The sequence below is a fragment of the Callospermophilus lateralis genome, chromosome 7, assembly GCF_048772815.1.
Source record: "Callospermophilus lateralis isolate mCalLat2 chromosome 7, mCalLat2.hap1, whole genome shotgun sequence".
Classification (NCBI taxonomy): domain Eukaryota; kingdom Metazoa; phylum Chordata; class Mammalia; order Rodentia; family Sciuridae; genus Callospermophilus; species Callospermophilus lateralis.
Genome location: NC_135311.1, coordinates 2,167,679 through 2,306,276, shown reverse-complemented (window position 1 = coordinate 2,306,276; position 138,598 = coordinate 2,167,679). Strand labels below are relative to the sequence as shown.

Genomic DNA, 138,598 nt, shown 5'->3' with positions numbered 1-138,598 from the left:
GACTTTTTCTTTTACTTATATGTGGTTCTGAGAATCAAACCCAGTGCCTCACATATCCTAGGCAAGTAGTCTACTACTAAGCTACAAACCCAGTCTTCCAGCCCTTTTTGGTATTTTATTTAGGGATGGAGTCTTGCTGAGTTGCTTAGGGCCTCTCTAAATTGCTGAGGCTGGCTTTAAATTTGTGATCCTCCTGCCTCAGCCTTCCAGGCCACTGGAATTGCAGGCATGCACCACTGCACCTGGCCAAAACCCATATTTTTAGATTCTCAACTGCAGAAGCCACATATATAAGATGTACTCAAGGTGGTAGACTCACCAGATAATGAAATTATTCTCTAGGAAGTTTATTATCAAAATTTCCCAGGTAGCATGAGATTTTTGTATTTAAAGCTTGATCTAAAAAGCATTTTTTAAAAAGAGGATCTTACCACATGCCTAGGCTGGCCTTGACTCCTGGACTTAAGTGATCCTCCAGCCTTACTTAACCTTCTGAACATCTAGGACTACAGGTGTAATACTGGCTAAAGACTAGTTTTAAAAGTTTTTTTTTTTTTTTTTAATAGAGCAGCATGACATAAAATAAAGCCTGCTTTCAGTAACAAGTTGGGACAGCTTGAGTTTGTTGATCAGCTCATTCATACCTCAGTTTCCACACATAAGGCACTTAGACGTGGATATCTCACAAAATATTCACTTAAAAAAAGTCTGAATAGGTTATTTTTTTTTCTTTTCCACACTTTTTTTCTTTTTTCTTTTGGTACTTGAGATTGAACTCAGGGGCACTCAACCATTAAGCCACATCTTCAGTCCTGTTTTATATTTTATTTAGAGACAGGGTCTCACTGAGCTGTTAGTGCCTTGCTTTTTGCTGAGGCTGGCTTTGAACTTGCGATCCTCCTGTTTCAACCTCCCAAACCACTGGGATTACAGGCCTGTGCCACCACATCTGGCTTTTCCACACTTTTTTTTTTTAATATTTATTTTTTTAGTTATCGGCAGACACAACATCTTTGTTGGTATGTGGTGCTGAGGATCGAACCCGAGCCACACGCATGCCAGACAAGCGCGCTACCGTTTGAGCCACATCCCCAGCCCTTTTCCACACTCTTGATTGGTGCATTATAGTTATATGTAATGATGGGACTTGTTACATATTCATACATGAACACAATATAACAATTTGGCCAATGTCACTCCCCAGAATTTATCCCCTTCCTCTCCAAAACCCACCCCCTGTTCCCTTTCTTCTGAAGATCTCCTTTTGATTTTCATGAGATCCCTACCCACCACCTTTCTTTTCCTTTCTAGTTTCCATGTATGAGACAAAATATATGATCCTGACCTTCTGAGTCTGACTTATTTCACTTAACATGATGGTCTCTAGTTCAATCCATTTTCTTGCAAATGCTATAATTTCATTCTTCATGGCTGAATAAAACTCCATTTCATACTGAGCACAGTGGTGCATGCCTGTAATTCCAGTGGCTTGGGAGGCTGAGGCCGGAGAATTACAAATTTAAAGCCAACCTAAGTAATTTAGTGAGGCCCTACACAACTTGGAGAGTCATAGTCTCAAAACAAAATATAATGGGCTGAGGATGTGGTTCAATGGTGAGTGTCTCTGGGTTCAATCCTTGGTACAAAAAAAAAAAAAAAAAGGAACTCTATGTGTATATACATATATCACATTTTCTTTATCCATTCATCCATTGATGGATACCTAGGCTGCTGGTTCCATAGTTTAGCTATAGTGAAACGGTACTGCCACAAACATGGGTATGCATGTATCACTGTAGAAAGATGACTTTAATTCTTCAGAATAAATACGAAGGAGTGGTAATAGCTAGGTCATGTGGTGGTTCCATGCCCAGTCTTTTTTTTTGTTGTTGTTGTTGATTGACCTTTATTTATTTACTTATATGTGGTGCTGAGGATCGAACCCAGGGCCTCGAACATGCTAGGCGAGCGCTCTACAGCTGAGCCACAACCCCAGCCCATGCCCAATCTTTTGAGAACCCTTTGTATTGATTTCCATAGCAGTTATACTAATTTACGGTCCTACCAAGAGTGTAAAAGTGTTCCTTTTTCTCTACATCCTCTCCAGCATTTATTATTATTTGTATTCTAGATGACTGCCCTTCTGACTGGTGTGAGATGAAGTCTTAGTGTATTTTAAAATTTTTTTTTGTTGTTGATGGACCTTCATTTTTTAATTTATTTATATGCAGTGCTGAGGATCAAACCCAGTGCTTCACACATGCTAGGCAAGTGCCCTACCACTGAGCTACAACCACAGCCCCAAAATTTTGGTGTAGTTTTGATTTGCATTTTCCTAATTTCCTAATGATGTTGAATATTTTTTCATATATATCTTTCTTAAAAGATATTTTAGTTGTAGATGGACACAGCACCTTTATTTACTTATTTTTATATGGTGCTGAGGATGGAGCCCAGGGCCTCACACATGCCAGGCAAGCATTCTACCATTGAGCCACAACCCAAGACCCTGGCCATTTCTATTTATTCTTTTGAGAAGTGTCTGTTTAGTTCATTTGCCCATTTACTAATACAGTTATTTGGTTTTTTGGGGGGTATTAACTTTTTGTGTTCTTCATATATTCTAGATATTAATCCTTGTCAGAAGAGTAACTAACAAAAATTGTATCCCATTCTATAGGTTCTCTTTTTTTTGGGGGGAGGGATACCAGGGATTGAACCCAGGAGTGCTTAACTACTGAGCCATTCCCCAGGCCATTTTTATATTTTACTTAGAGACAGGGTCTTGATGAGTTGCTTAGGGCCTTACTAAGTTGCTGAGGCTGGCTTTGAACTCGCAATTCTCCTGCCTCAGCCTCCCAAGCTGCTGGGTTTACAGGCATGAGTCACAAAGCCTGGCTATGTGTTCTCTTTTCACATTCCTAATTGTTTCCTTTGTTTTGTGTAAGCTTTTTAATTTGATGCTATTCCATTTATTGACTCTTAGCCTTCTTTCCTGAGCTTTAGGGGTCCTACTGAGAAAGTCGTTGCCTGTAACTATTTGCTGAAGTGTTGACCCTATGTTTTCTTCTAGGAGTTTCATAGTTTATGATCTAATGTTGAGTAGGTGATTGAGTTCTATGATGAGTTGTTGTGAATTTCTTTTGTTTCAGTGGTTTTAAAAGTCAATTTTTTTGAGAGATTGGGAGAGTTTATTAAAGCAAAGGTTCCTATTTTCAAAAGGCTTTGGGGAAACCCCATATCCTTTGAATTCTTATCAGTTGGAAGTTAATTTTTTTTATTTATTAGCTACACATGACATTACAATGATCTTGGCAGTTCATGCATTTGAATCATTGGGGTATAATTTCTCATTTTTCTGATTGTTCAGATTGCAGAATCACACCGGTCATAGAGTCACTTATATACATACAGCAATCATAATGTCTATTCTATTCTGCTGCCCTTCCTATCCCCCCTACTCCTCCCCTCCCCTCCCATCCTCTTTCTATCCAATCTAATGTAACACACTTTTTTTTCTTTTTCTCATCACAACATCATACATGTATTCTGTATAACAATGAGGGTCTCCTTCCATCTTCTGTGCAACTCCCCTTCTCCCTCTTTTTCCCTCCCACTTCTCTTCCCTATTTAGTGGTAGTCTTTTTCTCTTGCTCTTCCTCCCTATGCCATTTTGAGTCACCCCTCTTATATCAGAGAAGACATTTGTTTTTGGGGGATTGGCTAACTTCACTTAGCATAATCTGCTCTAATGCCATCCATTTCCCTGCAAATGCCATGATCTTGTTATTTTTTAGTGCTGAGTTATATTCCATTGTGTATAAATGCCACATTTTTAAAATCCATTCATCTATTGAAGGGCATCTAGGTTGGTTCCATATTCTAGATATTTTGAATTGTGCTGCTATAAACATTGATGTGGCTGTGTCCCTGTAGTATGCTCTTTTAGGTCTTTTGGGTATAGTCCGAGAAGTGGGTCAAATGGTGGTTCCATTCCCAGCTTTCCAAGAAATCTCCATACTGCTTTCCAAATTGGCTGCACCAATTTGCAGTCCCACCAGCTAAAAGTCAATTTTCTATAAGGAAATAATTTTCTAGGAAATGACTTTATTTCCAATATTTGGAATCTGATGGGTTTAAATGCTTAGTGTCCTAGTAGCTCTGATCTCTTCAGATAATTGTTTCTGAAATTTTTCCTCAATTATAAAATGAGAATAAGGAGCCATGAATGTGCCTATAATCCCAGCTACTTGGGAGAATAAAGTAGAAGGGTCACTTGAGCCCTGGAACTGAAGACCAGCCTGGGTAACAAAGAGAGATCCTGGAGAGGAGAGGAGAGGAGGGGAGGGGTGGGGAGATTATGAAATTATGAAATCAGTTTAGGTGTGGAGGGGAGGGGAGGGGAGAGAGATTATGAAATTATGGAATCAGTTTAGGTGTCCATCAACAAATGAATGGATAAAGAAAATGTGATATATATATATATATATATATATATATATATATACACACACACACACACACACACACACACGCACATATATATACACAATGGGCTTTACTCAGTCATAAAGAAGAAATTATGTAATTTGCAGGAAAAAATGGATGAAAATTGAAACCATTAAATTGAGCAAAAATAAGCCAAACTCAGAAAGTCAAAGGTTGTATGTTTTCTCTCAAGTGTGGAAGCTAGAGATAAAAAAAGGGAAAAAAGGTGATGGTGAAATCTCAAGAAAATAGAAAGAAGACCAATAGAATAGAGGAAGGGAACCAAAGAGAAGGAGGAGGGAAGGGAAAGGGGAACTGGGGAATGAAACTGACCAAATTATATTATTGTCTTGTGTTATAGTGTGTGCATGTACCCATTTGTAACAATGAATCCCACCATTATGTGTAGTTATAATGCATCAATATAAGAGACTTTAAAAATAGAGGAAGGATTAAATGTAATATACCAATGTAAGGACATTCAGACCAATAAAATAGAATAAACCCTCACATACATAGTCAGCCGATTTATTTATTTAGTTAGTTAATTTTTAAAATTATTATTATTTTTTGTGCTGGGAATTGAACCCTGGGCTTCACATCTGCCAGGTAAGTGTTCTACCACCAGGGTACACCCCCTGCTGTGGTCAGCTAATTTAAAAAATATTTTCTTTGGTTGTAGATGGACACAATACCTTTATTTTTTGTGTGGTGCTGAGGATCAAACCCAGTGCCTCATGCATAATAGGCAAGAGCTCTATGACTGAGCTTCAACCCCTGCTTTGGTCAGATAATTTTTAACAAGGATGCCAAGACTATTCAATGAGAAAAGGACAACTGTTCACCCAAGTTTAAGAACTGCACTAAAACTGAAGAGCAAACTTATAAAGTTTTAGAAGAAACTATAGGGGAAAATCTTTGTGGTATTAGATTTGGCAATAATTTCTTGGATGTAATATCAAAAACAAAGAAAAATACTGGCTTCATCAAAATTTAAAATGTGGGGTGGATGAGGGTATAGCTCAGTGGTAAAAGTACTTGCTTAGTACTTGCCACATAAAGATAAGTGTATTCATCTACAACTAAATAAATATTAAAAAAAAAAAGAGGGCTGTGGTTGTGGCTCAGCAGTAGAGCATGTGCCTAGCATGTGCAAGGCCCTGGGTTCGATCCTCAGCACCACATAAAAATAAATAAAATAAAGGCATCATATTCATGTACAATTAAGGGGAAAAAAAGGGAGGGGGGATCAGGGAAGGCATAACAGAAAACATCCAACAAAGGGTTGATATATGGGCAGGAGAGGAGAAAAGAGCACACGCTGTGATCCAAAGTGATCCAAAGTGTATTTGAGGGGACCAATGGAAGCAGGTCAGTCATAAAGAGCGTTTTCAATTTTGTCATGAAGCTAATGGAAACCAGTTACCAGTTTGAAAAGGAAAGTTAAGACAAGGTTGCATTTTAGAAAATAATGGATTGGAGCCAGGACACACATCAAATAGCTATTGTAGCAATTATGATGGTAGCTGGGACTAGGATTTTGGCATTTAGTCACAGACATAGCCAAAAAGGATTAAATTGGTTCCTGGTCATAGTTGAGTGAAGAGTAATCAAGGATCAGGTTTCTGGCTGAGACATGAGTTCCATGTGTCAGATACTGTGCTAAATACTTGACACACATTATCTCCTTTAATCTGTACCACAAACCTGTGGATAACATTACCCTTACTTTACAGGAGAAAACAAGGAAAGGTTAAGTCATTCATCAAAAGTATGACTAAATCCAATTTTTTTTTGTATTTTATTTAGAGATAGGGTCTCACTGAGTTGCTTAGCCCCTCACTTTTTGCTGAGGCTGGCTTTGAACTCGAGATCCTCCTGCCTCAGCCTCCTGAGCCACTGGGATTACACGTGTGCTAAATCCAAATTTTTAATCTAGTAAAAAATTATTTACATAAGGGCTGGGATTGTGGCTCAGCAGTAGAGCGCTCACCTAGTGCGGGCGCGACCCAGGTTCAATTCTCAGCACCACATAAAAAAAATAAAGGCATTGTGTTGTGTCCATCTACAAAAATGATTCTGTTTTTTTTAAAGAATTATATACATAAACTTGTATGGAAAAGAAGCTAAAACATTTGTTTTCCTTTCAATTGCCTATATTAACACATCACTCTTATTCCTTTACCTTGTTAATATAGTGTTATTCCTTAGAATAACGCATGTGACGGCACAGGCCTTTAATCCCAACTCAGGAGGCTGAGACAGGAGGATTGCAAATTCAAGCTAGCTTCAGCAATTTAGCAATGCTCTAAGCAACTCAATGAGACCCTGTCTCAATATTAAAAATAAAAAGGGCTGGGTATGTGGCTCAGTGGTAGAGTACCCCTGGGTTCAATCCCCAGTACCCCCTCCCCCAAAAAAAGGGGGGGCGGTGGTAAACACTGGTCACTGCCTAGGAAGTCCTGTCCTGATGATAAGGACTCTCAAGAATGGGAATGTGGGTAAGGAAAAGGGAAACTGACCACACTTCCCTTCTCTCCCAATCTTTTAAGTGGGGGTCAAAGCAGAGCAACCTTGGTTGTAAAGGAATGTATTCATAAAATATCTGAAGAAATTCACTTGTGCAGTAAGCACACAACATATTCTGTATTTTCCCCTCTACTTATAGGGTTAGTGCAGCCCACCATGTTGTCCTGGCCTGGTCAAAATTTTCTCTGTTGGTCCTCCAAGTTGTTGTTATAAATATTTTTAGTTGTAGATAGACACAATAACTTTTTTTTTTTTTACTTTTATTTAACTTTTAGTTGTCAATGGACCATTATTATTTATTTATATGTTGTGCTGAGATTCGAACCCAGTGCCTCACACATTCTAGGCAAGTATTCCACCACTGAGCCACAACCCCAGCCCCGCCATCCAAGTTCTTTAAGATCAATAAACAGTATGCTGGGGATTTTGCAGCCCTGGGGTTAAACACAATATTTTCAGTGAACATATAGCAAATTCTTATTTCAAACTTTGTTTTTTTGGCACTGGGGGTTGAACCCAAGGCCACTTAACCACTAAAAAACATTCTCAGCCCTTATTTGTATTTTATTTAGAGACAGGACTTCATTAAGTAGCCAAGGATGGCTTTGAACTCATGATCTTCCTGACTTAGCCTCCAGAGCCACTGGGATTACTGGCATGTGCCACTGCACCCAGTCTTATTTCATACTTCTGAAAACTTGAAACTACCAAGTTATTCAGGAATCTAGATTTTAAAGGGATATGTGCTTCCAGAGCAGTACACTGTAAGATCATTAAGTTAAAATAGGAGGGGCTGGGGATGTGGCTCAAGCGGTATCGCGCTCGCGTGGCATGCGTGCGGCCCGGGTTTGATCCTCAGCACCACATACAAACAAAGATGTTGTATCTGCTGATAACTAAAAAATAAATATTATAAATTCTCTCTCTCTCTCTCTCTCCTCTCTCACTCTCTCTTTAAAAAAAAAAAAAAAAGTTAAAATAGGAGCCTGGCGTGGTGGAGCATGCCTGTAATCTCGAGGGCTCAGGAGGCTGAGGCAGGAGGATCTCAAGTTCAAAGCCAGCCTCAGCAAAAAGTAAGGGGCTAAGCAACTCAGTGAGACCCTGTCTCTAAATAAAATACAAAATAGGGCTGGAGATATGTGGCTCAGTGGTCAAGTGCATGAGTTCAATCCCTGGTATCAAAATATAAATAAATAATAGGAGACCTGTCAGAGGCATTTCAGTGACCTGCTGGATTTCACAGATGCCCAGGATAAGGGCAAGCAGTATTTATCTACCATCCTGTAACTGAATAAGAACCAAAGCACCCCTCCTCTAAACCCAGTACAGGGATAAAAGGATTAAAACAACCCCTACTCATTAAACCACCATGTAGTCACCTGCTAGCTTCTCAGGGCAGGAAATGGACAGTTTTTCTCCAGGATATTACAGCACAAGTAGACTGAAACTTTTGTCAGTCCCACCCAATACCCATTTATGAAGCACCCTAACTATCTGCTAAGACCCACCACTGTTCACCAGTCTGGAGAGCAAGGACAATTGTCAAGATTAAAGATTAGGACAAGCAGGAGACAGTTTCTAGGGGCTAAGTCAATTTCAGTTCTCAGTTATCCCTTTAACATTTTTGAAGGAGCTCAGAAACAACCTTAACCGGAGGGAACACTGCCATGTAATAGGTCTGGTTCTGATAATGCAAACATGCTACTATGGCAAGAGGTCATTGCTTCAAATTAACTGAAAAGGGATTTGAGACCAAATTCACAGACTGAAAGATGATTTGAAGTATCTATGTCTAATTCGCTAACTTGTTAGTTTGTATAAATATAACAAATTTGAGGACCATATGTCTAGATTCTTCTCCAAACATAATATTTCCCAAGTGCTGGGAGCCATCAGCCAAGTAGGTATGACAAATTCCTTGCCAGCTTACTCCCATGCTGTCTAGTGGAAGGACTTCTGAAAGGTGACCTTGCTCAAGGACCAGGGCAGGATCCGTGTTTAGGGTGTTCCCCCTTTAGAATAGGGCAGTTTAGCATAATAGGAGAGTAGGGTGTTTCCCCTTTAGAATAGGGCAGTTTAGTATAATAGGAGATTAGGGTGTTCCTCTTTTGGAATAGGGCGTATCCTGCTGCTGAGTTCCTCTTGAGTGCTTAGGGTCAAACAGTATTTTTTGAGAGACAGAAGCCCATGCGGAGTGGATTTGGGAGAGAGTGGATTAGGGCAGAGTGGAGATTTGGGAAGAGACCGTGGATTCCCCCAGAGCGTGTTTGTAGACGGCCGGTGTGAGTTCGGGAATAAAGAATTGCTGTTTGAATCTACAAGCTGTGTGGAGACTCGTGATTTGTGCCCAGCCAGAGACTGCGGCATCTGGTGGCCCGTACGGGGAACGTCTGAAACTTGGAGGTAAGTGAAATTGCTCGCCCCTGAGGGAAGGCGACAGAATGGGTGACCATTTCAGAAAACAATGTGTTCTTCTTTTGATTTATTTTGTTTTTCTTTCAAGCTGCCTATCCCTAGAAATTTCTCAGGCAAACTGGAAAAAATGGTTGACTAAAGGTTTGAAGTTTGTCGGCCCTGAGGAAGAGAAAATTGATACAACGATTTTTTATTCTGTTTTTGCTTCATTCAGTTTCGGTTTTGTTTTGTGTTATCTTATTGGGTTGCGTTATCTTTATAGTAGATTAAAACAAACTGAAAAGATGTTAAGTAAATTGTTAGAGGTTCAGAACATGGTGAAAGACGTTTTAGATCAAGCAAAAGAGAAGGTCTCTCCAGCTAGTCAGACAGAGGAAGAAAATTTAAAGGAAAAGGGGTTGTTAGGAAAAAGGCCACAACAGGAGGCTGTTACTAACTCCGTTTTATCACAAGAGGGTTTAATTCAACCAACAGCCCCACCGATAGAGACAGCTGAGTGGCCCTCAAACCCCGTAGTTGATAAATGGGATCCTGAGACAGGACCTCAAAGATTAGCATGTCCTGTACTTGAACAGGCAGGAGGGCAGCGAATTCACCGTGCTTTAGATTTTAAAACAGTGAAGCAGTTAAAAGAGGCTGTAACAACCTATGGTCCCCAAGCTCCCTTCACGGTGAGCATGGTCGAGTCCATTACTAACTTGGACATGACACCAGCAGATTGGGCTAGCATGTGTAAATCTGTGCTAAATGGAGGACAATATTTGTTATGGAAGGTTGCCAATGAGGAATTTTGTGCAGAGACAGCTAGGAGAAATGCAGCAGCCGGTTACCCTCAAAGAAATTTAGAAATGTTGCTAGGAAAAGGACCTTATGAGGGTCAGCGGCAACAAATTGAATATGATCCTGCTATATATGCACAAATTGCTGCAGACGCAGTTAGGGCATGGAAGACTTTACAAGGACACGGAGATTTACAAGGTCAGCTATCTAAGGTAATACAGAGAGCTAATGAACCTTACGCTGACTTTGTAGATAGGCTAATTCAAACGGCTGCCAAAATTTTTGGGGATACGGAACAAGCAATGCCATTAATAAAACAACTAGCTTATGACCAAGCAAATCGTTGCTGCAGAGAGGTTATTAGACCATGGAGACATGAAGATTTAAACACATATATTAAATTATGTAGAGATATTAATGAACAAGGGCAAGTCTTGGCAGCTGCAGTACAACAGGCTTTAGATACCAGGCCAAAAACATGCTATGATTGTGAACAAACAGGACATTTTAAAAGGAGTTGCCCCATAGGAGGAGGATTTAACAAAACTAGGTATCAAAGAAATAGAATACCGGGTATTTGCCCACGATGCCGTAGAGGGAGACATTGGGCTAATGAATGCCGTTCTCAAACTACCATAGAGGGTACTCCCTTACCAAAAAACGGAAAAGGACCAGGTATTTACCCACGATACCGTGGAGAAAGGCATCAGGCTCCGTTGCCAAAAAACGGACAGCCGGGCCCAATGCTCCGGGGCCCACAACCACAAATATACGGGGCAGTGGAGGAACCCAGCAACACCATCAGAGTAGTGCCCAGGACACATTGTCCATTAAATCCCTCATCAGACAAACCCGAGGGAGCGCAGGGTTGGACATCTGCGCCTCTGCCAGAGCAGTACTAACTCCAGAGATGGGAATTCAAATCATTCCCACAGGAATAAAAGGACCTCTTCCCCAAGGGACAGTAGGCTTATTATTGGGACGTAGTTCATCTACATTAAAAGGACTTATGATAAGTCCCGGGGTAATTGATCCCGATTATGTAGGTGAAATAAAAATTATAGCTAGTTCTCCAAGAGGTATATCAGTAATTTCACCTGGAGACAGAATAGCACAGTTGTTAATAATACCCAGCCTACATAATAAATTTCCTAGTCATAGTGTAGAAAGAGGTTCCAGGGGATTAGGCTCCACAGGTGTAGATTGGGCTATGTTGTCTTTAAATTTAGATTCTCGCCCAATGTTAAAACTAAATATTCAAGGACACGACTTTAATGGGCTACTGGACACAGGTGCAGACCTTAGCATCATATCTAGTAAGGAATGGCCAAAACATTGGCCATTACAACAAGCCACTCAAACGCTTCGAGGCCTAGGAGTGGCTACTAATCCCCATAGAAGTGCAATGATATTAGATTGGAAGGATCCTGAAGGTTGTGAGGGAACTATACAGCCCTATGTATTGGATCATCTTCCTATAAATTTATGGGGACGAGATGTCCTAGATCAATTAGGTTTGACGTTAACAAATAACATCAATCCTAATGCGCCCACTACTAGGGCTAGACAAGGTTTTAGGAAAGAAAAAAGATTAGGAAAACAAGGACAAGGTATAGCAGCACCAATTCAAATAGATCAAGGAACAGACAGACATGGGTTGGATTTTCAGAAAGGGCCACTGAGACAATCAAAATTACTTGGAAATCAGAAAGACCAGTGTGGGTTCCTCAGTGGCCCCTGACTAAAGAAAAGATACAAGTAGCCCATGATCTGGTCAAACAACAATTAGCGGAAGGACATATACAACCTTCCATATCTCCCCATAATACTCCCATTTTTGTTATTAAAAAGAAATCTGGTAAATGGAGATTATTGCAAGATTTAAGAGCCATTAATAATGAAATGGTTATTATGGGACCTGCTCAATCAGGGATTCCTCAATTGTCTGCTTTGCCAAAAACCTGGCATGTTTTAGCCATAGATATTAAAGATTGTTTTTTTTCAATTCCAATTCATCCCGAGGATAGTCCACGTTTTGCATTTACTATCCCTGCATTAAATCATGAAGGTCCTGATCAGAGATATGAATGGAAAGTACTCCCTCAAGGGATGGCTAACAGTCCAACTATGTGTCAAATATATGTTAATAAAGCAATCCAGCCACTTAGAAATCAAAATCCTGAACTACAAATATTTCACTATATGGATGATGTATTATTGGCACATAAAGATAAAAACATATTGCTGGAATGTTATGCCACACTTACAAACTTATTAAAAAATTATAATCTAGAGATAGCAATAGATAAAGTACAATTAAATTTTCCAATTAATTATTTAGGAGTTCTATTATCCTCAACCATGGTCCGTCCACCAAAAATTCAAATACGAGTAGATCAACTCAAGTCACTTAACGACTTTCAAAAGTTATTGGGAGACATAAATTGGATAAGGCCTTATCTAGGCATACCAACAGGAGAGTTGGGACCTTTATTTGATATTCTAAAAGGTCCATCAGATCCAAACTCACCTCGCATGTTAACTCCTGAAGCAAGAAAGGCATTGAAAATTATTGAAACATATATGGAAAATATACATTTGGATAGAATTGATATAAGTTTGCCTTTATTATTTATTGTACTAAAAACAAAAAATATTCCTACAGGAGTATTTTGGCAAGAAGGTCCATTATTGTGGATACATTTATCTTATTCTCCTAACACTATTCTTACTAGGTATCCTGAGGCTGTAGGACAATTAATACTCAAAGGAATAAAAGCAGCGAAGGGAGTGTTTGGAATTTCTCCCAATAAAATTATTACTCCATATACTATGGATCAAATTGATGAGTTAGCTAATGAGTTAAATACTTGGGCAATAATCATGTGTAAATCTAATGTTTCATTTGATAATCACTTACCATCTAATCCTTTGTTGTCTTTTTGGTCTAAGCATCCTGTAGTTTTTCCAAAAATGACAAGAAAAACCCCTATCATGAATGCTCCAAATATATTCACTGATGGGTCAAATAATGGTACAGCAGCAGTAGTTACCCCTGATCAAACTTTTACATTTTTAGTACCCAAACAATCAGCTCAAAAGGTAGAGCTTAATGCAGTATTACAAGCTTTTTTAATGTTTAAAGATTCTGTATTTAATTTATTTTCTGATAGTCAGTATGTAGTTAATGCTATAGTATCTCTTGAAGATGCTGGTAGGATTTCCCCTTCTTCTACTGTTTTCTCTTTGTTTTCCACTATACAAAGTCTAATCTGGGACAGAAAAGATCCATTCTTTATAGGACATATTAGAGCACATACAGGATTGCCTGGAGCCCTTAGTTTGGGCAATGATTTAGCAGATAAAACTACACATGACATACATATTTTCTCTACACTAGAAGAAGCTACGAATTTTCATAAAAAATTCCATGTTAATGCTAATACTTTACAAAAGCGTTTTAAAATAACTAAGGAACAAGCCAGACATATAATAAAACAATGTCAAAATTGTGTGACCCTTTTACCACAAGTTAATCTTGGAGTCAATCCTAGAGGACTGATACCTAACCATATTTGGCAGATGGACGTCACACACTTGCCAGAATTTGGAAAATTAAAATATTTACATGTTACAATTGATACTTCTTCCGGATTTTTGATGGGCTCCCTTCATGCCGGAGAAAAAACTAAAGATGTTATAGCTCATTGCTTACAAAATTTTGCCACTGTGGGCGTTCCTAAACAGTTAAAAACTGATAACGGTCCTGGCTATACCTCTACCTCTTTTAAACAATTTTGCTCATCATTTGGTATTACTCATATAACAGGAATTCCATACAATCCACAGGGACAAGGCATAGTTGAAAGAGCTCATCAAACTATTAAAACGTACTTACTAAAACAAAAAGAGGGAATTGGAAAGGGGTATATATCCCCCAAAGATAAACTTAAAATAACACTTTTTACTCTAAACTTTTTAAATTTGGATTCATCAGGACTTAGTGCTGCGGAAAGGCATATGTATCCAAAAAATGTGCATAAGCCTAAAGTTCTTTGGAAAGATATTCTAACAGGACAATGGAAAGGTCCAGACCCAGTGATCGTCTGGAGTCGGGGCTCTGTTTGTGTGTTTCCACAGGGAGAACAGCAGCCGATTTGGATTCCAGAAAGACTAACCAAAACGATTTCTACAGATCAAAAAGAAGATAATTTGACTCAAATCCATAACAGCTGATATCCAGAACTCCAGCTTGGCCATTCTTACATCTGCAACAGTGATTAACAAGGATGCTTTTTTCAATATCTATTTTATTATTGCATTTTTCCCACATCATAAGGTTCTATTTTTATTTTTTGAGCTCATACAAACCTAGGTTAATGTTTTTCTGATCAGTTTTATTTTTTGACTGTGGAGTTTTTAAACATTGCAATGGAGATTTCACCTAGGTAAAGCTACAAGGCCTTTATTATTATCTTATGTGTTGTACGTTTGTTTGCACATTTGTGTTTTGTGTTGTATGTCTGTGTGTGCGTATTTCATATATGAGGAGCGCTCATGAGAAAATGGATCCAAATTATTATTATTATTTTTTTTTATTCACGTGATTTAAATGGCTTAATTTAAATTAGGTAAACAGCTGTTAAGGATTCTTTTTAAGGTGGTTAACAGATCTGCTTGTTTACTAATTTAAATCAGGTAAACAGCTGTTAAGGATTGTTTTTTAAGTAGGTTAACAGATCTGTTTGTTTACTTTCACCTTTCCTTTTCATTATATTTAATAATTCTTTTCAGGATAATGTCTTTTTAGCATCATTGCCAGAATTCCTATCTTCATCCCAATGAATATAACTCAACAAGTATGCTCAATCAAGGAGTCAACTTACTTTGGGAGGAAACGGACTTTGAGAGGAGACGGACAGATTGATAGATTCCTCCCCTTTGAACTGCTTACAGAACTTGCCTGGACTATGTAACTACGTTTAGTGCAGCAAATTGTGGTAATGCTGGCATATCTTTGCTGATGGTGTCACCAGTGATCTTTGCTGATGGTGTCACCAATGATGCAATTTTTCCAAAGGAACTGTCAATTGGCTTGGTGTCGTGGCATTTCTGTATCCTCCTCCCTTCTGCTAGTGATGGTCTAAATTTGGGGGCCAATGGCTATATGCTGGACCGGCAGTCAGTGACGGGTATGATCCAATTGCAATGGTATCAACCTAAGACAGGAGGCTGACGCCTAAAGGTCAGTTGCCTAAAGGTCAGTTTTCCCATGACGGGTAAGAACCATATGTTGAATTGGACAACCTACCAGGCGCGGTCCTTAAGCCACATTAACCTCACTCCCCCACTGGCACCAAGGCCAAATTTGGGGGCCAACAGAGGTGAGGCAAAGAACCTCACCCCCCCACTGGTGCATAGACCTATCCACAAGTATGGCTGTATGCTGGACCGGTAGTCAGTGACGGGTATGATCCAGTTGCATTGGTATCAACCTAAGACAGGAGGCTGACGCCTAAAGGTCAGTTTTCCAATGACGGGTAAGAGCCATATGTTGAACTGGACAACCTACCAGGCACGGTCCTTAAGCCACATTACTTGTTGTTTAATTAATCAGAAGGGGGGAGATGCTGGGAGCCATCAGCCAAGTAGGTATGACAAATTCCTTGCCAGCTTACTCCCATGCTGTCTAGTGGAAGGACTTCTGAAAGGTGACCTTGCTCAAGGACCAGGGCAGGATCCGTGTTTAGGGTGTTCCCCCTTTAGAATAGGGCAGTTTAGCATAATAGGAGAGTAGGGTGTTTCCCCTTTAGAATAGGGCAGTTTAGTATAATAGGAGATTAGGGTGTTCCTCTTTTGGAATAGGGCGTATCCTGCTGCTGAGTTCCTCTTGAGTGCTTAGGGTCAAACAGTATTTTTTGAGAGACAGAAGCCCATGCGGAGTGGATTTGGGAGAGAGTGGATTAGGGCAGAGTGGAGATTTGGGAAGAGACCGTGGATTCCCCCAGAGCGTGTTTGTAGACGGCCGGTGTGAGTTCGGGAATAAAGAATTGCTGTTTGAATCTACAAGCTGTGTGGAGACTCGTGATTTGTGCCCAGCCAGAGACTGCGGCACCCAAGGTCAAGGAGATCTTGTTTCTAAGCAATTTCTAAGGAGGTTTTACTGGGCCTGACTACTGACGAATGGAATTAAGATGATGAAGTCCTGAGAAGCAAGGACCACTGTGATTCCAGGATATCTTCTTGCAATCCCTGCTTAATTAATCAAGTATGCTAAATGTGAAAAGAAACATTTAAAAGAATTCAGGCCAAAATCTGAAGTCACTGTATCATACCACAAGGGGGCAATGTTTGAACACTAGCAACATGAAGTATTTGGCAGATGCTTTGTTTATTTCCCTTTTTAACACCAGGCTGAGATGACTGCAGCCCCTGAAAGGTGGGCTGGCCTCTGCCTTCTCTCTAGGGAGTTGGCACTAACTCTTAATACTGGCAACACAGCTTTCAAGGGACCAAGAAGAGAGGAAGCTGACAGCAGGAGGAAAAGTGGAGCAGCTGATCTTCTCATCCAGGTCTGATAAACATACCCAGTAGAGGTGGTGGTAGTGGTAACAGTGGTTCTCAAACTATAGCAGGTATCAGAATCACCTGCAGCCCTGTTAAAATAGGTTGCAGGACTTCAACCCCAATTTCCAATTCCAAAGACCTAAGACCTAAAGTAGGGTCCCATAATTTGCACTGCAAACAAGTTCTCCCAGGTGATGCTGATGATGCTAAGGACACATTGAGAATCACTGCTATAGAGTATTTCTGGCTCTGCACCCTTCCTTCAATAGTCCCCTATTCTGTCTTTTGTATCATCTACTACTTTCTTTTCTACCATCCCTCTTTAGCCTCCTTTAGGAAAACTAAAGGACAGACAGAAAAAAGGAATGAACATTGGTGTTAAACTTGTCTTTTATTGCTCTGGGCAAGGATTCCACCACTCCAGCCTACTGTTAGGTATTTTGGAAGCAGATTTATTCCAAATACATAAATAATTCCTCTCCTCTTTCTTCAATGGTTGCATAGGGATGCGGGGAGTAGCTCAGTAAAAAGTAACTGATGCTTTTCCAATAAGATTTTGCTTTAGGGTTCATAAAAGTGGGTAGAATATGGTAGGTATATGTCCCACCAGAGTTTGTAAATTTTCCTTACATACCCTAGAATTAAACATACTTATTGAAAATACTTTTACAAAAATTACCATTTTAAAACTATTAAAGTGTGTAATTCAGTGGCATTAAGTACATTCACTCCTTTTTTTTGGCAATCATCACCATCTATCTTCTGAATGTTTTCAGATTTGCAAACTGACAATCTACACCCATTAAAAAATTGCTGATAGCCCCCTTCCCATCCTTTAACCACCACCATTCTACTCCTAGACTACTTTTGGACTGTTTCTCTTTCACTTAATAAGAAAGACAGTCTACTGCTGACCAGTGGGGTTGCTTCTCTACATGCAAGTTTTCTTGCATATAGTTGATTTGAGTTTATTACAGAGAAAGAGGTGGACAAAAACTGGATGTGGGCCTCCTATCCGCGTCTCAGCAGCCTTGCCATGGATCTGCCCGATTCTTTCGCATCAAAAAGTTGATCTTTCGAGCCATTTCCATGTTGTAGATCCGCCTGCAGGTTTCATAGCTTTCCCGCTGTCGCTTGCGGCAAGGTTTCTCATAGTATCTTCGTCGTTTAATGTCCTCAATGAGCCCATCCATGCTGAGGATTCTGTATGAAGGCAGGTAATCAGATTAGAAGCTTGGGCTCATTGCTGCTTACAAACTCCAAATGGGAGGAGTCATTTGTAATTTAAAGATATATAAATTTTTTTTCTTTTTTTAGTTGTAGATGGACACAATGTCTTTATTTTTATTTATTTTTATGTGGTACTGAGGATCGAACCCAGGGCCTCACACGTGTGAGGCAAGCACTCTACCACTGAGCCACACCCCCAGCCCAGAAATATAAATCTTTAGGGGGTGATTCCTACTTGGTCCTTAGTGGAGAATACGGTTCCATTCTCTTTTTTTTTTTGGGGGGGGGTGTGCTGGGGATTGCACTCAGGGGCACTCGACCACTGAGCCATATCCCCAGCCCTATTTTGTATTTTATTTAGAGACAGGGTCTCACTGAGTTATTTAGCTCCTCACTTTTGCTGATGCTGGCCTGGAACTTGGGATTGTCTTGCCTCAGCCTCCCAAACCACTGAGATTACAGGTGTGTGCCACAGAGCCTGGCTTGGTTGCATTCTTATTAAGAATTGATGGTTAGGGCTGGGTTGTAGCTCATTGGTACAGCACTTGCCTAACATGCATGAGGCAATGGGTTTGATCCTAAGCACCACATAAAAATAAACAAATAAAATAAGGGCATCTGTCCATCTACAAGGACAAAAAAAAAAAAAAAAGAAAGAATTGATGGTTAGCCCATCTGTAATTCCAGCTACTCCAGAGATTGAGGCAAGAGGATTGAAAAAAGTTCACTGCACAACTTAGTGAGGCCTTAAGAAACTTAGCAGGACCCAGTCTCAAAAAAGTTAAAAAAAAAAAGGAGCTGGGAATATAATTCAGTGGTAGAGTGCTTGCCTAGCATGTGAAAGGCCCTGGGTTCAATCCCTAGTACTGGGGATGGGGGAGGGCGAATTGATATAGCTGAAGTCTGAGAAATATTGGGGCCTACATAAATGCAGGAAATAGGCAGCCCATACCACACCAGTGAAACTTCAATCCCACTCCCTTATTTTCTTAAAGAAAATAATTTTATTGTACATCAGTTTAGTGATTATTTCATTCTGCCATTTCTTTATTTATACAAAAGTCTCCCTCATTAAATTGAAAATCCCTGAAGGCAGAAACCATGTTTTATTAATATTAATCTCATATAAATGTCAGTTAAATTGATACTTTATTTCTTGGTCACCTGCCCAATTCCTTACAATGCAATTTTTTCCCACTGGACTAATAACTCCCTGAACAAATTCACCTCTTTGTTCCAAGCCAAGAAGACACTGGGGCCTAATCCTTAGGCTCCTAATGTATAATTTGTCTTTCCCTTTCAACTCCTTATTGATTGGTCATGGAGAAGTCAGTGGCACCTTCCTACTGCTGCCCTCCATTCCTGCTTACCTTGTCCTTTCATTATATGTAAAAAGTCACAAACAACTGAAAATTAGAGGTTGACACATGGCTATTATAATTTGAAGAAGAGACAAAGAAAATAAAAACAAGAAAACTACTAGCTAGTTTTCTGCCCAGTGGAAAGCTCCATTTATTGTTGCTATATTGGACTACAAAGTCTGAGATAACGATAGATTAAACTTGAAAATAGCTTTAGGTAAATTACAAATGTGAATAGAGGTGGGAACCACTGTCCTATAGGCTCTTTTCCCAGGATCCTGCTGTTTAACATAAAAAATGAGGGGCTGGGGTGCAGTACAGTGGTAGAGAACTTACCAAGCATGTATGAGGTCCTGTGTTCAGTATGGTGGGGGTCCCCTTCCCTGCTGGCTCTTGGGTCCCTCATACAAAGGTTCCTGACAGGCCTCTCCACTGACCCTCTACAGTAAAGACCATATATTCTAATCCCCAGGTACAGAATAATTTGTAGGCTACTAGAGTGTCTTATCTGTATGGAACAGCTGGTTCAGATTTTAGTGGCCAGGAGATGGGAACCAAGAGAATAGCTGCACACTCCCAAAAAGAGATGATCTATGCAGGTTCTGTAGGAAACAGTCATGCTTGGAAGTCATGCAGATATAACATTAAAGTCCTACAACAGAGAAATGAGGCCCTAGAGATCAAAAGGCTCAAAAAGGATAGGCTTTTTTTCTCAATTTACCCATAAATGTTATCCCTTCAAATTCTGACTATAAACCTCCTTGATTCTGATTATATACGATTCTCCTAACCTTTGCCAGAGGGCCTCAACCCTGATACACTCTTCATTTCCTGAAGACTTTTTTTTAGGAGGTACTGATGCCTAGCCCTCACTCTTCCAAGACTGACTTAACTGGTTTAGAGTAAGGCCATGCACTGGGAATCTTTTTAAATTTCCCAGGTGACTCTAATGTCATATTATGATTGAGAAAAAAAATGACCCAGACACTGTTGACTCCTAAATTTTTATCTCTAGGACAAGTCTTATGTTAGAGGTAGACGAATATTTCCAACTGCCTCAAACCTTACACAAAACTGTATTGTCTCCTTCCTAAATTTATTCCACAAGAATTACATTAGAGCCAGGCAAGGTGGCATATACCTGTAATCTCAGTGACCTAGGAGGCTGGAACAGGAGGATTTAGAGTTCAACACCAGCCTCAGCAATTTAGCAAGGCCCTAACTAACTCAAGTGAACCCCTGTCTCAACACATAAATCAGATCATCTAGTACAATGAGTCCCAGACTTACAGACTTAGTCCCAGCCACATCCCCAGCCCTATTTTGTATTTTATTTGGAGACAGGGTCTCAATGAGTTGTTTAGTGCCTTGCCATTGCTGAAGCTGGCTTTGAACTCAAAATTCTCCTGTCTCAGGCTCCCAGGCTGCTGGGATTAAAAGCAGATGCCACCATACCCAACTTCATTCTTTTCTTTTTCTACCTAATAAAATCCTATTTGTTACCGTGGTGTGTGTGTGTGTGTGTGTGTGTGTGTATATATACACACACACACACATACATACATACATACAAACAATGGAATATTACTCAGCAATAAAAGAGAATAAAATTATGGCATTTGCAGGTAAATAGATGGAGTGGAATATATCATGCTAAGCAAAGTAAGACAATCCCCAAAAACCAAAGGCCCAATGTTTTCTCTGATAAATGGATGCTAATCTAAAATGGGAGCGGAGGCATGAGGATAGGAAAGACGATGGAATGAGATGGACATCATTACCCTAGGTACATGTAGACTGCATGAATGGTGTGTGCTTACTTTGTGTACAATGAATCGAAGAGCATTCTGCTGAAGTATATAACTGATTAGAATAAATAAATTAAAAAAAATATTCTATTTGTTCCTCAAAGGCCCAAATCAATTGTTATATCTGGATGCTGAAGTAGGAGGATCTCAAGTTCAAGGCCAGCCTCATCTGAGAGATAAGTAGGTTGCCCTATTTCCATTCTCTTTTTGAGACCCCCATCAAAAAAAAAAAAAAAAGGGGGGGGGGTTAGGAATATAGCTCAGTGGTAAAATGCCCCAACCCATCCAGGTGAAACCAATTATTCCCACCCTCCCTTCCTAAAGCACTATTCTCAAACTTTAGCATGCGGTAGTCAACTAAGAAACCTGTTAAAACATGCCTATTGTGCCACCTCCAGTCTCTTCTTCTGTAGGAAGTCTAGAATGAAACTCAAGAATTGACATTTTTTTCTTTCTTTCTTTTTAATATTTTTTAGTTGTCAATGGATATGTGGTGCTGGGAATTGAACCCAGGACCTCACACTTGTTAAGCAAGCACTCTACCACTGAGCCACAACCCCAGCCCAAGAATTTACATTTCTTTTCACAGTGCTGGGGATTGAACCCGAGGTATCAAATATGCTACTACCCAACCACACCCTACCCCCAGATGCATTTCTAACAAGTTCCTAAGCTATGTTGCTGCTCATGGTCCAGGAAGAACTCCAAGGCACACTGTCAATGCCTCTTTCAGCACAGATCAGGTAGTATTATATTTAACTACATTGAAAAAAAAAATTCCCTTATTGATTGTGTTCTTTCTAAGATTAAAGACCAATTCTTCTTTTTTTTTTTTTTTAATATTTCATTAGTTGTTGATGGACCTTTATTTATTTACAAGTGGTGCTGAGAATTGAACCCAGTGCCTCCCACATGCTAGGCAAGCACTTTACCACTGAGCCACAACCCCAGCCCCAAAGACCAATTCTTTATTCATTTTTGCATATGCCATAATGCTTGGCAATGAGAAAATTACCAGCAAATGGTTTATATATGAGATGCCCCTCAAAAGCTCATGTGTGAGACAATGCAAGAATTTTCAGAGGTCGAATGGCTAACTATGAGGTGTAACCTAATCAGTGGATTGATCCATTGATAAGAATTAGCAGAGCAGTAACAATAGGCAGGCCAGGTGTGGATGGAGAAGTAGGCCACTCAGGGTGTGATTCTGGAGTTTATATTTTGCCTTGGTAAGCAGAACTCTCTCTACTTCCTGGTTGTCATATCTTGTGCTTCCTGATGCCACACCCTTCCACTGCAATGTTCTGCCTCACCTTAGGCCCAGAGCTATGGAGTTGGCCTACCCTGGACTAAAGCTCTTAAGCTCTTGAAACCGTGAGCCCAAAAAATAAAAATTTTCCTCCTCTAACTTATTCTTATCAAGTATTTTAGCCACAGCAATGAAAAGCTGACTAAAACATGTATGGTAAAAGTGAACCTTCTCAATGATGGAGAAACGTCTACTGCACTAGAATTAAGTACAGTTAATCCTTGTGCAGTGGACATTTTTTTGCAGTATAGTACAGTTTTGGCAATTATTAGCTCAGAAACCCTCTATATTACCTTTACTAAAATAAAACATTAGCATTTAAATAGTATTTTTAAAACCATGATCCTAATTACAATCCTATGAAACTGATTAGGAAGATAATGTCAAATTTTTACAAATTAAGAAACTAAAATTCAGAGGCTGACTTGCCAAAGATCACAAAATGGAGCTACAGGAATCCAGGTTTGTAGTGCAGTGCTCTGCAATAATATCGTTTCTCAAATGGAAATCACTTCAAGTACAGAAGACAAATTATTATGAAGCCTACAGGCAAAGAAGACAATGAGAGAGAGGAAGAACTGGGCGAAAGAGGAAGCACTAGAGCAAAGAGGAAAATGGGAGCCAAGATATGGCAACACTGAAGAAAAGAAATGATCTAAACACCTAAGTATTGATTTCTGTCCAGACCTGTGTTTACTACTGTTTAGTCAAGGTCTCTTTTTGAACTAGAGACTAGTATATTGGGGCAAATACACAAAAAGCTTCTGAAAGGAAGATTGGATATTTAATGTAAAAAGGAAAAAGTCTGGATTTGAAGGACTATAAAAAGGACAGAGAATCTGAACATAGCATCACCTAGGAAGAGGAGTCTATTGGAATAACAAAGAGTTTAAAAGTAGGATGAAAGGAACTGCAAGAAGAGAGAATTCAAACACATTCTGGGGTACTCTTGGTATTTCAAAAGAATTTCGAAACAGAGATGATCATCTTACTAAGTAAATGCCTGAAACAAAAAGATGAAACAAGGAAAAAAAAAAAAAAAGCATAGGGTAGAGGTGGGGAAAGGATAGAAAGAACATATGGTTGAGAAATGGTGTTCCCTGGGCAGTTCTAATTAACTTCCAAAACACTAAGCAAATAAAAATTATGAGATGCCAGGTGAGGATTCCCTCTTACCCGGTACCTTCTAGTCATCCTGAAAAAGCAGATTAACTTCAAATGCTCCAGTCCCTACAGCAGAGGCATCTATTTAACTATCTCTAATAGATAAAGAGGGAGGAAGAGCTTTGAACTAAATAGGAAGGGTGTTACTAATAATGCTTCTGCTTCCAAAGGTAGTTCAAGGACTAGCAGACCAAGAGCTTTAGTGTAAACATATCAGCCTGCAGTTTGGGTGCCTGGCAACCTAATATGAAGGAGAAACCAGCTGCCAGTTTTAGTGAAATTCAACTGATTATGTAAAAGGAGCCGAGCTGCCTAGAGGGAGGAGCTGGGGGTGACAAACTCACATGTCAGTGTAGCTAGCTTACGTCAAGACCAACGTGTAGGCAGTAGGACTCAATGGATCCAGAAGCTGGCCCACCAGGAGTAAAAGGGGTCAACTGGGCATGCTTCCAGTATGTTTCCCTCTCCTTGTCTGGGGGCCAGCCAATCACACAGAGCTTCCTAGCAACCCCCACTCTCCATCTCCTCATCCTAGGATGAGGGCCTCTGCTTATGTAACAGGCATTTTGTGGCGGTCTCACTGGGCAGACACATAGGTTGTTTCCTTTGCAAGACTTCCTCTGTACTCCAAACATGGTAAGTTTTTACCACCTCCTCTCCTCTCATTTGCTCTCCTATCTATAGTAATTAGAGAACAGAACAAGCAATCTTTTTTTTTTTTTTTTGCAGGAGGTGAGGGGGGGTGGAGAAGGATGAACCCAAGAGCACTTTATCACTGGAACTTGTGATCCTCTTTCCTCTGCCTCCTGTGTTGCTGGGATTACAGGTATGCACCACCATCCCTGACAGCCAACTTATTTTTAAACTATCAGAAAGCTGAAAGAGGTTAATGAGAAACCTGGGATAAGAAACATGTACAGAAAAGGTGGTCATAGGGGACATTAGAGAAAAGCAGAGAAAAGGAAGTAAAATGCAATAGTCAGAAAATACTTATTTAATAAGCAGGAAGACCGAAGACTAGGCCACTCCAGAATTGACCCAGTTAACATTTGCAAGCTTAAAAGAGTCCTTGCCTAGAAAATTATTCTAAAAGCAAAATATTTGTTCACTTTTTCCCCTGAAACTGAAGTAATAATTTATGGAACACATATTTAATAACCCAAGATAAAAAAGAAACAGAAATACACCTTTCTAAAGAGAGAAAATAAAATGACAAGTATCCTTCCTAAGGATTATAAAAATCATAGCTGGGCACTGTGGTACACACCTGTAATCCCAGTGACTCGGGAAGCAAGATGATCAAAAGTTCAAGGTCAGTCTCAGCAACTTAGTAAGGCCCTCAGCAGCTTAAAATCCCTGTCTCAAACTAAAAAATAAAAAGGGCTGTGGATATAACTTAAGTAAAGCACCCCGGGGTCAATCCCCTATAGCAGAAAAAAAATTATATATCTGTATATCTATACCTATATGTCATTTCCATAATACTTTTCCAAACTATTTCTCTGCAACCAATGCCCCCCAACCCTCGGATTGAACCCAGGAGTGCTTAACCACTGGGCCACATCCCCAGACAGGGCCTCATTAAGTTGTTGAGGCTGGCTTTCAACTTGCAATCCTCCAAACTAATGGGATTACAGGTGTGAGCCACCTTGCTTGGTGCCAATGCACTTCTTGTACTGGCTTTCCAGACAATCCTAGCCACAATGTTTTAATTTTCCAAACTCATAAAGAAGCCTAATTATTAAACTTTAGATTCTGAGTCTTTGGGGCCCAAATTTCTTTTCTTTTTTCCTCCTGTGGCAATGGGGATTACACCCATGGCATCATGTATACTGTACATGGACCTACTGCCCTCAAACCTTTTTTTTTTTTTCGTGCCAGGGATTAAAACCCAGAGTGCTTAACCACTGAAGCACCTCCCCACCCCTTTTTATTTTTATTTATTTATTTAATATTTATTTTTTAGTTTTCAGCGAACACAACATCTTTGTTTGTATGTGGTGCTGAGGATCGAACCTGGGCAGCATGCATGCCAGGCGAGCTTGAGCCACATCCCCAGCGCACCCCTTTTTATTTTTTAGACAGGATCTTGTTAAATTGCTTAGGGCCTTGCTAAGTTAGTTGCTGAGGCTGGCTTTGAACTTGCAATCCTCCTGTCTCAGCCTCCCAAGCCCCTGGGATTATAGACATGCTCCACCATGCCCAGCTCCCAGAGCATTTTTTAAATTTTGAGATGCCTCAGCCTCCTGAATTGCTGGTATTTCAGGCATGCTCCCCCTAGACCTGGCTAAATACTGTTTTTCAATTAAGGTACTTAACAGGGGATTTTGAATAAATTTGATACATCTCACTTGAGTACCTACTTTCTCTCCCTTTTGATTTTTTTAAATATCATCTTATTTATTTATTTTTATGTGGAGCTAAGGTACGAACCCAAGGCCTCACACATGCTAGGTGAGCGCTCTACCGCTGAGCCATAACCCCAGCCCTTGGATTTTTTTAATAAATATTTTTTTAGTTATCAATGGACCTTTATTTTATTTATTCATACACAGTACTGAGAATCAAACCCAGGGCCTCAACATGCTGGGGAAGGAATGCAGGACCTTGTACATGCTAGGCAAACACTCTACCACTGAGCTATATCCCCATTTCTGGAACACCAATTTTAACTGTAGTGAGCTGGGGATGTGGCTCAGTAGCAAAGCTTTTGCTTGGCATGTGTGAGGTTCTGAGATCAATCCCTAACACTGTAAAAAGAAAAATTAAGTGAAGTGAGGGCAAGTAAGGGCAGGAGTGCTGACCCTAAAACAGATAAAATGGCAATGAATACAAAGTTTAGCTAAAATTTTAATTAAAAACAAAAGAGAAATTTCAAAAAAATTCTCCGATTGCTTATAATGACAGAACCTCTGTAGTTCCTTCGCTTTTCACTGCTGTTAAGGATACTTCAGTGGAAAAGTTTGACAAACACTTAAAGGGATTGACAAAAGACAAAGAACATTTATGTTCATTAGACATTTAACAAGCACTTCCTATGTGCAAGACTCTTCAGAAAATGTGAGGCATATACAAATAAAAATGTACACATAGGTCTCTACCTTAAGGAGTCTAAAGTCTATTAAAATGATTTTCAATTCTTATGAAATATTAAAATCTCATGGGGCATTTTGAAAATGCTGCTGGTCAGGCATCATGCCACAGATATTCTCATTTAGCCTCAGGTTGGGCCCTGGCACTAAGAGGTTTTTTGTTTAGTTTTTTCAGTGCTGGGGATCAAACCCAGGGCCTCACACATTAGGTAGGCAATCCACCAGAGCTATACTTCTGGCCCCAAATGATTGTTTAAGCTGGATGTGGTAGCACCTTCAGGACGCTGAGATGGGAGGATTGCTTGAACCCAGCAGTTAAGAGGTGAGCCTGGGCTCCCCAGGTAGTTCTAAAAAAGTGGCCAGGATTGAAAACTATAGGATGTCACACTGATTGCTTCTGATTAAAATTAACACTTCCAGTCAGGAAAAATGTATGTGTAAACTGCCAATCACTAATAAAAAGGGAATCTTAACAGAGTTATGAGACTGCTATTTCTAAAAAAGATAGAAATTTAGAGAGTTGAAAACCAATTCCCTAGAATATGTGAAACAGTACCAGGCCAGAGGGGAAGAAGATATCCACACATACATCTATTTTCTAGCATTCATTTATTTTCCCCTTACCTACCACCAGCTTACACCTAGGAGAATGAAGGGGTTTAGGTCAAAATGAAAAACAGTAAAGAAAAAATAGGAAAAGCAAAAACAGTAGTGATTAAATAAAAAAGATCCTGGCTGAATAAGGATTTTGGAGAAGGACACAAAGAAGTATGATTGTACGTTGTTCATTAGAACAAAAGGCTCCTCTCAGAAAAGAGAGCTAACTTTGTGCTTTCTGCTAGACCTGGCTTCAATGAAGAGATGATCAACCCAATCACAGATATATATATATAATTTTTTTTTTTTGGTACTGGGGATTGAATTTAGGGGCACTTTACCACTGAACCCCAACCCTTTTAATTAATTTATTTTTTTCGTTTTAGAGATTTAACCCAGAGGCGCTTTACTACTGAGCTATATCCCTAGCCCTTTGTTTTTTATTTTGAGATTAAGATCTCACTTAGTTGCTTAGGACCTTGCTAAATTGCTGAGGCTGGCTTTTTTTTTTTTTTTTTAAATCTTATTTATTTATTTATTTTGTCTTTATTGGAATTGAGGGTCCAACCCAGGGCTTTGCCTATGCAAGGCAGACACTTTGACACTGAGCTACATCCCAGCCCTGAGGCTGGCTTTTAATGTTTGTTTGTTGTTGTTGTTTTTTTTTTTTTTCCTGGCACTGGGGATTGATCCCAGGAGTGCTTAACCACTGAGCCACATTCCCAACCCTTTTTATATTTTATTTAGAAACAGGTCTTGCTAAATTGCTTAGGGCCTTGCCAACTTGCTAAGGCTGGCTTTCAACTTGTGATCCTCCTGCCTTAACCTCCCAAGCCACTGAGATTACAGGCATGCACCACCATGCCTGGCATAAAGATATTTTTATTTCTCAGATTTTTTGTTTAAAATTTTTGAAAGTGGAAATGCAGGATACATTCTATATATACAAGAATGAATACAAACAGAATAAATACTGTTATTTAAATAGAGACTAGCAATAGGCTAAACAGAAGAGGACTTGGTGGAAAAGCATTACAGTCTTTAAAAAAATTCATTTACTACTGATAAACTAATCCTCATGTCAAAATAAAGTTAAATAATTATTTTCACTTTTTTCTCATCTCTGGGCCACCTTAAGCATAACCTTATTCAAGGAAGAAAACTAAAAGTAAATTCTCAGTCTCTCAAGAAAAAAAAAATCACCCACAGAGCAAAGCCAACTCACAATGAGTTCCACTGTAGAAGCAAGGTTTCATTAAGGAAGCAAAACTTCCTTACAATGAGTTCCAAATTGGGATAATACCTAACACATAATGCCTACTATTATAGTTTGGATCTGGAATGTTCCCCAAAGGCTCATGTGTTGGAGGCTTAGTGCCCAGTGTAGCTATGTTCAGAGGTGGGGCTTTCAGGAAATGACTGCATCTTGAGGGATCTAACCTCATTAGTGGGTTAATCCATTGATGCGACTCTGGGAGGTGGTGGAAATATAAGAGGTGGGACGCAGTTGAAGAGAGTAGGGAAGGGAAGGGGGATTATATCCCTGGCTCCCTGTACCATGCCCTCTCCACCATGATATTCTGCCTCACCACAGTCTAGTCACAATGAAACAAGTTGACCACAGATTAAAACCTCTGAAATTGTGAACCAAAATAAACCTTTCCTCCTTTAGGATGATTTTCTCAAGTATTGTGCCACAGCAAAGGAAAGCTGACTAACACTCTTCTAAGCACTTTACAGGTATCAACTAACAAGCCTCAGGTCAACGCTGAGACGGATATCATTAATAAGCTCCACTTGACATATAAGGAAACTAAGTCAGAGACATTAAGTAACTTATCAGACATCATGAAGTTATTAAGTGGCAGAGCTTGGATCTGAACCAGGTAGTTTGCACTCTGTGTGTGTGGTATGTGTGTGACACTCAACCACTGAGCCATAACCCCAGCCCTATTTTTTATTTTATTCAGAGACAGGGTCTCACTGAGTTGCTTAGTGCCTTGCTCTTGAGGCTGACTTTGAACTCGAGATCCTCCTGCCCCAGCCTTCTGACTCGCTAGGATTATAGGCATGCCACCATGCCCAGCATTCGGCACCTTGAATCACTGAGTTATAGTGCCTTATTAACATGAACAGACTATTTTCAAGCTGTAGCTTGGTCAAAAGCATTAAAATGGTAGTAAGGCACAGTGGTACACACCTGTAACCATAGCAACCTGGGAGGCTGAGGCAAGAGGATAGCAAATTTGAGATCAGTCTGGGAAACTTATTAGATTCTGTCTCAAAATAATTAAAAATTTCAAAAAAGGCTGGGGAGATAGCTCAGTGGTAGACTGTTCCCCTAGCAAGTGCCAGGCTCTGGGATTAATCCCTAGTACTACACACTCACACAAAAATACCCTGCCATGTTTTTGGTTCTTTGTTAAAGTAGCTAATTGTCTAAATACAAAATCCTTCCTTTTGTGCTACCTGTGCTTTAGAAACAGGGGTTAAGTTAAGGGGACCAAAAACTGAGCCTTTTGGAATTTGTTTTATCATCAAGTAATAGCTACTCTTCAATATCCCTCAATAATATGAACATCTCAAGGTGGAGATATAACTAGTGATACAGTGTTTGCCTAGAATGTAAAAACAAAACAAAAACATCTCTCAACCACTCTGACCCATTTAAATTCACTAAAATAAATCATAAATAAAATAAAACACACAGAAAAAGATTTATAGGGAAAGGTCAGGAGAAGAAAAGAGTAGTTATATGTGAGATATTCCTTTGCCCAAATTCAGTATTTCACTTCACTAGTTAATTCACTATTGAGTCTATATGTCACCTGTAAAAACATTTTGTGCTTCCAACATAAGGACAGAGAAAGGTCATCAGACACTTCATCCCTCTCAGACATGACACCAGATGGTCTGAAATGACAGAGAGAGAGAGAGAGAGAGAGAGAGAGAGAGAGAGAGAGAGAGAGAGAGAGAGAGAGACTCGGAGAGGGAGAGAGGGAGGGAGGGGAAAGGAGGGGGGAGGGGGAGGAAGGAAGGGAGGAAAGAGAAGGACTGAGTAGCAGGCAACAGAGAAAACAAGAAAGAAATAGGGTATGCTAATGGATTACTCTTCTTAATGACAATGCACAGGGAATACCTTCTGCCTGAGGTCTGCATAAACACAGAATGAGGTGATGGAGCTGACCCAAGACCAAATCTTGAGTTTATTTATTTATTTGCAGGTGCTGGGGATTAAACCCAGGGCCCCACACGTGCTAGGCAACCACTGGGCTACATTGCCAGCCTCCAAAACCAGATGCTTTTAAAAGAATAAAAAACATCCTGATTCTGAAACTGCTCATTTAGTTTCTGACAGCATCCCACTTATTGCATTCTTCTGCCATGTGGCCCTGCTCACCCAGAACTTGGCTTTCCTGAAAATTAAGATTCTCTTTTACTTGCACTCTCAGTCCCCCAAATCCAACCAATATTTAAACCTAATCAAATAAGGTTTCTTAACTGGAAAATGACTACCACAAGTCCCCTCCATTTCCAGAAAAGCCAGTAACCTTTTAATATAGAGCAAAGAACACTAAAAAAGTGTGCTTTATGCTTCTCTACACCATTCAATAATTGCATGACCCAAGAAATATAATCTTTACGGGCTTCCCTTACTTGTGAAAAGAAACCATATCAAAGGACTTAAGACAGAGGGAGAGTTTGTGTAATCTCTTAAGATCTCCTTCCTGCCAGGTATGGTGGTGCCTATAATCCCAGCTACTCAGGGGGTTGAGGCAGGAGAATTACAAGTTCAAGTGCAGCCTGGGAAACTTTAGTGAGACATAGTCTCAAAATAAAAAAATAAAAAAGGGCTGTAGGTGTAGCTTAGTCGTAGAACATCCCCGTATTCAATCTCCAGTATCGTGCAAAAAAAAACCAACCCCAAAACAAAAATACTCCTCCAATTCCTTGGTAATTCAACTCAACACATATTTGTTTCTCCAAACCATGGTTCTCACTGAAGAGAGAAAATAATGAATTAGGAATTCCAGAAAGTCAAAAATCTTACAAGTGGTGACAAGAGAACTTTCTGACTGAGAAATTTGAGTGGTAAGGCATTATTAGGGTTATCCTTTATCTCACAGCCTAGCATTCAAAAACCTTTCAGTACAGCTCCTCCACTACTAATTTACTCACATCTATGTATTTTTGTTTATCTGTAACCCTCTTGTAAACCTTTAATGACATCCCATCTCTTGCTTGTTTCTCCAAGATCCCAATCTAAATTAATCTCTTCCATTGGCCTTGTCCTACACCAATCCCTCCCTTAGCTATTTACCAATGTTACTGCTTCCTAGCAACTTCACAACTCAATCTTCCCTTTGGTTTCTTTTGTAAGTCATGGATAAAACTCAGGTTCATTATCAAAGGGATGAGTATTGCTTCATGAATAAGCTTCACAGTTAGGTTTTAGGAAGAATTTCATTTTTAAGAAAATAAACTGTGGGGCTGAGAAGTTTCAAAAGACTAGACCCCCACCTGGGTTGGCACTGGTTTGAGAACAATCCGTGATGGGTGTGTATGGGTGGGTAACGACCTCACTTCCCAGAGGGTCCATCTAGTCCTGTTTCTGATCCCTTTACGTAGTTACCTGTTCAGGGTTCTGTATGCACCTTCCACGTTCCCTTCGTGTACCATCACAGTCCTGGCAATGAACTTCAGGTGCTTTGCCATGACCTTGGATTTAGGTCTTCACTCTTCAGGACCTACGGGAGGGCGGAGAAAAGGCAAGGAAAGTACAGAGACCTAGTAAGAGAAAGAACCACAAAATGCACGTCACCGCGCGCTTTATTCAATGTCTGAAAAGGAAACGTGCTCAGGGTCACGCGGAGGGTATCTGTCTCGTAGAACAGGAGAATCGGTAGAAGACTCCCTGGTTTTCTTTGCTAGTACAAACCCAACAAAACGGGGAAAACCAAGGGTAGCCAGGCTTCGCCACCGAGGCCGCGTCGCCGGGCGCGGGGGGACGGCCGGGGCAGGGGCGCGCCGCAGGTCCAGCGACCGCTCACTGGACAAGGGGTCTGCCGGGCGTGGGGGACGGGGCCGCCGTGCAGACCCGGCCCTCCCCAGTACCTCCGAGGCTTCCCGACCGCGGAGGGAGTCCCTCACCCGGCACGCTCAGAACGCGCCCGACCCCCGGCGCTCGCGACCGGAAGCGGAAACTACGGAATCCCCTGCGCCGCGCGCTAAGCCGGGGGCGTAGGGAGGAATCGGGCACCGGAAACCATGGCAACGCGCTTTCAGGTTCGGGTGGACGTCCTCTCCTTGCCCCGGGCCTGGACTCCACACCTGACCGAGCGAAAGGCTGGACTCAGATTTCGCCGGAACACGTTCCCAGCCTCTCACGGAGTCCAAGTCCTTCGGCCTCGGAGACGATCGGCCCGAGTCCGTACGCCTTGATCCTACTGAACCGTTAATATTCAAGCCATTTACATTCCTGGATGGAGAATGAGAAATAGGCAACGCTTCCTGAGCATGCTTCCCGGTTGTTGTTGTGGTTTTTTGTTTTGTTTTGTTTTTGTTTTTGTTTGGGGGGGGGGCAAGAACATAGATCTGCCCTCCGTCCCCGAAGAAAAACAGCCTCATACCCTTCGTCTGCCTCGAAACTAAGGGAAAGTGGGCGAGAAAAAGTGAACATGCTGTGAATCTACTATAACATCATCTTTCTAACCATTTCACTAAATTAAGAGAAATCACTAAATAAAGACATAGGAAATGCCTGCAGGATTTAGAATAAAAAAATGTTGTATGTCGGTTTTGCCATTTGACTCCTAGTAAGACCTGCTAGAAATATTTCTTTTTTATTTCTTCCACATTGTGGAATTATTTATTTGTATATTATTTCTACATATCTGTTTATGGTTATTCAGATCTACAGATTACAGGGAAAACATAACTCATCTAGAATACTTACAGAGAGACATCTTCTCCTCAACTATACTAACAGGAACTCATACAAAAACATAAGCCTATTCAGGTGTGGGGAAACACACCTGAATTCCAGTGGGTCCCAAGACTGAGGCAAGAGAATGGCAAGTTCAAGGCCTCAGCAACTTGTGAAACTGTGTCAAAATAAAGGGCTGAGAATGTAGCTCAGTGGTGGAGGACCTCTGGACTCAGTCTCCAGTACTACCAAAATAAATAAATAAATAAATAAAAATCCCGTAAGCCTACTTCAAAGTAATCCAGGTCCAAAGTACCAAAATATAGCTAGACTGGGTTATCATTATGATTATCACAAACTTTTATTGAATGCTTACTCTGTGCCCAGTACTGTTGGTATCATTCCAGTGCCTCTTGCATCACTAAAAGACAGTATGTGGACATAAAAGATAAACAGTGAAACAAGGTAACATATAACATATGCAAAATAAATTACATAGACAACAGCATAATATGATGGAGAGATACTGGATTAGAAGTCAGATGGTCTGTATTGTATCCCAATTCTGATACTCATCATACATTAGGCTTTGAACACATCACTTAAATCAGGGGTTTGGCTGAGTATGGTAGCACACTTCTGTAATTCCAGCAATTTAGAACGCATGTGCAGGAGGGTCGAAAGTTTGAGACCAATCTGGGTAAGTTAGCAAGAGCTTAGCAACTTAGTCTCAAAAATAAAAATGGTCTGGGTTGAAGCTCAGTTGTAAAGCATCCCTTCAGTCCTCAGCACAGGCAAGCACACACAAGACAAATCAACCAACTAATCAATCAAGAGTCTGTAAACTACTGCAGGCCAAACCAGCCTATCTCTTTTTGTAAATAAAAGTATTGGAAGTATATGCTCATTGCGTATTTATTAAGTATAGTTACTTTGGGTTACAATGACAGACTTGGGTAGGGGAACCAGGTATATATGGCCTAAACCTAAAATATTTACTATTTGGCTTCTGCCAGATTTGAACTCAGTCTAGGGCTTAGGATGTGGCTAAGTGGTAGTGCACTTATCTAGCAAGCACAAGGCCCTGGGTTTGAATCTCAGCATCACACACACAAGAAAGTAAACTCAGTCTATTTTCTCATCTATAAAACAGCATTAGAATCTGCACTATCAATCTAACAAAATTTCTCATAGGAGTCAAAAGGGTCAAATGTAAAAAGATACAGTGTATTTACTGTGTATAGCATATTTAACAGGAAGAATGATGCTGGAGGCTGTGGCCCACACTTGCAATTCCAGCTACTAGAGAGCCTAAGGCAAAAGAATTACAAGTTCAAGGCCAGCATCAGCAGCTTAGCAAGACCTCATCTCAGGGTGGCTCAATGACAAAGTGCCCTGAGTTCAATTCCCAGTATAAATAAGTAAATAAGTAAACAAGTAAGTGAATATAAATAATGGGAGAGGGACTTGAATTAGTCACTGAATGAAGGGTAGGGCTTGGATAACAGAAACAGAAAAGGTGGGCAAAGTGAACCACATGAACAAGAGTTTAGAAGCAGGAAGGGTGTACAGTATAGATTCTGGAGCAGAAGGATTGTGCAGGGGAGCAGAGGAAAAAATACAGATTTTGACTAAAGATTTTGTACATTCTTCTCATGACATTGGGAGAAATTGAAGGACTTGATGATAAAGGAAGGACAGGCAAAGCATGGTTCTAGGAAAATTAATCTGTTTATCACTGAAAAGGTATTAGAGGTAAGAGAGACTTTTGCTATAGGGAAAATAGAGTGATGGCAATGGAATGGATAGGAAGAAATGGAAGAAATATTTCAAATAAAGAACAAAAAGGACCTGGTGACCAAATGGTACCAAGTTTTAAGCCTAGTTAACTAGAAAAATGTTACTACCCTAGATAGCACTAACTGGAGAGGAGATTATAAAAATGGGAAGTAATTTTATTGGCGATCACTGGAAAAAGCATGAGACTGGAAACTAAGAATTCTGTACCACACATTGTTGGCTTAGACACATCTGTTTTCTTATCTATAAAATAAGGGCATTAAGTTGAATTAGATACAAAAATTGCATCTTATATCTAGAATGTTGATGTGTTCAATAATTTTGTGCCAGCAATATATAAATCGTCCAACAGAAATTTATACATTCAAATGCCTTCTTATGGGAAAGGTTGGGAATGGAAATGGAGATTTAGCACTCATTAAAATTGAGGCAATAATTAAACCCATGAAAGAAAATAAAACTTTTATGTGAAAGAATATAGTCAGAGAAAAAGGCTATGGTCTGAACCTAGGAGAAACCACACACTTTGTATTAGGTGCAAGTGGAGCCATTAAGAAACTCAGAACTTGCTGCCAGTTAGGTAAGAGGAGAATTAGGATAGTGTGCTGTCATGGGATCCAAGGGAGGAGAGTTTCAGTAGGCAGAATCGAGTGTCAAATGATACAGAGAACATGAAGTACATACCCTTGGTAAAGGACCCTGGACTAAGCTGTTGATTAGGTCGAAGCTGCATTATAATACTGGTTCTGTGAGATCATTGGTGACTCTGGAAGGTGCAACTAAATGTAGTGGAGCCAGGCATGATGGGGCACACCTGTAATCCCAGCAAGCCAAAAGGCTGAGGCAGGAGGATCATTAGTTGGAGGCCAGCCTTGGAAACTTTGCAAGACTCTGTCTCAAAATAAAATAAAAAGGGTTGGGATGGAGCTCAATGATGGAGTGCTTGCTAGCACATGTAAGGACCTGGGTTCAATCCCTAGTACCAGGAAGGGGGAAGGATTATGGACTTGGGAAAATTATGGAGAAAAGAAGAGAAAGAGGACAATCTGATTGAAGATGTCTTCCTTCCTTCCTTCTTTTTGAAGGAATTAAACCCAGGGGCACTCTACCACTGAGTCATATACCCAGGCCTTTTTTTTTTGGGGGGGGGGGGCAGAGTCTTGCTAAATCACCAGCTGGTTTCCTGATCTTCCTGCCTTGGCCTCCCAAGTTGCTAGGAGTTGTTGGAGTACACTAGCATGCAGGGCTCTACAAATGTTTTCAAAGTGGAGAGACCTGATTTTACTTATATGGGAAATAATCATGGAGAGGAAATAGTTTTCGTGGAAATTGGGAAAGATCAGAAATAAAGTAATAGTGAGAGAAGGGTAGAAACAGATATATTCATGGACTTAATTTTTGCCTCCTGAAGATAATGGGTAGCCTTCCTCAGTCTAGTTACACCTAGCAGGTGCAGTGTTTTGAATAAAGATGAGGCCCAGTGGTTTTTTGTTTGTTTGTTCTTTGAGGCCCAATGTTTGAAGGGACTTTGAGCTACTCCAACAATAGTTGTTTTGGCTCTTGGGCCCCTCCTCTGGCAGCACAAGGTTATGCATTTATCCATAAGCACCAACATCTCCCATCAAAACAAAGAGATATCCCAGAGCAGAAGAACCTGCTAGAAGATTACACAGGGGAGAGACACAAAGGAAAAGGTACTAGTCTCTGAACCTGAAAAAAAATAAAAGGAAACCCAACTTTGAATCCTGTAACTATTCTAAGGCTGTTCCCTCAGAAAACAGCAGCAGGAGTCTCTTTACTTCTCCCCCAGATTTCTATCATCCCATCCAGACTCGAACTTGATGGAGCTCATACTCACAAACATTCCCATCTCATGTTTTCTGCAACTCGGAGGATAAAGATCGGTATGTGAGGCAGAAAGTTTTCAATGTACCCCAAAGTGTTTAGGTAAATAATTTATTTAATCAGAAAGGATTTATCTCCTCTAAACACAAACACACACATTAAAAGTAAAAAATCTATATATATGTACATATATTTACACAAATTGGGGATCACAGAGGACAACTGCATGGGTGGGTTAGGGGTTGAGGAGATAGGCATCAGAAACAACTGGAGGGCAGCTTTTCAGCTGCTCCTCTATGTGTCCTTTGTGCATCTCACTGGCCATGGTGGGTAGACCAGCAGAGGACACAGTGGAGTCCCAGTCTGACGGTAGGGTTACTGGCAAACTGTGACAGCGAGGTCCCTCTCCAGACAGTCTCTTCGGATCACCAGTAGATGCTGTAGTGGATGGAACTGGAGTGGCAGGAGCAGAGTGGGTGAAGGACTGCACTCCATGCTGGACGAAAAGGATGACACCAATGCTGGTCCCAGTGCCTACGGGATCATGGCTAAAAGATATGGTACCTGGGGAACTTAGAGGGGGGTTGCAAATAGGGGTGGTGTGGATCCAGGTGAGGTTCATAGCTGGCCATTCTGTGAGGTGCCAAGGCTGCTTTGGTTTAAAAACTAAATGTCCTAGCTGTGTCGGGCCCATCTTTTCCAGAGGAGGAGCAGAAGAGGAAGTAGTTTCATTACTGTGGTGGCTTGGAAAATGCTAGGGAAGGAGTGAAATAAGAAAAAAACTGTGAAGAAACTTTTCAGACTGATTCCAACATTATTGTTTAAAACTTTGCTTTCTTTGGTAACTCGGTTTGCAGTGCAAACATACCTTGTTTTGTGCAACAAATAATGTGTTCTTACCTGGCAAGAACATACTAAGTAAAATTTTTAGTAATCAAGTTATACTTTCATTTATTCAGCAAATAGTTGAGAGCCTACTATGTGCCACATACTATATAAGACATTGGATATTCAACAAATAGTCCTACAGATTCTCACTATTTATAAAACAATTCCTTTCAGATGTATGTATGTATGTGTGTATGTGTATGTGTGTGTGTGTGTGTGTGTATGTATGTGTGTGTGTGTGTGTATATATATATATATATATATATATATATATATATATATGATTTTTTTTATATAGGGTCTCATTAAGTTGCTGAGAGCCTTGCTAAATTGCTAAGGCTAGCCTTAAACTTGAGATCTTCCTGCCTCAGCCTCCCCAGTAGCTGGGATTATAGACATGTTCCACCACACCCAATGTAGAATTTATTTAAAGAAAAGTTGTTTTGTTTTTGCTAAGGCTGGCCTCAAACTTGTGATCCTCCTGCTCCTGCTTTCTGAGTAGCTGGGATTACAGGCATGTAGTACTGTGCCTAACTATTTAAAAAAAAAGTGGATTTTTAATTGAAAACATCATTCCACAATTTCTATATTTTATTTTTATTTTTAATTTTTTTTTTAGTTATAGGTGGACACAATATATTTTATTTTCTATGTGGTGCTAGGATCAAGTGCTCTACCTCTGAGCCACAACCCCAGCCCTCTATTTTAAATTCTAATTTTCTATGTTGAATGTTTTATGAAGTATAAATTAATATTCAGGCAAGATCCCTCTACTTATTTATTTTTGTTCAGTACCAGGGATTAAACCCACTTAACCACTATGCCATATCACCAGTCCTTTTTAATATTTTATTTAGAGACAGGGTCTCACTAAGTTGCCTAGGGCATCAATAAGTTGCTGAGGCTGGCTTTAAACTTGAAATCCTCCTGCCTTGGCCTCCTGAGCTGCTGAGATTACAGGCCTTAGCCACTGCAGCCCGCTTGTTTTTAAAATTTTTTTTGTAGTTGTAGATGGGACAGAATGCCTTTATTTCATTTGTTTTATTTTTATGTGGTGCTGAGGATTGAACCCAGTGCCTCACGCATGCTAGGCTAGTGCTCTGCCACTAAGCTATAACCCCAAACCATTCTACTCATTTTTCAATCAAGTTATTTTCACAGCATTAGTAACTGCTATTGATTGAACACAAGGATAGGTCATTATCAAGGACACCCCCCCCCCCATTACTCGAATGCCCTCTAAATATCCTGTTATTTGAATGCACAGAAAAAAGGTCACTTCCACACCAGGTCCAAGAATCTATCCAACACTCTTCTCATAGATGCCCTATAGGTGCCCTCTCCTGGATTCCCAGTGATATACCTCTTAAGACCAGTCCTTAAAACCCAGTGTAGACTTATAGGCCTCCAGAGGATTTGATACAAGGATACTTGTACTGGAGTCAAAAGAGGGAAAGGGCGAGAGTTTTAGGGGCAGCAAAGAAGAAAGAATTTACAGAAAGAAGCTGAGGCATCTTCCTGCATGAATAATTTGTCCAGGTTAAAAAAAAACAAAAAAACAACAACGCCTTCTGTATCTGTACAGAAAGCAGATTCACTGCCACATGAGGAATAGGATTAAACTTTGTGGAGTTCTGCCTAGTGACCCAAACAAAATAGAACAAAAATCATCTAGGAATTAAGACAATGCAGGAAGTTTAGGCATTCCTTTCCTAAGAGAAACTTGAGGAAAAGATCCAGAAGAAAATGCATGCATATTCCCATTCCTCCATTATTCTCCTGCTTCTTTGTTAGAGTTTAAGTTCTTACCTTGGCCATCTGGTGCCTGCTACCACCCAGTGATGACTTCTGGGCAGCTATATGAGGAAACCAAGTCTTCAACATCCCTTCTACTTGTAGCAGGGTTCCTAGATAACGCTCCCTATGAAAAGGACATTAAAACAAAACAAGTATTAAAAAAGAAACAAAGTATTGGAGAGATCTCCTTTTTATATGGTACTGGGGAAAGAATCAGGTGGACTTACCCCATCTGAGGCTTCTGCAAAACACCTACAATGCGCTGGATCCTGTCCATTGCCACACTCTGCTGGAAACTGCTCAATCCTGGAGTTAGAGAGAAAGATTAAGGACCAAGATTTAATACTGTAGTAAGATAAAGGAAGGCAGAAGGGGTTAAAATTGATTCGCCTAAAGGAATTAAATAAATTACAAATGCAAAAACAGGAACAATTCAGGCTCTGAATAAAGACTTTAGAGATATACACATTCACGAGAGACAGATACTAAGGTGGGAACCTAGTCCAAAATAATGCAAATAATCAGGCAATTACCTCTCTCAAAACGACCCATCTTCAGCCCATTCAGTAGATCTGTGAGGGGGCGAATGAATCCTTGGAGCTCTTTACACTGTAGGAAAATAGGACAGAGGCTATGAGAAGACCAAGAATTGCTCATGTGAGTAGCCATATTTCCTCTGCTTGCAAATTTGGGAGTCAGTATTATCCTCTTAAGGTCCTAACCAGTTGAGTGTTTAGCATTATCATTTCCTTTCTCCTACCTTCTGAGCAAAGAGCAGGTCTCCCTCGGTAGTACAACCCTGGATGTTTACACTGGTTTCCAATTCACCATCTCTTGATCTTTTGATCCCAGATTCTGCCATAGGAGAAGTCAAGCCTCGCTGTTCCAGATGAGATGCTGTATGTTGGTCACTGGAAACCTTGCAACGATGCCTACAGCGGATAGGACCCGGGCTAGGCCGGAAACATCCCCTCTGCCCAACAGTGTCTGGCCTGGGCCCTTGGGACCCCTTGTTCTCCCTCTCACTATCGGAGGGAAAGCCAAAATCACCGTTCACTGGGGAGGTGGAAAAACAGGGAGAAAGAGAGGAGGAGGAATAAGAAGAAACACTAGATGGAGAATCCATAAGTCCAGAAGCAGGGGCTGGAGAGCAGGTCCTGGAGTACCCAAAGATCTGAACCTGAAACTGAAGAGCAAAGCGAGGGAGTTTGAAACCAGAGTCTAGGGATTAGAAAACGGACGGGGAGACGTAGGTGTACTGCACGGGATAACACCTCTATTTCCCCTGCCCAATAGAGACAATAGAAAAAGTCACCTCCCCTAACCCACCCATGAAAAAACTGGGGCTGCCTCTCTGGCCTCTGCAGATCAGCTCTGGGCCTGACACATCCTCTGTTCTTTTCCCTCGGTTCGGACACTTTCCCCTCCTCTGCTGTTCTCCTGGTTTGTTCCCCAGCTCGACCTCGCAGTTGGCGTCTGAGGCCAGCCACCCGCGAGTGTAAATCTGCACACCTGAACCTACCTAACCTACCATTGTCCCTGTGGAAATCGCCCCCACAGGGACCGACCTCCTAACCTTCCCCAATCTCTCTTGATCAATATCCCTGATCAAGGGATCTACAGTCGCGCCGGCCAGGTGATGCAATCCCTACCAATACCCACATCTGCGTGCATTCACCCAAACCCACTCCCCCGTCCCCAGCCTTCTCCACGGCTCACGTATCGCCCTCTGAGTCTCCTTACCTGGGTCGATCGGCTCGGCCTCGGCTCCGGCTCCGGCTGCTTCTCCGTCTCTCCGGGTCTGGGCTACCCACCTCCGCCCCACTCTCTGTGGGTCCCGCCCCTTCCCCCCTCCCGGACACGTGCGGCTCCGCACGTGCCTTCCCCTGCGTACACAGATTTCGCATCCTCATTGGTTGGCTAGCCGGTAACACGTGACTCCCGTTAATGAAGTTCACAGCCCATTTGATACAGCTCACAGGGGCTCGGCCAATCAAGAAGCAGTCAGGTGCCGATTGGCTGGAAGGGAAGCATTCCGTGCTCCGCCCCTACATGCGGCTCCCGGAGAGGACCCGGTGAGGAGAAAAGGAGGAGGATGGAAAAAAGAGTGAAAAAGTAGGAAGGGGAGAAAAAGGGCGGAGCCCTGGGCCTTAAATAGGATAGTGGTGCGCAGGAGACTCGCAGCTGGAGTGTTCACAGGAGGGATGTCAGACGGGAAGCGCGTGCCTCGGGGCGTGGGACCCAGGGTTCTGCCTCCCCGGCTGACACGTCTGCCCCCTCGGTGAGCGCCTCCGCTCACGAGCACAGCACGTGGAACCCGTCAGTTACTTGTGCTGCAACGTGTGTGAGCGAACGGCTGTGTGACACCACGTAACCGCTCCCAGTGTCCGCGTCTCAGCCCTCGTGACTCCCTGCTCTGTTTCACCTCCCCATTCTCACTCCTCCGAGTTGGGTGCCTCCTGCCCTGCTGGGTGAGGAGGGTGGGGACGGCGGCCGAGAACACGGCGTGCTCTCCCGGGCTCCCGCTGGGGCGGCTCCTGCAGCTCTTTCCTTACATAACCTGCCACGCACGTTACCAGCTCAGATGCCAGCCCGCCAAGACTGCAGAGGTCAAAGCCGAACTCGGTGGTGCCTGACTTTCCTGCCTCGGCTCTTCAGGCCTGTGCCCTGAATTATCGGATTTTGAGCAAAGGGAACAGAGTGTGGAAACCCCTGAGCTCCAAGGCTGGGGCTTCTTCGGCTTCAGTTCATTTGTCCATTGGAGAGGATTCGAAAGACTTTGAAGGAGGGAGGGAGACAGGTCCAGAATTTAAAGAGTCTCAAAAGTAACAGACATCACTGTTTGTTGCCCCCTGCAATATTTAAAGAGAACAATGGAAAGGGAGCAAGAGGAAGAAGACCCGGGGACTGTGGGCTGCGTGAAGCTCTGACACCGGAGAGACCGCAAGAGGGCAGCCCAGTTCTTTTTTTTTTTTTTTAATACTATGAACTTATTCATATATATATATTTTAAGTTATACATAACAATAGAATTCACTTTCACATAATTAGAAAAGCACAGAATATATTTGTTCTAATTCAGGCCCCAGTATTTCCCATTTTCCTCCCATCCTCCCACTCTGTTCCCTTTCCTCTACTGATTTAATATATATGTATGTGTGTGTGTATGAATGTATGTATATATATATAAGTTGGACACAATAGTTTTATTTTGTTTATTTTTATGTGGTGCAGAGGATTGAACCCAGAGCCTCAAACGTGCTAAGAGGTTACTGCTGAGCCACAACCCCAGCCTAAAAATATATTTTTTTTATTCCCACCCTTCCTCTCCTTTTACTGATCTTTGTACTGTTTACTTATAGCTTTTCTTTCTTTTTTAAATTGTGTCTGTGGATGTCCATGATGATGATGACATTCACTGTGGTATATTCATATATATTTATAGGAATGTTAGATTCACTGTTTCCTATCTAGCTCATCCCTCCTCCCTCCCTTCATTCTCTTTTGTCTACTCCACTGATCTTTATTCCCTCTTATTTTTGATTAGCTTCTGATTATCAAAGAAAGCATTCAACCTTTGATTTTTTTGGATTGACTTACTTCACTTAGCAGGATGGTCTGCAGTTCCAACTATCAGCAAATGCCATAAAGTCACTCTTCATTATGGCTGAGTAATACTCCACAGTGTACATATGCCACATTTTATTTATCCATTCATGTTGAAGGGCACCCCGGTTGGCTCCATACTTTGGCTATTGTGAATTATGGTGCTGTAAACATTGATGTCGGGGCAGCCCAGTTCTGATTAGGGTCCTAGGATAGCCACTTAAGGTGTGACTGTTTCAAATCTGTTCTTTGTGTGTGTGTTTGTGGGAGGGGAGTGCTAGAGATTGAACCCATGGTCTTGTGCATGTGAGGCAAGCACTCTACCAACTGAGCTATATCCCCAACCCCTCAAATCTGATCTAATAATTAATATTTTACTTATTTTTAACTATATGCTTATTTTATAAAAAGAAAAAAAGTTTTCTAAATAAACCATAACCCTATTTCCCAAGCATAGTGTCTTAATACCACATAAAACAATAGAATTACAGGGAATTATGGACTCTGGATAAACCTGTCATCTGTGGGTGTTCATTTTAGCCCAAATTCCAGGTGTATTTACAATTCATAATTCCTTCAAATCTATTGTCACCTAATTCTCTTTCTAATCTACTCTTCCTGTCCCCAAATTCTGATACTCTCTTTAGTGTGTGACTTTAGAATAGATTCCCATGAAGTAGACAGTGACTAGATTATTTCATTTATTTTTTTATTTTCCAATGTCTTCTAGTCAAACTCCCATCCAAGGAGTCATAGCAGCCTTCTCTCACCTAAAAAAGCAAAGAGAAGAAAACAGGGTCAGGGAACCCAGGAAGTCCTTCACGTCCTTCTCCATCTCTATGAAAACTCCTCAAATTTATATTCTGAGCTGGGATTCCCCTGTTGTATCTCTTCCCCTCATCACTCCTTCCTCCTCCTCTGAATCTCTTTATGCTCCATAGTTATTTAGAACCCCAAGTTAACATTCCTTCTTATAACAGGTGTCTCTTCCCTGCTCCTTTGCCCATGATCACCCCAGTCCATTAGGGAACCACCACCCTTCTGACTTGGAACTTTGCCTCTGAACTCCACCAGGTTGTAGGACCCACCCATTTTGCCCTTTGAACAATGGCCAGAATGAAACCAGCTCTGATTCCTCAAGACATATTGGAAGCCTAGAGAGGTTTCTTCTCTATTCCACCTGCCTCTGCTCTAGGGGGTCATGAAATCCTTCCAGTTTAGAAAATTTAATGACTCATATCATAATCTTTGCCTCAACATCTCACAAACTTCTTTAAAATTAGATAATGAGGATTTTTTTTTTTTCCTAAATGTGATCCTTCTATCTTTTGTTTTGGTACTGGGGATTGAAACCACGGCACTTAATCACTGAGCCACATCCCCAGCCCTTTTAAAAACTTTTTTATTTTGAGACAGGGTCTTGCCAAGTTGCGTAGGGCCTCACTAAATTGCAGAAGCTGGCTTTGAACTTGAAATCCTCCTGCCTCAGCCTCTGGAGTCACTGGGATTAGAGGCATGTGCCATCATGCCCAGCTCCTTCTTTTATATTTAAGCAGCTGAGAATTGATGAGGCTGGCAACACTAGACAAGGATAACTAGTAAAGAATTACTTCATAGACTCCCCCAAGGCCAGTGGCTGCACTCTCACCTTTACATGAAATACATCCCCCCTTGAAGGAGGACGCATGACAGGAGAAGAGAAACAGGACTCTGCAGACTGGACACAGCATCATTCAGATCTGGACTCTGCTAAAATACAGATGCCCCCACATCAGGCCAGTGTCATCCTATTTCTTCCCACTTCTCAGGAGGATAGGCATATCTTTACACCAACCTCTTTCTTACCGTTGGCCTCAAGGGAAGGTCTGACTCTCCTCTCCACTACTATAAGATGTTCTTTCTTCAATCCCTGACCATACCAGGGAGACCCCAACTCAATTCAGTGACACCTATTTTTATCTATTATGTGCATGACACTGCTCTTGGTGCTATGGGGGGATATAAATACAAATAAAATGTGGTTCCTGTTCTCAAGAGGGTTAAAGTGAACAAACTCTATACTTTAAAAACATGTATTTGTGCCTATTGTCAATCTTTTGTTTTCCATTCCTACCAGCGGCTCCCACTTATGGTCAGCTCTATCTAGGTTGCTCCTTTGACCCTTTCCAGCTATCGCCATTTTTTTTTTTTTTCCATTACCAGGATTTTTCAGGTGGTTAGTCTTTACCTGCCTCTATTTCCTCATTATTTACCTTCTCTTAACTCAGTTAAAACTACGTTCTTAGGGATTACCAAAGTTCTCCTTCTCCTTGGCCTCTTGGTACCATTTGGTTGATTATAGAAGCTTTCTTTTCTAGACTCTATAACACAGACTTGGCTAGCTGCCTGCCTCTCCAGTCAGTCATCCTCTTTCTACTAACTGTAGCCACGTTCATTGGTCTTTTGAGCTTCTGTGCATACTGGCTCTGTTGAGCTCATTTACCTTCATAACTGTGACTTTGCACTTAGCTCTGACGTAGTTCAGCTCCCTAAAGGACACCCTCTTGGGGCCGGCAGAATCCGTTTAACTTAGCCAAGACCAAATTTATAACTTCCCTCCTAAACCACACTGGCTTCCCATAGTTCCCATTTTCTCAAACATGTTTAAAACCTATGTGTTATTTTTAATCTCTCTTCATTTATTCCAGAGATGAAATTATTAATGAAGCAAGGCATTTTCTTCGAAATATTTCTTATCTTTCTCCTCTGGATTTAAAATACCACTTCCTGGGGCTGGGGATGTGGCTCAAGTGGTAGCGCGCTCGCCTGACATGCGTGCGGCCCGGGTTCGATCCTCAGCACCACATACAAAGATGTTGTGTCCGCCAAATATTAAAAAATAAATATTAAAATTCTCTCTCCTCTCTCTCACTGTTTTAAAAAAAATAAAATAAAAAATAAAATAAAATACCACTTCCTTAGTCCAGGCTTTTAATAGATTGTTGTTGGAATAATGCAAATCTGATGAATCTTTCTACACTAAATGGCATCTTGCACAATCCAGACGAATAGTTTTATTTTTCCCCTAAAATGCTACTTTCATCATTTCTTTACCATATGAAGGATTTACTAGGCTCCCTATTGCTTATAAGGCCAAACTTCAGTCCAACATTTCAGAATATCCATAATTTAGTCCTATCTTGCCTTATGCAAAGTTATCAAGCAAATATTAGGAGTTTGTACTTTTTTTTAAACTTAATTCCTACTCTTTCCATCTCTAGACTCTCTTCTTCAGTCACACCCCATTCACTAAACATATCATACTTGTATTATTTCCTTCACCTATGAAGCTTGTTCACTCTTATAGTATCTGTTCCTCCTCCTAATTGCACTTGTTCTTTCACAATTTCCCATCAAGTTTAGTTCATCTAAAGCATCATCACCTCCTAAACTTTCCTGACAATTCTACCTTGTACAAGCTCTCTTCCTACAATGTCTAAAACACTTACCTATGTCATATGTTCTCAAACTTATACGTAATTTAATACTGTATTAAATTCACTTTATTCTAAATATTTCATAAATATAATCATGCATCTTGTAAATGCCTCAGGGCAATAGCAACATCATAGGTTTCTTTCCATCAGTACCCTCAGCAGCCTTAGACACAGACCACATACATATTAAGTATAACTGAACGGAAATTTAACTGGAATGGATCTCCCCCCCACTTTGTATGGATGTTAGATCTCAGTGAGATATTTGATGGCCAAGTTGAGATGAACACCTCCGTTGCAGCAGTAGCTATTTGGTTTCTGCCTCCACCAAAGCCTAGTATTGCAGTCCTCTCTCTACTCCATGTCACCAGCCCTGGGATCCATCTGGGTAAGGGATGAATTCTCTCCCTCCTCTCTAATTCCCATTCAACTTACTGTTTCCATTGTTACTGCTTTCACGGTGACAGGCTTCTGATGATCTGCATGTTCTGTTTTAAGAATAATGGTAGTCTCCACTGCTTGTGTTGTTTCTTCCTTATCCAAACTGTTCTTCTCTCAGTAGGATTGGGAAATAGAGTCATTGTCACTTCCACCCAACATCCTCATAGATTCTCTATTTTCCCCTGCATCAGTACTCAACCAGGTCACCCTTCCCACTCGCAAAGACTTAAGCTCTGGGATTCTCCCTACTTTGTACTTTCATGGATAATGTATTACCTATCCCATTCAACAAGTCCTTTTTGGGTTTTTTTGTTTTGAGGTACGTGCTGGGAACTGAAAACCAGGTATGCTTTACCACTAAGCTACATCCCCAGTTCTTTTTATTTTATTTTGAGGCGAGGTCTTCCTAAATTGCCGGGGCTGGCCTTGAATTTGAGATCCTCCTGCCTCAGCCTTCCAAGTTGCTGAGATTATAGCTCAACAAATCTTTTGACTGCCCCTCTTTCTTAGTTCTTAGTAAAGCCACTGGGCTTGGCTTCCTTCTCCTCCCCAGTTATTATTGACAAGTCTGTTTGGGACCCACTTTCTAGTTTCTCTCAATCGACCAAATTCTCTTTCTTGTTAATCAGTTACATTTCAACATTGCCCAGTGTCTTTTTAACTTTGATTTATCCTGCCACTCTAAAATGTAGAGGTCACTCACCAACCTGTCCTCTGACTCAAACATGGAGTAATCAATGGTGAAATTTGCACTGAAGTCATCTTGGGAGGAGAAAAACAAATTAGTAGTAACAATGGAAAAAGGGAATTTTAGATCCAGTAATGAAAGGGGAAGAAATTGCACAGAACGCTTTAACTTGCTCAAGTTGTAAAATATATTGGTAAATTCCACTTCTAATTAACTTTAGTGTCAAAATGTTTATAATACTGTGTTTATATTTTCATTCAAATTTATAAATTTGAAACTGTCCAAAGTGTTTCAACCATTTTCCAAAGAATTAAAAATCACTAGCTTGAAAAAATAAAAGCATGAATTTTGATAATTTTTGTTCCTAGCCAAACTTCCCTCTCATTCAGTTTTTCTGTTGCAAAGGGAAGGGCATAGTCTTAGAACTAAGTGTTCACAAAGCCTTTCTCCATCCCACTTAGAATCCGAGGCACTCACCATAATTAGGAGTGACTGTGTAATAATAGGCCACCTGATAATAATCCTCTGTCAATCCTTCTTCATCCTCATATTCTTGTCCTATGGAGATAAGGATTATAGGTCAAGGGACATCTGGAATGCCTTAACAACAAAAGGACATCTGAAGTTGATCCTAAATCTACCAGTTTTTCTTCTTTTGGCCTCCCTTCAAGGGTCTTGTTATCTCCCTGACTCTGCACTTGTAAACTGTTCTGTCTTCTGGATTCCATACCTGAACTGAGGCCTGCTACTCTGTGCCCTTCCAAATCAGGAACTCTTGAGAAAGAAACAGGTCCCTTCGCATACTATAAACCCAAAGAGAGAACTAAACCTAAAAAAGGAAGAAGGTAGAAATCAGAAACTGAAAACACCAAATCTTCTATTCAATATGTTACAGAATTTACTGTACTTGTGATTTTTTTTTTTTTTTTTTTTTTTAACAGTGCTGGGGATTGATCCCTGGGCCTTGCACTTGCTAGGCAAGTTTCCTATCTCTGAGCTATGCCTGCAACCTAAGAAATCATCTTTTATCAGTGTCTCTCACGAATAACTAATAGACATTCTACCTTCACTGCTAACTAGCAGAATAACCTTGAGAAACTATTTAACTATCTGCTTTCTTAAAATGAGTCAGCTGGGCTGGGGCTGGAGTTCAGTGATAGAATACTAGCCTAGCATGCCTGAGGCACTGGGTTCAATCCTCAGCACCACATAAGAATAAAGATATTGTGTCCACCTAAAACTAAAAATAAATATTTTTTTTAAAAAAATGAGTCTGCTGGACTAAATGACCCTTCTCCATTAGTTTGTCTTTCTTTTCCATAAAAATATGTGGCATAGATGATGGAATCAAGAACTCTAGGTCTCCTCCTAAACACTTCCCTGAGCTCCTTGAACATTTTCCCTCCAATCCTAAACTAATGACACAAGAATCTAGGGGAAAGGGAAACAATGAGACACACCTGGCAGACTGGGGAACAAAAGAGGGAAGGAGCCATGCTACTCTTGGGACCCTGTTCCTGAGGGCAGCCAGTTTTCCACTACCCTAAAGGTCAACCCACAGCCACCTCTTCACTAATAGGTTGTGTGGGTGTGTGCGCACCTCCTACTCTCTGGGAAAGGAGATACCCTGCTTCTTTTACAAAGTTTCAGGCTGCTCCAGCTTCTAAAAGTCCACCTCTCTCCTTTAGTCTCCTGTTAGTTCCTCTTGTTTTGTTCAACTTTATGGTGAAAAAGTGAGTTGAATCTTGCTAACGGACCTCCCTGCCCTTCATCATCTGAAAATCTTCTCTTCTTTGACTGGACTCTGTTTATCTCCCTGTTTCCTGGCTCTACCAACCAGATCTCTGTTCTGCCCCATCATTGGACTCTGGCACAGATAAGAAAGCGCATTCACTCCCCATTGAAATATACTACTCATCTTCTCCCCAAGTTTTTTTCTCCCACCCCATTTATGGTAGAAGACCAAGTGCAAAAGCTCAGAAAGAGAAGGGGACTTACCCAGGATAAGTGGCATAGCAAGGATGGCTACAAAAAGGACATCCATTCTGGATTTTGCACTATCGCTTTGAAAGTAAAAAGAGGAAATTACTCTGTTTCCCACCAAACTTACCCCGCCTCCCCTGCTGCTCCAAAGCTGGGAGGGAATTACATGACTCTTCTCCCTGGGGGCAGAATTCTCCGCCTACTTACTGACTAGATCTTCAGTTACTACCAGTCCTTAGCCAGAGCTGAGAGAGGCAAAAGATGTGGACTTGTTCATGAAACTCCTCAGCCCTAGATTGGGTTCATGCAATACTCCCACTGCTGCTACCAAAGAAGTCTACCTATTCTTTTTTCCTCCTAGTCCTTGCAAAAAGCTCCCCTTCTTGCTGTTCCTCACTTACCACTCACCATCCAGAGTTGCTTTTCTCTCTGAGGCTTAATCATAGTCTCTTTCACCAATTTCTTTGGAAATGCTCAAAGGAGGTGGGGGGGGGTGTTTGTTTGTTTGTTTGTTTTTTCCTAGACTGAAAATAGTCCCTCTTCTCTGCCTGTCTTGGCTATGGAGGATGGGAGCACTATTTACCTATTGTTGTTTGACTCTCAAAGCACCTGCTAAGTTGCTTCTGATAAAAACCTCTCAGCCAAGGCTAGATATTTCCTCTCTGGTCAGTGCTGACCTCATCTCACCTTTTTCTTAACTTCCTCTGTATATGGAGTGGAAAAAGTAGTGCACAGAATGTCTTTCCCTGTAATTGATGCCATACTCCACCTTCCCTTTTCAGTCATTTGGTATAGTTCCCTTAATTAAGGACTACAGGGGTAGAGTTCTTATCATTGTTTCTTGATTTCCCATTTTCATTCAATTCAATTCAGAAACAGTAACATGTATTAGATGTAGTTTGCTAGGCAATTCAGAGCTTACAGGCAATGGAATAAGAAAAGAATACAGTGTTTCGTTTTGAAACAGATAATAAATATCGGCTTAGCATCTACCATGAGCCAGTCACAACGCAAGTCTCTCTGAGATCACCCATACTCAAGAGATCACCCATACACAAGACGGGTTAGAGCCTGCTTTTATGTGTCAGGAGACGCTATGCTAACAGCTCAAAAAGTTGTCTAACCCCCATGTCTTCCCCTGACTGAGTCCTTAGCACTGGCCAAGATGCTCCCGTCCTCTCAAGCTTATTGGGGAAAGATTTCTCAGTGCCTTTCTGTGCAAATATATTGTTCAGCTTCTTTCCAGAATTTTTTGGAAAAAGCATGAAACATCTATGTGAGTGTATACATATGAAATGATAAATCCCTTCCAGGAATCCTAGTTCTCTTCAAGTAATTTCTGTAGGGCTTTTTTCCTTTTTCTTTCAGAAACAATATTTCAGATTCTCTCAATTTCCCATCCTAGGAGTCCTTTGCCTTGCCTAAGGATCCTTGCCTAAGGATCAACCTCTCACCATTCAAATAGAATGACCATACCCTCCTCTCCTACTTTAACTATCCTTCATTCTAATAGGGAAAGGTCTCTCTCTCTCTAGTCTGAGGAAAAGATGCCACTGAAGTTTATTTTTCAGAAAATAAATAGAGGAAGTATGACATAAAAGGAATTGAATGACTGGGGGGTGGGGTAGGGGATGTGTGCTTTTTTCTCTCAACCCCATTGTTCTGATTGCTTTTTAACTTCTCAATTCCTTCTAAATTCCTTTGCAATATTTCTCTCCAGGCCCTTTTGCTTCTCTCTGATTGTCATCACAGATGAAGACTTCATTACCCATACGATGTATTCCTGTCCAAAGAGCTCTTGCTTTTAAGTCCAACCTCCATCCTTTAGGCAGCAACTCTAGCCAACTTCCTCTGATTCAAGTAAGAACAATACCCGTCTCTATCTCCTTGCCACCCCATCCTGTGTTCTTTGTATTTGTCTCTTGGATTCAAACAGGATCTTCCCCTTCTGAAGCCCTTCAAGAAGCAGCAGAATTGCTACCACCCTTTCCTATAAAGTGATGAAAGGAAACCGCGGCCAAGACGCAGCCGGACTCCGGGGTCCGCGCCGGCGCCAGGCCCAGGCCCAGGCCCAGCCCCGCCCGGACAGCTCGGGCTCGGGCCGGGGACTACGACTCCCGGCAGGCCGTGCGGACACGCCCACTGCCCGCAGCCCCGCCCACGCGCGTCTCCGCGGCCTTCCGGGGGTGGGGACTGGAGGGGAGGTGGCCATGGGGCTGCGGCCGGGGTTTTTCCCCTCCTCGGCTTCCGTAGACGGAGTCGGGCGGACCCTCTGGGGCTTCGGTACCCCCCTTCCCCTTCCCCGGGGTCCGGGGGTGACATTGCACCGCGCCCCTCGTGGGGTCGCGTCGCCGCCCCCACGCGGACTCCCCGGTGGCGCGCCGCTCCGTCCTGCGCCCGCGGCCGGGGCTCCTCCCCCGCTGCCCAGCCATGGGGGCTGCGGTGTTTTTCGGATGCACTTTCGTCGCCTTCGGCCCAGCCTTCGCGCTTTTCCTGATCACTGTGGCTGGGGACCCTCTCCGCGTTATCATCCTGGTCGCGGGGTGAGTAGTGGGTGGTCGAAGAGGCGTGAGAGCGTCGAAGAGAGAAGCGGAAGGGGCTGGAGGAGCTGGGCGAACCCCGGCCCCGGGCTGGACGGTCGGACGCGGTCCGGGCGGTCCGCCCTTCCCGGCGGTCGGTCTCCGCCGAGCAGCGACCGCAGATTTCCTCCTGTGCGCTCCCGGCGGGACCGGGCGGCCCAAGGCCGAGACTCCTGAGGGGCTGTGCTGACCTCGGCCGGCCGAGCCCGGTCCCTGCGGGAGGAGCCAGGCGTGGACACTTCACCCTTCAGGGCTCTGATTCTCATCTCTCTGAAGACTGTGTGACCAGATTTATACCCCTTCCCTATATCCAGGTTCCTACAGACGAGTTCCTTGGTGCAGACACCCATCCTATCTAGTCCCTGCTCTCTGACCATCCAGAAGTCTAACTTCCATTTTTCATGCTGCAGCCTTGGCTGGTTCCCTTCCTTGATTTCTCTGGCTGCCCTTACCCTTGCCTGTCTCATTGCCCTTGTCTTTTCTCAGGGCATTTTTCTGGCTGGTCTCCCTGCTCCTGGCCTCTGTGGTCTGGTTCATCTTGGTCCATGTGACAGACCGGTCAGATGCCCGTCTCCAGTATGGCCTCCTGATTTTTGGTGCTGCTGTCTCTGTCCTTCTTCAGGAGGCCTTCCGCTTTGCCTACTACAAGCTGCTTAAGTAAGAAGATGGGGTGGTCTGGAGGGAAGAGGGGCAGAGGATTGCACTGTGGGAAGTGGGGCAGCCCTTGGGTGGTGGTTTGTAAGAGGCACCACGGGAAGACATTAGAGGGAAAGGAGCATTCCTGCCCTCCCTCATGCTTCCCCTACTCCACCTCATCCCAGGAAGGCAGATGAGGGGTTAGCATCGCTGAGTGAGGACGGAAGATCTCCCATCTCCATTCGCCAGATGGCCTATGGTGAGCGAGGGAGAGGGACCTGCGGAGGGAGTTGGACAGCCCCCTCCCCTAGGGAAATCTCCAAACATCCACATATTCTGAGTGACTTCTTTTTTCCCTTCATACCTGATTCCAAGGAGAGGTGGTCTGGAGGGAGAGTAGGTGTGGGAGAAATGTAACTGGGAATGGGGAGGAGGTCATTGGTAATGAGGCTGTAGTGATTTCTGACATTGATGGCACCCTCCCTCTCCACAGTTTCTGGTCTCTCCTTCGGTATCATCAGTGGTGTCTTCTCTGTTATCAATATTTTGGCTGATGCACTTGGGCCAGGTGTGGTTGGGATCCATGGAGACTCACCCTATTACTTCCTAACTTCAGGTAAGGCTCACTTCTAATCTTACTTTCATGTCCCATTTATCCCTGGCCCTGATCTGATTTATTGGTCTTCCCTGGGAGACTTCTTTGGCTCCACATCTCAGGAGGCTGGGAGAAGATCAGGGATGTCTCATCCCCATCTTCCTCCCTGCAGCCTTTCTGACAGCAGCCATTATCCTGCTCCATACGTTTTGGGGAGTTGTGTTCTTTGATGCCTGTGAGAGGAGACGGTACTGGGCTTTGGGCCTGGTGGTTGGGAGTCACCTACTGACATCAGGACTGGTGAGTTGGAGATAGGGGCCAAGTTAGGGAGAAAAGCATTTAATGGCAAGTGGGATGGGGGTATGTGTCCTCTCTGAAAATTTCTGATTTACATTGGGCAGAGGCAGAAAGGTGAGTCTCTACAGCATTAGTTATGTCACCTGCTCTGAGGATGCTGTGGGGAAGAGTTTGAATGGATTAGGCAAACTATAATGCAGAGGGTCTGAGATGAGCGGCAGTCGTCGTAATCTTTGAGGGAGTTGAAAATCAAAGATGTCTGGGGGAGGTTTGGGTTAGAGGTACAAAAAGAATATAGGGATTAGTCAGGGAAAGAATCTAACTTCTTTTATACTCTTACCCTCATTCTCAGACTTTCCTGAACCCCTGGTATGAGGCCAGCTTGCTGCCCATCTATGCAGTGACTGTTTCCATGGGGCTCTGGGCCTTCATCACAGCTGGAGGGTCCCTCCGAAGTATCCAGCGCAGCCTCTCGTGTAAGGACTGACTACCTGGAATGATCGCCTGACAGATCCCACCTGCCTGTCCACTGCCCATGACTGAACCCAGCCCCAGCCCGGGTCCATTGCCCACTTTCTCTCTCTTCGTTGGTCTACCCCAACAACCTTCAGGGTTTTGCTTTGTCCATTTGTGACCTTTAGTTTCTGAGCTTTACCAGGAGTAGCCTGGGTTCAGCCAGTCAGTGACTGGTGGGTGTGAATCTGCACTTATCCCCACCACCTGGGGACCCCCGTGTTGTCCAGGAATCTCTATGTGTCAGTGCTCTGCTCTCACCCTGCCCATGACTCACCCCCCTTCCCCTCTGCAGGCCGACGGCAGGAGGACAGTCGGGTGATGGTGTATTCTGCCCTGCGCATCCCACCCGAGGACTGAGGGAACCTGGGGGGGGACCCCTGGGCCTGGGGTACCCTCCTGATCTCCTCGCCCTGTATTTCTCCATCTCCAGTTCTGAACAGTGCAGGTTGCCAAGAAAAGGGACCTAGTTTAGCCTTTGCCCTGGAGATGAAATGGATGGAAGCTCAAGGGTAGATGATCTCTGAGTTTTCCAGTACCCCCTCCCCAGACTGGACATCTTGGTCTTTTTCTCAGGTCTGAAGGGAACCATTTTTTTGGTGTGATAAAGACCGGAAATTGCCTTTTATTTTTAAGTGGAGGGAGGGAGGAGGTATGTTGGAACTCTCCTCACCTCCTTGGGCTATATTTTCCCTCCTGAAATTGTTCCTGTGGCTGGGCTCTTTTGTGTCCCCTTTCCCCTTGGTCCCAGGCCCTGGGGGAAAGGAAGGAAGTGCATGTTTGGGAACTGGTATCACTGGAACTAATGGTCTTAACCTCCTTGGCCACCAGCATCCCTCCTCTCCCCAAGGTGAAGTGGAGGGTGCTGCCGTGAGCCGGCCACTCCAGAGCTGCAGTGCCACTGGAGGAGTCGGACTCCAGGACATCCCAGGGAAGGAGGGTGGGTTTTTTCTAGTTTTTAATTGGGGTGTGGGAAGGGTGGGGAGGTTTTCTATAAACTGTATCATTTTCTGCTGAGGGTGGAGTGTCCCATCCTTTTAATCAAGGTGATTGTGATTTTTGACTAATAAAAAGTACTTTATAATTGTGGGGGAACTTGACTTCTAAGGGAGGGAATGATGTATTAATTGAGATTTCTGCCCTCCCGTGCCTCTTGTCCAGTCTTCTTCCTGACTTGGCAATCCCTGATCTCCAAGCATCACTTTGGTGCAAGGGCAGAAATCTGAGCTGGTGGTTTAACATATTGGACGTCCCCTTCGGGGGTGGGATAAAAGGAGTTAGTCGCCCAGGCTTCTTTTTCTATGTCCTTTGCCTGTCTCTACCACCTGAGGGATTAAGGACCTCTCCCACTCCCAGGAACCCTAAAGGATAGGCCAGAATTAAGGTCAGAAACTTTAATTCCAATTACACTGAACAAAAACATGTAACCCCAGCAGCAGCCCGTTTTCCATGGGGGAGTTCCTGCAGTGTATCTAGGGGAAGGGATAAAAAGGCGAGGGGTGGGAGACTTGGGGCTCATCTTCAACATCACCTACAACTGAACATAGTTTGCCCGCGGTGTTAATACACAGGGATCTCCTGGTGTCCTCCTACATGTTTTGAGAGGCCAAAGGCTAAAGGCTCTGCTAGTCTTCCTTGAATGAGAATCTCGTCCTTACCTCTGTAAGAGAAGTCCAGAAAAGGAGGGGTGTCTGCCTACAACTCCTAGTAGTATTTTCTGTCCAGCCCCTGCACCCCACTTTAGAGGCTCCCCGAAAGGCACAAAGGGAAGGCATCGTGATGTCTCGGAACTTATGCTTCCGTGGTGGCTTGTGCTGAGGTGAAGACCACACTCTTCCGGTTTCCCAGCCTCTTCTTTCTGGAAGGGGGAATAATTGTTCATGGGAGTGATTAGTGTCCTCAGTGAAGCAATTAGAGGTGGAATATGAGAAGACTTTTTAAAAGAAAGGACTGCAGGAATGGAAAGTAGGACCTCACCGAATCTTTCTAACGATGAAATAAACGGCCAGCAGAAGGCAGAGACAGCCAATCAAGATTCCCACACCTAAACTCAGCATCTCACCTGCAGGAGATGACAATGGAAGGTGTCAGACTAGGACTAACATTGAACTTTCCCCCAACTTGCCGAGGTCCCTCCTGTCTCTTAGTTCCTGGGTAGGGCTGTCTTACCTGTGGTATACAAGGATCCCACTGTAGAGGAAGAAAACTTGGGTCAGTGGGGCTTCAGAATCCATCCCAACTGTAAGCAGCCCGCTGCTTTTATGCCTGGGAAAATTACCAGGGCACCCAGGGCTGGGGGTGGTTCCCAGTCCAAGTAAGTACTGGAAACCCCTTCCCCTCTTAGCTTTTTCTGTCTCAGGTGTTCCCTAGTTCCTGTCATTGAGTCCCTGATTTCCCTTCTCTTCTGAGCCTTGGAGAGTCACCTTGGGTGAATGAAGCAAAGACAGTCCGCTGATTGAGAGGCTGGGGAGCTCTATAGTTCTGTATGAGGGGCTCAGAGGGCTCCTCTTCTGTGGAGAACAATGTCTCCTGAAGCTTTTCCAGCTGAGAAGAGTGGGAGAAGTCACTTTTGGGATGGGAAAGGGTCTGGAGTTAAAATTTCCTTCCTTTACCTCTTCATTACTCACCTGTCCCATTGAAATCTGGGCCCTTCGATTGAAGACTGTCCAGAGCACACTTTGGTAGCAGGGAGGAGTTGTGAGTGAGCCATTGTAACGGAAGAACTGCTCCAGCTGTGGGGGGAGCAGCTCTCCCACATTGAAGGGAGGCACTGAAGTCTTCTGATCTGGGGAGAACAGACTAGGATTCATCTTGCTGTACTCTGACTTACCTAGACAGGGTTCCCAAAGCAAAACCCACAGGCCCTGAAATTGCTGCCTCCCAAAACCTCTTAGGTCATTTTTTTTTTTTTTTTTTTGGTTGGGGGGAGGCTACCAGGAAATGAACTCAGGGGCACCCAACCACTAAGCCTCATCCTCAGCCTATTTTGTATTTTATTTATAGAAAGGGTCTCACTGAGTTGCTTAGCACCTTGCAGGTGCTGAGTGAGGCTGACTTTGAACTTGTGATCCTCCTGCCTCATCCTCCAGAGATGCTGGGATTACAGGTGTGTGCCAGCAGGCCCAGCCTAGGTCATTTTTTAAAAGTCTTCCTAAAGTCTAAACTCACTATAGATTTTTAGTTCTCACCTTTATGTCTTATTTCATGCAAATGACTCAGAATGTGTTCATAAGCTGGATTCTCAGTCTCACCCACCTGGAAGGGGAGGAAAAGGAGAGAGTGTGGAATGAGTCTGTGTTGGGAGTGAGACATTTAGGTACAGAATAGATGGTCAGGAGGTATTGTTGCCTGTGGTTAGGAAGGAGGCTGGCAATGAAATAGGCCTAAGGGACACAGAGGAAGTGGAAAGAGCTGGGAGAGTCTGGGGGCCACTGACCTCAATTAGGATGCCTAGTACAGCTAGCCCCTGAGGCCTCTGGGCAGCCTCACTCAAGCTGCCATAGGAATCGGAGTCATAATGCACCATGTGGAGCTGAGGGAAGGGAGGGGGATGGAATCATTTAATGCTTTTCTACCCCTCCAAGGCCTTGACCTATCCACCACTGCAACCCCCATCATGCTCCGAATCTGTCCCCCAACACTTGTCCTTGTTCCCCCAGTAGGCTTTTCCTAGTGTCCAGATTCCTTCCCCAGAACCAGTCATCCCTGTGCCATCCCTTGTGTCCTAGTCCGAGCTCTTTGTTTTCTGATACCTCTGCAACCGTGGCTTCACTGTTGATCTGGTGCTCTGACCCCCCTGGGGATCCTTTCTGACCCCAGTGCAGGTGGAGCTGGGCAGCTGCATATTTTCGGGGCAGTCCGCCCAGATACAGGGTTGGGGGCAGAGAGAGTTGCACTGTGAGGAAAAGAGCAAGTTAGAGTTGGTGGAGGAACATGGGTCATTCTCACCCGTGGTTGCCACTTCTTGGGAGATAATCCCTCCCACAGACCAGTGCTTTTCTAGCATAGCTTGCCTGTTCTCAATGAGGTCGACCCATCAGGCTTGATCAGAGACATTTAGCTCCCACCTTGATTACAGGAGCCCAATCCTCATTCTTATATCTCCAAATTCATGGATGGAGCTTTCTGAAAACTTGTGTTATGAAAATACTTCTTTCTCTTGGTCCCTAAGATTTGAACTGGAGATTTGAACTGCTGGGAGCCTAGGTTTTTACCTGTGTGGCCATTGTTGTGCAAGTCCAAAGGCTCAGTTCCAGGCTGATCGTATCCGTGGGGCTGAAGAGCGGGCAACTCGGGGTCAAATGTCACACTGTCTGTCTGGATATCGATGGGGGACTGGGCATTGCTTCCACACTCAGGGTAAGAGGCTGGCCAATGGTCCTGACCGTGTGGGCCTGGTGGGGGTAACCATGGATATTTGTCCTGCCCTCCAGCCCCAGCCACCCTTGAACACTCCCCTGCCAAGTTATCCTTCTGTGTGCAGGTAGAAATGCACTTGCCCCACCCGGGAGAGACAAGTAGCAGTCCCACTGGACTCTACGCTGCAGTTCCCCTTGCCTACCCAGAGGCAGAGATGACTCCCCAGTTACCCTGGTACATGTGAAGTGGTAGCTCTTACCTGTAGTTTGAGGACAAGAAATCTGAATGAGGGGAAGAGGAGATGGATAGATAGCCTGAATGCCCAGAGAGGTAGAATTAGAGTAGGAATGATAAAATGAGGGGAAATAAATGATCCTAGAGAGAAGGTCTCCTTGGAGTGCCCCATTAAGTAGTCTTGGAATTCAGCTAGCTATCTTGACTTTGTCATTTCTTGCTCTCACACTGAAATTTGCACTGAGACTAGAGTTTTGTTAAGTCGTTAATCAGAAGTTCAGAGAGTTCCACCTCCCCTAAGGTCACAAACTAACCTGCTACTCTTCCTCACTCCTCATCTCAAGCTCTGTCCCAGTTCCAAAAGCAGGTTGGGAATAGGACTGAGAAGAATGCAGAGAGCCAAGAGAATAGCAACTAAGCTCCGAGATCCTCTCCCCACCCAGTTTTCTTTCCACACCAACTCCCTCACTCCCACATGGATTTATTGAGGACTCAACTGACTTTTATGCTGAATCAGGAGGTGTGGGATTTAATGATTACAATAGGGTCTACAAATCATACATGCACAACCCAGGCCAAGGGGAGATGGGGAAGGGAGGCATTAGTGTGCAAAGCTAAAGGAAACTGCTCCCCACCCCAGGATAAGTCTTCCTGCAGGTGAGGAGGTCCCAGGGTTAGAAGGGTGTTGACAGGCCACCTGGAGTTCTGTTCTCACCTTCATATGTCCAATGGTGACCTGCAAGACAGAGTAATTTGGGTTACAACCAATGCAGACTGGGGCAGAGCCCTGGCTTCCACCCTCCCCTCCCAGGGGCCCTTGGTACCACTTCCCCTCCCCCTTGGCCTTCCACTCCACTTCCCAAAGGAAGCCCTGAAACCGGACACCGAAAGGTGGTGGTGGTGGTGGGGGGGGTATTTAAAATCACAGCCAGGCTCAGCTGGTGCTTGCTGAGTAAAGGAGGAAGGGGAATGGAGAGAGAAAGCCTGGAGACTAAAATTAACTTGGGTCTAAATGTGCCGTCCGTTGGCCCAACCCTCACTCCAGCCTGGGCCAAGTCAATCTAACAGAAGATTGGGGTGGGGTGAGGTGAGAATGTGGGCAGAGGGTTTGGAGGAAAGGGACCAGAAAAAGAAGAAGGGAAAGAATTTTGCTGTTCTGTGTGTGTGTTGGGTGGGGGGCTGCTGTGGGGAGCAGAAGGGAGAATCATTCTTTTGCCTTGAAGCATTGCATGAAGGAAGGCACTGATCTGTAAATTAACACTGAAATTCTTCCCTTCTGATCCCACTAGTTCTAGAGGAAACTCCCCATTACCTGGAACCCCTGCTTCCCAAGATCCCTGCTGTCTCTGGAGAGGTGGGAGTCAAGGCAGGGTCTACTCTAGGTTGAGGGTGGTGGGTGGGCATAAGCAGCCAGGCTGGCAGGGACAGGATGAAAATGAAGCATTGTGTGTAAAAAGGAGAGCTGCCAGCGGGTCACATGCCAGGCTCTCTGCAGGCTCTCGTGCAGTCCTGTCTCTGGGTGACAGGCTGGGGGTCTGCTGGCCCAGCCCCACACAGGGCCAAGCTGTTTCAAGGGGAAGAGGGAGGCCTTGCGGATTTTTGCTGCAATATTAAAATGGCCAGAAACTCTGGAGAAAACCCTAAACTCTTTCCCCCTCTCTCAGACTTGTAAGAAGTCTTGGATCTCTTCAAGGTCTATTCCACTGGCCCATCCCTCAGCTCGGACAACTTTGAAAAGCAGCCCAAGAAATGGCTGGAGGCAACCCCTTATTAACCAGCTCTGTGGGCCACCCCAACAGAGGGAATCCCCTGGGGCCCTTTTCCCCCCATCAAACCCTCAACACAGTCGCTCTATGCCCCCTTTCTTTCCCTATTCTTTTCCTTTCTCCTCAGATGAAATTTTGGCTCGCCTGTTCTGTTACCCTCTTGCATTCTTCTGCTCCCTAGGCAGCTCTTTGCCTTGTTCTAAGAAACCTTCATTGCACGCCTACTGTGTGCTAGGCATGAGAGAGACACAAAAGAGGTGTAGGTGTCCTGGGGACACTTCTGGGGCTCCTCAGTCAGTTCTCCCAAGAACACCTCATCTCCTGGGAGTTCCTGAAAATCCACCTTAAACTGTAAAGGGCCAAACAAATATCGACTATTATTACTAGTATTCTCAGGGAAAAATTAGGAAGTTGGTCTCTCCATAGAACCAAGAGGGGGGCGGCTGGAGTTGTGGCTCGGCGGTAGCCCGCTTGCCTAGCACGTGTGGGGCCCTGGGTTCCATCCTCAGCGCCACATAAAAAAATAAAATAAAGGTATTGAAACAAAGTGTGTTTTTGTTTTTGTTTTTAAAAGAGGGCTTCAGCTGTGAGGTGGTGAGGCGACCAGCTGGAGTCCGGGTCTGAGCTGGGCTGCCTTGTTAGATATGTCCCCCACCTCAGTTCCCTGGCAGAGTTTGTAAAGAAGCTACCAGGGTGGCCGGCGACTAGGACAGTGGGGAAAGCCTCCGGAAAACTGCAAGGAGATGCCTGCTCTTGTCTGTATAAGGCCCTGCCCCTGGCACCTTCTCCCCTGTCCCCAACAACAGCTGGGCTGGAAAGGTAAAGGGAAAAGAAGGGAACGGTTTCCTCCATGTTCTTTTCCCTACCCCTGCGCCTATTGTTCCAGCCCCTGGGCGTCCTTTTACCTCTCCTCCCGCCTCTGAGCACACATGGTGACATGTGGATATCAGCCCAGACCAACACACAGACAGCCAGTTGTACCTACCCCCGTCTGCAGCCAGGATCCAAATCACCTCTAGCAGGAGGGCGAAGAACAACATGGTATCCCCAGGAAGGGGCACAGAGAACCAGGAATTTGGGGACTAAAGGACTAGGAGAGACTGAGGAAGAGAGAGGAAAGAAGAGTTCCTGGCGTTGAGTATATTTATCTCTCTTTCTCTTGCTGTATCTGAATTTCCAGGGAATTTGATTTTCATTGGGATACCGTGAATTTCTGGGTCCCAGGAAAAATCTCTTGCTGCCTCTCTCTGCTCTCTTTATCTCTTTCTGAAGTCTCCAGTCCACTTGCTGGCCAGTGACTTCACAATTGCCTCTCGCTTTTAAGGTGGCTCTGGACTGGTGTACGTGGGGAGGGGGGGTGCCTGGACTGCAGGCGGGCAGCTCCTTAAATAGCCAATTAGGCATGCAGGATGGCCCCGCTCAGAGCCAGAGCGCGCGAGTTTCACCGGAGCCCTGGCCCTGGCTCAGGAGCCCAGCTGGGTGAGCTCTTCTTTCCTCTGCTGTTCACACAGATACTCCTCAGATGGGTGTCCCCTGGAGCAGGCAGGGGCAAGAAAGGGGGCCTTTGGGGCTCAATGCAGCCACCTCAAGAGGACACTATGTTCTCTTTTGCCTGCCTGGCTTCTCCCCTGAGGAGTAGCACCCTGGGTGGTGGGGGGCCTATTCCCAATGCCTTGCAGTGTCTGAGCTGCCCTGGAATAGAAGTCAGAGTTAGGGGAGAAGTTAAGAAGGAGCTGGGGACTCAGGGTGCAGGTGGGGTAGGGGTGGGAAGTCAAGGTCTGAAAACCTGGGTTGTGGAGAATAAGAGAAGTAATACCAGGAGAACTTGTTGGGAGCGCTGTCTTCCTCCTGTTCCTGTCACTACCCCCTTCCCACGGTGAGGCCTGGGTCCACGTGCTTGTGTGGCTTGGGGGGGGGGGGTGGTTTTGTTTGCTGTATAAAGCCCATTTGTGTGCCCAGTGGGGGAGGGGCTGCCACAGCACCATGGAGAGACAGCGGCTCTAACTGCCAGACACAGCCACCTCCCTCCCCAGGGAGCCCAGATCTAGGGCGGCTTTTGTCACTTAAGAGGACACTGACCCCAGCAGAGAGGCCTGGGCTGGAGGGAGATGGGGAGACCATGGAAACAATCACTATCACAGAAAAGGCGGACTCCAGAGAACAAGCGTGGAGAGAGCAGGGAGAGTCTGTGTGGCCCAGGGTCTTCCTTCCTGCCCCAGGGCGGCCGCGGCAGGACAGTGGGACTGAGAAACCTGCCACTGTGGAGCCGGGCCAGCGGAGCACAGAGGCGGCGCGTCTCAGGAATGTGGGCTGGTGTGTGCTCCCCCACAGGACTGGAAATCCCGATCGGAATGTACATCCTAAATCCCTCATTAGGGAATGTGAAAGCCCACAGATAATTCCAAGATCTTTCTCCTCCATACCCTTCGCCAGAGTCACTAGCCTGAAGGATGCACCCGTCTGAGCTCCTTCTGTCCTCTTTGCTCCTTCTGAGTGGCAATAAACAGCCCAAACAAAGGGAGCCGAAGCTAAATAAGGAGCAGGACAAAAGCCAAAAGAAGGGAATGATGCATGTGCTGGATCCTCAGCTCCTGCAGCAGGCACTAGCTGCGCCCTCCTGTCCCCTGGGATGGATCTGCCAAACAGAGCCGTTTGTTTTCAGATATCCTTTCCTTTTTTATTTTCTCATCTCCCTCTGAAATTATTTTTTCCCTTACAGAAAAGTTTTCTGTTTTGAAGTTTCCCCAAAGACTCATCTATCCATCCCATCTATGAAGAATACAAAAGTTTAAATCCGATTTCTTCAGAATCAGAGTGGTTAATACAGAGGAACCGCCACAACAAAAAAGCAGAAATATGTTTCACACAGTAGGAAAGAAGTCTTCATGGAATGACCTCTGCCGGGCAGTCCCCTGGAGCCTGCGGGATTGAGAGTCAGCCTCCCAAGGCAGGTAGCATGTCTTGACAGGCGCCACCTCCTGGCTCATCTGTAAATTTTTTAAATTTAAAATGTTTCCAGTGTGATTCCTTCTGGGAAGAATTTCACTGTGGTGGGCCATTTTTTTTTTTTTTTTTTCTGTACAGTTGAACATTATTTCACAAAGATGTCTTAGCCCCAAATCAGCACTTTCCATTCCTGAGTGAGCAGCCCCTCTAGGTGCTCATGCTCCCAAACAGACAACTGCTGTTGTTTCTAGGAGAGAGGGAGAAAGGTGGTGAGCATTTTCACCTGGGGATTTGATGTTATTCTGATCTTTGGCTTTATTGTGAATACATTCGTTGTTGCTTTCTAGTCTCACTGACATGGAGTACGTGTCAAGATAACCCTAATTATTATTATTTTTTTTAATATTTATTTTTCAGTTGTAGTTGAACACAATACATTTATTTATTTTTATGTGGTGCTGAGGATCGAACCCAGGGCCTGGCATGTGCTAGGCGAGCAGTCTATTGCTGAGCCACAATCCCAGCCCCCTAATTATTTTGTTTTAAATGATAGTTTCTATTCAAACTCTGGCATCTTTGTTTCAGTGCTGACTTCTCCCATTCCAGTCTTTTTCTCATGCTGGGGTTGGCTAAACTACTAAAACCAAACCATTCCACTGCCTTCTGGCGCCATCTCCTGTCCTAGCAAATGCAGTGAAATGTGAATGTCAGAATCAAAAGTGTTCAGGTGTAGTGACTTTCTTGTTTGTCTTGTCTTAAAGGGTCTTAACCTAGATATTTAAACTCGCTACTCTAAAACATTATAGGAACCTGTTGATTGCTCTGAGTTTGTGTGGTAGGGTATATGGGAATTAAATAAAGGAGGGAGTCAGATTTTTAAAAACCCCCAAACCAAGAATGGTTACAACAGAACTGCAAGCAGTACAAGTGGTAACTAATGGCTAAGAAAGAATCAGTGAGGAGACTGAAATAGATGGAATCAGATTTTCTAGAAAAGCAAATAACATTGCACCCTGAGGTAATGTGGACCTGAGATTCTAATTTGATAGGTAATCACATTTAGTATTACATGTTTGTTGTTTAACACTTTAGTACTACAGCTGCTTAAGAAAACACAAAAGTGCTCAAGAATTAATGTCAAAGTAATTAGGGAGAGGAGGGTGGTCAGAATTCCTTTGAATATACTTTTTTTTTTTCAGTTTTCCAGATCACATTGCTGATAGTTACAGTATGAGAATTTTTTGGGGGGGCAGGTAGGGATACCAGGGATTGAACTCAGGGGCACTTGGCCACTAAGCCATATCCCCAGCCCTATTTTAGTATTTTATTTAGAGATAGGGTCTCACTGAGTTGCTAAGTGTCTCACTTTTGCTGAGACTGGCTTTGAACTTGAGATCCTCCTGCCTCAGCCTCCAAGCCACTGAGATTACAGGTGTGCACCACCGCGCCCAGCATGAGAATGCTTTACCACAGAACTGCAGTCCCCGTCTCATGAAATAACATTCTTTTCTTTATTTCCTCCTGCTCCCTGCCCTGCCTCTGTTTCTTCGGAGTTCTTTTTTGAATTTGTTTATTTTGGGTTTCTGATTTTCTGTCAGACCCCTTCTAAAATATTTGGTGATCCTTGCCTTTTCATTCATACCTAAGGCTGCAGCCCTCAGGTGTTTATGATCAGGTCTGGAAGGTGTCGGTTGGTAGACTGCAAGGTGAAGGGATGACCATATCTGGCCATTTCCTACCATTGTCTTCAGAGAAGAAACTTTTAACTTTTGACCTCAAGTTACACTTCAATTATAAGATGAAGGAAAGAGAGAAAAGCGTTGGTTGGGTGGAGAGGGAGGCTTGTCACGTTCTCACAGAAGCTTTCACTTCTTCTGACAGTGCTCCCTCCATCTAACGAGGCTCGGTTGAGTTTGGAGTAACTCTGATCTCTGTAGACCAGAGTTGGGAACTGAAATTCGCTCTTTCAGTAAACCTTTGACCATATTCTGTTTTAGCTCTACCTTCACCCTCACCTCAAGAGTTCTCAGTGCCTTGGAAATGTTGTGGGTTATCGGATGTAAATCAGTTTGACTCTGAACCCCTTGTGGGGAGGTTTCGATCTACTCCTCTCTGCTAAGATAACTACCTCAATAGACTAGGAGGGATGAAGGGGATCCCAACAATGGCATTCCTCTTTCTTTCCCAAACAGGTTGAGAAATAAAGCAAAAAATAAATATGGATGTCCACATATCTACTTTTTCACTGTAGGGGCCAGATTGGAGAATGCATTTCAGTGTGATGGTAACTGCCCCTGAGAATCAGGCGCCCTGGGTGAGGGGGACGTCAGGGTGAAGGCACAGAGCAGAGTGGTGGCGGGCAGGCTTCCCCTCTCAGGAGCAGGGGGTGGAACTGATGGAACAGTCCATTCAGAGTCCATGAGCAAAGCGCTGAGAAAGGCCCTGATACACTGACTGAGCTCTTCTTCACAAAAAGGAAGACGTCAGAATCAAGAAACAGCAGTCTGAATCACACTGTTTCTTTGTTTCACAGATTCCAAGTTCTGCTGGGTTCTCTCATTCCTTGTCCTTTTCCCTTATATTTTTGCTGATGCAGTGTGATGACACATGATGGCGGGGTCACGGTTGCATATCTGCATGTGCACAGGATATAACAATGTAATTGGGCCAATATCACTCTTTTCCCTGTCCTTCTCCCGCCCCCTGGTCCCTTTCCTCTCTAGTCTCCCTTTGATTTTCATGAGACTCCTTGGCTTTCTTCTTTTTACTTTCTTGCTTCCATGTATGAAGGAAAAATGTGACCCTTAACCTTCTAGTTCAGCTTATTTCACTTAACATGATGTTTTCAAATTCCATCCATTTTCCTGCAAATGACTCATTTCATTCTTCTTTATGTTTGACTAGAACTCCTTTGTGTATATATCCTATATTTTCTTTTCTTTTTTTAATTTTTTTTTTTTTTTTGTAGTAGTGGATGGACAGAATGCCTTTATTTTATTTGTTTGTTTTTATGTGGTGCTGAGGATGGAACCCAGGGCCTCACACATGCTTGGCAAGTGCTCTGCCACTGAGCCCCAACCCCAGCCCTATCCTACATTTTCTTTATCCATTCATCTGTCCATGAATATCTAGCCTGCTTCCATAGTTTGGCTGTGCTCAGTCTTTGTTCTTTTATATTTTTTATTTTTATTAATTTTTTTTAGTTGTAGATGGACACAATACCTTTATTTTACTCATTTATTTATTTTTATGTAATGCTGTGGATGAACCAGTTCTAGGCAAGTGCTCTACCACTGAGCTCTATTCCCAGTCCTCTTTTGTTCTTTTATATTTAGATCTTATTGTGGGCTGGGGATGTGGCTCAAGCGGTAGCGTGCTTGCCTGGTATGCGTGCGGCCCGGGTTTGATCCTCAGCACCACATACAAAAAACAAAGATGTTGTGTCCGCCAAAAACTGAAAGATAAATATTAAAAATTCTCTCTCTCTCTCTCTCTCTTAAAAAAAAAAAAATAAAATAAATAGATCTTATTGTTTCAAAGTCATGTTAGTAAGATTTGGAAGAAATGGAGGAAAATATGTACTAAAATTTCCAGGGCACAGTGGCTCAGACCTGTAATCCCAGCAGTTCAGGAGGCTGAGACAGAAGGATCTCACGTTCAAAGTCAGCCTCAGCAAAAGTGCTAAACAACTCAGTGAGACCTTGTCTCTAAATAAAATCCAAAATAGGGCTGGGGGTGGGGCTCAGTGGTTAAGTGGCCCTGAGTTGAATCCCCAGCACCCTCCCCCACAAAAAATTTCCATGTTTAACCAGATGTTTCTAGTTTGTTGTTGTTGTTGTTTTGTAGTTGTAGATGCACAGCATGCCTTTATTGTATTTGTTTATTTTTTTGTGGTGCTAAAGATCAAACCCAGTGCCTCACAGGTGCTGGGCAAGCACGCTGCCACGGACAGTTGTTTTTGAAAGTAACCTTATGACCAAAGTTATACTTTTTTTTTTTTTTTTCCAGTATTAGGGATTGAACCCAGGGGCATTCTACCACTGAGTCACATCCCTAATTCTTTATTTTTTATTTTGAGACAGGGTCTCTGTTGCTCAGGATAGCCTTAAACTTGTAATCCCCCTGCCTCCGCCTCCTGAGTGGCTGGGATTACAAGTGTGTGCTACCATGCCTAGCCATTAATTTCACTTAAAGCAATATTTATCATCTGTGTTACTGGGATATACACAGCAGTAACTTAATTTATATTTGATACTCAATATGGCTTTATTTCTAGAAGACTCACTCTTCAAATTTGTCTTTGGCTTATGTTAAAAAAAGTTTGCACTCCGGTAGCACAGGGAGGTGAGTCAGCCTAGATTTTACAAGTTTTGCAGCTAATCCACAGAATTTGGTATTTACATGACAATAATCAAGTTACTGCAACAATATGTAGATTTCTTTCTTTACTGTGTACTGGCAGTCTGTACAGAGGATTCCAAATTATAAAAAAATGTAGGGTAGTTCAGTTGTTTTACTCCTCCCTCCCTCCCTCCTCCCCTTCCTTCTTTTCTTTTCTTTTTTTTTTTTTTGTGTGTGTGTACTAAAGATTGAACCCAGGGACACTTTACCACAATTAATTTCTTTTTTTTTTTTTTTTAATATTTATTTTTTAGTTGTAGTTGGACACAATACCTTTATTTTATTTATTTTTACGTGGTGCGGAGGATCGAACCCAGGGCCTTGGATGTGCTAGGTGAGGGCTCTACCCCTGAGCCACAATCCCAGTCCACTGCAATTCATTTCTTTTTATTTTTCTGCATGGTCTAAGTTCCTGAGGGTCTTGCAAAATTGCTAAGGCTGGCCTTGAACTTGCCGGTTCTTCTGCTTTAGCTTTTTGAGTCACTGGGACTACAGGCATGTGCTACAGTGTCTGGCTTTATAGTTTTCTTGATGCCAATGAAAACTTTTCAAAAATATCTGATAAATATCTTTAAATAAGGCTTAATAAAATAATCACGTTTTCTTATCCTGCAGTTTTTGCATCTCAACAAGGATTATATGATTGAATATCTAGCTGTGGCATTTTGAATATAAGCAGGGAGTAAGAATGATATTTTAGCTGGGCAGGATGGCACATATTTATAATCCCAGCAGCTCAGGAGGCTGAGGCAGGAGGATCATGAGTTCAAAAGCAGCCTCAGTAACTTAGTGAGGTCTTAAGCAACTTAGCAAGAGCTTGTCTCAAAATAAAAAAATAAAAAGAGCTGGGGATATGGCTTAGTGGTTAAACACCCTTGGGTTCAATCTTTGGTACTATTATTATTATTATTATTATTATTTTGGAGAGCACTCACAGATTAAGCAGTATTGTAATGGTCACTTTTAGAAAAAGATATGAACTTTGTTCAGAGAAACTGGATTTATTAAGATTCATCTTCAGGGGCTGGGGTTGTGGCTCAGAGGACTTGCCTAGCATATGTGAGGCCCAGGGTTCGAGTCTCAGCACCTTATATAAATAAAATAAAGGTCCATTTACAACTAAAATAAATATATATTTTAAAAAATATTCATCTTTTTAATGTAAAATTATAAGACCTTGGGTATATCCCTTGCTTTAGTTATCTATTACTGCTGTTGTTTAATTACCTATTGCTAGCAAATCATCTCAGAATTTAGTAGTTTAAAACAACAACCATGCTATATCTACTCAAGATTCTGAAATGTGGGCTGGGCATGGTACAATAGCCATCTCTACTCCAGGTAGCGCTGGCTGGGGCCACTTGACAGGGATGAAGGATCCAAGAAGACTTCATTCTCTTGGCCCACGCCTGCCCAGTGGTGGCTGGGACAGTAGAGGATGTCTGGATTCTCTCTCCCTTCACAGTCTCTCATTGTCCAGGGCTTTTATCTTTATAATGAGGGATTCAGTGGCCTTTCTTTCCAGTAGGATAGTTGGACTTTATGTGAGAACTGGCTCCTAAAACAGCAAGAAAGAAACTTCCAGCCTCTTAAATGATAGGCTCTGATCTGACATGGTGTTATTTCCACTATATGTTATTGGTGAAAACAAGTCAGAAGGTGAGCCCAGATTTAAGGGGAGGAGAAATGGATTCTACCTCTTGATATGAAGAGGATCACATGTGCATAGAAATGGGAGAAATTGTTGCTGGCCATCTATGCAGATAATTTACCTCACCATTTAACTTCAATAAGGTTCAGTTTGTTTTTTTCCTTTGCAACTCACTTTAGATAGATAGATATAAATATATAGATCTATATCTCCTAATTCTAAGGCTCTAAACAAATATAAAAACCTATCTTGTCTCAGAGGATGTTGATCTAGAAAGTTACCAAAGGATATTAGTACAGGGAACAACTAGAGCTGTTGTTTGCTGAGTGTTGATCACTGTTCTGGAACTAAGGGGAGCAGTTATGACCTTGGATTTTGGGGGGATGGAATTTCTCAGAAGTTTGGGTGAGAAACATTTCTGGGGGTTCCAAATCAGTCTGAACTCCAGAAAAAATACATCAGTTACACTGACTTAGCTTTATTTTTATTTATGTATTGGTACTAGGGATTGAACCCAGGGGTGCTTTACCACTGAGGCACATTCCCAGCCCTTTTTTATTTATTTATTTTAAAAATTTTCTTTAAATATTTATTTTTTAGTTTTCGGCGGACACAACATCTTTGTTTGTATGTGGTGGTAAGGATCGAACCCGGGCCGCACGCATGCCAGGCGAGTGCGCTACCGCTTGAGCCACATCCCCAGCCCCCCCAGCCCTTTTTTATATTTTATTTAAAGACAGGGTCTCGCTGAGTTGCTTAGTGCCTCACTAATTTGCTGAAGCTGGCTTTGAACTCATGATCCTCCTGACTCAGCCTCCCCAGTTGCTGGGATTACAGGCATGCGCCCCTGCACCTGGATACTTAGCTTTATCTTGAGACCACAAATTATCTGGTTTGGAAAATGTAAAATTAAAAAGGTAAAAGGCAGAGCAGTCTGCAGTTATCCTTAACTCCTACTTCATCACCTGTTCTCTAAGAAAGCACCAACCAAATTCTTAATTTCCTATCGTAAGCATGAATTTAGACTACTACCTGAGACCTGAGAGATATTTGAGACACATTAATTATTGAACATAATAATGCGCAGCACTGTGCCAAGTCCTGAGAGCAATGCCAGAAAACAGCCAAGTTGATGACTGGCTCTTTCTCTAGGACATTCCAATCTGGTTGGGAGAAAACAGAATCAAATAACATACATGGGATACTTCAAGGGAGCATAAAATAAATGCTGAATGAATAGATGATTAATAAGCTCTGAGAATTTAGAGGAGGGAAAATTATTTGGTTAAGGTAGAAGAAAAGCATAAGCAAAACTAAGAAGAGTGCGATAATCGTCACCTCTCATGTCACAGAGCAACAAGGGTACTAGAGAGTCTCCATTAGAAAGAGTGTGTTTTGGGACGTTGTTCCAATTATTGACAATAACAATTAACAATTGTTATCTTTGTACAACCCCAAATTTAGATGTTTAAAGCTATAAAGATCAGTTTTTGGTTTCTCGCGGTTTCCCTGGTCGAGGAGTTTGGTAGGGCTCACGGGGCAGTTCTCACTCCGGATCTCCCACGTGGTTGTGGTCAGACAGGGACTGGAGCTGGAGAAGCCAGGGCTGGGACCCTCTCACCCTCATCACATAGTCTCAAGCCTTCTCCATGTGTCCTCTTTTTAAGTTTTTTTTTATCTGTAGATGAACATAATATCTTCATTTATTTATTTTTATATGGTGCTGAGGATCAAAAGAAGCATCTCACACGGCGAGGCAAGCCCTCTACCACTGTTGGTAGCCACAACCCAGCCCCTCCATGTGATCTATAATGTAGGTTCGTTTGAGTTTCTCAGAGGGAAGGTGCATGGAGAGAACCACTGTCTCACGTTGGGTTCTTCACAGAGCAGAGTCTGAGGTGGAAATACAATCTGGAACATTTATTGTTGAGTGCTATTGGCACCAATGCCAGAGGGAGAATGATCACGCAGCCTTAATAAAGGCCTCCGCCAACCCATGGGAGGCTCGGAGCTGGGATGGCCATTCAGAACTTGTGTCAATCTGGACAAAATGGCAGGCTGGTCTTCATATGACTATGTTGAGCTGGATGTTGGTTTCCCTCTCTACAAGGGCTAGTATCTGGTAGGATCATCTTTTTTTTTTTTTTTTTTAATTAAAAAAATTTTTTTAGATGTTGATGGACCTTCATTCATTTATTTCTCTGCAGTGCTTAGAACTGAACCCAGTGCCTCACATGCTAAGCAAGTGCTGTAGCACTGAGCCAGCCCTAGGACTATCTTTTAACTACTCCTAGCAGTTAGGGAAAGGAATTCATTCCTGAAGAAAAATCTGGGTGGTTTGAGATAAAAAGTTAGGGTAAGGAAGGGCTGGGGTTTCGCTCAGAGATAAAGTACTTGCCTAGCATGTGTGAGGCACGGGGTTCAATCCTCAGCACCACATAAAAGTCAATAAATAACATAAAGGTATTGTGTCCATCTACAACTAAAAATAAATAAATAAAATAAATAAACAAGCAAATAAATAAAAGGTATTGTGTCCATATACAATTAAAAATATTTTTAAAAATCTAAGATAAAGGGAGAGATGTACTGAGTCCTAAAGGAAATGCCTCTGAACCATTGAGATGCAGAAAGTGCAGTTGTAAGTCTAGAGAGACATGCCCTTGTGAAATGAGGGAAACCCACAGACAAGCGCAGGAAAACCTGCGCCAACAAGTGTGCCTCCATCCTGCTTCACCTCCAGTCCTTTCCCCAATAGCCCTTCAATCAATATTTGACCCCCAACCCAAGGAGGGGCTTCTCATTCTGGAGACAGCCAACATCCCCCTTGAGTGTGCATTTACTCCTGAATTTACCTCTGTCCATGCCTCTGTCTGGCTTGCGCTGAACTTGTTTTCTGTTACGTACACCATGAACCCTGCTGGTCCCCCTCCCCTGTGGGGATTCCTTGGATCCTTCTCCATAGACTCTCTTCTCCTGTGATACTGTGTCCCAGTGTGCCACAAACAGGATCTGGAGCTTTCAATAGAGGGATTCAGCTATGTTGTAAGGACCTGGCAGAGGAAGCTGGGGAAATACCCCAACCTCACTCTCCTCCTGGCTTCTGATTTCCTACCAAGATCAAACCCAGGTAACTGGAGATTTGATGCAACTGTGTGGGCTTTGCCACAGAACAGGTAGAGAAGAGTGAAGAAAGGATCTAGAGGGGCAAACAAAATATTCGTTACCTGAAAATAAGTCTAAATTTAGGTTTTTTGTTTTTTTTTTTTTTTGTACCAGGAATTGAACTCAGGGGCATTCAACCCTGAGGCCCATCCCCAGCCCTATTTTGTATTTTATTTAGAGACAGAGTCCCACTGAGTTGCTTAGTGCCTTGCTGTTGTGGAGGCTGGCTTTGAACTAGTGGTCCTCCTGTCTCAGCCTCCTGAGCTGCTGGGATTACAGGCATGAGCTAGTTTAGTTTTTGAATGTTAAAGACATGTTGAGGGGACTGGGGTTGTGGTTCAGTGGTAGAGCGCTTGCCTAGCATGTGCAAGGTCCTGGGTTCAATCCTGAGCACCACATAAAAATAAAATAAAGATTCTGTGTCCAACTACAACTAAAAAAATATATTTAAAAAAAAAAAGACATGTTGAGTTTAATAATATCCTGATGCGTATTTCTTTTTTTGTGTGTGTGCCAGACATGGAACCCAGGGGGTGCTTAACCACTGAGTTATATCCCCAGCCCTTTTTATTTTGAGAAAGGTGTTAGATAGAATTTGATATAGGCCACGCCATTTTGAAACATATCTTCCATCATTTTTTTTTTGGTGGGGGGCACCAGGGATTGAACATGGGGGCACTCAATCACTGAGCCACATCCCTACCCCTACTTTGTATTTTATTTAGAGACAGGGTCTCACTAAGTTGCTTAGCACCTCACTTTTGCTGAGGCTGGCTTTGAACTTGCCTCAGCCTCCCAAACCACTGAGATTACAGGTGTGCATCACCATACCTGGCCATATTAAAACCAAAGTCCACTCTGACTCAGCCAGACCTAAACCCCAGACAATACTCCATTATCATGCAAAGAAACCCCAAAACACTCCATCATCATAAGAAAGGAAATTGTTGGGATGGTGTTGTAGCTCAGTGGTAGAGCTCTTGCCTAGCATATGTGAAGCACTGGGTTCTATCCGCAGCACCACATTAAACATAAGTAAGGGCTGGGGATGTGGCTCAAGCGGTAGCACGCTCGCCTGGCATGCGTGCGGCCCGGGTTCGATTCTCAGCACCACATACAAACAAAGATGTTGTGTCCGCCGATAACTAAAAAAAAAACAAATATTAAAAAAATTATCTCTCTCTCCCTCTCTCACTCTCTCTTTTAAAAAAAAATTCTTTAAAAATAAGTTGGGCTGGGGATGTGGCTCAAGTGGTAGCGTGCTCACCTGGCATGCGTGAGGTGCTGGGTTCGATCCTCACCACCACATAAAAATAAAATAAAATACAAATGTTGTGTTCACTGAAAACTAAAAAATAAATATTAAAAAAATTCTAAAATTCTCTCTGTCTCTCTTTAAAATAAATAAATAAATAAATAAATAAATAAAGTATTGTGTCCATTTACAACTTAAAAAAAAAAAAAGGAAATTGTTATGTGGGACTGAAATCCTAAAAATACCTAGGGCCTTGTGAAGGTGACACTACAGGGACTCTTCCCTGACCATCCCTAAGTAATGGCCTAATCCCCCTTCCTCATTCCCCTGTATCTACCCCAGACTGTAAGCAGAAGACAGGTTTCAGTCTCCACTGGGCCCCCCCTCTGTAGGTTTGTCCTGGAGAGACTTGTGTTACTATTGAGCCACCTCTCCTCTGTTTATTTCCTTCACTCACATCTTTCTTCACAAGGATCTGGCTAAGTTGATTAGGTCCTAGCTAAATTGCTGAGCCTGGCCTTGAACTTGACATCTTTCTGGCTCAGCCTCCCAAACCGCTGTGATTACAGGTGTGCACCCCTATGCCAAACTACTACTACTGCTACTTCTTTTTCTTTCTTTCTTTCTTTTTTTTGATATTTTTTCAGTTGTAGATGGACACAATATCTTTATTTTTATTTATTTTAATGTGGTGCTGAGGATCAAATCCAGAGCTTCATGCAGGTGAGGCAAGTGCTTTGCCACTGAGCTATAGCCCCAGCCCACTATGCCCAACTTCTGATGCCTGTTTCTTTTTGGTGAATTAAAGGAATCTTCTGAACCTTTTCACTCATTCTAGGTCTTTTTCATCTTCTTTCTCATGACTTAATCTTACTTTTCAGTCTACCAATTAACCTTGCCTAACAACTTCGTCTTAAGACATGTTCCAGTTCATGAGTTTGGTTTTTCTCCTGGCTGTATTTCACTTCCCATTCTAACACCCGTATACCCATCTTATATCCTGGTAATGTTCTTCATCTAACTCCTCTCCAGGGATCCTTCCTTTCTGTGTATCAGCCATACAGGTGAGATCAGGGCAAAGGACAGGCAGCTGATTGTCAAAGAAAAGGCAAGGGGTAGATAGTACCCTCCATCACCCAGTTGCTAAAAGTGCAGGGGGGAGGGGGAGGATCACACTTTCCCCCCCAAGAAATCACCCTTGGATGATTCTCTTCCTGCTCTTTTGGTCTCTTTTGGTCAGGTAGGCAGGATGGGGGGAAACCTGAAATCTATAAAAGGGGAAAGTCACCCCCATTCCCTCAGGCACCAGCTCTGGACCCCCTCCTCTCTGGAGGAATCTCTCTTTCTTCCTCTCTCTGTTCTGTTTCTTAAATAAAATTTACTTTTTGTAGTGCCTCAAGGTTTCCAGGGTGTTTAATCTTCAACACCAGGGGAACAAGAACGAGATCCTGATTTTCAAGACGGGTTTCACAGGGACTCTCTCCTTCCCCTGTATCCTATTTATCACCACCGACCCCCAATGCAAGGGATCAAAGCCAGGGTCTCACCCATGCTAGGCCAGTGCTCCACCATTACACCACCCTCCCAGGCTTAAACTGGCTTGTTGGTTGAAAATGTAAAGAGGAAAGTTTCAAAATGTCCCGGTAATAGAGATGGAAGAAGACATGAAAGTGGGGGCGAAGGGTATGGGGGGGAGGCTCACTTTGGTGGGTCTCTGTGCTGTCAGGGTGTATTTTCTGTGGCAACTACTCCATGGTGAAATGAACGTGCATACCCTCCCGTTCTGTCTCCTGTGCTCCAAGACAAAGACCACGCTATTTAACCCCATGATTATCTTCTATCTGTCCTTTGGCTTCCATAAAGTTTTTCTTTCTTCCCGACCTATTCCTCAGTTTCCTTGAGTATTTTGCTGGACAATTTCTCCCTCCTCTCTCTTTTCCTCCTCAACCATGTTTTACTCTCCTGAGCCTGATAATCTTATTAAATACACCTCTATGGACATCTTATTTTTTTCTCCTGGCCTCAAATATCACTGCATGCCGATGATTTCTAAATCAGGATCTTCCTCCTTGAGCTCCTCTGAATTTCATTCTAGACTCTGCATGTCTCAGGTGGGATTAGAATTCAGGATTTATTACCAAGCTAGAACCAAAATGTTGCTCTTTCTTTTTATTTATTTTGGTACCAGGATTGAATTTAGGGGCATGTAACCACTGAGTCACATCTGCAGTCCTTTACATTTTTTTTTTTGTTTTTGAGACAGAGTCTCACTAAATTGCTGAGGCTGGCCTTGAACTTGCAATCCTCCTGCCTTGGCCTCCCAAGTAGCCAGGATTACAGGCATGATTTAAGATCCCCCCTGCCACAATACCTTTATTCTATTTATTTATTTTTAAGTGGTGCTGAGGATCAAATCCAGGGCCTCATGTGTGCTAGGCAAGTGCTCTACCACTGAGCTATAGCCTCAGCCTCCAACTGTGTCTTTTGAACTATTCTATTTTCTTCCCTTGCTTTTAACTCTTCCTTGAACTGTCGCTCAGTACATTTTGGCTCAGTTTTCATGTCATCTTGGCTTCCTTTAGCATTGGTTGCATTAAAATAAACAAAACTAGCCAGGCGGTGGTTCATACCTGTAAAGCCAGGGGCTTGGGAGGCTGAGGCAGAAGGATCTTGAGCTCAAAGCTAGCCCCAGCAATTTAGTGAAGTCCTAAGCAACTCAGCAAGACCCTTTTTTTTTTTTTTTTTAATTTACTTTTATATTTTATTTTTAGGTGGACACAATATCTTTATTTTTTATTTTTATGTGGTGCTGAGGATCGAACCCAGTGCCTCATGCATTCTAGGTGAGCGCTCTACCACTGAGCCCCAGCCCCAGCCCAAGACCTGTCTTTAAAAAAGGGCTGAGCATATGCCTCAGTGGTTAAGTCCCTGGGTTCAATCCCTGGTATAAATAAATAATTAAATATTAAAAACAAACGAATTCTTATACTGCCCCAGAGGTGCCATTTTATTATTTAATTATTAATTCTAAGCCTATTTGTTTGAGTCTATGGGGACAAGAGTAAGGGTGGAGTGGTGAGGAGTCTGTGTTGGAAAGTAAAAGATCTCTAACCCCAGAAATTGGAAAGTGCAAACAATTCTGGGAGTCGTGGGACTAATTTCACCCACTTTCCCCCAATTATCTGGAATTTCTTTGGGTATTTATCCTGAAAATGGTGTAAGGAAATGCAGACAAAATTTAAGCCAGAACTAAGAAAAGTTAGACCCTAAAGACAAAAATTTTAAAAAATCATTCTCATTGTCGGGGCACGGTGGTGCATGCTTGTAATCCCAGAGGCTCTGGAGGCTGAGGCAGGAGGATTGCAAGTTCAAAGCCAGCCTCAGCAAGGGTGAGGCACTAAGCAACTCAGTGGGACCCTGTCTCTAAATAAAATACAAAGCAGGGCTGGGATGTGGCTCAGTGGTCGAGTGCCCCTGAGTTCAATCCCTGGGACCACAGCCCCCCCCCCCCCAAAAAAAAAAAAGATCATTCTTAGCCTACTGTTAATATCTCAAATAGGTAGACTTATAAAACCCACTTTATCTACAGATTTCCGTGGAAACTGGTGTACCAAAGGGAAATTAGAAAGGAGAGAAATTGTTGTGCTGATTCTACGCAAATTAATGTCTGATTTTCATTAGGTTAGCGCTGTTTTTCCTCCAAGGTCTAAGCGTTTATTACCAGCAACAAGCACCTCAGTAACAACTCATCCAGGATAGTTTTATTTAAAGGATCCTAACTTAGAGGCTTCACTCAACTTCTCTCAATATTGAAAGTCTTTCATGGTGGAAGTTAAAATATCTTTATCCTAGCTCTGGTTCTACACTACCGAAGTCCCAACTCCTTGGACTCCATTTGCTATTCTTTTCTTTCTCCCCCACATCTATCCCCTCTTAGGGAGAAGCCTGTCCCCAGCAGGGCAGTGCCACGGGGACCCGCTTCTAACGTGATGTGCGAGTTGCCCTACACCTTGGCCGCAGCAGAGGCTGCGCTTCAAAACCGCCGAGAATCGGTGCGTGCCGCCCCTGGGTCGTCAGTTTCGAAACTGGGGCATGCCTTCTCCCTCCCTTTAATACTGAAACCAGCGGAAGAACACAAAAACAAAAACAATAACAAAACCGACCCTAAAAGCGCAAAACAAATCCGACAGACATCAAAACCGCACAAATGCCTAGGGAAAGCGCGCCAACCACACAAAGAAAAGGAGGGGGGCTGCTGGGATTCAAAATCGTTTCGCTGAGACGTACACCCCCCTGGACCTATCGGAGTTAACTGCGCGCTTGGTCGTAGCCAATAGACGCAGAGCTTCTGGTCCAGGTCCTCCCTGAAGACTGATGGACATTTAGCTAGCCCAATGCAATAGGGTGACGCTAAAGAACCAACCAATACGTTCGGAAGGTGGGTGGAGTGTAGGCCAGGGGGTTGGCGGTGCCGTGTCATGGAGGCTCAGTCTCTGAGCAGCCATTGAAGGGGAAGGAACTGCTGGTGTGTGTGTGTGCGCGCGTGTGTGTGTGAGCGTGCGTGTGTGTGCGCGCGCGGGTGTGTGGACAAGGAGGTGGGGGCAGCCGAGTTAGAGTCCCAACTCCTTGGACTCCATTTGCTATTCTTTTCTTTCTCCCCCACATCTATCTGGTGGTAGTGGGCGTTTAAATTTGCGTTTCTTTTCATTCATTTCCAAATCTTTTTAAAATTTCAGGGTTGGGGGGTAGTGGGAAGAGCAGGAAAGGGGAAAGGAGGAGAGTAGGAGCAGAAGAGCAGGAGGAGGACATGGAGATGAAGAAGAGGATTAACATGGAGTTAAGGAACCGAGCCCCGGAGGAGGTGAGATGACTCAGCCCCCACCCCTTCCCCGCTGCCCCCGTATCCTGGGGGTTGGATTTCTGGGTGCTGAGGGTGTGTGGGGAGAGCTAACAGATCAGTCTCCACCGGGGGTCCAGGTTGGTGGAAATGTTTAATTTTGTTTAAAATCATTAGGATTTTCTACTTAAAATGGCGAAGGGCTTAAGTTTCTAGGGGCGTATGTGTGCGCGCGGGGGCTCAGCCCCTTTCTGCGCTCCTGGCGTCGGGCGTCCCGGCCTTGCGGGGGCGGGAAGAGCGCGCGGGGCCCTCGGCTGCTGCGCGGGGCGCGTTCCTCCCGGGGCCGGCGGCGCGCGCGACCCCCCGGTCCGCTCGGCCCCTGCGCCGCCGTGGCCGCCTGCGAACTTGGTCCAACTTTTCTGCAGTACTGCCAACTAGGGCTTTTGGGGGGTGGGCGCCCCGGCCTCTAGGCCTCGGGGCGTCGGGCGTCGCGCCCGCCCCGGCGGAGGTCGCTGGCGGAGTCCGCTCCCCCGCTCCCCCGCTCCGGGGCGCCCACTCCCTCGGGAAGCGGCCCGCGCCGACCGCCGCCGGCGGAATCTGGGTCAGCGGCGCCTTCGGACCGCGGGTGGGTACGGGGAGCTGTCGCGATGACCGGCGGTGGGGAGGGACGCGAGCGTGACCCGCTTCTGCCGCCGCCGTGTAAGTGTTCGGCTGGTCCGAACTTGATTCCCGCCGACGGCTTGGACCTTGGCGGAGGGTCTGCGTACCCTGCGCCCTGGAGGCTCGACGAGGCTAGCGCGGCGCCCTCGCCGCGGTCGCCCGAGTTAAAGAGCCGGCGTGGGGAGGGGCCACGCGAGGCGGGGTCGCGGCCAACTTTCCCGGGACCGGGCGGGGGCGTCGCGGGGCCCCGCGCGGCCCTCCACCGGGGGAGCGACCCTTGTCTTCCTGGGGGAGTCCCCGCCCGGCGTGGGGTTCCTGTCGGTCCCGCGCATTTCTCTGGTCGCAGCGGACGGCGGCAGCAGCCGGCTAGTTTGCGGTCCCTGAAATGACCCTTGGTACGGATGGCAGTCCCAGGCTCTGCGGGACCTGGGGCCGCCGCCCGCACACGCCGGCCGAGAATTGCCCCGGTCCCGCCTGCCTTCCGCGTGGGACGGTGCAGTGGGACCCGGGGTCTTGTCCCTGCCCCGCTTCTTCCCGGGTCAGTGCCCCTGAAGCCGGCCGCGGGCGGTAGGAGGAAACAGTCATAGCATCAGGGTCAGCCCTGAACTTTTCTAGAACTTATTCTTAGGGGCTTCAGAGAAGAAACAGGACAGACACAACCACACCTAAAAAGCGGTCTCGGAAGCACCTGTTTAGAATGCCTTCATTATTATTTTATGTCTTGGGATAGAAAAAGGGACTTGTCCTCTCTCCTCTTCTTTTACTTAGTGAGCCGAGTAATTTCCTTCCAGTTCTGGGGTTGCAGTTACCTTTCTGCAGGCTCCCTTCCTGTGCCGGGTGTTGTAACGGTCCCTCTGTTTGTGTATATTTGTGTAGACCGTTTACAAAGCACTTTTAACGTTTATTTACTTTTCTCCTTCCGACACACTTGTAAGGTGGATTGTATTATTCTAGAATCCAGACTAACAGATGGAGTCGTAGGGCAGTTTAGTGATTTCTTTACGTGGAAGAACTGGCTTTCTGACACCCAATGTAGTAGTCCTCCCCACTCAGTTAAAACTGGAAGCCGTAGCTCTACCGCACACCAACTGTGTGACCCAAGGCAAATCATTCTCCTTTATTGGTCCTGGGTTTCCTCATCTTCAAATAGGAGATCATGGTGCCATCTCTGGTTTACTAAAATAATGCTGTCAAAGTCATACTCAAATAGAAAAGGTGTCATGCTTAGTTGCTGATTTTTAGCCCTTTAATATAGTTTTGCATTGGGAGTAAGAGAAGCAGGGTCTCCTCGTTCCCCCTAAGGTTAAACCCATTTACACACTCATCAGTGACTTTTGTTACTGCAATTCTGACCTAATAGGGAATCCAGCCCCCCACTCCCAAGAATGGGAAAATGTTCACAAAAATGTACCACAGTGACAGAAATAACATTTTTTCAAGGGTGTATCATTCTGGATGATATTGTTTGTTCTCAAATAACACTGGAAAGATGGGCTGACCCAGAAGGAGCTTTCTGACGTTTCTTCTTGAGGGGTAACAAGGTTTTTTAAGTTCCTGTGGCATTTATCAACCAAAGATGAAGAGGTTTAAAAGTGATAAAATGTTTTCCTCCATTCCCTACTTTTTAGGTAGGTTGTTCACGTGAATCTTTTTCCAGTAGTCTAAGTGTTCCCTTCCTGCATAAGTATATGTCCAGATGGTGAGGATCCTCATTAGGATCGGAAACATTTCCCTTGGAACTTTTTTCAAAGTTTTGTTTTTTTAGTACCAGGGATTGAACCTAGGGGCACTTAACCACTGAGCCACATGCCCACCTTGTTTTGTATGTTTTATTTTGATACAGGATCTCACTGAATTGCTGAGGCTGGCTTTGAACTTATGGTCCTCCTGCCTCAGTCTCCTGAGCTGGTGGGATTACAGATGCACCATGGTGCCTGCATGAAGTTTTGTTTTCTATACCTTAGTGACTCAGTGGTTTGAATTAGGCATTGAACTTGTTACTCTTAATTTAATTTGGAAGATAGCTAGTAGTGATAACTAGGTTTTATATTAGCTGGCAGGGGGTGGAAAGGATCTGTGTAAGGCAATTTTTTGTTTTTTTTTTTTTAAGTGTGGTCATGCTGTGTTACCCTGGCCTGGAACTCCTGGTCTTAAGTGATCCTCCTACTTACCTGGGATTATAGGCAACAGCTACCATGCCCTGTTTAGGATTTGTTGTTTTAATATTCACATTTCCACAGTGTCAAACCAGGTCTGTTGCTAAACAGATTGCAAACTAATAATTAATGTATTCCCTCTCACAGGTGACAGAGTTAGTTCTTGATAATTGCCTGTGTGTCAATGGGGAAATTGAAGGCCTGAATGATACTTTTAAAGAACTAGAGTTTCTGAGTATGGCTAATGTGGAATTAAGTTCACTGGCCCAACTTCCCAGCTTAAACAAACTTCGAAAGGTAAGTCAAGATTAATGTACAAGCAGAATGATTTCAGTGCCAAGGGTTATTATGTCTAGTCCTTTGCCAAATGAAATGACTATTCTGCCTGTTAGTGAGAAAATTTTGTTTCTAGAGATAGGAAAAATGGTTTGTTGAATCAGCTCTAAAGCTGCTTTTAGAAATTTGAATTTGTTGGTGGGATTACTTTATGACACAAATTTGGATTTTTCTTTTCTTTTTTTTCTTTTAAAATTTTGTTTGGTTGCAAATGGATTCAATTCCTTTATTCAGTTTAATTTATGTGGTGCTGAGGATCAAACCCAGTGCCTCATACATGCCAGGCAAGCACTCTACCACTGAGCCACAAGCCCAGTTCCTTCTTTTTTTTTTTTTTTTGTACTGGGGATTGAACCCAGGTTCGCTTAACCACTGAGCCACATCTTTCTTATATTTTATCTAGAGATGGGGTCTCACTGAATTGCTTAGAGCCTCCCTCAGATGCTGAGGGTGGCTTTGAACTCCTAATCCCTCTGCTTCAGTCACCCCAGCCACTGGGATTATAGGTGTTCACCACCATGCTTGGCATGAATTTGAATTTAACATCTACCAAATATTTTTCTTTGAATCATGAAATCTAAATGAAATACAACCTAAACCAAAGCTGAGTTAGGAGCTCATCATATAGCGTTCTCATATGTCATTTAACAGGCACAAATGGGAATTTGAAAATTAATGATGATAAATGCACCCCCCCCACCCCCCGCTTTGGTATACTTTTTCTTTTTTTTTGCTGGTGATAGAACTTACTTAAATTGGTATGCTTTTAAAATCTTAGGTCCATCCTAAGCCTTCATCTTTCCTTGTTTCTCCCCATGTTGAATATATAGTTGGAACTTAGTGACAATATAATTTCTGGAGGCTTGGAAGTCCTGGCAGAAAAATGTCCAAATCTTACCTACCTCAATCTGAGTGGAAACAAAATCAAAGATCTCAGTACGGTAGAAGCTCTGGTAAGTGGAAAGGTTTTATCACTGGACTTTTTTTTGTTGTTGTTGCTGTTAAATTTTCTCAGATTAGTTTGTGTTTTACCTTAGTTATTTCTGTTTAATGCAAAACTTCTGAATTTGTTCTCTCTCTCACTCCCCACCTTCCCCCCATATTGGGGATTTAACCCAGGGGCACATCTCTACTGAGCCATATCCCCAACCCTTTTTATTTATTTATTTAAAATTTAAAAAATAATAATTTTTTTGATACTTTTGAACCTAGGCGCACTTAACCACTGAGCCACCTCCATAGTTCTTTTGAGCCAGGGTCTTGTTAAGTTGCTGAGATTGGCCTTGAAGAAGTTGCCATCCTTCTCTCTCAGTCTCCAAGTTCCCAGATGAAATTTTTTTTTTTTTGGTACAGGGATTGAACCCAGGGGTGCTTACCACTGATGCCATTGCTTGCCCTATTTTTATTTTTTATTTTATTTAGAGATAGGGTCTTGCTGAGTTGCTTATGCCTCACTGAGTTGCTGAGGCTGGCTTTGAACTTGAGATCATCCTGCCTTAGCCTCCCAAGCTGTTGGGATTCTAGGTATGTGTCACTGCTCCCAGCCCCAGATGAATTTTTTAATTTGTTCTTTTTAGACATACAAGGTAGTACCCAAAAGAATTTTTAAGTCAGTGAAAAGTTGTATTTATTATTTCATCATCAGCTTCAAGATTTGACTATCTGGTTTTAAAATTTTCGTTATTTTAAGTTCTATTGCTTTTCATTCCTTCTTCTTTTTTTTTTTTTTTTGAATTTTAATATTTATTTATTTTTTTTTAGTATTTGGCGGACACAACATTTTTGTCTGTATGTGGTGCTGAGGATCGAACCCGGGCCGCACGCATGCCAGGCGAGCGCGCTACCGCTTGAGCCACATCCCCAGCCCATTTTCATTCCTTCTTGATAATTTTTTGAGTTACTTTAAGTGTCCCCTAGTTTTCTGGTATGTGGGAAGGAAAAGACTATTTAGTAAAACTCTGAAAATTGTTGCTCTGATGTTTTAAAAAGACTGGGAGGTCATTGAAAATGTTGAAAATATAGCTGTATTTTTTTTTCTTTTCTTTTTTTTTTTTTTTTTTTTATGGGTACTGGGGATTGAACCCAGGGGTGCTTTACCACTAAGCATATCCCCAGCCCTTTATTTTAAAAATATTTTTATTTTGAGACAGATTCTCACTAAGTTGCTTAGGCCTTTGCTCAGCTGCTGAGACTGGCCTTGATCCTACCATTGATCCTCATGTTTTAGTCTCCCAAGTCTTTGGGATTACAGGTGTGTACCACTGTGCCTACTTTGTGTGATTTTTTTTTTTTTTTTTTTTAATTTTTGTTACTGGGAATTGAACCCAGTGTCATTTAACCACTGAGTTATACTCCAACCCTTTTTAAAGGTATTTTTATTTTATTTTTTTATTTTGAGACAAGGTCTTACTAAGTTGCTGAGGGTTTTATTAAGTTGTGAGGCTGGCCTCAAACTTGTGATCCTCTTGCCTCAGCGTCATTGGTCCTTGGGATTACAGTGTACACCATCATGCCTGGCCTATGTGGTTTTAAATTGATTATTGTTGTTGCCTATGCACAGGTTTGGTCATCAAAAAATGTGTTGAGTGTCCACTAGAAATAAGGCACTCAGTTAAGATCCTGGAGGTAACAATAATAGATCAAACAAAGTTTTGGAATTTATATGCCAGGGGCTAATTAAGAGAATTGGCTGTGTTTTATAAAATAACTCTTTGTTATAAAATTCTAACAATCCAAAAGTCATTCTCAATTTCAAATATATGTTTTCTGGATTGTGAATTAAGAAGAAATAATATGGTATATTAAATCTTGACTGAACATCTTTACTTTTCTAGCAAAATCTTAAAAATTTGAAAAGTCTTGACTTGTTTAACTGTGAGATCACAAATCTGGAAGATTACAGAGAAAGTATTTTTGAATTGCTGCAACAAATCACATACTTAGATGGATTTGATCAGGAGGATAATGAAGCACCTGATTCCGAAGAGGAGGATGATGAGGGTAATCACTCTAAATACTCCTAAATGTGTCATAATTATAGTCTCCACTCTAGCCATGCAAATTAAGATTGGACCTGGAGGTATAGGTGGAGGGGAAAAAACCCACATAAGCTATTGGTAAGACAAGAAAATTTTAAATCCCACAGCTCTAGCCTATATTTCTTCTTTCAGATTTCTAATAGCTTCAGGGAATTTAATGATTTCTGTAATAGGAAGCTCTGTGACATTTTACATCTATATAAACTTGTGTAACTACTACCCAGTAATAGTGAAAACTTCTTAAATAGTATTTTTTTTTAAAGGATCCATTTATAATAGCATTATTTATAATAGCCCCAAAGTAGAGACAACTTGGGTATCTGTCAACTGATAAATAGGTTAAAAACATGTGATATATTCATACAGTATAATATGATTTCACCATGGAAGTGAATGAAGTACTGATACATGTAAAAGTGAATCTTGAAGACAGTCTGCTAAGTGAAAGACATCAGACAGAAAAGGCCGTGTTGTTTGGTTTCATATATACCAAAGGCCCAGAATAGGCACATCCAATAGAAATAGAAAGTAGATTATTGGGGTGAGATTTAGGGGATGGAAACTGATAATAGGTATGGTTCTTCTTTTTGAAGTGGTGAAAAATATCCTAGAAATAGATTGTGAATATGCATTTTTAGATGAATATAAGACTAAAATATGAGGTGACAGAATAGCTGTTGTTAGTAAGAGGATGATATTTATTTTTGGGTCATAGTTTTCATTATTAAAATAATTTCTTTTTTATACTGGGGATCAAACCCAGGGGTACTTTACTACCTTTTTAATTTTTATTTTGAGTCAGGGTCTCACTAAGCTGCTTCAGGGTCTTGCTAAGTTGCTAAGGCTGGCTTTGAATTTGGAATCCTCCTGCCTCAGCCTTGGGCGTAGCTGGGATTATGGGCATGTGCCACTGGCCCAGCAAAGTAAATTTGTTTTGGATAAATAATGTTATAAAATGTTGGAATGAATTATGAACACGCAGGTTTTGAAATGTCCATCAAGTAAAACCAACTTCAATGCATGTAATATCTGAAAATCTACACATTGAATAAATACCAGTATATAGAAACCATTCTCAAGCAATAAATATTAAATGTTTTAAAATGGTACTCTTAAATACAAAAAAGGGCTGGGGATGTGGCTCAGTGGTTGAGTGCCTCTGAGTTCAATCCCCCACCCCTTGCTCCCCAAAAATGGTAATCTTAAAAGAAAAAAGTCACCATGAAATACTTTTACACTGGTTGGCTTAAGAGTTTAAAGTGACTGGGAAAGGGTAAAAAGGATGAACGTTACTGGAAGGAAACATTTGTCCAGACATTTTCTCATTTTAAAAACAATACACACACATACACACACACACATAAATGTATATATATAAAATATATACATACATTTTAAAATGTTTTTTAGTTGTAGATGGACACAATACCTTTATTTATTTGTTTTTGTGTGATGCTGAGAATCAAACCCAGTGTCTCACATGTACTAGGGAAGTGCTCTACTACTAAACCAGCCCCACATATATATTTTTAAATATTTTTAAAGATGGAGATGAAGATGATGGAGATGAAGAGGAAGATGAAGCTGGTCCACCTGAAGGATATGAGGAAGAGGAGGAAGATGATGATGAGGAGGAGGATGAAGATGAAGCAGGGTCAGAATTGGGAGAGGGAGAAGAAGAAGTGGGCCTTTCTTACTTGATGAAAGAAGAAATTCAGGTGAATAAATACTTTGTATTAGCCTTAAAAATTAATTACTTAGGCATAGCACTAAGTACTATAAAAAGTGAGTTGGAGAAATCTGAGAGTTGTTTCCTAACTTGTGAATGTGTATGTATCTGTCTGCGTTTTTTCCTCATTGTGGCCTATCCCAGACTACATCTAGATAAGCATAAACAGCGATTGATTATAAATCCCAGATATCTTTCAAATCCACTCTGCTTTTGGTATGGTATGGTAGAAACATTTTATAGGTGTTTCTAGCCTTAGTTTCTTAGTTTCATACCAACCTCATAGGATTGTTTTAAGGATTTGACAAGATAATGTAGGTATCTAGTCCCTGGCACATTGTAGGTACATTGTAGAATGTACCTACAATTATTTCTTCCCTCCAATTATTTCTTGCTTGATACTCTGAATATAGCATCACTACTTAGTAATATCCCCTGCAGTGCTGCCTGGGTCGTCTCATTGCAAATGTGATCCTATCACTAGCCTTCTGGAAACTCTTAATGTCTTTCCTATTGCCACCAAAAGATACAAACCCTGCATTGTCTGTTTGGCTCCTGTTTCCTTCCCTAATTTCATCTCCCTCAGTACCACGTTAAATTATCACACCAAACTATCCCTTGCCTTTATGTATGTGTATTAATTGTTTACTCTATCTGAAATGACTTCCTACCCAGGTCCCGGATGGACTTCATTTTTGTTTGTGCTAATTAAAGTGAAGCATGTAAAAAGCACTAATTTTATGAATAGCTCCGTGAAATTTCACATGTATATTTGCTTGTGTAATAGCCACCCCAGTCATGCCTTGTAAACTTTTATCCTTAAACTCAACTCTGGTGCTAACCTTAATTTTGAAGTTTTCTATATTTTTTCTTAGAAAATCATTCCTTCCTTTGTTATCGTTAAACCTTGATTAGGCTTCTATTGTCTGTAGATAGTTTTTTTAAAAAACGTATTTGGCTACTTTCTGTGCAGCTGTGAGCTCTTAAAGGGTGGGGAATACCTTTCATCTTTGTACCTCAGCATTTATTACCTCCAGTGGCACAAAGAATGAATGATCTTGGCTCCTGGGAGTTTAGTGAAGTTCCTTTTTCCTAATGTTAAATTGAGGTTTCTTTTATAACTTTAAATAATTTTTCATTATTTTAGGGGATGTAGCTCAGTGTTAAAGTGCCTGCCTAGCATTCATGAGGCCCTGGGTTTGATCCCCACAGTGGTGGTGTGGGGAGGAAGAATTCTTATTTAGACTAAATATTATTTGTTCTTCTAATTACTTTTACATCAAGCAGGTCGATAATATCTGGTCAGTGATTATTTTTTTCTGATACCATTTTAAATATGAAACTACTGTGAAAAATAAAGATGTACATTTGGTTTGGGCCCTAGTGAGTTAGGAACTATATAATAATGAAGAATAGAACCTTAAATATTTTAAACCTTCACAGAATATTTTGAATATTTATTTTCAGTCTGCTTGGTTTACACCAACATACAGCTTAAATGTTTTTCCCATAAATTTTTATTTATTTAATAATTTATTTAATAAAATAAGTGTCTTGTTCATTAACATTTGACCTTTTATTTTTTGTGCCAATAATTCCTCCTTAATTCTAAGAAGTATTAAGTCATTTAAAAATTACTTTCAACTAACTGCAAATGTTAGCTTTATCATTCCATTGAGTATTGTGAAATACTAACCCCAAATAACATGGCCACATAAAGAATAAAAAATTCTGTGATAATACATATAACCTTAAGTCACTGTAGGAGTAGCAGGGACCAGAAGGAGTTTTTGTTCCTGAGATAATCTGAATGTTGAAAAAGAAGTCTTGTTTTTATTTTATTTTTATTGTTTTTATTTATTTTTATTTGCTATTGGGGATTAAGTCCAGAAGCACTTTACCACTGAGCCATATCCCCAGCCCTTTTTATTTTTTATTTTGATACAGGGTCTCATTAAATTGCTAAGGTTGGCCTTGAACTTGTAATCCTCCTGCCTCAATCATAGGAGTCACTGGAGTTACAGGCATGTGCAACCAGGCCTGGTCTGAAGTCTTGTTTTTAGAAGCTAAGTGCCAGGGAATGCTTTAGAGACAATTGAGATTTAAAAAAGAAATTAGAAGGAAAGAGAGTGCATATTCAATTAACTTTTTAAAAAAATTTTTATTTTATTTATTTTTATGTGGTCCTGAGGATCGAACCCAGTGCCTCACATTGTGCAAGGCAAGTGCTCTACCACTAAGCCACAATCTCAGCCCATTCAATTAACTTTTTATTTGATTTTTTAAAAAATTTCTTCCTATTTCACTGTTCTTCAGAGGCAGGGAAATAATATGTGTAAAGAAGGACTTTATGTGTGTGTAATATAAATCATTAAAAATGGAGATGAGGATGCTTGGGTGTGGTGGCGCATACTTATAACCAGTGGCTCAGTAGGCTGAGGCAGGAGGATCTCGAATTCAAAGCCAGCCTTATCAACTGTGAGGTACTAAGCAACTCAATGAGAACCTGTCTCTAAGTAAAACACAAAATAGGGCTGGGGATGTGGTTCAGTGCTCAAGTTCCCGTGAGTTCAATCCCTGGTACAAAAAAAAAAAAAAAATTAAATTTTAAAAAAGTGGAGATGAGGGCTGGGGTTGTGGCTCATTGGTAGAGAGCTTGCTTAGCGTGTGTGAGGCACTCAGCATCACATATAAATAAAAGAAAAAGTCTATTGACAACTTAAAAATTTATTTTAAAAAACGGAGGTGAGGGGCTGGGGATGTGGCTCAAGTGGTAGCATGCTTGCCTGGCATGCGTGCGGCCCGGGTTCGATCCTCAGCACCACATACAAACAAAGATGTTGTGTCTGCTGAAAACTAAAAAATAAATATTAAATAAATTCTCTCTCTCTCTTAAAAAAAAAACAAAACAAAACACGAAGGTGAGGTAAGACCCTCAATAATAGTTACATCATATCTCAAAAAATAAAAAAGGACTGGGGATGTAGCTCAGTGATAAAGAACCCCCTACGTTTAATCCCATACCCGCCCCCCACCCCTCCACCCCACCCAAAAAAAAGAAGTTGAGAGCTTCGGGAGGACTGGGAATCATGGTGTCCTTGGATTACTCATCCACAAATGAGGAAACATTCCCCACTGAGGAGAAGACTATAGTCTCTACTGAACAAATTTCTGGCAAAGTGAGTTTTTTTGGGTCAGGTCGGAGGGGTTGGGTACTGGGGATTTAACCCAGGGGCAGTCAAGCCCTGAACCACATTTTATTTTTTATTTATTTTTTAAGTTTTTAAAAAATATGTATATTTTTTAGTTGTAGGTAGACACATACCTTTATTTTATTTTTATGTGGTGCTAAGGATTGAACCCAGTGCCTCATACATGTATGCTAGGTGAGTGCTCTACCACTGAGCCACAACCCCAGCCCCTTTATTTTTTATTTTGAGACAGGTTCTCACTAAGTTGCTTAGGGCCTTGCTAAATTGCTGAGGCTGGCCTCAACCTTGTAGTCTCCCTGCCTCCACCACCCAAGTCACTAGGATTATAGGTGTGCGCCATCACGGTGACCTCAAAAGCTGAGTTTTTATTGATAGTATCTAAAAGATGATTTTTAAAAAGGTCTAGAACATGAATCAATTAATCCAGTCACATTTGTTTAAAACAAAATTCAGAAAAAGAGCTCTTTTAGACTTGGACTTTCCTAAATCATCAAGGAATAAGTGTGATTAGTAGTTTATATTTTTTTGAAAATTATAACTATATATCCTTTTTTATTATTCCTTACAAAGAAAGAAAAAAGAAAGCTCAACCTGGTGCTGGGCACTATGGCACATGCCTGTAATTCCAGCTTCTAGGGAGGTCAAGGCAGGAGGATCACAAGTTTGAGGCCCTAAGCAACTCAGTGAGACCCTATCTCAAAACAAAAAATATAAAGGGCTGGGGGTGTATGTAGCTCAGTGGTAAAGCACCCCTGGGTTCAATCCCCAGTACCAAAAAAAAAAAAAAAAAAGCTCAACCTGTGCTTTGCTTTTATTGATTGGAAAATTGAGGTCCAGAAAGAGAATGTGGTTTGACTCAACATATATAACTATATTGGGGCTAGGATTCAGATCATTCTTAACTTGATCTGTAAAATAAAAGGTCTCATTTTAAAAATAGTCAAAAGTTGTGCTCTCCTACCTGTGCTAGTAGGTAGATGTGGCTATTTAAATTAATTAAAATTAACTAAAACTAAAAATTCAATTCCTCATTTGCACTGGTTACATTTCAGGTGCTGGGTAGTCATGTGTGGCTGGTGGTTATTGTATTGCACAACACAGATATGGTATATTTCCATTGTTGCAGAAAGTTCCTTTGAACAGTGGTGGTCTAAAGCATAACTTATTTTTATAAAGAACTAGATACTTAGTTGGATTTTAAAAAAAGATAAATAAGGAAGAAGTTGTGGTTATCAAAACACAGGGTAACTAAAGTTTCTTTGCCTTTGTTGGGATATACTCAATAGTGGAAAATATGTTATGGTTTATTTATACTCAAACTGAATATTTGAATTTCAAGGATGAAGAAGATGATGATGATTATGTAGAAGAAGGGGAAGAAGAGGAGGAAGAGGGTGAGTTACATTAACCAGAAACAAATTCTAGAATTAAAAATATTTTTTCATGAGTCTATAATACAAATTGTCACTGATCCTTTTGATTTTGCTGTTTATAATAGAGTGCCTTGAAGTTACAAAAGTTTTTTAAAGAGTAAATTTCTCAAGGCATTCCTTAATTCCATTAAAGGAACAGCTCATAACATGTATTTTAAAATCAAAAACGAAGAGATAGGGGAGCTACCCTGAACTCAATTTATTACCTTTTTAAGATCTCTCATTTTGAAGAGGGAAGCCTTACCTGAAAGAGAGGAGAGGAACAGTTGAACTCAATATAATATTCTTTAAGATTTGATATCCAGGGTGGGGGGACTCGACTTGCTCTTCAGTATTCTTTACCTATAGGTCTTTTTAAAAATTTACTAACAGGGGCTGGGGATGTGGCTCAAGTGGTAGCGCGCTCTCCTGGCATGCGTGCGGCCCGGGTTCGATCCTCAGCACCACATACAAACAGAGATGTTGTGTCTGCCAAGAACTGAAAAATAAATATTAAAAAATTCTGTCTCAAAAAAAAAAAATTTACCAACAGTTTCTTCAATATGAAGCCTGGTTTCTTCATCTGTACTTCATGACTTGGCCACAAGGGTGCATAGCAAGCTATCATTATTTATGCATTTCTTAGTCTGTTAAGTCTGTTTATACACTGAAATAAAAAGAAATTTCAGACTGGAAACTTAATATATATATATATATATATATATATTAAATATATATATATATTTGTCAACTTTTCACTAAGAGTCAAAACTTTTTAACTTAACAAATACTCATTTGTTGAAATTAAAGTTTTTTACACTTTTCCTTCCATTCTTCTTTTAGAAGAAGAAGGTCTCCGGGGGGAGAAGAGGAAACGAGATGCTGAAGATGACGGAGAGGAAGAAGATGACTAGATCATTCTAAGACCAGATTCCCCAGCATTCCTGGGTGTGCAATAGAGTGATCACATCTTTGTTTTTTCATGTACGATAGCTATCCCTACAGAAGATAATGTGTAACTTTTTATAGAAAAGTGTGGTTTTACTATTTTTGCCTTATCATTCCAGTTAAGATTTACTAGTCTGTTAATGATCATATTGTATGTAGAGAAAAAATTTCATTGACACTTCCCCCTTAAGACATTCTCTAGCAATTATATTTAGAAGCTTAATTTTTCTAATTCAAATTCAAGTTCATTGTATTAGTAATTTTTAGTCCGTAATTAAAACATGATTGCTTTTACACAGGTGAAGTTTGGTGCATTTCATTCATAAGATTTTAAAGTTATTTATAAATTAACTGAAATTACAGTCATCTGTAATATGAAATGACAGTAGTCTCTTGAATTAGTTGATTATCATTATTTTTTTTTAAGAGATGATCCAGGGATCTTTATTTTGAAGACATTGACTTTTTTTTAAATAGTTAAAGATATTTGGGTGGTTTTTTTGTCACATGAATTAAGTTGGAAAGTAGAAGCAGAATAATAAAGGTTCTATTCAGCAAATTATATAGTTTGTGGATTTGGGGGAGGTTCTAGTCAGTAATATAATTCATGGATTTTATGGTGATTGATAAGATTTTATTTTTGAAGGAAAAATTGCCTATACTAAGTGAGACACGCAGGTGAGCCCTCTCTTTAGGCTGCAGATCATGACGTGCCCATGGTTGTTTATTTCGTTTTGTTGTAGGTGTGCATTTTCTCATCAATTTCTTTATGATCACCTTCCCTTCTTGTTGACTCCCCTCTCTCTATCCCAGAAGGAAGCTGGGAACTTCTGGATACCCAGAAAACCTTTAGTCTTATACCTCAACCACCTTTTCAGATCTCTCTGGGTTTTAAACAGAGTGGAAGAAACTGAGAATTTTCTGAGATACAAATATTGTTATTGATACAATTTCAGGCAGCAAGCTCTGCTTATTGTAAATCTTTCTTGACTGAAAATATGTAAGACCATATAAGTAGGAGGAAGAAAGTAAAGAAGCAGGGGAGGGGTTCTGGATTAGCATCAATGTTCATTGCCTGTTGATAATTAAGGAGATGTTTAAGTCAGTTTTTAAGTTGGCATCCCAAATTATTTGGATACCAACCCTGCGCAGTATTTATAATTTTTCTGAGTAGAACCTTTAGTTGTTCCTATAGTTTTAAAGCATTACCAGATGTAGCATTTAATTGGAATATTGTAGGCAGTTGGAAAAATATTTGGGATTAAATATTAAGACTTATTTTCAAGTGAATGTCCATTAAAATAGAAGAATATTTGGGATAAGTATGAGTGTGTGCTTACTTACATGGTTACTAAATAAAATATAATGAGTACACAGTACATCTCTGTTTTTGTCATGGAGGCTCCATGTTCAAGGTAACTGCTTTGTTCATCTTGACTATCTTAAAATATTTTCTTTGTTTTGAATATTTGTAAGGTTTTTAAGTTAGTGTCAGTAAACTAATTGAAGCTATTCTTCTACTGGGACACATTTAAATTACTGAGTTAGTACTGCTGCTGCTTGTTTTTTTTTAGTTTAAAATGTATGACTTGGTGTTTTAAAGGTTATTTGTGGAGAAACTAAAACAGTTGCACAACTGACTGAAATAAAACACTTGGAATAAATTTAGTAGGGGGATCAGAAAGTACAAAAGATTAACATTTTTTTCTCCTAATTTTTTAACAATTGATATGCCCTGCTTTGGTCTCTAAGAATTCTCATTATATACTATGTCCAGATTATAAAATACTTATTTTTAAAATGAAATCTATATATTGACTTTCTTATCAATCTTATTGTGCAATCAAAATTAGAGTTCTTTGGTTTGAAAACAACACATAGTGAACCTCCAGATAACTTTTAAGAACTTATTTAGCTTTGTGGGTGGTATTTTCATGCAAATAAGTAAGGGGGGGTTTATATTTTGTAGAAGTTTGGGGTCCTATTTTAATGCTCTTTGTATTGCAGTATGTATATAGTGTGTTAAGTTCTTTAAGAATCTCTCCGTAAACGTTGAGGTTAATACTTTTGTGCAACTGTGTTTTTGAATAAAGCCATGACAGTGTTAAAAACAAATCAAAAAGCAGTACTCATGATCATTCTTCTATTGTTTCTGACTATTCCCTGTTTTTCCTGTGACTGCTGTAACTTAAGTTTTTGAAACGGAATTGCTTCAAATAAATTGAAGATTTGTTATAATGATTAGCTTCAGTGTATGATATTCACTTTTTCAGCAATACTGTTGGCAGCTTTGAAGATCTTTTTAAAAACAAACGAAAGTTACCTCATTCAAATTTGGATGTGATATGAGGATGTGATAAATAGTTTAACCTATCATCTTTCTTATTAACTTTTTTCCAAGAAGGAGGAAAACATTCTTGATTCATTTAATTTTCCTTTTGGATTGGCAATTGAGCCTGTACTTTTATTGCCTGTAGTGGAAGTAACTATTACTATTATTACAGTTAAATTGATTGTAAAATACTGTATGCTGCCAGGTGTGGTGGCAGCGTACAGTATTTTACAATAATCCCAGCTCTTGGGAAGCTGAGACAGGATGATAGAGTTCAAAACCAGCCTCAGCAACAAAGGGAAGGCATTAAGCAACTTCATGAGACCTTGTCTCTAAATAAAACACAAAATAGGGATGGGAAGTGGCTCAGTGGTTAAGTGCCCCTTAGTTCAATCTCAACAACTGTACATTAATAATTTTTCTAGGACTGGGGATATAGCTCAATTGGTAGAGTGCTTGCCTTGCATGCACAAAGCCCTGGATTCAATCCCCAACACTGTGCGTGCATGCGCGCGCAAACTCTCTCTCACACACACACAGTTTTCTAATATGAGCCCATCATTTCCATCTGTACTCTGTAATGTGTATCTTCAAAATCTTTTGATAATATAAATAGATGTAATTCTTACATGTTTAATTTTGAAACAGTAGGTATTTCTCTGTACTCTGGGTTTCCCCCTGATAAGTGATTTTTTAAAAAGTTTCACTTGTGGAGAAGTCTGGGAGGTATGTTTTTTATAGTTAAGGCACAAGTATAATGTAGAATTCTGCTTCCTGAGGGATGAAAATACTGAAGAATTGCTCCAGGTATTTACTATGACTTTTGTTTGTCTTCAAAAAATTCAAAGCCTTTACCCTCTTGGTTAAAAAAAATGGTAGAATCCCCACAGTTTTTGGTGAGGTTGATAGGTAATGAGGCAATTCAGTGAGAGACTATGATTCAAAACACTTAAATATTGTTTATTCCTTGTTCTGTATTTTAAAGAGAGGCTTTGGAGCAGATATTTTTCCAGTTGCTGGAAATTTTTCCTGTTTATAGTACAGGGTGTAATGATACTCTGCAGCTGTAGCTAAAATAGCATTCTACTACTGGTGCCTTTTACATATACTAATTAGCCTAAGGTCTGAGAACCCTACCTTAGCTTGAGACAGTTATTTGGGTTATTAGTCTATTTGCACAGCCAGTCTTAACTGGAAGGACAACAGATTGTACCATAAGTGGAAATTACAAAATGAATTGATCTCAGGAGCATCTTTAAAAAAGACTACAAATGGCGGGGGTGGGGGGGTACTACATCTTGATAAAATACTTTTATGTCATAGTGTAGACACTTTGGTAAAACCCTAAAGTAAGATTACTTCATAATAACCCTGATTAAGAAACAATCAGAAGTAGGTATGACTTTGAATTTCATTAATATTTACAAATAATTTAACATTTTATGAGGCATCATTTGAATTTGGCTACTTAAAAAAACAACACACACATTCACACTAATGCTTAATAATGATTCATGCTACACACAACATTGATGAAAACAATCTAACTTCACGAAGTGATGAGCCAGGCTCCCTGGGCAGGCCTGTAATCCCATTCCTGGGTTCAATCCTCAATAACATGCATGTAAAAATAAATAAATAAATAAGTTACATTCAATAAACACTTGCTTATTTTCTGATTCTCCTATTAAATACTTCAACTACACCATCTTTCAGGATGAAGTCCATGATCTCCGCCCTTCACTGGGACTTTCCCTGATTAGGCTTATTCTGCAGCCCCAGAATTGGCTCACAGGCTATACCCATTTCTCCATGTGAAGGGAATTTCTCCCAGAGGATTTTTTACCTTTTTTTTTTCCCATTAAAAAAAAAAAAAAAAATGGTACCAGGGATTGAACCCACGGGCGCTTAACTACTGAGGTACATCCCAGCCCCCCCTTTGTTTATTTATTTTTAGTTGCAGATGGACACAATCTTTGTTTACTAATTTATTTTTATGTGGTGCTGAGGATCCAAACCAGTGCCTCGCAGGTGCGAGACAAGCACTCTACCAGTGAGCCACGTCCCCAGCCCTTTTCTGTATTTTAGTTAGAGGCAGGGTCTCACTGAGTTGCTTAGTGCACTGATAAAATTGCTGAGGCTGGCTTTGAACTTGGAATCCTCCTGCCTCAGCCTCCCCAGCCGACGGGTCCAGGCGGGGTGGCGCCGGCATTTCTTAGGGCAGTGTAGTGCTTGACGTCATTCATGCTGGGAGCTGTGACCAGTCGGTGGGGCCGGAGAAGAATCTATAATACAAGGAACTGGAGTTAAAGCAACTGGGAACCGAGACGTCAGCCCGGAGGCTGGGCGGGAGGCTGGGCCAGGGCCAGCCCCGGGCCCTCCCCTCCAGGTGCTCGAGCTGGGGGAAACCCTGAAAGGCCGCGCCCACCACGCCCCTCCGGGGCCAATGGCCACGTTACGTCATCACCCTTGAGGGTTTGGGCGGTGGGGTTACTGCAGGGTCGGCCGCGCCGGCTCGGCCTGCGCGGGGTCCTTTTCGGGAGGCTGGAAAGAAAGCCACCAGGACACCTGATCGGAGGTCGACCCTGCGGTACGTTTTTGGGGCGGCCGCTCTGTCGCATCCCGGGGACACGTACCTCGACTCTCCCTGCACTGCCCCAGCCTCACCCCGAGATGGGTGGCAGGCTCTTTTTCTGGGTGCTGTTTTACCACGGGGCGCTCTCCCGCCACTCCGGGATCGCCGGGGTAGAAAGGACGCGCGTTCCGCGGAGACCGAGGTGGACCTGAGACCGAGGCAGGCCCCTCGGTCCTGAAGGAACTAACGGGCGCCTCCGGTTCCACTCCGGGGACACCGAGCGAGAACCACCGGGTCCTTCGAGTCCTGCACAGAACCGAGAAGTCAGAAACGGAAACACCGAGTCAGGGCTCCGCAAGGACCGGGGCTACCCGAATTGCTCCACAAGGGCTTTTCCCAGAACGTCTCGGATTGGGCCCCAAAAGCCGCAATCCCGGTCACGTGCCGTCTCCCCGCCCACCCTCTCCAGAGACCGAGATCTGGGCGCGCACCGCCACACCCAAAGCGCAGGCCTGCGCATGCGCGGAGCTGGCGCGACGGACCCCGGAACTTCCGGAGCCGCGTCCTGGGGGAAGCGCTCTGCCTTCGCCTTGGGTTTCCCGCTTCCTGGGCCGCGGACTGGAACTCGGCCTTGAGCTCTGTTCAACCTTCCTCTTCTTTACCGCCTTTTACAATTTTCAACTCTTGCTTAAAGATTAACAGAGCCTCTGTTTTCTAATTTAATTTCAAAACCTGAATTACCCTCAATCCCACATTCATGAACCTGCCCAGCTGCTCTGCAGTTACCAACGTTGGTGGAAATGAGGGCTAACCAACCTTACCCTAACCTCTAAGTGCCGCGTTTGGAGCTGAGGCTACTTTGTCTGCCCCTCTTGTTTGTGCTGCATCTGGTTCAAGTTGACACTTGGGTCCACTTGGCCTTGGAACGTCGCCTCTTCTCCCAGGAGCTACCTGGGAGCTACCTATTTTTATTTTCCCTATCTTAAAGTCAGAACTGCTGATGTGATTAGTCAAGTTGTACCTACAGACGAATGAATTCTAGAAAATGATACACAGTTCACATGTAAAATAATAAAAGTAGCAATATTTGTAAAACTGCCAAAGGACTGGTACCTGTTTCCATAGAATTAGCAACTGTAAATGTTTAACATAAGTAAAACTAATACCAATAATTTCTCAGGCATTTTTAGTATCTTTTACAAAACAGCCACAAAATTGGGTACAATGAAGACCACCTACCTCACTTAACAGTTAAGAGATGAGAGTATATTTGAATTATATTTGTTTGTTTGTTTTGGTTCTGGGGATTTGGTTCTGGCAATTTGGTGTCCCCAGCACCGCCCCTCTTATTTTTTACTTTGAGACAGGATCTCAATAAATTGATGAGGCTGGCCTTGAACTTGCAATCCTCCTACCCCAGCCTACCAAATCCCTGAGATCACAAGCTTGCACCACCACACCTGGCTATACCTGGATTTGAGAAGTCAAAAGTTTCCTGTTTCCTGGCGTGCCTTGGCAGCCAGCCTCAGCAGATTAGCAAGGCGCTTAGCAACTCAGCGAGACCCTGTCGGTAAATAGAATAATAAAAAGGGCTGGGGATGTTGCTCAGTGGTTAAGCACCCTTGGGTTTGGCACCAAAATAACAACACCACCACCCTTGGGTTCAATCCCTGGCACCAAAACATTTCTCAGAAAAGGATTTTCCTTTTGACAGAATAAATATTAGGGAAGAGTTATGTTTTCTGTTTGTTGCTTTTCATCTTAAATTGAGGGATTGTGCATGTTTTCAGCATTAAATTTTTTTTCAATGAATCTTCTTTATTTGTGATGCTGAGAATGGACCCCAGTGCCTTACACATGCTAGACAAGTGCTCGACCACTGCGCTCTGACTCCAGTGCCTTCAGCATTGTTTTGTTGCTGCCACAATAATCAAAACAGTTATTAGCAGATCAAGTTAATAGTGAATTTGTTTTACAAACCACAGGACATTGAGAATTGCCTGCTGAGACAGGGGTTATTGCCATCTGGTCTATGCTATGAAGCCAAAGCATTACAGTGATCCTGTGATAAACTTACTCTTCATTTTGTGTCATCTGTTTTCCTTTCCACCACTATTCTGTTTCAGCCTTGAGGTTATTATATCAAAGAATAGGGAAAAATAAGAGGTTGCATAACAAGTTACCATGTAATGATAAAATATCAGTTCTGTGGTCTGTCTTTAAGGCTTTGACCTTGAAAATAAAATATAATGTACTGTAATGGTTATCAGACTCACTGCATATTAGATTTATTCACTATTTTTACATCACACTACTAAATTTTGCTTTCTGTTGAGCATGTGTTCAGTCTTTACAAGCTATTTGCAATTAACAGATGAAGAAGAAAAAAAACAATGGAGAGTTATGTCCAAGTACTTTTTGAGGCAAGGAGGCATATAGCTGTGATCAAAGGCATCAAATATAGAATGCTTATTTAACAAACTTCTCAGTACCTCTGTTTAAGACACCTAAGTCGTAGGAGAGCAAAGATGAATAATTCACAACCCTTTGAAGAACAAAGTCTAAACATAAGATTATGAGCCAAGAGAGAAATGGCAGACAGAAAAATGGCTGAGCTGACAGCTTGTGCCCAGGAAACTCCAAGGGTGCCAAAACTTTGATTTGCTCACTTCAGTGAAGGTCTGATCATCCATTTTGCAGGGCTTGATTTTGTTAATGTGAAGTTAGTTGATCCATTTATGATGGAGAGACTTATACCATGAAAGATTATCAGTCGCCAGTTGCATGCCTGTAATCCCAGTGACTTGGGAGGCTGAGGTAGGAGGCCCTAAGCAACTCAATGAGACTCTGTCTCAAAATAAAAAATAAAAATGGGCTGGGATGTAGCTCAGTGGTTAAGCACCCCCTCATTTCATTCCTGGTACAAAAAAGAAAGAAAGGAAGGGAGGGAGGGAGGGAGGGAGGGAGGGAGGAAGGGAAAGAAAGAAAAAGGAAACTCACCCGTTAAATGTCAGCTAGAGTGTGGATTTACTAATTTATAGGGAGGCTATATCTTTACATTGACTGCATTGTTCTTGCTCTTTAGTAAGAATATAATATTATCTGCAAATGCAAGTCACAGAAGTATTTAACATTTTCTAGTAGCCATATTAAATCATAAAAAGAAATGGGTAAAATTAGTTTTAATGATATATTTTATTTAACCTAACATATCCAAAATAATTTTCCAACATATGATCTCTGTGAAAATCATTACTGAGATATTTTACTTTTTTTTTTTTTTTTCCATTTAAAGTCCTTAAAATCTTAGGTGGATTTTAACATCTCCATTTGATGTTAACATCAAATTAGCCACATTTCAAGTACTCATGTCACTAGAGGGAGGTCTTGTACCTCTCCTTTCTGGGAAAAGGTAACTGAGAAGCCAAGCTAATGATCATCAGTTTCTCTGGTGAGTATAGAATCAAAGTAAACGGTGCCGCTGGTCTGAAGGGGTATTTTATATTCTTGGCAAGAATGGTGGACCTGGTCCACAGGAGAGTACCCTTTTTAGTGTTTTTGTTAATTGTTGTATTAAATATGTCTTACCTCAGTAGTACTAGACTAATCTGCCAAATGCTTGCTTCTTTTGATTCTACGCAAACCACTTTCCTCTATTAACGTACTTTCTTTTCTTCAAACAGGTTTTAAATTTTTTTTTCTTTATAGCTAGTTATATTTGATTGTAGACTGGTCACTCTTTGATTTGTGTATTCCTAAATCTCTTTATCCAAGTAATTGCTTTCTTTTTGGGGTGTCTATTACCTTTTATGTTTGGATAATTCACCCATGGTGTGTGTGTGTGTGTGTGTGTGTGTGTGTGTGTTTTAAATACATGCATTTTTTATTGTAAATGTATTTTCAGATGGTAAATTACAACCATACTACGAACAATTTGGAAAATAGAGAAAAGCAAATAAAAATTGGCATTTTTATGCAGTAATTTCTTAGTCTTTTGGCAGTGCATGTTTTCATTTAGTTGAAGTTATAGACTACAAATTTATGTTGTTGTAATAATATATAAAAGGAATTTTCCCACATTATTAGAATTTTAAATGAAATAGAATTTCAAATAAATGGAACTTCAATCTGTGGATTGAAATTGGCGTAATATATCTAACTTTTTTTGGGGGGGAGGATGTTATTATTATTTTTTTTAATTAATTTTTATTGTAGGTTGTTCAAAACATTACATAGTTCTTGATATATCATATTTCACACGGATGTTATTCTTTTTGATAAAATAATACTATAGTGGACAGCTTGACACTGGGATCACCTTTCCACATTTTAGAATACATTTTTAATAATGAAGTTTCTGAGTTAAAGGAAATCACTATCTTTATGACTTTTAATTGCCAAATTGTCTTCCAAGAGGATTTTTAACAAGCTATCTCACCTGTCCTCATGTTGGATATTATTGTTCTTAAAACATTTACTTATTTAATAGACTTGTTCCATTCCTTTATTCATTAAATATTTATTGAGCACCTATTATGCCACAGGCAGTGTTCTAAGTGCTCTGGACACAATAGTGAATAAAATAGACAAAATTTCTTGCTCTCTTGTATTCTGGGTGAAACAATGAACCAGGTAAATAAAATAAGTGTGTTAAAGGAAAAAAATAAGGATAAGGCAGGAAGAAGAATATGAACTGTCATTGGGGTGAGCATTGAAATTTTAGTTAGGGTGACTAATAAAATTCTCACTGAACATTCTAAAGCTAATTTTAAAAAAAAAAAAAACTTTTTTTTTTTTTTAGTTGTGGATAGATACAATACTTTTGTTTATTTACCTTTTTTTTTTTTTTAAAGAGAGAGTGAGAGAGAGAGGGGGAGAGAGAGAGAGAATTTTTTTTTAATATTTATTTATTTTTTTTTAGTTTTTTCGGCGGACACAACATCTTTGTTTTGTATGTGGTGCTGAGGATCGAACCCGGGCCGCACGCATGCCAGGCGAGCGCGCTACAGCTTGAGCCACATCTCCAGCCCCATATTTACTTTTTTTAAATTTATTTTTTAGTTGGAGTTGGACACAATACCTTTATTTTATCTATGTATTTTTTTTTTTTTATGTGGTGCTGAGAATTGACCTCAGGGCTGCACATGTGCAAGGTAAGCCCTCTACTGCTGAGCCACATACCCAGCCCCTTATTAACTTTTTTAATATAGTGCTGAGGATTGAACCCAGTGCCTTCCATATGCTAGGTGAGTGCTCTACCACTGGGCTACAATCCCAGCCCATAAAGCTGACTTTTTGGCAGGGCGGGTACCAGGGATTGAACTCAGGGGCACTCAGCCACTGAGCCACATCCTCAGCCCTATTTTGTATTTTATTTAGAGACAGGGTCTCACCGAGTTGTTTATGACCTCACCGTTGTTGAGGCTGGCTTTGAATTTACAATCCTCCTGCCTTAGCCTGTGGAGCTACTGGGATTACAGGTGTGAGCCACTGTGCCCAGCCCTCACTGAACATTTTAAATTCAAATTATAAATCTACAGAAAACTTATAAGTATAATAGTAAAATGTTTTTATTTTCTGAGTCATTTGAGAGATAATTACCCATACATTGTTCTATTTCCCCAATTACTTTTGTGTATCTTTCCTATGACGGAGGACTTTCTCATAAGTAAGCAAAATGTAACCTTAAAAAAAAAAAAAAGGCTATTAACATTGAAACACTGATACTATTTTAGCCTTAGGCCCCACTCAAATGTTGTCAGTTGTCCCAATAATGCTCTTTAAAATTTTTGTTTCATATATATATATATATGTGTATTTTTTTAGTTGTTGATGGACCTTTATTTCAGTTATTTACTTATATGTGGTTGATGCTGAGAATCAAACCCAGGGCCTCACGCATGCTAGGCAAGTGCTCTACCACTGAGCCACAACCCAGCCCCATATAGTTTTTATTTTTTTGTAGTTATAGATGGACAGAATGTCTTTATTTTGTTTATTTTTATGTGATGCTGAGGATTGAACCCAGTGCCTCATGCATGCTAGACAGGTGCTCTGCCACTGAGCTACAGCCCTAGCCCCATATAGTTGTTTTTTTGATTTGTTCTTTTTAGTTATACATGACAGTAGAGTATGTTTCAATAATGTTCTTTTTTTTTTTTAAAGAGAGTATGTGTGTGTGAGAGAGAGAGAGGGAGAGAGAGAGAATTTTTTAACATTTATTTATTTTTTTAGTTTTCGGCGGACACAAATGTATGTGGTGCTGAGGATCGAACCCGGGCCACATGCATGCCAGGCGAGCGCACTACCGCTTGAGCTACATCCCCAGCCCCAATAATGTTCTTTATAGCAAAAATATTCAGTTCTGAAATATGTGGCTTTTAGTTATCATGTCACTTTAGTCTGCTTCAGTCTGAAAGAGTTTCTTGATATTTCTTCAAATTTTCTGACTTTGACACTTTTGAAGATCAGGCCACTTATTTTGTAGAATGTCCTTAAACTCAGGTCTGTGTAATGTTTCTTTGTGATTAGACCAAGGGTTATGCATTTTTGGCAGGAATATCATAGAATATTGATGTTGTATTCTCATTGTATCTTTCTCTTTTTTTAAAAAATATTTTTTTAGTTGTAGTTGGACACAATGCCTTTATTTTATTTATTTTTATGTGGTGCTGAGGGTCGAACCCAGCGCCTCGCACGTGCTAGACGAGCGCTCTACTGCTGAGCCACAACTCCAGGCCCCTCATTGTATCTTATGGGGAGGGCCATAATTTTGATTTGTATCATTACTGACAGTGTTTGCTTGGATCACTTGATTTAGACCTTGTCTTCCCAGTTTCTCTATTGTAGTCTTCTGCACTTTGTGATTAAGTACGCACTGGGAAGATATTTGATCATGTTCCTCATCAAAATTTCAGTTTGTTTGAGTACATCTAGATGTATAAGCTCATGATTTCTTATTTTACCAATGGGCTATACCAGCATTTTCTATTTTAGTCAATGACTTCTATTGTGTGTGTTTGTTGATACAGGTCTCACTATGTTGCACAGGCTGGTTTTGAACTTGCAATACTCCCACCTCAGCCTCCCTATTAGGTGGGACTGCAGACCTGCATGCCAACATTAAATTAGTATCATGTTTTTCCAGTTGAACCAGTTGAGTAGTGTCTCAGGTTTTTCCAGTGGACAGTTTAAGATAAATGCCTGTGTCTACTTCATATGTCCCTATCAGTCTTTGAGTACTTCCTTGCTTTCTGGCACATAAGATATCTTAGGTTTATTATAATAGTAAAAAAAAAAAAATTGTCTACTTTACTGCCCCAACACTGGAATCAGCCATTTCTCCAAGGAGCCCTAGAGAAGCCACATTATAAGTGCTAGTTATGCTCATTGCTCTTCCATGTTACTCCTTCCAGTTCTTCTCAAAGGTCAGAGAATATGTGTGTGTACTCATTAGGGTGTGTGTGTGTGTGTGTGTGTGTGTGTACGCGCATAATTTTTTTTTTTGTACCCAGGATTGAACCCAGGGGTACTTAGCCACTTTCCCACATCTCCAGCCATATACACACACACACACACACACACACACACACACACATATATGTATGTATATGCATATATATATTTTATATATATCCACCATGCGACCAGCGCACTGGTTTCATTAATGAGGTTCTTGGCATAAAAGTTAACTAGTGAGATCGAAATAAACACACAGGCTCAGTTACCTTTTTCTATGACCAGGTCCGAGACGGCTCCCCTCTCTGGTTCCCTCCTCTAACCGTCCCAGCAGGGCAGCAAGGATTGCTCAGGGCTAGCAGGAGAGAGAGAGGGAGCACGCCAGGGAGTAGCCTTTTACTGGGGAACAAGAAATTCAGGGGAGAATTCCATCCAATGAAGGTTGAGGGGGACCGCACTCCAAGGTCAGGGTCAGTGATTGGCCCCAGGGTCAGTGGTCAGTCACACCCCCACATGGACAGGCTCTCGCACCAGGAGAGGGCCGGGAAAGCTCCGACACAGTTTAGCCAGAGCGCCTCAGACCCAAACCGAGAGTTGCCCAGTCACGTGTGAGAATGGCTCCCCACATATTCCCCCTTTCTTTTCTTAAAAATGAGGCGGCGGTTCACTCTTTGGAGTTTCTGTATTCTTGTTCCGAAGACTCGCCATCCTATAATTACAACACAAAAAAGAGAGAATAATCCAATAATGCACCAGGCTGAGTGTTTAAGAATATTTCCAGGGTTAAATACATTCAACTCCTTCAATATTTGGTTAGCCAAAGAAGAAGGATCCGAAAAATCAGCTCTATTATTTTGAATGTCTTGGATATGGTGATGAAGTTCCAGAATATCCAAGCTATTATTACTATTTTGCCAAATACCTAACAAATGGTTTTTAACCTTCTCCCAATCCCAGAGAGATTGTACTTGGCAGCTGTAACACACCCATATTTATAATTTGCATGGCATTTAAGCCTTTCTTTAAATTTTAAAGCTGAAAGTTCATTACCTATGTCTATAACAGTCGCCTCTAAGGCGTTTAATTTAGTCTCAATCCTTTCATCAATATTTACTTGATTACGCAGAGCCGTGGAAGTATTTTGAGCTAAATTATTAAGAAATTTTGCATGCTGAATATTTTGAGACAATGTCAGAGATGCAGAGACAGTGGAGGCAATAAAAGAGACTAGCGCCAAAACACCAACAATTATAATTGCAATAGCACATTTCGGTCTTGCTAGCTGGGCATGAATTTGCTGCAAGACTTGTAAACCAGTATCAGCATACCGTGGCTCTGAAATATTAGCAGGTAATAAAACGAAAGAGGGCTGATGAAGTATTAGCACTCCTTTTCCTCCATTATACCTAGTAATACAATTGGTTAGGTTACATTTATTACAAATAACAATATATCTGTCATCTATCCACTTAACTTTTACATTTCCAATAATTAAAACATAAGGAGACTGGACATAGGCTCGTAAGCCATAGCAAGATCCCTCCTTACAGTTCTTGCCAACAAATTTTGGTAAAGGCTTGTCTGTAAAATGAAGAATTCTGAGGCAGCAATTAAACGCCAAACATCCTTTTGAATACCACCTTCACTATAAGTCAAAATATTACTAACAAATCCTGCAGGTGTCATAGCAGAATTTCTTCGTAATTGTCTCATCAATTTTTGGAGACCAGTCTAAAATATACCCACTATCTTTAGACACCTTAGGTTGTACAGGAAAAGTATTTACACAATTCATCCATCTAGGAAAGGTGCCAATCTCAATTGTAGAACTATTTGGACAGTGGGGTATCCATATATACATATATAAATATGTATACTCTGTGTGTGTGTGTGTGTGTGTGTGTGTGTATATATATATATATATATGTTATTGTTTTCTTTTTAAAAAATTTTAACTTATAGATGGACATAATACCTGCTGCTGGGGTTACCAGCACCCTGGTAGATCAGATTCCTGCCTGGAGGTGTGAGCTGCCTGGGAAAATAAAAATTCTGAAAATAATCAACAAAGTATAAAAGCTAAAGACAGAAGTTAGTTAAAAAGGGGGGCACCTGGTAGGTTTTCCAGCCCTGACAGGAACTGGAACGGGACCACTGAAAAAGGCCCCAATCCTTTATTTAAGGGGAAGTACATCTGAGGTTTCAGTGTGGCAGGTTCTTGAGGTAAACAGGTTGTTTGGTGCTTGGCCCAATCCGGGAGGCTGTGTTTGATGCTGGGGCTGTGAGCTAAGGCAGGGCATCAGCGTGATCTGGGCTTTCCCCCAGATCATGGAATTCTCCTGGAATTTCACCCAGTTCCCAGAAAAGCAACTTCTTCGACTTAATGGCTCAAACAAAATCCATAGTTCATACACAGCTCCCAACAAATACCTTACTTTTATTTATTTATCTTATTTTTTATGTTGTGCTGAGGATGGACCCAGTGCCCCAGATGTACTAGGTAAGTGCTCTGTCACTGAGCTACAACCCCAGCCCTTATGTTTTATTTTGAGACAGGGTCTCATAAATTGCTTAGGAGCTCACTAAGTTGCTGAGGCTGGCTTTGAACTTCAATCCTCCTGCCTCAGCCTCCTGAGCTGCTGGGATTATTAGGCTTGTGCTACTGGGCCCAGTTTATATACATATATCCACATGTTAAATACATATTCTAAATACAATTGAAAATCACGAGTACATTTCAATTTCAATCCAACAACTCAGGGTCCATTCTAGTTTTATCTCTCTTATTTGTGCCTCTATACTCTAGACAGTAAGAAATCTAACTGCTATTATTGTTATTGATTGAACCCAGGGGGACTCAACCACTGAGCTACATCCCTAAGCATTTTATTCTATTTTGCAACATCGTCTTGCTGAGTCCTTGAGGATGCCCTTGAACTTGCCTCAGTCTCCCAGATCACTAGGATTAAAAGTACCTGGCTCTAGATGCCTTTATTTTGAATTTATTTACTTATTTGTATATCATCAATCTCTTCTACTGCTATGCTTCCCCTGCCTGGACACCCTCTGACCCCACTTTGGGGTCCACACCCTGACAACACAGCCTTCTCACCTTGCTGAGTCTCTGACATCCCTTGCCAGGCCACTTCTGCATTGTCCCTCCTTATCCTGCTTAGGCTCTGACATACCCTGTGGACTAGTCGGCCTTATTCTGTTTCACCTAATATTCCTTGAATTTTTCATGAAAGGAAGAAGAGGAGGAAAAGTAAAGGTGAATTTTTAGTGAAGACCCAGTGAAAATGGCAACGTTAGTTACATGAATGTCTTGGTGGGAACGTTCCAGATGTATCACATCAAGTGTAAATGCTCTGCCACAGGAGCATGACTGGTATATTGGAAGGACATCAAGGTCATGTGGCAACAAAAGGAGCAAGAGGGTTATAATAATTGGCAAGGTCATGGAGACCAGGGTAGAGGGAGACAGAAGGAGGTAAACTAGGCAGGGCTTGAAAGTTCTTCAGATTTTACTCTGAATAAGAATTGGAGATTTTGGAGAGTTGAACAGAGGAGTGAGAATGTTTTAGGCTTTACAGGTTCACTCCGATTATTCTCCTGGGAACTGAGGAAGTGGAAGCCAGGACACCATTTAGGAGGTGATTACAAAAATTCAGGCGAGAGATGATGGCAGCTTGGATCCTGGTGGTGGTGGTGGGGTGGGTGTGGATTGGAGGTGGAGCCGATGGGAATTGCTGACTGACCAGAGGTGGGATATGAGAGAAAGAAAGGAATCCAGGATGGTGTCAGGGTCCGGGGCCTGTGAGCCGGTGTCACTCGGAGGTAGGGCACTCGTCGCATGAGGCCGCCAGGTTTAACCCCGGGGGTGGGTGGGGGAGGAGTTTTTGGCTTGAGCAATAGAAAAAATGGAGTTCCCATTAACTGAGTAGGAGAAATCAGAGGGGGAGCTGGTGGGCAGAGCAGAAGGGTCCCTAGTTAGAGATACAGGCTGACGGTAGAGCGCTGGCTGAGCCTGCGTGAGGCTCTGGGTTTGATCCCAGCACCGGATTAGAAAACCAGACCAAACAAAATAAAGGTATTGTCTCCATCTACACCTAAAAATATGTATGTATAAAAAAGAGTGAGATACATTTGAGGATCTTCTGGCACAAACTGGTGATATAAACTTTGGGAATCATTTATAAAGACTGTTTTTCTAAGCCATGACATTGGCTGAAATATTTAGGGAATGGGAACAGATAGAAAAGAGAAGTACAGAATCCTAAAGCACTTCAATATACAGAAGTTAGGGACGTAAAGGCCAAGTGAGGCTAAGAAAGCTATCTTAAATGGAAGAGAAAAGCTGGACATGCATGGTGGCCCATGCCTGTAACCCCAGTGACTTGCTATGGGGGCTGAGGCAAAAGAATCACAGGTTCGAGGCCAGCCTCCACATCTTAGACCCTAAGCAATTTAGTAAGACCCTATCTCAAAATAAAAAATGAAAAAGGCTGGGGATGTAGCTAAGTGGTAAAGAGCCCCTGGGCTCAACCCCTAGTTTGAAAAAGAAAAAAAGAAAGAAAGAGAAAGAGTGGGTAAAAAATGGTTTCAAAGGTACTTTGCTGCTTTCACTTGCTTTTCTTTGAATGCAACCAATAGGTTGCATGTTCATTTTTGTTGATTATTTATAAAACCTTTGTCAGTGGGCTTTTATGGCTTAATTTTGAAAATGTATGATTTTTAATGTAATAATGGTAATTAATCCTTTGTCAAGATAGATGAAAATGTTTCTTCTAATCTATTCTTTGTCTTTTTAAAAATATTTTTTTTAGTTGTAGATGGACATAATGTTTTTACCTTATTTATTTTATATTTTATAGGTTCTTGATATAATGCCACATTGATACGCTGTAATATAGATGGGTCACATCTTTGTTAATCATGACTCCACGTAACACACGGGTCTTCAGTGATGCCCCCAGGTATCTTTTCCACTCTTGCATATTTCTTGGTGTCAATTTCCTTTTGACCTTTTCTTTCAACTGTACAGTCTTGACAGCACCCATGGTGATGTTGCAAGCCAAAGACGACTACCGACTAGTTGCTTTGGTGGTAATGGCACGTTGATGATGTTCAGCATCATGTCACAGTTTTTTTTTTTTTTTTAATTTTTATTTTTTTCATCTTTCATACATTTGATTCAAGTGAGTTATGCATTTCCATTTTTACCCCAAATACAAATTGCAGAATCACATCGGTTACACATTCACAATGTTTACATAATGCCATATTAGTGACTGTTGTATTCTGCTGACTTTCCTATCCCCTACTATCCCCCCTCCCCTCCCCTCACATCTTCCCTCTCTACCTCATCTGTTGTTGTTCCGTCCTCTCCCTTCCCCCCCCTTCCCCTCACAACCTCATATATGTGATTTCGTATAACGATGATGTCACAGTTATTGATGTCAATGGGATACTGATTTTCTTTAGAGTGCTGATCATATCATCCATGCCTTGGGGGTAAGCACTGATTCCTACAGTTGGGTGCATCTGCTGCTCTAGGAAGTGCTCAGCCACAGACAGCATTTCTCCAGCAAGAATAATTACTAATGCGGTTCCATCTCCAACCTCTTCATCCTGGGTCCTGCTAATTCCAACATGGACTTGGCTGCTGGATGTTGGACTTGAATCTCTTGAAGAATGGTGTTGTCAGCATTGGTCATCATCGTGTTCCCACTGGGTCCCAAAGCATCTTCGTCATGGACTTGGGTCCCAAACCTGTTTGGATGATATCTGCAATAGTCTTAGCAGCATTGATGCTTCCAGATTGAACTTTTCTTCCAGATTCATGCTTTGTATTCTGGCTGAACATGAGCACAGGATTGTGGCCTATGATGGCAGCCAATGCTGAGCTGAATATCCAGAGATGTAAGAACTGTCAGAACCTCTGGAGAGAGCGAAGCAGGGAGAAGCCTGTCTTTTTATTTTGATTATTTGAAAACTTAAAATATTTATGAAAGGCTAGAGGTGTAGCTCAGTAGTAAAGAACCTGCTTAGTATGCACAAGGCCCTGGGTTCAAATACCAGCAACAAATCATTAAATAAATTTAAAAAGTATTTTGTGACTTGATTAATATTTTTTATTTGAGATTTGTCATATTCTTATGAAGTCCGGAATTTTGTAACACATTCCAGAGAGTTGAGGGTTATTTAATTTTGCTTTTACTGTTGTGATTTACTTTTATTAACTTGCTAACTATCTAGAATGAATTTTGGTGCATAATGTAAGGTCAGGGTTTAAATCCATTTCCTCAAGCAAAGGGCCCAGGCAAGCAGCTGCAAACACTCTGTGGCTTAAACAGGGATTCATAAATAGAAGGTTCTGAAGGAAGCACAGGGCCCATGTTTACCATTCCAAAGAGAAATGTTCTTGCTTGAGCACACCAGGGTGCTCTGTGGTCAAACATGGGAGTGACCTTGAAAGTGTAGCTGAATTTGGGTGTCAGCTCTTTTTCTTTTCTCCCATACTGAAATTGAACCCAGGGATTTGCAAATGCTGGGTGAGTGATCTACCAACGAGATCCATTCTCAGCTCTTTTTAATTTATTTTTGAGACAGAATCTTGCTAACTTGCCTGGGTTGACCTTGAACTTGGGGATCTTCCTGCCTCAGTTTCTGGAGCAGCTGGGATTATAGGAGTATGCCATAATGCCCAGTTCTTTTATTATTATTTTTTCTCTTTTTTGGTACGAGGGATTGAACCCAGGGGTACTTTATCACTGAGCTACATCCCCAGCCCTTTTTATTTTTATTTTGAGACAGGGTCTCACTAAGTTGTTGAGGCCTCACTAAATTGCTGAGGCTGGCCTTGAACTTGCAATCCTCTTACCTCAGAACCTTGAGCTGCTGGGATTACACGTGTGCATGACTATCCCCAATTTGGTGCCTGGTTCTTTAGAGAATGTCTTGGAAGACCAACTGTTTAGCACTTGTAGACTCTGGGAGAAGCAGCAATTGGATGTCTCTAGATACCACCCACTTACTCTGGGGAGGCCTGGGGAGATCCACAAGGATGATCCTTCGCATAATCCTTTTTGTCTTTGCATAACCCAAAGTTTTAGTTATCTCAATACGATTTATTGAATAATCTATGCCTTTGCCAATGATTCATGATTTTTTAAAAAATATTTTTAGTTGTCAGTGAACCTTTATTTTCTTTATTGATATTGTTACGAAAATCGAACCCAGTGCCTCACACATGCGAGGCAAGCACTCTGGCACTGAACTACAACCCCACCCCCATGATGTCTTTTTTCATCATATATTAAATTCTTTTTTTAAAAATATGTTTTGAGTTGTAGATGGACACAATATCTTTATTTTATTTATTTATTTTATGTGGTACTGAGGATTGAACCTAATGCCTCACATGCGCTAGGTGAGCACTCTACCACTGAGCCTCAACCCCAGCCCTATCATATATTAAATTCTTATGTATATATTTTACTTAAGAATTTTAAGTAATTAGACATATGTATTACATTTTTCTTATATATAATTACTTAAAATGTTAGTATCATTAATACCACGATTTATTGATTGGGTTATATTTTTTTTTAGTGTTAAGATTTATATTAAGGGCTGGGGATGTAGCTCAAGCGGTAGCGCGCTCGCCTGGCATGTGTGCGGCCTGGGTTCGATCCTCAGCACCACATACAAACACAAAGATGTTGTGTCCGCCGAAAAACTAAAAAAAATAAATAAATATTAAAATTAAAAAAAAATTTATATTAATACTCATTTAAATTTTAAATATCCTAGAGATTAGTGCTCTATCTGATGTGCAGGTGGTAAAAATTTGCTCCCATTTTGTAAGCTCTCTATTCACCTCACTGATTGTTTCTTTTGCTGAGAAGAAGCTTTTTAGTTTGAATCCATCCCATTTATTGATTCTTGATCTTATTTCTTGTGCGATAGGAGTCTTACTAAGGAAGTCAGGGCCTAACTTAAAATTTCAATGAGTAGTAATCTAATCTGTAAAACATATATGTACTATTATTTAATACAGGAATAGTTTGGTGTTAAAATCGTACGTTATTATATGTGTACTAGTCCTTTTGCTGAGAAGTCTTGGGTTCTGTCTCTAGTCATTGTTAAATAATATTGTATTTTCAGAGCTTATGGAATTTAAATACCATTTTCCAAAAAACACTAAATTGTCATCCATGCAAATGAAACTGTGAAAGAATGTGGTGAACTTCCTTTTAAATGTCACACAACATTATCTTCAATGAGAGAATGTTTCCATCTCACTGGGAATGCTCACAATTCCCAGGAAGTAAGTGGAATCAGTATATATGTGCCAAAACCAGAATATACTTGTAAGTACAATCATTTTAGGGAAAAATACAAGTAAAAACTACAGTGTGCATTTCCGAATGTGCATATTACTGAAATATTAAATAGCTGCCAAGTTTAAAAAATAAAGATAACTTTTTTTTTTTTTTTTAAATCTGATGCTGAGGATTGAACCCAGAGCCTCATGTGTACTGGGAAAGTGCTCTGCCACTGAGCTACATCCCTAAAGAAAGAAAAGCTTTTTCTTTGGAGACTTATGTTTTTATAGGTAAAGTGTATTCTGCAATTTTGATTTTATTTGTGATTCTGAAAATATATACAACTTAAAAGAAATGTGATTCATCCTTCCAAGTGTACATAGCCTGAAAATGCAGAATTAGTCTTAAGTGTGTATGTGTGTGTGTGTGTGTGTGTATCTCCACACTCAGCCCTTTTTGTTTTTTATTTTGAGACAAGGTCTCACTAAGTTGCTCAGGGACTTGCTAAATTGCTGAGGCTGGCTTTGAGCTTGTAATCCTCCTGCCTCAGCCTCTTGAGCCACTGGGATTACAGGCATGTACCAGTGTGCCCAGCAAGAATTAATTAACTAATTAATTAATTACTCTTTTAATTTTATTTTTGTTTCCTTTCTTTGTTTTTTAATTAAAAGTAAACATTTGCCAGCTTCACAAAAAGAAACAAGTTGGGTCAGTTTTGACATCAGTCTGAATAAGCTCCATATATATCGGAATTTTTAAAATACTAAGAAGCATTTTATCTGGCATGTTTTGGGGCTTTGAGAAAGAGAAGTGTCAGATAATTTGGTAGTCATTCCATAATTTGTCTCTCTTCCAATTTTCTTTTCCTGTTGAAGTATAAGACACATATCATATGAGTATCCCTGCTTAATAATCAGTCTCTGCTTGGTTTATTAAATACTACATTATATTTTACTAATTTTAAATGTGGGCTTGGGATATAGCTCAGTTGGTAGAGTGCTTGCCCAAGGCACTAGATTCAATCCCGAGCAACACACACACAAATTTTTAAGTGAATTCACACATTCAACAAACATATATTAGGACTGGGGTTGTGGCTCAGTGGCAGAGCGCTTGCCTCACACATGTGAGGCACTGGGTTTGATCATCAGTACCACATAAAAATAAATAAAGATATTGTGTCCATTATAACTAAAAAAATATTTTAAAAACCAAAACAAATATTTATTAAAACTCTACTGTATGTCAAATCCTGTGCTAAGCATGGTGATGTACAGTGTCCCTAGAATTAGTAAGGGATTGGTTCCAGGACTCTAGATGATACAAAAATTTGCAGATGTTTAAGTTCCTTATGTAAAATGGTGTATTTGCATATAATGCGTATACATCCTCCTGTATGCTTTATATTATCCTTCTATGAATTTGGGCCATAATATGGAAGTACACAATCTCAAATGCCATAATTCTGAATGTTGAAATTCCAAAAGATCAGAATTTCTCAAGTTTAAAACCCCCAAAGTTGGGCTGGGGTTGTGGCTCATTGGTAGTTTTTACCTCGAATGTGTGAGGCACAGGGTCTGATCCTCAGCACCACATAAAAATAAATAAATAAAATAAAATAAAGATATTATGTCCATCTACAACTAAACAATATATATATATATATTTTAAAAAAAGTGAAATGTAATCCCAGTGGCTCAGGAGCCTGAGGCAGGAGGATCGTGAGTTCAAAGCCAGCCTCAACAAAAGTGAGCTAAGTAACCCAGTGAGTCCCTGTCTCTAAATAAAATACAAAAAAAAAAAAAAAAAAGTGAAATGTATAAACACAGGCCACTATGGTCAGTAATTGTATGTATCTGTTGGAAACACCATGAAGGACAACTTAAATCTCTTGGTGAGATCCATCAAAAACCCCCATAGGAGTGGGATGCAGTGGCTTATGCTTGTAATCCCAGTGACTCAGGAGGATTGCAAGTTTGAGACCAGCATCAGCAACTTTGTGAGATCCAGTATCAAAATAAAATAAAAAATAGGATGGGATTTGATTCAGTAGTAGATCCCTAGTACTACAAACAAACAAACGAACAAAAACACTTCATGGGTCACTACTACCCTAACCCCAAAGACCCAAGGTCTCAAAAAGTTTTATAATTTGCAAATACAGATGGAAAGAAAGGACATCTCTTTATTTATTGTGGCCATTTCAGAATTTTTGTGTACATGCAGTGTTTACATACAAAGTCAATGTTGTGATAATGCATATTCACAGTTGATTTTGAAAAAAATGCATGAATAAATTAGAACTCTCTAAAAGTCTACATAATTTATACCTCCAGCATTAGAAATGATGCCAAAACAAAATTCATAGGATGGTGACTTGTTAAAAAAAAATAGAGCTGACAATTTAAAATGGGGAAAAAATTAGAAGAGGAAAAACCCAAACTAAACAACGAAAAAGAAATATTTATTTATTTATTTTTATTTTTGCTTCTAGAGATTGAAGCCAGGGGTGCTTAACCACTGAGCCGTGTCCCCAGCCCTTTTTTGTATTTTTATTTAGAGACAGGGTCTCACTGAGTTGTTTAGGGTCTCACTAATTTGCTGAGGCTGGCTTCAAACTCGTGATCCTCCTGCCTCAGCCTCCTGAGCCGCTGGGATTACAAGCATGTGCCACTGTGCCAGGTTTAAAAAGAAAATTTTACACATGAAAAAGTGTATTATAGGGACAGATTATGGGTAATTACACAAAAGTAGTCCCTAGGAACTGGCTGACTTTCATGATCATTAACTATATTTTGGAGTCTTACATCGGGAAGAATAATGCTTTATTTTTAAAATTATTTTTTAGGGCATGGCTGTCCTTAGAGATATTCATATTTATTTTCTTTCTTTCATTTTTTTTTCAAAAAATGGTCATTTTTTAACCTTAATTTATTTGTTTTCATGTGGTGCTGAGAATTGCACCCAGAGCCTCACCATGCTAGGCAAGTGCTTTATCCTGAGCTACGACCCAGCCCTTCACATTCTTTTTTCTACATGGTGCTGCTCTTTTTAATCTTTCTATTATTTGATACATGATGATACAAGCATTCGATGTTAATTTTTTTTCTTCTGTGTTGTGCTTCTGTGTTATTTTGGGAACCTGGAAATCCATTCTGCATGCATTCATATACAGACCACAGATTTGGCAGAAACAATTCTGGTGATTGAAGAGCGGCTCTTTTTTGTAAGTGTCTTTTTATCCTACTGTGCACATAATTATGTTTGACCCAGTCAGTAAGTTCACAGGCTTCTTTAGGCAAATGAGACTTTAATTTATTAGGAGTTCCTGGAATTTCATCAGTTGGAATGTATGCTAATGCAGACAAATGATGCATTTTTAAACTGAAAAATTTAAATTATCATTTCAGTTGTACATATTTATGGGTATGGTGTGATAATTTGATTCATGTATACAATGTGTAATGATTGAATCAGGGTATATAGCATTTTCACCTCAATAAACATTAGAAAAAATTTTTTATAGACTTATAATAAATGTACAAAGGTTGCCATATTGTATGGCCTGACAATCACCTAAATGTTCTGCCAAGTGCATTGGACTAAATGGGAAAAAAATAAACTTGTAGTTTAGTTTTAACTCTTGTAATTCACTTACCTTGTAACTCACTTTTAGAAGCCCTGATCACACCTAATTCCAAAACTTTTGTTATTGTTTAAGGATTTAATTGAAATCCATTTTCTTCTGCAAATCCACCAAATCTTTAAACAAGCATTTATAAATGACTACTTTTTCTAGTCATTCATACATAAACAAGCAGATACACTCTAGAATTTTTTGGATCCAATAGGGTCATGAGTTATATATGTTTGATTTTAAAAAAGGAACGGTTTGAAAGTGTCATCCATTAGTAATCAAATGAAGCATGCGCTAGTTTTTCTGTTAGATTTACTTGTAAATATAAGAAGTCTGCCTTCTTTGCGTGGATTTTCCAAATCCCTAACCAAGAATAGTTCACCATTTAAGTGTTTTGTGACACTGGAGGAACTTTATATCAGAGTTCAGAAGGTTTAGAGCTTGTCAAAAAAAATTTGTTTTAAGTTTTTATTTTCTAGCCAGGTACAGTGGTACATACTTGTAATCTCAGCTTCTTGGGGGGAGGGGGTGGAGGCAAGAGGATTACAAGTTCCAGGCCAGCCTGGGCTGTCGGAAGCCATTCTCACACGTGACTGGGTGACTCCCGGTTAGGGTCTGAGGCGCTCTGGCTGTGTCGGAGCTTTCCCGGCCCTCTCCTGATGAGAGAACCTGTCCGTGTGGGGGTGTAACTGACCACTGACCCCGGAGGCCCAATCACTGACCCTGACCTTGGAGTGCGGCCCCCCTTCAACCTTCATTGGATGGAATTATCCCCTGAGTTTCTTGCTCCCCAATAGAAGGCTACTCCCTGGCGTGCTCTCTCTCTCTCTCTCCTGCTAGCCCTGAGTAATCCTTGCTGCCCTGCTGGGCGGTTAGTGGAGGGAACCAGAGAGGGGAGCCGTCTCGGACCTGGTCATAGAAAAAGGTAACTGAGTCTGTGTGTTTATTTGGATCTCGCTAGCTAACTTTTATGCCAAGAACCTCATTAATGAAACCATTGCGCTGGCCGCATGGTAGACTGGGCGGTTTGGTGAGATCCTGTCTCAAAGAAAGAAAGAGGCCTGGGGTAGCATGTGTGAGGCCCTGGGTCCAATCCTCAGTACTGGGGGGGAAAAAAAATCCTTATTTTTCCCATAGAGGATATTTTGTAGAGGGGCAGAAGTAGTATAGGATTGAATAATTTGGCACTATGTTACAAACAATCAAAGTTGCACTAATTCTTCCTTTAGAATTGGGCTTTCTTCCCCCTTATAGATCGTTTTTTAATTTTTTTCATTTATATGACAGCAGAATGCTACACATATAGAGCACAATTTTTCATATCTCTGGTTGTATACAAAGAATATTCACACCAATTCGTGTCTTCATACATGTACTTTGGATAATATATATATATATATATATATATATATATATATATATATATATTTTTTTTTTTTAATGGGAATTGTGGATTTCTGTTTTCAAGATTTCAGCATTTATGGGCTGGGGTCATGGCTAGTGGTAGAGCTCTCACCTCACACGTGCGAGGCCCTTAGTTTGATCCTCAGCATCACATACAATAAATAAATAAAATAAGGGTATTGTGTCCAACTGCAACTAAAAAATAAATATTAAAAAAAAAGACTTCAACATTTGGAATTTTAATCTTTCAGGATTATCATTTTTGTGATTTTGATTTTTAAGGATTTTAGAATCTAGGCATTTTGATCTTGGGGTTACGCACTTGGAACTGTGGACTTTGGGATCATGATCGGCACTGTCTAGGTCACTCGCAACATCTAATACAGTGTGAATGGTAGGTAAATAGTTGTCTTACTGAATTGTTGAGTGCATAACGACAAGAAAAAAGGTCTGTACATGTTTAGTACAGCCACAGTTTATTTTTTTCAAATATTTTCTATCTATGGTTGGTTGAATCCATGGATTTTGGAACTGTGGGTGTGGCAGGCCAACTGTACTAGAACAAGTTATGGGCTGGGGCTATAGCTCAGTTGGTAGAGTGCTTTCCTTACATGCACAAGGCCCTGGGTTCAATCCAAAACAATAACAACAACAACAAAACAAAACAAAATTAAAAAAAAAAAACAAGTTATACTTGCTGATCTCTTGGATATAGATTTTGGCTAAATTTTCCTTCTCTAGCTTTATTGCTATAGTTCTCTATAAGTAGAGAGGTTTACAATGATGACAATGCTTAATATAATAGTTTTCTAGTTAATGAAAGTGAGGATTTGCTGATAGATGTATTTTTACTTCAGAATATGTTTGAATTGTTTTTTATAATTTAAGTATTTTAGTAGCAAACTTATAGGAACAGCACAGAAGGCAGACATTAAACATATGTGCTTGTATATAAAACAACTCCATTAGAAGAGTACAGTGAATGGGTATAAACATCACTTAGTTGCTGTTAACCAGGAATTTATCTATTCTAAGAAAATCTGGGCTACAGATGTGGCTCAGTGTTAGAGTGTTTACCTAGCACACATGAGGCCCTGGTTTTGATCTTCAGCACCACACGCACAACAAACAAACAAACAAAACTAAACTAAACAAAACAAAACCTTATATCTAGCATTGTCCAGAAAATTTTTTATAGGTTTATTTATAATTGGTATTGCATCGAAATACTAAGACTTATTCACTCAGACTTTTTTTTTTTTTTTTTAACTAGGGATTGAACCCAGGAGCTCTTAACTACTGAGCCACGCCCTCAACACTTTTTTATATTCTATTTAGAGACAGAGTCTCACTGAGTTGCTTAGGATCTTGCTAAGTTACTGAAGCTCTTTTGTTTCTGAACTCCTGATCCTTCTGCCTCAGCTCCCCAGCTGCTGGGATCCCAGGCGTGCCCACCATGCCCGCTCACTGAAACAGTCTGACTTGTAGTAATGTTCTAAGTCTATATAAAAAATTCACATACAAGTTAAAATGGGAAAAAACATAATACCTGATTTCTTTCTCTTCCACTCTCAGTCACATTCAGTCACATACTTAGGTGCCTTTGAACCCCATGGGAGAAAGATATAGCTAACATTCATAAATACCAGTAATACAAAGAAGAGAAATTGGGGGAACGTGGGGAATGAAACAGTAGCTGCTGCTGTGTGGAGAGCTATTCTCACACGTGACTGGGCGACTCCCGGTTAGGGTCTGAGGCACTCTGGCTGTGTCGGAGCTTTCCCGGCCTCTCCTGATGAGAGAACCCGTCTGTGTGGAGGTGTGACTGACCACTGACCCCGGGGGCCCAATCACTGACCCTGACCTTGGAGTGCAGCCCCCCCTTCAACCTTCATTGGATGGAATTCTCCCCTGAATTTCTTGTTCCCCAATAAAAGGCTACTCCCTGGCGTGCTCCCTCTCTCTCTCTCCTGCTAGCCCTGAGTAATCCTTGCTGCCCTACCAGGCGGTTAGAGGTGGGAGCCAGAGAGGGGAGCCAGAGAGGGGAGCCGTCTCGGACCTGGTCATAGAAAAAGGTAACTGAGTCTGTGTTTATTTCGATCTCACTAGTTAACTTTTATGCCAAGAACCTCATTAATGAAACCAATGCGCTGGTTGCATGGTGGACTGCTGCCTCTTTTTTTTTTTGTACCCGGTATTGAACTCAGGGACACTCGACCCCTGAGCCACATCCCCAGCCCTATTTTGTATTTTATTTAAAAACAAGGTCTCACTGAGTTGCTTAGTACCTAGGTTTTGCTGAAGTTGGCTTTGAACTTGGGATCCTCCTGTCTCAGCCTCTGGAGCTCTGCACCTGGCTGAAACAGTAGCTTCTTAAGCATTCTCCATGCATACAACATGTTGGTGAGTGTCTTTGCCATATTGTTACAAGTTTGGCAGGGATAGCACCCTGTTGGTGCTCCAAAAAGACCAGCCAGTTAGACCTCACTTGCTTCCTGAAAAGCACCAAGAGCTGTTTTGAAGTCTCACACGATTTCTTTTTCTTTTTTTTCAGATCTTTTTTTTTTTTTTTAAATTTGTTCTTTTTAGTTTTCCATGACAATAAAAGTATTTGACATATCTTACATACACGGAGACTTTCCATTCTTGATGTGGAGTCATGCTGGTTGTGTATTCACATATGAACATAAGAAACTTATGCCAGATTCATTCTACTGTCTTTCTCATTCCCACACTCCCTCTTTCCCCCTCATTCCCCCAGCCCAATCTGGTGAACATCAACTCCCCCCACCCCACCCCCTATTGTGAGTCAGCATCTGCATATCAGAGAGAACATTTGAACTTTTGGAGGGATTGTCTTATTTCACTTAACACGATAGCCCCATTATGGCAAATGCCGTAATTTCATTTTTCTTTATATCTGAGTAATATTATGTATATGTACCACATTTTCTTTACCCATTGGTCTACTGAAGGGCTCTTGGGTTGGTCCCATAGAGGGGAAGTTTGTGAGTAAGTTCTATGGACATCACCAGGCATGTAATGATGAGTTTTCTTCAGCCCACCAATAGAGGGCACACGCTTAAGAGCTGCTTTTGTAGCCAGTTGTTTCCAGAGCTTTTGCAACTGGTGTTTTTTTATGAGATCTCCTTACTTTGGTGATGGAGAGCCACCAGCAAACACAATTTGCATTGCTGTTATACCTCTTTTTTTTTTTGAAGGTGAGATGTAGGGAGTCCTGTGTCAACTATGGACACTGTTAGAGCCATTAAGGCAGGGGGCTGCTTTTCTGGGATTCTGGATGAAATTCCCTGTTCAAGAAAGCCCAGAGCATGCTGGATCCCTGCCCTAGCTCACAGCTCCAAGTTCAAACACAGCCGAGACCTTTATTTAATTTATTTCCTTTTATGTGGTGCTGAGGATAGAACCCAGGGTGTAACCTGCCAAGTGCTAAACAACCTGTTTGGTGGCCCCTCCTAGGCTGTTTTTCTGAAGAAGCTCCCTAGGATTTCCTTTGGTCTGTACTGCTGTAAATAAGGCAAGTGCGGGTTTTTTCTTGTTAGAGTTGGACCCATCTGGTCTGCTGTTAAAATATACCGCCCCTGCTTTTAAAATATATATATATATTTCTGGTTTTCTGTGTTTACTTTGTAATACTACTTTCATAGCTTTTATTTCGCAGCCAGCCCACACCTCTAGCCCACACCTCCAGGGTTGCTCCCTCCCTTGCCTTCCTAGTCGGGAGCGAGACTCTATTTTTTTGCGGGCTGGGGTGGGGTGGGGGATGGACCAGCGATTGTACTCAGGGCACTCGACCACTGAGCCACACCCCCAGCCCTATTTTGTGTTTTATTTAGAGATAGGGTCTCCCTGAGGTGCTTGGTGACTCGCTGTTGCTGAGGCTGGCTTTGAACTTGCCATCCTCCTGCCTCAGCCTTCCCAGCCACTGGGGTTACAAGCCTGCACTACCGCCTGGCCGGGACATCTATTTTTCATTGCTTTGTAATTATAAATAACTGATAATGTTGTGGTTAATATGTTTTAGTTTCTAAAAGATGCTTTCTCAATCTGAAAATAAAACATCCAATGAAGAGGCTGGGTGTGGCTCGGTGGTAGAGTGCTTGCTTAGCATGTGTAAGGCACTGCAAATAAATAAATGAATAAGATAAAGATCCACGCAACATCTAAAAAAATTTTTAAAAATCCAATGATGAATAAAATATAATTAATACTGAATACTATCTAAGATTAATCTATCTAAAACTAAGATTAGCCTCTGGGATTATAGGTATATGCCACTGTGCCCTGCGTCTCCTATGTTCTTTTCCAAATTTTTTTTTAATTTTTAATTTTTTAAATTTGTCATTCATACACTCTCTCTCTCTCACACACACACACACACACACACACACACCTATGTATGGTACCAGGGATTGAAACCAGGGGCTCACATCCCCAGCCCTATTATTTTGTGTTTTATTTAGAGACAGAGTCTCACTGAGTTGCTCAGTGCCTAGTTTTGCTGAGATTGGCTTTGAACTCAAGATACTCCTGCCTCAGCCTCCCGAGCTGCTGGGTGGTGTGCGCCACCATGCCAGGCTCCTACATTCTTTTTCTCTTTCTTTCTCTCTCTCTCTCTCTCTCTCTCTCTCTCTTTTTAAAATAATGTTATTGTATTTTGTAAACCTTTATTTAATTTATTTCCTTTTATGTGGTGCTGAGGATGGAACCCAGTGCCTCACACATGCTAGGTGAGCACTTTACTGCTGACCACAACCCCAGCCCCTCCTACATTCTTAATGGCAAAAAAAAGTTTCCATTAAAATGAGAGGAAAATTAAGGAAGCTTGCTGTTGCTTGTGTGGATAAATGAAGACCAAACAAATGAGAACATGCAAATAAGAGAAGCAGCAACCCCTTGTGGGGTTTTTTGGTTGTTGTTTGTTTGTTTTGGTGGGGATTTACCCCTGAGCCAAGTCCCCAGACCTATTTATTCTTTGAGACAGGGACTCACTGAATTCCTGAGGCTGTCCTTGAAGTTGGGATCTTCCTGGTCAGCCCTTCAAGTCCCACCACCCTGCTAACCCCTTGTTTTGTCAGGCACAGGCACGGGGTAGAAGGCAAGTTTCCGGTGGGTTCTCCTGGGGGCTGCCTCAAGTGGGCCTTAGGTAATCTGCAGGATGTGGACTTTCTCTGGTTGGTTCCATGTTGGAAGCCCAGATCAACATTAGGGAAGCCATCTGATTATACTCAAGTCCTGGCCATTTGGGGCCAGTCGTGACAGAGGTTATTGTTTGGCTTCCTGGATTGTCACTAGAGATAGCAACTTGGCTTCTGGCAAGTCTGACTTGGAGCAGGTTGGCTTCCTGGTTGTTTATTGTAAATAAAAGATTAATCTCTGGGCAGGTTACTATACTTTGTTTACTAATGCAATAAGATAATAAATAAATAAGTGGTTTAAATTTGGGGGGGAAATGTAGATGATGGAATCTGTATGCATAGCTACTTAAATTAATTAAAAAGAGTTCAGGGCTGGGAATGTGGCTCAAGCGGTAGCGCGCTCGCCTGGCATACGCGGGTCGCTGGGTTCCATCCTCAGCACCACATAAAAATAAAATAAAGATGTTGTGTCCACCAAAAACTAAAATAAATAAATAAATATTAAAGAAAGAGTTCAGTAAAAACACGAATTATGGCAATAATTAGTAGAAAATAAAGGAAAAAATATTCTGTTCACTATATCAACAAATAAAAATCATAGGTGCATATATACAACCCAAACTATCAAATTATTACCAGAGAGAAAAAAATTAGAACAGCCTTTAATCTATGTACCCTTATTTTTTCACCATTAAATAAAGGAGAGACATACTCAACTTTAGGTGGAAAGTGTAGAGATTGCAAGGATTTCAGTGTTTCCTGAATCAAAATTTAAAAATTAGTACGATTCTCATCTGAACTCCCAGTGTAGGGAACTAGTGCAGGGTGGGCCTAGAGAGGCAGGCTTTGGGGCTGCAAGAGCCACCAGCACCCTACTTCCCTTTCTGCTACTGAGGCTGGAGGACCCAGTGGGAAAATGCGGCCTTTGACTGAGGAGGAGAGCCGGGCCCTGTTTGAGAAGACAGCCAGATATGTCAGGAGAGTCCTCAGCAGCCGGAGGGAGGCTGGTTGGCACCCGCTGTTCCAGGCTGCACCAGGGCCACAGGTACTAGGTGATTGAGAAGATTTTGAAGCTGGCCGCCTATATCTCTGGGGACCAGCTGGTGTCACTGCTTTGGAAAATTCACTAAGACCTCCGAATTCTGTTTGCACACCACAGCTCTGGGTTACCTCGCACCCTCTGCCAAGTGCCAAGCACATTAAAGCCTGGAGCACAGCAGTTCTTCCTGCGTGGAAACCTGTGTCGAAACCTGGTCTGGTGGAGCCCCTGCCAGCCCTTCTCAGCCCCTGGGAGAGGGGCTGCACCTCACAGCAGGGCAGACACCCCTTTGGCCACAGCAAAATCGACACCAGACTGCAAGAAAGTAGACCCCTTGGAGATTGTGGTGTTCATCAGGCAAACACATGGGTATGGCATGAGGAGACATTGACTTAAAGTCATCGCAAGAACGTGACAGCTGTGTGGAAGGGCCTCGTCGTGTTTCCTGGGTCCATGCAGATGCCACCATCAGGTGGACTTGCAGGACTGTGACCTCTACAGGGAATTCTTGGTTTGATATTCTCATCATCACTGACAAGTGCAGGCTGGATTCTCACTCTACAGAAGTGGCTCGAAAGTGGGGTTTTAGATCTTTGTGTTTGTGATTAAATAGAATGCTTTTATATTTGAATCAGACGGCTTCTTGTTCTGGTAGCAGCTCCTAAATTATTGGAACTGAGGACAAGAATAGCATATTATTGTTATTGGTGGTAATACTGTTTTCCCAACTCATGGTAAGAACACAATGCATTTTATTTGTTATTTATTAATACCACAAAAGACAGATATTGCTATATAAGAATAGTAGACCATGTTTGAGGTTTTATATTTGAATTTGACTAAAATAAAAAATGCAGTTGAGTCAGATATTTTTCTATACAGTGAATGCTGTGTGGTATGGAAGAAAAACTTGGACTCAAATCCCATTCTGCCACTTATCAGCTATATGGCCGGGGACGAGTCGTTGAGCTACAGTAAGCTTCATTTTTTTCTGTTTTAAAAAAACCTCAAAACTGAAAAAAAAAAAAAAAAACCAGCTTTGGCCATCAGCCTAAGAATGTTTTTTAGGGTTAGGAAACATGATTGTAAAGCACAAGGCCTAGTGCCTGGCAAATAATAGGTGTTGGAGAAAATAGTAGGAGTTATTTATTTTTGGGGGGGAGTTATTTTTATATTATGTATATTACATATTTCTTTTACTAAAATAGGGTCTTTTTAAATATTTATTTTTTAGTTATAGGTGGACACATGTCTTTATTTTACTTTATGGGGTGCTGAGGATCGAACCCAGTGTCTCACCCATGCTAGGCACGCGCTCTACCTCTGAGCCACAGGCACAGCCCTAAAATAGGGTTTAAAAATTTTTTTTTTGTTTGTTTTAGTCATAGATGGACATAATACTGTTATTTATTTATTTATTTATTTGTATGTGGTGCTGAGAATTGAACTCAGTGCCTCACACGTGCTAGGTGAGCACTCTACCACTGACCACTGAGCCACAGCCCCAGCCCAAGTATAGGGTCTTACGAGTATAATTTGATTATATTGTTTTGATTTTTACATTTTTTTTTTCAATATTTCTCTTTCTTGAATGGGATCACAGGTTGTAATTTTGTTTCATCACTCTTATTTTATAAAACATTTCTCTTATCAACCTTTACTTACCTGACTAGACTGAACTAAAAAGCACTAATTACAAATCCTGAAATAATTCAGCACCTTCATCTTTCCTCATACCTTCCCAAAATTACTTAAGAATTATTAAAATATTTTATAACAAAGAATATTGCAGAGCCAGAAGTTTTAAAAACTACCTGTACTGTAAAACAAAACAATTTCTTAAATGAATATAATACTTTTAATTCCAAAGGTGACATCTCTAAAAATACTTCAAACTATAATAGATAAATAAATAAATACATAAATAAATTTCTAGTATATTTTTTTCTGGATGGGGGCAATTTTTTTCCCAAAGTTCATTTAAAAGAATAAACAAAAGAGAGTAAGACAAATGAGCTCATTCAGTATATATTTACAGATTTCCTTGTTCCGAGGCCTAAGGACATGTGATAAACCCAGCCTAATTCCCTCTTAAGTGCAGGATCCATCTTGTCAAAAGTTATTAAAGTTTCATTTCTGTTTTCTATAAAGTAGTAGGATTTCTATTTAGCCTGGCCGTATTTTGATGTTTTAAACTTATTTGGAATGCCTGCCTGTGCCTTGAACTCACCCATGCCTGGCTCTCCCTGACCAGATAACAACCCTCTCTGAAACCCTAATGGCGCCTCATAAATTCTGATGTTGGGATCTAAATTGACTCCCCAAGTGCTGAACCATTTAGACCATTAACCCACTACCTGCCTTTTTATTATGCTTGTCAAAAAATGTTATCTGTAAGTTCTCAAGACCCTCCCCCCCTTTTGCAACTTTCTTTCTTTTTTTTTTTTTAAAGAGAGAGTGAGGGGGGGGGGAGAGAGAGAGAGAGAACCCTTTCTAATATTTATTTTTTAGTTATCGGCGGACACAACATCCCTGCCTGTACATGGTGCTGAGAATCGAACCCGGGCCGCACGCATGCCAGGCGAGCGCGCCACCACTTGAGTCACATCCCCAGCCCCCCTTTTGCAACTTTCTGTGCCATAAAGTTGTGCTCCTAGAGAGCTGGAGTGCTGTCTTCTATCCATGGATTTTGGGAGAGACAGCCCCAGCTGGTTGGATTTACAAGCTTGCTTTAATTTGATTTAAAATTGAAGTCGGTGGTCTTTTCTTTGTGGTTTAACACAAGTAGGAGAGAAAAGGTATCCTGTCTTTACTATCACAAAGTTTATGCTGAGGCCCCTATAACAAAATACAGATTAACGAGAGAAAAGCATACATACTTATTTAATCTCAGTTTTATGTGACACAGGAGATATCAGAAACAAAGACCCAGAGAAAAGGGAGGCTTTGTGCTTAGTGTTTTGAAGAAGTGGGGAGTCATGGGGACGTGTGATCTGGCAAAGAGGTTCAACCTAATGGTAATAAACTGGTGGGGAGACTTAGCAATGGCCATTTTTTCCGACTCCTCTCTGTGTCTCAGTGACTTCAGAGATGAGGACGGCTCTTTCCTCTGGGTATAGGGAGGGCACTTCTGGCATGGTGTGTGACCTGCTTTAGGGAAGAAGGGAGAGGAAAGGTAAGAGTGGCCTTCCTGCTTCTGCTGTTCCCTCAAATGCCAGTGGGCCACCGGCATCAGATACATTAGTGAACAGGATATTAAAAATGTAAGGTGATCTGGTAAAAGCAAGATGTGTTATCTTCTTTTGTTAAGTGCTATTATCATTACCAAACTTAATATAATAAATGTTATAAGGTGTTAAGAGCCACAGCCGAAGGGGCCCCAGCAAACTTCCAGCTGCCAGCAAACTTATAGCTGCCAACTGATTAGCTCTTCTGCCTTGATGCTCATTGGGCTGTTTCCCCGCCCTTTCAGACCACGGAGCTGCTCATTGGGGGATTTTTTTGGTTCCGCCCACACGATCCAGCCAATCAGCCTCAAGAGCAGGAGGAGTGGGGGAGGTTGAGTGGCTTGTGGGAAGCCGGTGGTGGCAGTTGGGCTCTGAGGGTTTTTCCTGAGGAGCTGTGTGGTGTGGTGTGTGGTTCTAAAAATAAAGTTCGTTTCTTTTGACAAGTGGCTCCTGAATTGTGCCCAGCCAGACTGCGGCAATAAGGTCTACACCTGAAAGGAAAAAATTAATGACAAAAATCTTAAAGAAATCAAGCAAAAGTGAAATGTGTTACTTCTTTTCTTACTGAATTCCTGTTGTTGCTGAAAGCTTCATCCTTGTCCCCAAAACCAATCCGCTAATGAGGAAAATGTTTTGAAAAAAAGGAAAAAGAGGCTTATTGCTTTGCTAGCAAAGGAGAGACACAGGGACTCCTGTCCCAAGGCTGTGACTCTGCCCATCAGCAGGAAGGGTGTGTGAGGGGGAGCTTTTAAAGAGGAGATTTAAAGGCTACATGCCAGGTGTCCTCTGTTGGAGTCGTAATTCATTTGTTAATTTGGGAGAGAGTCATTTCTGATATCTTCAGGGGTCATCCCCAAAGTCTAGATTACTTATGGCAGTTGTAATAGATTCCTATATAGATTCCTATATAGATGTCTATGGCAGGTGTGTGCTCAAGGATGGATAACTCTGTCTAGGATGGGAAGAAAGGTAATCCTGTTTCCCTGAGATTAAGAAGGAGATTAGGGAGGAGCAGGAAGAGAAGAGAAAGAAACATGTCCATTTTAAAAATAAGTTGCAGGGCTGGGGATGTGGCTCAAGCGGTAGTGCGCTCGCCTGGCATGCGTGCGGCCCGGGTTCGATCCTCAGCACCACATACAAACAAAGATGTTGTGTCCGCTGAAAACTAGAAACAAAACTAGAAAATAAATATTAAAAAATTCTCTCTCTCTTTAAAAAATATAAAGTTGCAGGCTGGGGTTGTAGCTCAGTGGTAGAATGCTTGCCTTGAACGTGGGAGGCACTGGGTTCTTAATCCTCAGCGCCACATAAAAATGAAAGTTTTGTGTCCATCTACAACTAAAATAAATAAATAAATAAATTGCAGTGGCAGAGCAGCAAGGGTTATATTCAAAGCATAAAGGGGACCACTGTTACACTATTATGGCATAATATTGCTTTGAAAGAGCAAGAATATTAAAATAATATACTTTACATTCCTCTCATTAGATTACCAAAAAAAAAAAAAAAATCTTTTTAAATCCTCATTACTGGAACAGATAATCTAAGAGAATGATCTGTGAAATACTAAATGTTCATTGCAGGGTTAATTATAGGGGGAAAAATCTGGAAGCAGCCTAAATGTCCACTAGTAAAGCAGTAGTAAATCATCCTTTCCTCCTGGGGCAATATCACAGAGCCTTGAAGAAGAGTATTTTGAGGGGCTGGGGTCAGTCATAGAGTGCTTGCCTTGCAAGTGTGAGTAGTAGGTTTGATCCTTAGCACCACATCAAACAAAACAAAATAAATGTATGTGTCCATAAAAAGAAGAAGAGGAGTTTTGAACCAATTCAAATGAAAGAGGAAACACTGGAGTTCAAAGGAACATTAATGATCATGAAGTCCAAGACCTTTCATTTGGTAGGTGGAAAACAAAATCTGGAGAGGTTAAGTGACTTTACCTAAAATATGTAGGGAGGAAGCTCTGATCTTGTGTGCTTAGTGACACAGAGTCTGGAGTAACCAGACCCGACTTTCAATCCTTCCTCTACCACTTACAAGTTTTAAGATCTGTGAGGATTATTATATAATCTCTGGGTCTCAATGCCTGTTGCACATCAAGTCTTTAATAAATATTAGTTATTAGGATGTATGTGATATAATAAAGAACATATATCATCTTTGTCCTTGGTTTCTGGCCCGGAGCTTCAAAATCTCTTGGAATTTTCTGAGGGATAAGAGTGTCTTTTTAAAATTCATTGTGAGTTTCTTATTACCATACCCGAATTTATGCTGATGAATTGACTCATGGAGGGTCCTTAGGTATTTTCAAGGAAGGATCTGGCCAGACCAGAAAGACCTAGCATATAATTAGAGGATTAGAACTGTCAGCTCTGCACCACTGCCTCCCCCCAAATTCTTTTCTCCTCCAGGGAGAGAGGAACTAAAGATTGGTTCGATTTGAGGACAGTGATTTACTCAAGCACACTTACATAATGAAACCTCAGGGAATACTCTGGATTCGGGGCTCCGTGGAGCTTCCTGGTTTGTGAACACACTGACGTGCCAAAACAGTGGTGATGCGCCCAGATTCCACAACGAGAGGGTGGGAAGCTCCCCTCCTCCCCTCTTCACCCTCAGATCTCACTCTATACATCTCTGATATTTGACTGTTCTTGAATTATATTCTTTATAATAGAACTGAAACATAAATATAGTGCTTTCAGTGGCTTCTGAGTTTTTCTAGCAAATTGTTGAAACAGACAAAGCTGTGAGATCCCCTGAACTGCTAGGTGACTGGACAGAGAGTGGGCGAGCTGGTCACCCAGGACATGCCGCTGGTGTGTTGCCCTTGTGGAAACGGAGCTGTCTCTGGGTGGTCACTGTTGGAACTGAATGGCAGTACTCTTAGCTGGTGTCACAGGGTTGGTGCTGGAATACAAAATGACTAATAGAACAACAATGATTATGCCACTCCTCTCCTAGTCGCCAAATTCAGTCTTACCTCATTTCTTCTCTCCTCATCAGTCTCTCTGCTATGTCCCATTCTTTTTTAATTTTATGGGACTGTTTTATTGGAGGTATCACAAATCTCTATTCCTAAAGCAGTTCTCTGATTTTCTCTGTTCCATTTCTCCTTTTCTACTGAAATGACTTTTACATAACAATGACAAATTAATTTTCCAGAAATGGACAACTTTGTTAGTAATACTCCTTTACTTAAAAATACCCTGTGGCACCCCCATGGCTCATTAATCCAGGTCTTCTATGCCCTGAACCCCTTTTCTTGTGTTATTTCTCTTCTTTCCCTAAATATAGTCTGTTTTCTAGTTACATTGAAATTCTCATTACCATATTCTGTGGGGTAAATTGTGTTCTCCAAAAAGAGATGTTCAAGTTCTACCTAGTACTTGTGAATGTGAACTGATTTGGTCATAGAGTCTTGATTAAATGATGACATCCCACTGGATGACAGAGGAGTCCCAGGTACAGATAGAGAAGGAGGCCCTGTGAAAAGACCCACAGACAGGACAGGCTGCAGTGGAGGCGGAGACTGAGGGGGGTGTCTACAGGCCAAAGAATGCCGAGACGCTGGGTGACCACTGGAAGCCAGAAAGAGGCCAGAAAAGCCCCATCTGGAGCCGAGACTTCAGGCGCTGGCCTCCGGAGCCACAGAAGAGTGAATTCCCGGGTTTTTTTTTTTTTTTTTTTTTCCTTTTTTTAAGTTTGTGATGCTTTGCTTTTGCTGCTATAGGAACCAAGACACCATCACACTTCATTCGCGCTCACACTTCTCATTCTGCCTGGAATACCCCAGATCCGAGCACCCAGATCCCAGACAAGCAATTTCACGGACATGGGATCCCAGTGCTTCTTGTGTCTATCACAGGCCTCTTGTCTGTGGAGTTGTTATGAGCAGCCGTTACTCAGTCCCTTATTCCAGGGGAAACTCCTGAAGGGCAGCAGTTGTCTTTGTGGCTTTCACCTTTTATAACAATGTCTTCTTACAATGCCTCTTTAAGTCCAGTTGGGATTAACTGCTTCATTAGAGAAATGCAAGGAGGGAAAGATCTCAAGTGTACTTAAAAATGGCTATTTTACTTCTCTTGAGAGATTATTTCTTAAAACTCACTCTGTATTTGCTACTTAAACTTAAAGCATAAAAATTGGTGTAGAAACTTGGAATAGAACCACCATTTGAACCAGTTATCCCACACCTAAATTTATATCCCAAAGACTTAAAATCGGCATACTACAGAGACACAGCCACATCAATGTTTACAGCAACTCAATTCACAATAGCTAAACTATGGAACCAACCTAGGTGCCCTTCAACAGATGAATAGATAAAGAAAATGTGGTATAGATACACAATGGAATATTACTCAGCCTTAAAGAAGAATGAAATCATGGCATTTGCAGGTAAATGGATGGAGCTGGAGAATATCATGTTAAGTGAAATAAGCCAAACCCCAAAAAACTGAAGTTGGAATGCTAATTCATAATAAGTGTGTGGGGGGCTAGTGAAGAATGAAGGAACTTTGGATTGGGCAGAGGGTAGTGAGGGGAGGAGAGAGGGTGTAGGGGTGGGAAGGATGTGAAATGAGACAGATTTTATTACCCTATGCACTTGTATGTCTACAGTATTGGTGTACACCATGTACAGAGGAATGAGAAGTTGTGCTCCATTTGTGTACAATGTGTTAAAATGCATTCTACTGCTATGTATGATTAATTAGAACAAATAAAAAAGCAAGCAAGCAAGCAAGCAAGCTGGGTGTGCTAACCTGTGAGGAATGCCTATAATCACAGTGACTCAGGGGGCTGAGGAGGGAGGATCACAAGTTCGAAGCCAACCTCCGTCATTTAGCAAGACCCTGTCTGAAAATACAAAAGGCTAGAGGTGTATTTCAGTGGTAGAGCACCCTTGGGTTCAAGCCTAGTACTGAAAAAGGACTTGAAGCATGAAGTTCTTCAGAGGTGTTCTAAGAAACCAAGGAAAGAGGGAAAAATCATGTAAAGCGTTCCAGAGGGAAATACAGTGGAATCACCCAGCTACTAGACGCACCTAAATTCATATATTACCAATGTGGATTAAACTGTTGAGCACCGAGGACACCTTGATGCCACGCTGGTGCCAGAAGGTTCTGTTCTGAGTCAGTGTATTCTGTGGATGCTGTTTTCAAGGTCAACAGACTGAATGACCGTTGACTGTGGCTGAGAAGAAAGAACTCATGCTGTAGTTGCAGCCAGAGGCCAGATGGTATGGAAACGCCACAGGAGGAGGTGAAACAAGATGATGACTTTCTTAAACTGTAAGCACTAAAATTTCTCTCTTTTCTTTTTGATCCAATTTGGAAATAATTTAATTAATGAAATAAAGTGGAGGGAAACAGTGTGTGTGTGTGGGGCCTGCAGGACTAGAGGATTCTGTCCAAGGCCGACATGCGCCAGCACCCCAGGTGGGCAGTGCTGGGACGTGGGCCACCAGCACCACGCCTCGCCCAAGGCCCTGCGGACAGTAACCGCCAGACGGCTGCAGTGTGTTCGGAGGTGGCTTCTCGCTCTCCTTCGCCAGGCTTGGCACGTGATGCGTGCAAAGTCAGGAGACTTCGAGGTTTTACCAAAAAGCTAACTTTGGCCAAAAAAAAAAAAAAAAAAAAAGCAGGATTAAAAGCCACCGAAGGAAGGCAGCGTGTTTCCCCAACAGTGCGGCCTAGACTCCCACTTCAGGCCCCTCTGCCGTCCCCCCCTCAGGTCACAGTTCCCGGCAGCGCGTGGCGTCCTCTGTAGTGTGCCCTGCTCTCCGGGGTCAGAGTTCCCAGGTCGAGTCCAGTCGGTCCAGAACCCGGACCGGGGGCCGGGGCAGGCTTCCAGGCTTGCGCGCTGCCCATGCCAAGTCCTGCCTAAGGCCAGGCCACTAGGCACCTTTCGCGGCTGCGGGGTCCTAAGGGACAGTCACGAGAGGCAGAAGCTGCAGCTTCACTGGTCGTCCCCAGGCTGCCATCGGCCTGGCTGTGGCATCAGGGCACCCTCGCCACTTTCCTCGGGGTCCCCGCTGTGCTGCGAGTAGCCCCAGGGCCTCCCACCCACAACCGAGGAGTCTCCGGACCGGGGCCATGGAATGGCGGGCGGAGGTGACAGAGGAGCATTTTGTCACTTGAGGGGTCGGTGGGTGCCATGCCGGTGGTGGGCTCCTCTGGAGCCAGGAGGGACTGCGGTCCCTGCTGAACCGAGGAGCAGAGGCTCACGCCCCTCTGGACTCCTCTCCCGCGCTCAGAGACCCTTTGTCCCCCTGAAATGGAAACACCCTGATCACTGTCCCCTTCTCAGAAGCGGTGACAAGTGTGATTCCACTGGCGTCAAAAGCCGTTGCTGCTCAGGGCTGTCGTGAGCGGGGGTCCTGCCTGTGGCTCTGGGGCAGGGGAGACCTGCACCTCTCCGACGGCCGCGCCCCTGGACGGCCCGAGGAGGCCGCTGTCGCTGTCCGTGGCAGTGCACCCAGGCCTGCAGGAGTGGGCAGCGCTGCCCCCTGTGGTGAGCAGAACCTTCACCTGGATCTTGGGTCTGTCCAGAGGCTCTTCGGCTCACGCGAGCCTCCACCCGCTGGCCTCAGGGCCAGGGGGAGGCCGAGGAGCTGTGGTTGCAGATCTCGGTTCCAAAGTGGCAACCCCCTAGATTCCCGGGGGCCCTGAGGCTAGGGGGCCCCTAGGCTGCTGGAGGACGGTCTCTCCAAGTGCACACGTCCTCGGGGTCAGCAAGCAAAGAGGCGACCGCGACCAGCTGCTCTTTCTGTCGCTTTCGCTGCTGTCCGGTCCGGGTTGAAGTTGGAGAAAGCCGCTGGCGGCGGGCGCGGGCCGGCGGGTCTGCTCCCCGGGCTCGGGCTGCGGCGCCCTTGGGGGCCTGGCGGGGGCGCGGCGGGCTGTGCCCAGGGTCTGCGCGGGGCCCGCCCGCCGCTCCGGTGGCGGCCACTCGCTGCGGAGGGACCCACCGCCGCCTCATCCCGGCCCTGACGTTTCAGGTGAGGGAACGACACATTTTAGCCAGTGGAGCAGACAGCATCTGGAGAAGACGTCCTTGTTTTTCATGAAGGTCATAAACGATACAAAGTTTTCAGAATCACAGAAGTTATCTTTCTCCAATTTGTCAAGGTGTTGGCAAAGCAAGAAAAGTTGTTTCTTCTTGGAGTATACCCTATTGTTGTAGTTGTTGGAAGGGATTACAAAGTTGTCATTGTAACCAAGTGCGGTGGCACATGCTTGTTAATTTCAGCAATTTGGGAGGCAGAGGCAGGAGGATGGCAAGTTTGAGGCCATCCCCAGCAATTTAGGGAAAGCCTGTCTCAAAAAAAAATTTATATATATATATATATATATATATATATATATATATATATATATATATATATATAGAGAGAGAGAGAGAGAGAGAGAGAGAGAGAGAGAGAGAGAGAGAGGCTGGAGTATAACTCAGTGGCACAGTGCCCCTAGATTCAATCTCCAGTAACACACACATGCACACCAGGAAAAATAAGAATGCAGGAATGTTTGGATCAAGGGGATTACTGGAATTGCTGCATCAATGGAGGCCTACCAGGGAGCCCTTACAGTGGCAGCTTCCACTGTTACACACTGGAGAAGAGAGATGAGAGTAATCGTCTGCCAGTTCTCTCTGTCTACCTACAGAGATGATATTGACATGTCAATAACAACCAGTTGGTGGTCTATTTTGCACCATTTATCCACTGCAGCTGTCTCCTACAGACACTTGTTTTTAATGACTTCTAAAAAGGTCAGCTCTCTGCTACAGGGTCACATCCAAGTAGTGTTGTTAACTTTGCCATTTTTGTCTTCTGAAGTCAGACTCTATTTTGTGAGTCCTGTTTCAGCCTGTTCAACAGCCAGTATGGTTGGGTAGCTGGGCTTGTTTTATCTCTTGAGATTTGATAGGTAGGTACTTAAAATATGCAGAATGTCATGTCCACTAAATTTGTCTTGCAATGCCAGAGTAAAAGCTCCTCACTGTATACATGTTGGCCTTAGGATTTTATGTTTGAAATGTATTATTTACTTAAAGGTAAATAGCAAATATACTGTAGTGAAAACATGATAATTATTAGGAACCAGAGAAAGAGTAGAAACAGTTTGATAATACCAAGCTGATAATAATGAGATGCAATTATTCAAATGCTAAAATTCTGACTTAACAGGATAGTTAAAGTACGAAGGGGTTATGAAATATTACTGCATTAGTTTCCTATCACTGCAAACACAAATGATGCTAACAACACAGATTAATTCTCTTATAGCTTTGGAGGTCAGAAACATAAAATTGGTCTATGGGATTAAAATTAAAGGGTCAGCAGGGCCATGTTCCTTGAGAATCCATCCCTTGCCCGCTGCAGCTTCTAGACACTCGCCTATCTTCCTTGGCTCATGGGCCCTTCATCGTCAAAGCCAGTCATTACTTCACTCTGATTTCTGTTTCGTATCACATCTCCTTCCCCACTCAGCTGTATGTCTCCGTCTTGTCTTATTTGGTACTAGGGATGGAACTCTTATTTCTTGAGACAAGGTCTTGTTAAGTGGCCAGGTTGGCTTTGAACTTGCCATCCTTCTGCCTCAGCCTCCCAAGCAGTTGGGATTACAGGCGTGCACAACTGTGATAGGCACCTGTCTCCCTTTTTTATTTAAAAGAACCCTTGTGACTATGTTGGGTCCAGGATCATCTTCCCATCTGGAAATCCTTTACTTAATCACACTTGAAATTACTTTTGCATATAAGGAAACATCTTTAAAGGTCCTGGAAATTAGGACTTGGACCTTTTATGCAGAGAGTCAACTGCCTCCTATAGATCCTTAAAATAAAAATCTAATAATTTTTTTTTCATTAAGGAGTTTAAAATTAGTTAAGAAATTAGCAATGACTGTATAAACTAATTTCTAACACATTTTTTTAAAAAAACTGGATGCTTTAAAATAATTGTACATTTCAGAATAACCTGATTTTTTTGCATAACTGAAAAAAGACCCTTCTATCTGGAGACATATACCTCTTCTTCTGTTAGAGTAACATCCTTCCAGATTTTGTGTTTCCTTTTAGCTTTTTATTTCCATTTAAGTCATAACTCCTCTAGGGTCTAGTTTTAAATATATATCCTAAATCATTATTATTGATCATCTTTTAAAAGATAAAAGCCTAAAGTTTGTGTTTTGCTTTATTGTATGATTATAAGACTTCCTAATTGCATTTAATTAGAAAAGGATGAAATCAGCATAAACATTAGAATCAGTAAAACAATAGCCTCTTCAGAGGAGGAATTGGAGTAATCACAAACTGCTCTATGTTGCTAACAGGATTTCCATTTCAAGGTTCTGCTAATAAGAGCTTGACAAATGTAGAGCTATAATCCTTGCAATTTCACTAAGTAACACATAAGATAACAAAGCAACACATAAGATATCGGGCTTGAATGTGTTAACAAAAAGCAATAATTTAAAAACCATAGTTAAAATTGTTTATTGATATTTCTTTTTTTTTTCTTTTTTTGTGAAATCAATAAAAAATCAGTGAGAAATTTAATGAGGGGAGAAAGTTAATTCTCAGTGCCAGTCCAGACTTCTTTTTTATGTCTTAGCTATTTAGGCATCAGAGTTACTGATAGGTTTTTAAGGTCATAGAATCAGAATTTGCAAACACAATTAGTGTACTGAAGGAATCATCATTCATGGAAGATCTGAATAAACCTTTCTAAAGTCCAGATTTGAAGCTTCGTTTGATATTTTGTGAGAATTTTCGTATTGTACTAATGATCAACAGAGTTTCTCGGTTGTGCCTGTGTGGTTAGTTAAGGCTGACCCTCTAAGATTTGTTGTATGGGAGTCCAAGTGCTTATACTTCCCTCCCACATTCCCTGCATTTGGCCAAAAAGGCAAGCTTTGTTTTCTAACCATTTTGGAAGGGAGTGAACGAACCTAAGAAATAAAGCTGGAATAGAAAACTACAGATACAAAGAACAACCCGTCAGCCAGGACTGGCAGGTGGGGGTGGGGTGGGGTGATTCTGTTTTTTGTCTTTCATGCAGAAAGGCAGGTCTTTATCTCACTCAGAGGAATTAGTCCAGAGGAGGAATCTTTTTTTCTTCAAGTTTTCAGACGACGTAACATGAATTCTTTGGACAACATTCAGGCTAATGCGGTGGTTCTCAACCAGGGGTGATTTTGCTCCCTGGGGACATTGAGCAATGTCTGAGATATTTTTGGTTGTCACAACTGGGCTGTGTGTGTGGGTGCTACTGCATCTGTGAGTAGATACCAGAATTGTGGCTGAACATCCAACAGTGAGCAAAACAGCCCTGCAACAAAAGAATGAACCGATCAAAATGTTGATAATGTGAAGTTGAAAAATCTTGGGTTAATAAGATGTTATTTGATTTTTGGCAGACTTTCTTTGCTTTGATGTTAGATGAAAGGACAGTGTTTAAAATTTTTATTATAAAAGCATAAGCACTAGAGGGCAGTACCTGCCCAGTAGTTGCAATGGATGTTTCTTTAGGGGTCTTTGAGGATGAAAGAGCTCTGGATTTAGGTAACCAGAAGGTAAGTGACTGTAGGAGACACTTAAAGAACTATTTAAGTAATTCTAAATCAAAAGACTGTTTTAATAACTACGGCTTGAAGTCAGTAAAAGCAGAGCAAACAGGCCCACCCCCACCACTTCTTTTCATAATGATGCCTCCTGAGCTGTTACCAGAGAAAAGGGAAGATTCACGCTGGGTTTTCACACATAGAAACACCAACGTCATCGCCACTTACACTTCTGTTTGCTCTGTCATGGAACAGGTGATGGGAGGTTGCTATTCCTAGGGCTTGTGGGTCATGGCAATGCTGAGGAAGGTGTGTCTGGAGCAGGAAACAAACAGAGCAGACAAGCAAAGCATCATG

General features: G+C 41.8%; 6 protein-coding genes, 1 long non-coding RNA gene and 1 pseudogene across 13 annotated transcripts; 3 read left to right on the top strand and 5 right to left on the bottom strand.

Moving 5' to 3' along the window:
* Nucleotides 1–17,151: 17,151 nt before the first annotated feature.
* On the bottom strand, nucleotides 17,152–32,596 carry Mrps21 (mitochondrial ribosomal protein S21). Of its 2 annotated transcripts, none has more exons than XM_076862067.1 (3): nucleotides 32,492–32,596; nucleotides 31,974–32,088; nucleotides 17,152–17,982 (listed from the first exon to the last, which is right to left on the bottom strand). In XM_076862067.1, the coding sequence occupies exons 2-3, from the start codon at nucleotides 32,054–32,056 to the stop codon at nucleotides 17,802–17,804; spliced, it is 264 nt and encodes an 87-aa protein (XP_076718182.1). In that variant the 5' UTR covers nucleotides 32,057–32,088; nucleotides 32,492–32,596; the 3' UTR covers nucleotides 17,152–17,801. The 2 variants fall into 2 exon arrangements, with proteins under 2 accessions (XP_076718182.1, XP_076718181.1); XM_076862066.1 differs by having other exon boundaries at nucleotides 32,456–32,557.
* Nucleotides 32,597–37,029: 4,433 nt separating this feature from the next.
* Ciart (circadian associated repressor of transcription) lies at nucleotides 37,030–41,417 on the bottom strand. The gene is made up of 6 exons (XM_076861247.1): nucleotides 41,340–41,417; nucleotides 40,357–40,782; nucleotides 40,130–40,205; nucleotides 39,824–39,902; nucleotides 39,609–39,720; nucleotides 37,030–37,665 (listed from the first exon to the last, which is right to left on the bottom strand). The coding sequence occupies exons 2-6, from the start codon at nucleotides 40,720–40,722 to the stop codon at nucleotides 37,147–37,149; spliced, it is 1,152 nt and encodes a 383-aa protein (XP_076717362.1). The 5' UTR covers nucleotides 40,723–40,782; nucleotides 41,340–41,417; the 3' UTR covers nucleotides 37,030–37,146.
* Nucleotides 41,418–43,894: 2,477 nt separating this feature from the next.
* Nucleotides 43,895–50,215, bottom strand: C7H1orf54 (chromosome 7 C1orf54 homolog). 2 transcript variants are annotated; one of them, XM_076861741.1, is made up of 6 exons: nucleotides 49,806–50,215; nucleotides 48,285–48,365; nucleotides 47,823–47,881; nucleotides 47,114–47,227; nucleotides 44,851–44,948; nucleotides 43,895–43,972 (listed from the first exon to the last, which is right to left on the bottom strand). In XM_076861741.1, the coding sequence occupies exons 1-5, from the start codon at nucleotides 49,849–49,851 to the stop codon at nucleotides 44,853–44,855; spliced, it is 396 nt and encodes a 131-aa protein (XP_076717856.1). In that variant the 5' UTR covers nucleotides 49,852–50,215; the 3' UTR covers nucleotides 43,895–43,972; nucleotides 44,851–44,852. The 2 variants fall into 2 exon arrangements, with proteins under 2 accessions (XP_076717856.1, XP_076717855.1); XM_076861740.1 differs by having other exon boundaries at nucleotides 44,851–44,951; nucleotides 49,806–50,213.
* A 1,775-nt stretch (nucleotides 50,216–51,990) lies between these two features.
* On the top strand, nucleotides 51,991–55,499 carry Aph1a (aph-1A gamma-secretase subunit). The gene is made up of 7 exons (XM_076861739.2): nucleotides 51,991–52,333; nucleotides 52,856–53,026; nucleotides 53,191–53,264; nucleotides 53,499–53,621; nucleotides 53,773–53,900; nucleotides 54,250–54,373; nucleotides 54,706–55,499. Exons 1-7 carry the CDS (start codon nucleotides 52,221–52,223, stop codon nucleotides 54,768–54,770), a joined length of 798 nt encoding a protein of 265 aa, XP_076717854.1. The 5' UTR covers nucleotides 51,991–52,220; the 3' UTR covers nucleotides 54,771–55,499.
* Nucleotides 55,500–55,789: 290 nt separating this feature from the next.
* Nucleotides 55,790–62,112, bottom strand: Ca14 (carbonic anhydrase 14). Of its 4 annotated transcripts, none has more exons than XM_076861530.1 (12): nucleotides 61,974–62,112; nucleotides 61,755–61,869; nucleotides 59,719–59,739; nucleotides 58,625–58,804; nucleotides 58,163–58,305; nucleotides 57,847–57,942; nucleotides 57,599–57,665; nucleotides 57,038–57,195; nucleotides 56,834–56,954; nucleotides 56,580–56,600; nucleotides 56,388–56,472; nucleotides 55,790–56,268 (listed from the first exon to the last, which is right to left on the bottom strand). In XM_076861530.1, the coding sequence occupies exons 2-12, from the start codon at nucleotides 61,807–61,809 to the stop codon at nucleotides 56,202–56,204; spliced, it is 1,014 nt and encodes a 337-aa protein (XP_076717645.1). In that variant the 5' UTR covers nucleotides 61,810–61,869; nucleotides 61,974–62,112; the 3' UTR covers nucleotides 55,790–56,201. The 4 variants fall into 4 exon arrangements, with proteins under 4 accessions (XP_076717645.1, XP_076717647.1, XP_076717648.1 ...); XM_076861532.1 differs by lacking the exon at nucleotides 61,974–62,112 and adding an exon at nucleotides 59,029–59,083 and having other exon boundaries at nucleotides 61,755–61,833; XM_076861533.1 differs by lacking the exon at nucleotides 61,974–62,112 and adding an exon at nucleotides 59,029–59,050 and having other exon boundaries at nucleotides 61,755–61,833.
* A 16,538-nt stretch (nucleotides 62,113–78,650) lies between these two features.
* On the top strand, nucleotides 78,651–94,722 carry Anp32e (acidic nuclear phosphoprotein 32 family member E). Of its 2 annotated transcripts, none has more exons than XM_076861906.1 (7): nucleotides 78,651–79,048; nucleotides 81,988–82,137; nucleotides 83,007–83,129; nucleotides 85,011–85,176; nucleotides 86,760–86,932; nucleotides 91,495–91,549; nucleotides 92,411–94,722. In XM_076861906.1, the coding sequence occupies exons 1-7, from the start codon at nucleotides 78,995–78,997 to the stop codon at nucleotides 92,479–92,481; spliced, it is 792 nt and encodes a 263-aa protein (XP_076718021.1). In that variant the 5' UTR covers nucleotides 78,651–78,994; the 3' UTR covers nucleotides 92,482–94,722. The 2 variants fall into 2 exon arrangements, with proteins under 2 accessions (XP_076718021.1, XP_076718022.1); XM_076861907.2 differs by lacking the exon at nucleotides 78,651–79,048 and adding an exon at nucleotides 79,641–79,723.
* A 2,100-nt stretch (nucleotides 94,723–96,822) lies between these two features.
* LOC143404618 (uncharacterized) lies at nucleotides 96,823–97,788 on the bottom strand. Its single transcript, XR_013091923.1, has 2 exons — nucleotides 97,484–97,788; nucleotides 96,823–97,132 (listed from the first exon to the last, which is right to left on the bottom strand). It is a non-coding gene; the product is annotated as an uncharacterized LOC143404618 (long non-coding RNA).
* Nucleotides 97,789–124,326: 26,538 nt separating this feature from the next.
* Nucleotides 124,327–124,845, top strand: LOC143403023 (60S ribosome subunit biogenesis protein NIP7 homolog; annotated as a pseudogene).
* The last annotated feature ends 13,753 nt before the right edge of the window (nucleotides 124,846–138,598 follow it).

Bases quoted from the DNA above. Each gene is read 5' to 3' on its own strand.
- Mrps21 (XM_076862067.1), bottom strand. From the start codon at position 32,056: ATGGCAAAGCACCTGAAGTTCATTGCCAGGACTGTGATGGTACACGAA. The intron at 17,983-31,973 runs GTAACTACGTAA...GCCTTCATACAG, and splicing joins GCATACAGAACCCTGAACAG to AATCCTCAGCATGGATGGGC.
- Anp32e (XM_076861906.1), top strand. From the start codon at position 78,995: ATGGAGATGAAGAAGAGGATTAACATGGAGTTAAGGAACCGAGCCCCG. The intron at 82,138-83,006 runs GTAAGTCAAGAT...TTGAATATATAG, and splicing joins GCTTAAACAAACTTCGAAAG to TTGGAACTTAGTGACAATAT. The intron at 85,177-86,759 runs GTAATCACTCTA...ATATTTTTAAAG, and splicing joins CGAAGAGGAGGATGATGAGG to ATGGAGATGAAGATGATGGA.
- Ca14 (XM_076861531.1), bottom strand. From the start codon at position 61,809: ATGTTGTTCTTCGCCCTCCTGCTAGAGGTGATTTGGATCCTGGCTGCA. The intron at 57,666-57,846 runs GTCAGTGGCCCC...CTCCCCTTCCAG, and splicing joins TACTAGGCATCCTAATTGAG to GTGGGTGAGACTGAGAATCC. The intron at 56,601-56,833 runs GTGACTCTCCAA...CTTCCTCTACAG, and splicing joins CTTTGCTTCATTCACCCAAG to TGGGATCCTTGTATACCACA.
- Aph1a (XM_076861739.2), top strand. From the start codon at position 52,221: ATGGGGGCTGCGGTGTTTTTCGGATGCACTTTCGTCGCCTTCGGCCCA. The intron at 52,334-52,855 runs GTGAGTAGTGGG...GTCTTTTCTCAG, and splicing joins GTTATCATCCTGGTCGCGGG to GGCATTTTTCTGGCTGGTCT. The intron at 53,622-53,772 runs GTAAGGCTCACT...TCCTCCCTGCAG, and splicing joins CTATTACTTCCTAACTTCAG to CCTTTCTGACAGCAGCCATT.
- Ciart (XM_076861247.1), bottom strand. From the start codon at position 40,722: ATGGATTCTCCATCTAGTGTTTCTTCTTATTCCTCCTCCTCTCTTTCT. The intron at 39,903-40,129 runs GTAATTGCCTGA...CTCTAACTCCAG, and splicing joins GATGGGTCGTTTTGAGAGAG to GATTGAGCAGTTTCCAGCAG. The intron at 37,666-39,608 runs GTAAGAACTTAA...CTCCTTCCCTAG, and splicing joins GCAGGCACCAGATGGCCAAG to CATTTTCCAAGCCACCACAG.
- C7H1orf54 (XM_076861740.1), bottom strand. From the start codon at position 49,851: ATGGATGTCCTTTTTGTAGCCATCCTTGCTATGCCACTTATCCTGG. The intron at 48,366-49,805 runs GTAAGTCCCCTT...TTATCTCCATAG, and splicing joins TGCTATGCCACTTATCCTGG to GACAAGAATATGAGGATGAA. The intron at 47,228-47,822 runs GTGAGTGACCTC...TACTGAGAGAAG, and splicing joins TTGAGTCAGAGGACAGGTTG to AACAGTTTGGATAAGGAAGA.